Below are 127,844 nucleotides of genomic sequence, written 5' to 3'. Positions count from 1 at the left end.
TCACCTAGTTATATTTATATGTTTAGAGAACAAATATGAGTGATCACGAGACCCAACTTCTTTAGAGAAACATAAAATTCTCAACCTGACTAGAGAAGATAGAGATTGTAGACCTCACGTCAAAACTCATGATAGCTAAATATTTGATCTCAGGCAAAAAAGTGCTCAGTAGTATAATGTATAACACCCCAAAAATGAATATATATATATATATATATATATATATTGGTCCCAAACCTCTGTTCCTTTTTAAGTTCGGTAAAAAAGTCAAGTTCTCTCTCTCAAAAAACCCTAGTTCCTACAGCGCCGTCTCCTTTGTGCCGTTTTCCCTCTCCGCCGCCCGAGGCTTCGCCGGCGGTGTGAGAGGGCTCGATCTCCCTTTTCATTTTCTTTTGTAGCAGTAGGGTAAAAGGACTCGATCTCCTCTTCTCTAGCAGCGCGAGGAGTATCTCCTCTGTTGCGGCGTTTACGGTGCGGTGGTGGATGTTACGGGGAGAGATCTCGGCTCGTCTCTCCTCTCCGAGATATTAGTGGTGGTTCGAAGCTGCACAGGGCGGTCTTCTTTGCAGTTCAGGGCACCGGATCTGGGTTCTGGAGTCGCACCCTCCTGCTCACATTTCCTTTCGCCGGAGATCCTCGCTGACCGGAGGCTTTCGGCGGAGTAGAGTTCTAGAGTCGACCGGCTGATGGGGAGGTCTGTTGGATGTCGGTGGCCGAGATTTGAGGTTATCCCCAAATCTGATGTTCTTGTGAGCTCTTCAACCTCTGGTTTCAGTCCGGCTAAGAGGCGAGACAACTAGGCGGATGCGATGTGGCCAATCCGGAAATGCATCGTGAGGTGAAGCTATGCTAATCTGGGTCTCAAATTTTTATCTTTAGGAGATTAGCATTATGGTCATTAAGAGATTGTCCGGAGAAGCCTCGGATCATGCTGGTTTTATTTCACTTTCATTGGCCGGGTCAGTCGGATGGTTTGTCCGTTTTTGGCTTAGGATCGGAACAATGAAAGCCGGAGAAACAAAGTCTTTCTGATGTTGTGCCTCTGGATGTTGAAGCTATTGGAACAAGTTCTAAACGCATATCATGAGGTTCAAATCGCTTGGATTTGTTTTTGATCTTCAGTATAGATCTTGGGTCCTCTCTGTGTTAGTAGCTGTTTTCGTATCATAGGGTTAATTTAGGTGTGGTTTAAGAGATGATTTCACTCTGAGTTGTCGAGTGTTATTTATCTCATTATGGTTAAAAAATGCAATAGCTTCTCGGTCAGGTAGCGCTGGATCCGCCTAGTGTTTCAGGGTGATACTAGATCGATCCATTGCATTTGGTCCAATTCTATAGAAGTGAATATTATGTGCCTTGAATTTGGATGTAAACATTTGGATAATGAATAGTTGAAATTGATCCAAAAAAAAAAAAAATCAAGAGATTCAGAAGACAATCTTTTATCATTCTCCAAGAATTCCCATGTCCCAACATCTCATAACCCTAAAAGATCATGAGCTAAACCAGGTTGCCTATACACAAGATTGTCCAATAAATAGGTACGGGTGGAACCATGGAAGCAACGACATACTTTTTTTTTGGAAAAATTAGAAATAAAGGATATTTTTTTAAGAGTTTGTCCATCTATACTTTATTTAGATAAGTTTGGTAAAATAGGTTTTTTGAAAAAATTAAAACCAATTTTACCCTTAATTTAAAAAAAAAATAATTAATTGAAGGAAATAGTTTTTTCTCTACACCCAAAACCTCTAGCTAAAACAGAGGCTTCACTTACAAGTCCAAATCGTAACTGGACAAAAAAAAATTCAAAAAAAAAGTCTCTTTCTTTCTCATAATGTTATTTAGTTTCTTTTGAATATTTTCAAATGTTTTTAAGAATAATCCAAGAATATCATGGAATAGGATGGAAATTGTCTTATTCTAGAGACTACACCGAACAAAACCAAGTTATCAAGAAATTAGAAATTATGGGGAACAGATTTGAAACTTGTTGTATGTTCTTTATTAAAGGATGATGACTCATGGCAATTGTGTCTACAGATTTATGTGTTGCGATTGATATTGGTTTTGGACTTTTCGGTTAAATAATTGAAGTGTTTGATTCTGTTAAAAAAGAGAAAAATCAGAAGGGTGAAAAATTGGTCATAAACATCAACGTTTCAAGCTCAAATCAAAGAAGCAAAAAACACGTTTGATGAAAATTTATTCTTATACATGTTTGATTTGCACGTTTTTCTTCATGATCAATAAATTTTCACACCTTGTTGGCATCCAATCTCCATACACCACAAGTAACGTAGATTTGCATCATAATCAGGTAAATGAAAATCTCGTGGAATATGGAAGAGAGGGAAAACAATCGATCACGTTACGTTAAGTTATGAGCAAATCGATTTTTCTGTATTTGTCTTTTTCTGAATAATTAAGAATACACATTCTAAAATATTTTAGAACATATCTAAACAATAAATACGTAATCGTAACCATAAATTAAGATTACTTAAAAAATATTGACTTTCCTTATTTCATTTATTTTCTTTCTATTTCTATGGTATTATAAGTTTTACATACTATAAATTCTAAATTATTTATGATATATCTTCTATTTCTTTTAGTATACAGGGTAAAAGTGGAAAATATATTCTGAATTGATGTAGAATGAAGGAAAATGTAGAATACATATTCTTAATTTTGTAGAACATACACAATTCAGATTTCTGAAGTTTTTAGAACAAAATTTCCTTCTAAACTTCGTAGAACATGTACAAACTGTAGAATGAATAATGTAAATGTTTCAGAACTTGAAAAAATCGTAGAAAATGTTTTCTGAACAATTTAGACCAGAAATCATCAATATAAAAACTGATATTTGACATACCAATAATTTTTTTTTCAAATAATTTTTTTCACGGTTGTTTACTAACATGGGTATTCTATTTTTTTTGTTTTAAACTTCTTACAACTTTACTATATCTACTAGGTATGGAGCCCCCGCGATTAGTATAATATTTATTACGAGAATTCTTTAATTAAATTTTTTTATTAAACAATTTAATAAAAATTTCAAAACCATACAAATTTTTGAAACATTCTTTATATCTTTATTGAAAAATATTTTTTAAAAAATAATCTTACCTTCACATATGATTAAATAAAAAATTATCAATGCTACACTTATCAAATTAAACAAATTTTTACGATTAACTGCCATGAGATATCATTGCAGTCGTGTTATTTCTTTCGCTTTTATTCGTCTTAACCTTTCATTCGCGTCTTTTCAATGTAATATTTTATATATGTCTTTTCGTCGTAACTTTCATAAAATATTTTAAATTTCTGAAAAATGAATAAATGCAATCTACAGTCATGTCTTCTCTTCTTAACCTTACAATCATATTTTTGTATATTTTATGAACCGTTACAACTTTTTCTCTTGTTGTCAAATATGATAGGTAAATGATTATATATATATATATATATATATATTTTTTTTTTTTAAATGATAAAATTATGAATACATTGTATAAGATACTATAAATTTCTTTAATAATCATATAACAAATTATAAATATTAAAAACATTAATTGAGGACCATTCATAAATTGACATAATGATTTGTTTAAATTCATTTCTATTAATTATTTTAATCCTTTTTAGCATAACTCAAACATATTTCTATTTCCAAAATCAATTTTTACTTCATAAGAAATAAATATAAATATTACTATTCAGTCAATCAGTAAGAAAATTACCAATCCTCTCAAATTTGAATATAACTAAACAGAAATTATCACATCTTTTATTTATTTGAATCAAAACTCAATTATATATTCATATAAAAAAAATACATCAATATTCATAAAGGCAGTATTGTAAATGTATATGTAATACAAACAACTATCGTTTTATAGATGAAAAACAACCTATAGTCATTAAACATTTTGCCAATTATAATAGATTATATATACGTGGTTAATCCAATATTGAATGTACTTATTACTAATTTTTCTCCGCGTAAGATGCTGGTTAATTATTCCGAGCCACACATAAATAATATATAATATAATAAATATGAGAGGGGAACAATAATAATTAGAACTTATAACAATAACATTTAGGTGTATGGTGTAGCATCACAATGTGCGCGTCTAAGAAAGATTGTCGGCCAAGGACGGCCGGGTTCATTGCTCTCACATGCTCCTCTTTTTTTTTTGGCAGTCAGAATCCAAAACCTTTTCAAACTTTTATAATATTTCATATTCAATATCTTTTGTTGTTAAGATTTCAATTTGAGTGTATTATGACTAGAACTAAATATACAAATTCCCTTGATCTATATGAAGTTGTAGATAAGTCTTTGTCGTCAAGATAGTTTATTGGACAATCATCTCAAACAATCAGAAGTTATTTATATATAGATTTTTAAAGATGTGAACATTTGAATAAACACAACTGCTTGTAAAAGACACAACTCTATATTCAACAAACGAAAATTTTTAGAAAGACACAACTGTAAAAAATTTCTATCAAAAATATAAAATAAAGAAAATTTCAATACAATGATGAGAAGTCACTTATATATAAATTTATAAAGATGTGAACATTTGAATAGACACAACTGTTTGTAAGACACACAACTCTACCTTTAACAGACGCAACTTTTTAGAGAGATGCAACCGTTGAAATTTTCTATAAAAAAAAAAAATATATAACGAAAAGGTTCGACGAAAAATCGCAACTGTTGTTGGCATTTTTTCAGATTGTTATTATTATATTTGATACAATGATGAGAAGTTATTATATATAGATTTCTAAAGATGCGAACATTTGAATAGACACAACTATTTTTAAAAGACATAACTCTATATTCAACAGACACAACTTTTTAGAGATACGCAACTGTGAAAATTTTCTGTTAAAAATATAAAATAAAAAAAACTTGAATACAATGATGAGAAGTCACTTATATATAAATTTATAAAGATGTGAACATTTGAATAGACACAATTGTTTGTAAGAGACACAACTCTACATTTAACAGACACAATTTTTTAGAGAGACGCAACCGTTAAAATTTTCTGTCAAAAATATATAAAAAAAGAATATTTGAATACAGTGATGAGAAGTCATTTATATATAAATTTCTATAGATGTGAACATTTGAATAGACACAACTATTTGTAAGAGACACAACTCTACATTTAACAGATGCAACTTTTTAGAAAGATGCAACTGTTAAAATTATCTTTTAAAATAAATATATATATATATATATATAACGAAAAGGTACGACGAAAAGTCGCAACTGTTGTTGGCATTTTTTCAGATTGTTATTATTATATTTGATACAATGATGAGAAGTTATTATATATAGATATCTAAAGATGCGAACATTTGAATAGACACAAATGTTTGTAAAAGACATAACTATATATTCAACAGACACAACATTTTAGAGATACGCAACTCTGAAAATTTTCTGTCAAAAATATAAAATAAAAAAATCTGAATACAATGATGAGAAGTCACTTATCTATAAATTTATATAGATGCGAACATTTGAATAGACACAATTGTTTGTAAGAGGCACAACTCTACATTTAACAGACACAACTTTTTAGAGAGACGCAACCGTTGAAATTTTCTGTCAAAAATATATAAAAAAAATATTTGAATACAGTGATGAGAAGTCATTTATAGATAAATTTCTGTAGATGTGAACATTTGAATAGACACAACTGTTTGTAAGAGACACAACTCTACATTTAACAGATGCAACTTTTTAGAAAGATGCAACTGTTGAAATTTTCTTTCAAAATAAAATAAAATATATATAACGAAAAGGTACGACGAAAAGTCGCAACTGTTGTTGGCATTTTTTCAGATTGTTATTATTATATTTGATACAAAGATGAGAAGTTATTATATATAGATTTCTAAAGATGCTAACATTTAAATAGACAGAACTGTTTGTAAAAGACATAACTCTATATTCAACAGACACAGCTTTTTAGAGATACGCAACTGTGAAAATTTTCTGTCAAAAATATAAAATAAAAAAAATTTGAATACAATGATGAGAAGTCACTTATCTATAAATTTATATAGATGCGAACATTTGAATAGACACAATTGTTTGTAAGAGGCACAACTCTACATTTAACAGACACAATTTTTTAGAAAGACGCAACCGTTGAAATTTTCTGTCAAAAATATATAAAAAAAAGAATATTTAAATACAGTGATAAGAAGTTATTTATATATAAATTTCTATAGATGTGAACATTCGAATAGACACAATTGTTTGTAAGAGACACAACTCTACATTTAACAGATGCAACTTTTTAAAAAGATGCAACTGTTGAAATTTTCTTTCAAAATAAAATAAAATATATATATAACGAAAAGGTATGACGAAAAGTCACAACTATTGTTGGCATTTTTTCAGATTGTTATTATTATATAGATTAGTAGAGATATTTTCGTTACAATTGACAATCTTGAAAAAATGTGTACATGGACAAAGGTTTTTAAAAAACCTCTTTTATTTTGAATGTCCCCTTTTTTTTGGTAGTCAGCAACGACATACTTATTATTTAATGATTAATTGATTTTTTCGTAAATTACCATTTTCCTTGGTAAATTAATGCATACTCATTTACAGAAAAATAAATAAATAAATAATTAGAGAACAAAATTTTATAAATTTCCATAATATAATAAATCAAAATACTGAATTTTCTAAAACATTACAATCTTTACAGATTTTTTTCTTTGTTTGGTTTAAATTAATTAATTTATTAGCTAAGACTTCCCCAAATTTATGCTAATTCTCATATTTCAATTTCACCTAGGGTTTTGCTAAGCTTGGTTCCAAAGTAATTATGAGAATTGATCTTTCTGTTCCAAAGGTAAGAGTAGAGTTAGAACTCAACAAGCTTCTTGGGAATGGTTCGTGCGGTTCGGTGAGTCTCATCAAGTACAAGGGACGACGCGACGGTGAAATGCTTTACGCCGCCGTGAAAACCTCTAGCGTAATTCACGCCGACTCTCTCCACAAAGAGTTTCAGATCCTGTCCGAATTCAGAGGATGTTCCAGAATCGTCCAATGTTATGGGACCAAAGTGCAAGAGAGTATCAACAGCGAAGGTGACGTGGAGTTCAAGATTACCATGGAGTACGCATCTGGAGGAAGCTTAAGAAATTTTATGAACAGATTCAAGGACATGAAACTGCCTGATCCTTTGATCAGAAGGTTTACGCGTATGGTTCTCGAAGGTTTAGCGATAATTCATGGACACGGCTATGTTCACTGCGATCTCAAACCCGAAAACATCCTCGTTTTCCCGAGTCTCGAGTTAAAGATTTCTGATTTCGGGTTGTCCAAAAGAGAGGGTGATACAAACTGGTGGACTCCTCAGTATCCGTTTGCGGGAACACCGATATACATGTCGCCAGAATCGGTTTCTCAGGGCCAGACTAGGAGAGGTTTGGATTTATGGTCATTGGGATGTGTAGTGTTGGAAATGTACACGGGAAAGAGACCTTGGTGGGACAAAAACTATGGCTTGGAAGATCTCAAGAAGGGTTACATGCCTTTGATTCCTAAAGACCTTCCTTGTGATGCAAAACTCTTTGTAATGACTTGCTTCGCCGCGGAGACTGACAAGAGAAAAAACGCTTTTACACTGTTGAGGCATTGCTACTTGCGTGGAGATGTCAATAAGATCACAGAGCCGCCTCTTGTGAAGAGTAATAATTCTAATGATATAGCACTAGAGTTGGAGAAAATTGAACTCAGGCTTTCGCAACTTAGGTGTAATATTGGTGGTGGAGAGACTAGTTGGAATTGAAAAGTCCATGAGTCTAGCAAGACCCAGCTGGACATCTAGTTTTGCTCTTGATTAAGATTCTTTAATATAACCTTGAAGGTCTTCGGTACATGCATGTAGTTTGATGTTTGCTTTGAGAATTTATGTACTTGGTCATTTTTCTTGTATGGTCCGATAATTATACTAAGATTCGGTCATGTGATCTTGTCACTTGCCAAATGTATGAATCAATCAAAAAACAAGTGCCCACAAAAGAAACCTCATTAAATTGACAAGTTCACATAATACATTCACGAGGTTACAAAGGTAGAGAGATTATGAAGCAAATACAAATGATAATTACTGTCCGGGGGCAAAGTTAGTAGCGTAAGACCAGGCATTGTTAGCCACAGGATCAGCCAAGTGATCAAACAAGTTCTCAATGGGACCTTTACCAGTGACAATGGCTTGGACAAAGAATCCAAACATGGAGAACATGGCAAGACGACCGTTCTTGAGCTCCTTCACCTTCAGCTCAGAGAAGGCCTCTGGATCCTCTGCCAAGTTCAATGGGTCGAAGGCACCTCCGGGGTAAAGCGGGTCAAGACCTTCTCCGAGTGGTCCACCTCCGATTCTGTACCCTTCGATGAAACCCATGAGCACAACTTGACAAGCCCAGATGGCTAAGATGCTTTGCGCGTGGATCAAGTTAGGGTTTCCGAGGTAATCAAGACCTCCTTCTGAGAAGATCTGAGAACCTGCCTTGAACCAAACGGCTTCTCCGAATTTGACACCGTTCTTGGAGAGGATCTCAGGGAATGTGCAGCCGAGAGCACCCAACATGGCCCATCTGCTGTGGATCACTTCAAGCTCACGGTTCTTAGCGAATGTCTCTGGGTCAGCTGAGAGTCCAGCAGTGTCCCAGCCGTAGTCTCCTGGGTACTCTCCGGTTAGGTACGACGGTGTGTTCTCCGAGAATGGACCCAAGTACTTGGGACGGTCTGGTCCATACCTGTTACAACATCAGATTGTATTCGGTAATTAGACAGATCTGAAGATTCAAAGATGAAACAAATAAGAGGGAGAGAGAGAGATTGAATTTAGTACCAGATGCTCTGAGGAGTAGACTTGACGGTACGGCGCATAGTCACACGGCCACCACCAGAGACACCAACCTTGCGGAGGAGGTCGTTGGAAGGCTTGAGGGCCGTTTGGCCGGCGAAGGAGGATTGCTGGATAGCTGATGTAGCCATTACCGTAATCTTTGTTTTTAACTACAATGAAAGAAGAAGGATTGAAGAGAGAGTTATGAGTTGAGTTGAGATGAGATGGTGAAACCAATTGAGTTTTATAACAGAGGTGGTGTTTATCTTAGGGGATTATCATATGTACACGTAAGCGAGTTCTGATTGGTCAAGAGAGTTTAACTTAGATTTCCTTGGTCCGAAGAGGACATTGGTAGTGGCTGTGGTGGTGCCACCTGGCGGTGGAAGATCTCGTGGTTCAGTGAGAGGATAGTGTTTCACAACTGATTTTTATTGGATTGGTTTATTGGCTTATTCTCTGTGATGATGACGATGATATATCTCTTCTTTGGATTGCGTTATCTTTTATTTTAAACCGTGGTTAGTAGTACTCGATTAGATCGGTTTAAACATCAAACTTTCACAATGTGGGTAATTTAGGTTTGGTTCAGTTCAACAATTAGTCCCCAAACAAAAATTGATAAACTTTATTATGGATAGGTTTGGAGCGAATCCGAATCGTTTTTTTTCTTAAAGAGTTTAATTGAGATTTCCTTGGTCCTAAGAGGAGATTGGTAGTGGCTGTAATGGTGGCACCTGGCAGTGCGAAGATACTGTGGTTCAGTGAGAGGATAGTATTTCACAATGATTTTTATTGGCTTATTCTTTGTGATGACTGATGATGATATTTTACATATCTTGGTTTTGTGTTTCTTTTATCTTTTATTTTAAACCGTGATTAATACTGGTTTTAATCATAAAAAGGGAAACTTAAAATCTTACAAACATCTCAGTCAAATAAGTAACTCATAAAACAAGGTGCAATGCAATCATGTTCAAATCAATGGCATCCCCTTAAAATCATTTACATTTGTCACTTTTAACTCGAAAGAAAATTTAACTTACTCCATAGGAGATAAGAACTCTTCTGCTACAATACCCTCTTCTTCTTCACAACCCAGCATGATTGCAGTTAGCATAAGTTTCCCTGCCTCGGCGAAATCTTTGTGGCTCATCAATACTTCCTCCACGGAAGAGGTTGAATCCTCAGGGTTCTCTCTTCTCAGGGAAAGGACTTGTGCGAAATCCCCATCAAAAGTGTTGACTCGGGTTGGTCCGTAACACCTTTGGGAAGCCTGAAAAAGGGCAGTGTTCCTTAGATTCTGTAATGTTTCTTTGTCGCTCCAACCTTCATTAGTAGAGGCTTGATGGAGCCTGTCCCAGTCGTCTTGATCCGCAGCATTTCTCCAGCATTCTTCTAAAAGACTCTCATGATTTTCACGGAATGAACAGCTCGTCCATGCAAACACCTCAAAAGCTTTTATAGCTGTCCATCGGCCCTGAATACTGAGACAAATTTCAATGAGCTCCTCGGGTCGGAACAGCCTGTTTCTAGCTTCTCCATTTGGCAAAGCTTTTGTTATTTCTTCCTGCCATATATTACGGTTTCACCGGTTATAGAGAGTTTTTACATAGCTGAGTTTTACCATCATGCTATACAGGAGAAATAATAATATAGCTGAATATCTACCTGCAGCTTCAGTAACTGGATATCAGCTTCAATGCGCTTCACTTTCGATTCGGAATCAGCATCCTTATCTACAATGCAATGTGATAATTACCGTGAATCTCAGGAAGAAAGTAAAAAAAAAACATTAACATGTGAAATGGATATACCACCCAGAGAAAATTAACTATTATACCTGCCACATAGGCTATCTTTGAAAGGTTCAGAAACCGCTTGCGGTCTGCGAATGTTGGTTGTACATCTTCAGGTTCTGGCATCGTTCTTTCTTCAATAGTTGTCATGGACTCTTCATCTTGGGCTAGAGCCAAAGTATGAAGAGTGTCAGAAGCAGATGAGAATTGATGGAGAAACGCCTGATGAAGCCACAGCAGATCAGAATGACGCTTTAGAAATATCAGTAGCTCGTCCTGGAATTCTTCTCCAAGCCGTAGAAGCTTAGAAAACTGTTTCATATCATAGAGTTGCTGGAACACAAAGTAACTGAATCCTCCTTGTTGTCCTACACCCTCATGCTGCACAGCAATTTTTTCTGGGTATTAGCTAAGTAGGAACGAAGAAAAGAAGTCCAAAAACTGCCACACACAAAAATCATAAAACAAATTGTCTGACGCGCAATCTCAAGAGTATATTTTATAAGCATACTAAATCCAAGAAATCCAACGTTTTTGAGATTACTAAGGAAAGTAGAAGCCTGAGCTCATACCATTAAGTTTTTGAGCAGCCCTGTATCATTGAGATCATAACAGATCCTCCACATAATGTTATAGCCTGCATGTCGCTTTGCAATGGATAGCAAATTTGAACAACGGTTTCTGAAGATATCTTCATCTGTCCTTTCAGTTCTTTCTCTGATGCCCTACAGATACAAAACCAATTAATGGTGTAATTAAACACAAAAATGATATGCAGTGCACCACATGCAAAGAAGTGCTAACCTGGATTTCTGCTTCCATAAACTCTTTAGCTTGTTGATAAAGGGAGTCAAACATGGTATCCCGCCGAGCCCAGTAATCATTACGCAGACCTTTGTTTTCGTCTTCCATCTCCAATTTTGCAAAGGTAGAACCGGCATAAGCCTCAAGTAAAACTTCAGTAAGTACTTCGAGATGCATGTATATATCTGATTTAGCAGATATATCAATCCTAGATCCCTCAGTTAACAGATGAAGCATAAAGGACGCAATGCACCACAGTCCATTACATACAACAGGCTGAGAGTGCCAAGGTATTAAACCTTCAAGTGGTGGATACCACATTTGATGCTCATTTTTGTAATCTAAGGCAGTCTGAAGAATTGTAACACATGCGTTTGAGAGTTCGCAGGCTCTCTGCACTTGAGTTCCTAGTGGTTGGTCAGCTCTGATTATGTACTCTAGTTGCCTGTTCAGACAATAAAACACTTCCTCAAGTTCAGATACCTTGCTGTAGAAAACTTCAGAATTATCTCTGTCCATCAAGAGAACGGTATTTCTCCGAGCTCTCTCCCCTACAAATTGAATAAGATCCCAAAGGGCACATGAAACTTGATCCTCCGAGCCAGCATGCGGAGAGCCAAATCTGGCTGAGCGATTCTGGTTAATCAAATTTTGCAGTTCCCGGAGTTGAATCATGGCAGCAAGTTTTTCACCATTTTCCAGAATTATTTGCAAAGAATGTCCTGCCATAAAACATACGTAATTAGCTCAGCGGTCAGTTTTTAAGCCAACCAGAATCATTTAACAATACACTAAGCTTGTTTTATGAAGTACCATCTATTCTTGGGGGAGAAATTACTATAATTTAGAGTTTCATCTAAAGCATTAAAATTCTGTGTTTGATCATGTATGCAAAAATGATGTAGAATCATGCTACAGTAGGAAGAAAAAACAAGGGGGAGATAAAAGTGAATACTCTGTTTAGAGCACAGCTCCTCATGGCATTTGGATAGAGCAAGAAAGTGTAGAAAATTCTCATGCTTCTGTTGTTTCTCAACCAATTGTGAAGATATAACAGTCATAGCTACTATCTCAGCCCCTCTAGTTGTTGTCCAATGCTTAGCTAATGTGTCAACTATAGATTTGCTTTTGCGAGCAAAAACATTGGTCTCTCCATCTCTATCAAATGCACCAGATTGACTAAGCTTCTCCAAGGATCCATCGACTTTCCCAGATAACAGAAAATTCTCAAAGAGCTGGCCAAGCAAAGCTTCGGATTCTTCCTCACGGGCTGTTTGACGAGTAAATCCCATTTTAGGGTTTCCTTTATCTCCACTATTCTGTATCTCAGAAATCTCCATTCCGGCAGTTCTATCAATGCCATACGGTGTCATCCTTGTCTCGTCTCGTGTAGACCTCTCATTGGAACTATTTTTGCGTGACAAACTTCTCTCTGGAGGTTCAACTCCACCAAGCACAACTGCATTCTCTGGAATTGCCCATACTCCTGCTTTCTCAGTTAACACAGTCCATGCACCATATTCATGTTCATCAGTTGAGGAAAGAACTGAAGCATCCAAGACCTTGCCAGCATCATAAGGTAAATCAAACTTGTAGAGCCGGGTAGAACTTCCATGACAGTAGCAAACTGTGGCTGTTCCATCACCTGAAAGAATTATAGCTGACCCTGGGGGTTTACCACCAACTCTGAGTTTCATAGAGAATAAAAAGTCTTTATCCTCCACTCTTGCTTTTGGGATTATGACTTGGATTGGACCTTGTTTCTCCAGAAATCTTTCCTCTCTCCCATCTGCAAATCTCATCTCAGATTTATGTTGCAAGTTTAAAAGCGAATATTGTGTATAGCTAGAACTGCTGGCACGGTCCATGCAGATAGTGGCAACAAGAACAGTAATCACTTTACCCTGATCATCTACCTGCAGATCTAGAGGCCAAATTTGCTTTTGACTAGCTATATCTTTCTTGATACCTGAATCACCATCAGTACCAACAATCTCATGTTGCCAGACTTTTGAAACAGTCAGATCAGGATAAGGTTCAATAGTAAAACAATGTATGTCACAATCTGTCAACATGAAAAACTGCCAACAAGACTCTCTTGCCAATCCTTGTGAAAAACGCCAGATCAAGGACCTTGGATACCCCTCACTTACGGAGGAAGAGCTAATGTTCAACTCTTCTTGATTACTTTTAACACCTGTAGGACTACAAGTATATTGCCATAGCTCACCATTAGAACTGCAAGCAACAGCAATACAAAGGCGTTCGGCTGCAGCTACTGCAGTAGTAATCAAAGAATTGAGATCGCTATATTCTGCTCTGCCGCTTCTAACCCCATTGCTTTGTCGCTTTATGAATGATGAGCTAATTCTGCCTGTAGGTGATCGATAAACAACATGTTCATCCGAAGATCCAATACTAGTAACAGGGGCAGCTTCCTGACCAGAAAAGATGTCAGACCAATACACAACAGCTCGAGATTTCCTGTTACACAAAACAATACCAACAGGACTACGAGATCGAGCAGCCCTACTAGCTGCACCAGCAGAGGTATCCCAAGGAACAACACTAACCAACCAGCTTTTACCATCTTGTAAACCACTACCAGACTCTTCAGTAGTCAAAACACAAGAAGGAAGTTCAAGAACAACGCATTTTCTCGACGGTAAGGTCGTCAAGTGACTCCATACAAAAAGTTTACTTCCAGTGATAAACCAAGAAAGACAAGTTTCTGTATCCATACCACCGGAGACACAAGCATCACCTGGAGAAGATTGAAAACCACAAACTAAGTAACATTCCTCAAAGAAACTGTTCCTACTTGTATCTTAAAGAAAGGCAAAGAAATACTAACCAGGATAACTTTGTTCATCTCGCAACAATTGAGGAAACTCTCCAACGAATACAGGCTTCAATTGATCTGTATCATCTCCTCTTTCACCATTGTTTACAGGAGAAACTCTTAACGACCATAAACAGATAAAATCAATACGCCAAATCGAAGGAACAAAAAAAAAAAAAAAAGTAGAAATGTAAGCAAAATTCGTCACAGGGAGAATGATATACCTAGCGAGAACAGATAAACGAGGAGCCCAAGGAGCAGGAGTTCCAGTGGCTGGACGATCTGAAGTGAAAGTGTTCCGATTTTGTGTTGCCGGAGTTACTGGAGAATCCGGCGGAGCGGCTCGATTTCGTGGAGTTCTGTCATTGCGAGAGCTCTGCTTAGCTCTCTTCGTCAATGGAGAGAACATTGGGATGTCGATTTGAAGAGAACGAGAAAAAGGGTTTAGGGTTTATGTGAAGATGACGAAGAAGAAGAAGAAGAAGAGGGGTGCGAGAAAGTTTTTGAATCGGAGAAGGTGAGTGAAAGATTTGGCGATGATGTCAAATTGGTTCGGTCAAAATCGGGTTCGAAATTTAATACCGGTTCGGTTTATGATTTTGGGTAATACAATATTTTTTAGAGATAAAGTTGAATTTTAATACATTTTACAAACATAATAGGGAAAGTAGTACATTTACTATTCATAATTAGGTTCTGTCAGAAACAACAGAAGCTGCTTCTCTTTTGTTCCAAACCGGGGAGGATTTGCGGCGATTGTTGTTGACTGAGGTAGATTCTGGTTTCCATGTCCCTTCTTCTTATTTTGCTATCGGTGTGAAATTGATTTTAGATTGAGAAACAGAGAGAACGAATGGAAACCACCTCTTCCTTTTTTTTTCTCTTGAAAATTTCTTAGAAATTTAGAATAGGAAACAAGCACGTATTGAAGACTTCCACAAGTGTTTTTTTTTTCTTTGTTTGTAATCTCCCCAACCGTATAAGTAACAACTCAGAGTTTGACAGATAATTGTTTCGATCAAGTTATGTAAGAGGTTCACTGAAACTGTATCAATCCCAATTTAACTTGCTTTCGTAGTGGACTGTAGTAGTGTTTAACATTTCATAGATCTAAATTTAATTGATTAGAAAGTATGTTTCCATACATTGTGATGCATAGCTAGAGTGTAGTAACAGATACGAGAGTCTATCTCTCCTAGTCCGGGACCAGTTTTTGGTAATACTTGAACTTGAGAACAATGACTTACCTCTTTGAAATTCTTATAGACGCTTGCATAGTTGTTAATATACACTAAACCTTCTTGCTTAAAACTAGGAAGGATCACCATATGGTACATTAAGATAAATGATCCAACAGCATAAAAAAAAAAATGTTAAAAAGAAACAACACAAATATAAGATTAACCCTTCATAAACGTTCCAATTATTATTATCATTATTATACCCCTTTAACTTTATGTTTCTCAAACTGTTGGGCTGTTATTGTAACTTTGAAGCAAACAGGCTCTTTGTTGTGTGTTTCTCTGTCACTTCTTTTTGTGGTTTTATTGCTAAGAAACCTAAAGTCTCCATGCCATCGATCAGTCGAAAACCTAATGAAGATAATGAAATAAACGAATCTCTTTTTTTTTTTTGCCGACGGATAATTGATTAGATCTTTGGGGATTCCCTCTAACCTTTATGCTCCTATGTTCTTCTCTCTTTTTTGGTTAGGTATCAGTCTTTCTCTCTGACTATGTAACCGTTGAAATCTCCTTCCCCGAAAGGGAAGAAAACGGACTCTCGGGTAGATTCAGGACTTGACTGTCCAACGCTTCACAATGAGTACTTCTCCTGAATATAAAGGCATCATATGGTCAAGTCAAGATAAATATCTCAAAATGAGTTTGTTAAGATCATAGCATACCGATCATTGTCTCTGTAGTTAGTGGTTATGTTCATGACATTATCTTCGGTGTTCAAATAGTCCAACAGATAGCTCAACCGTTCCTCTTGTTCCTCTTGCTCAGCTACAAATTAAGAAATTCAAGCAATTAATTCTGAAACTACGATTATATATCTGGTATAAGTTATAAAGGTATACATACCATTTGATGTTAGCTTGAAGTCATCTGAAGAGAAGCCAAGGTAGGAGTAATTAGTAGGTAAGGACTTACAAACTGATTGTTCATTTTCATTAAGATATGGCTTCCTCCTTATTCTCGAGCTCTCACTAACCCGCGGTGGTACTTAGAACCGACACAAAAGTAAAAACACTTAAACGACGAAATTATAAAACAATGATTTTAACATATATAAAAATTGATTTCGTTAATTACTTACATGTGTTCATCTCTATGTCTCTGTCAATGAATTGAGAGCCATATCTGATGCCTTGTAGAGGCTTGTTACTAGAGCCTGATTTTTCCCGGTAAGGCTTGACGAGAACACGAGCACCGCAAATGAAATGAGGATTGCCTTTAGCAAGAATGAGTTTGGCGATTTCCGTGTAAGCAAATGTTACAAAACCAAACATTCTTTTCTCTTGGCAAGGTATCCTCACATCTTCGACATGTCCGAATTTGGAGAAGTAGTTTGCGACATCGTGTTCAGTGAAACTACTCTCTGCCGGAAACGTTAAGTAAATCTGTCTAGAACCAGCAAGGATTGCTCCATGTTCGTTTCTCTCTCCCGTGTATTCCACAAACTTTGATGCATCTTCAGCTAGTATAACCGAATGCTGCCCATGAGGCCTACAAATTCAAAGACCATTTAATAAGAAATATTATGTCATTGAGATTTGAGACAATACTTATAATTGAAATAAATAGAGGGAGTAGTAACTAACAAACCTGTCGATGAGGCGGATGGTGTTCTTCAAGCGAGCAAGAAGCTTGGTGAGGCTGTAGCCAGCTTTGCCATGTCTTTGTGACTCTGTGAGATATCCTTCAGCTTGAAGAGTCCTGCCGTACTTTTCGTAGTACATCATCGGCAACGAAGCTATGGAAATTGGAACACCTCTTCTAGATTTGAGCAACTCGATGATCTCTCCTTCTAGCTTCTCAAGTGATCCAGGGGAAACAACATGCTCGTCGTCACTTAGGTTGTTGTTGTTTGGATTAAACATCTGAGAAAAACTCTCTCTCTCTGGTATGATCTGTCCGTGGAAGTACCTACAGTTGTTGCCGTGTTTGCAGAACCCTTTGTTGAAGTAATGGCAGATCTTGACCGGGAACTCGGGTAAACTCGGCGATCTCCTACTCGTTCTCAAAGGCAAAGATTGACGTTCTTGAGAGAAGAAACCGTTAGAGAATTCAGGGCTGGTCAATGAATCATCAAAATTCAAGAACTGAACATTGTTCTGCAAGGAATCCATCTCGCTTGAATTCTCCCAAAAACCGGTTTTCATGGGGGGAGAAACCGAAACCAAAAGAGACGAAGAACCGGTGAATGATGCGAATTTGTGAGTAGGAATGTGATCAGAAGGAGTGGTGTGGTAGTGATGAGCATTTTTAGCTAATTCGTATTTAACACAATTGATGACAGAACGCATCACAGAATCAGGACTGAAAGCAAGACGGATCATGTCGCGGTTGCCATTGTCTTGCATCAACAAGAGATAACCAATGATCTTTGATGCATTATCCGGTTCAAGTGCTTGGATTCTATCGTGCACAACGTTCATTGATTCTGTGAAATTCATCTCCAAAAAACTTCTTAACTCAAAAGCCTCTCTGCAAAGCAAAATTATACAAACTTTCATTAATATTAATTCCACAAGATTTAGTCAAACTCTTCGGATATGAATCAAAAGTCCCATAAACAACAAGTTGTAACCAAAAGAGGTAGAAGAGTGAGACTCACTCATGATCCCACATGTTCATAATTTATACCCAAAAAAAAAAAAAAAAAGGGATTTGCATTTTAAGTCAAACAAAATATGCAAAATGTCATGGATAAGAGAACAATGACCAAGATCTGAGTCACGATTACATTACACACAATCAAAACAACAATTTCACAAAAAAAAAAAACTCCCGTTTGGAAAAGGAAAAAATTATCATCTCTTAGACACTATAACGCAAATCCAAACAATATAATATATCAAAAACTCGAACATGATATTTAAGTACATTAATTTGTCTTCAAGAAAAAATGTTTTTGTTTCTTTTTTTTATTGAGTAAAATATTTTTGACATGGAAACAAAACACTAATCATAATCCGAGAAGTTAATGATGAGAGAGAGAGGATCTATGAAAGAAAGAAAAAACTGAAACTTTTACCTCAGCAGATGATAATCCGAGAAGGATTAACCATAATGACTAATCATCGAAATAACAGATCTTTGAATGAAAATATTGAGAGAATATAGACGAAATTATCAATCTGTCTCAGTGGTGTTGACGACAATCGTAAAGCATGCAACTCAATTCTTCAAACCTATCGATTTTTTTCTGAAAAACAAAAAAAAAGAAGAAGAAAGAAAGAAAAAAACTGTCATCATAGACTAAGAAAAACAAGAATTGCACTAAAATAAATCAAGAAAAACAACTCACATTGATAGTTTCATTGTTTGAATTAATCAAAGACACAAGAGCGTGAGAACCACAAACACAAAACGAAAAAGAGAAGAGGCAGAGTGATGAAAAACAAATGTAAAATAAAAAAAGTTTAGAAAGATCGTGCAATTTTTTTGAATATATTTGAGGAGTTTTAGTAACTGTAAAACAGATAAGATCTCAGAGAATCTTGGATGGTGGAGAAGGAAAACGATAAGTCCTAGGTTAAATTATTAAATTAACAACAAAACAAATAGTTTCTTGTTGCGAAGAATATTGTTAAAATAAAAAATTAATTAATTTTGGTTTGACAACTCGTTCAATTTTATATTGTTACAGCAAATATCGGAACTCAGTTAGAAAAAAACCTGGAGACTTTTTATATATATATATTTTTAATTAAGTTAATTCTAATCACGATACGTAAATTAATAATTAACGAATATGATCAAGAAGACTTTTCGATGTTTTGAATCTAGTGTCTTTAGTTCCATGTTGTTGTCTTTTGGATAAGGATAATTCATACAAGTTACAACTGTGACCGTTTTAATAAAAAACATAAGGTGTGCCTCATGGTATGGTTTTAACGGTTACGGTTTCATAGCAAGAGGTTATGGTTTGGGCTGAACACGGTCTAAACGGACCGGATCGTAAGGTCTCACTCCATTTTTTGGAAAAACCGAAACAATATAAATCTAGTTTAGATTCATCTCAATCGTCTTAAGTGTATACCAAAATAAGAATATATTTAGGATTCTTAATTTTAATTTTGGGTTCAAATATATTTATGATTAATATAATATAATTAGTTTATTTAGATGATATTAATTGTTTTCATTTGTTTAGTTAGATTACATATCAAATTCTGATTGGGTTCATTAAGATGGGATGAATAAGAGAGTAAGAGACAAAAAGTGTTCCAACAAATTATCATCTTATGACAGTTCAATTAAATCAAATACAATCTGATCACTACTCTTAAACTTAAAACACTCAAATCATTTATACAACCACATACTCTCATAATTCACATATTTGCACTTTTGCGCATATGTTAGTTTCAGCTAATTTTGTAGAACTTTTTTTTGGTGGTATTGGTATATACTATATAGTAGTTCAAACGCCAATAGTTGAATCACTAGTCCATGAGTTTGAATCTTGATAGTGCATAAACAATAATCTTTTAATAACAAAATCATCAAATAAATAAAAGTTATGCGGCCTATTTTTTCACTCGCTTGTATGCTGTAGCCTCGTGAGTGAAACGTGAAGTGAAACTCCAAATTCCAAGCCGACTCTGATCTTATATACCCGGCTCAATTAATTTTTGGACCCTGAGCTAAAAAAAAATTTTGGACCCTACTACTCATGCTAAAAAAAAGAAAAAAAAAAAAATTGGACCCTAAAATCAAAGAAAAAAATTCCAGATATTAAATGGACCATGTACATTTGCACCCCGAACACATGTATAGAGCCGGGCCAATATATTCTTATTCTCAAATATCTACATACTATTTCTTAGTCATTAACACATTTAGTTCCAAACCACAACTTTACAAAGTCATAGAATGACATATCTCACCATCATGACCCTCAAATTCGTATTTGACACATTTCACTCACCATGACCATCAAATCATGGTACAACATATCTTGGTCGTCATAACGAGTCCAATCTTATAACTTATTACAATTATCAATCATAATCAGGAATCAATTCATTCCCCAGTCTAAATCACTTTACTTAACTGTTTTCATGATTTCATCATCCATTCATAACTTTTCATAAATGCATGTGACATCATGTAAGTATGTAACAATCGATCACGAACCAAAATCATATATATTCATTAAAACTATATCGTACACATGCATAATTTTGGGTTAGAAATTTAGGATCCATTCCGATATTTTGTCGGTTACGGTTCGGTTTCGATTCTTCTTTTTTATGGTTTAGTTTTTCATTTTCTGTGAAATAGCCATAAAAATGTTAAAAATTTTACTGTAAATGTTTTCCATCGTTCGTTTTAACGTAGTGCCTCATAAAATGTCATAATCCACAAAGTTAACCACATAATTATGAAGAAGAAAACATAAGCATTTAAAGTACATTTAGGGTATGACTGGTTTAAACGCAGCGTTTACAATTGCGGTTATAGGAGATGGTGGAAACGAGCGATTTCGGTTTCAAGCGTTATTAAGCGTTTTGAATGACTGGTTTAGCATTTTAAAATGGGTGCGTTTGCGGGAGTTTAACGACTGGTTGACCAATGGTTACATTAGCGGTTAAAACATAATAAATATAATATATAATTATATAAATATTTTAAAACACCAAAATCTTTATTAAATTTGATTTATAATTAAAAATCTTTAAAAATACTAAAATAATTATTCAAAAAATAAATAAATTTAATATTAAAACACTTATTACTTTATGCATTTGGTTTTTCACTTAAAATTTAATAAGTAATGTGATAAATAACAAAACTTATGCTTTAGATTATAGATCTTCTCTGCTAAATCTTACACACTCAATAAGTTTCTCACATTAAATTACAAGGCTAAGGTAAATTAATTAGGAAAGAGTAAAGAAAAGTCATTGGTAATTTGTTTTAATATTTTCACAAATAATCTTATTTTCTTAAACTTCTGATGAAATCTTATATTTTTTTAGATTTTTTGGAACGTATGTGCGATGTGCCAATAGTTTTACATCATATTTTTTGGTTTTTTGTTAAATGAAATCTTATTTTCTTGTAATTGTTTATATTTAATCTCCTCAATCATATTCGTACTTCAATTTCTCTCATCCTTTATAGATACAATGTTAGGTTGAAGATAAAAGAAAAAAAAATTAGTATTTTTTGACTTTTTTTTTGTTAAAAAAAAAAATCCAACTGCAAAACACCCGCAACCACAAACGCTTGCGGGAAGTAGCTTTTAGAATTTAGTGGGTGAGAGCGATTATTAGCGGTTTGTGTGATTGACATCTATCGCTAGTAACCGCTACCTCCCGCAAACGCAGCGTTGACGGGAGCTAGCGGGAGAATCAGTCTATACCTTTATTTTCTGAACATTTTTCCCATTCAAAATATTTTTTTGTTGATTTCAATTATCTGACGTGGACACATTGAGGCTTCTTTTAACATTATACTCCGCCTTTCTCATTCAAGACCAAATTGGGCTGATCTGATCGGAAAAAACACATAAGAAAACCCTAAAACTTCAAATTCACGATTCGATTCAATGTACCAGTGGAGAAAATTCGATTTCTTCGAAGAGAAATACGGCGGTAAGATACCTGATGATGTGACCGGAGATATACAATGTTGTTCCAGTGGCCGTGGCAAAGTCGTCATCGGCTCTAACGACGGATCCGTCAGCTTCCTCGATCGCGGCATCAAGTTCGATTCCGGTTTCCATGCTCACTCTTCCTCCGTCCTCTTCCTTCAACACCTCAAGGTCTCTCTCTTCTTTGATCCCCCCCATTCGTTCATCAATTTCACAATCTCCAGTAGATTTTGCCCCCTCGATTTAGCTTCAATTTGGTTGTGATTTTGATTGATCCTTGCTCATCGATTTTGTTGATTTTGTTGTTTTCTTTGGGATAATTAATAGCAAAGGAACTTCCTCGTTACCGTCGGAGAAGATGAACAAATATCGCCGCAGCAGTCAGGGATATGTCTCAAGGTGTTTGACCTTGACAAAGTGCAAGAAGAGAGCACTAGTTCTTCGACTCCCGAGTGCATTGGTATTCTAAGAATATTCACCAATCAGTTTCCTGAAGCTAAGGTAGCGACTAGTAACAATAATAATGATCTCTTCTCCATTCTAATGCGCGTAACATATAAAATGAGGTTTGTTGATGGGAATGTTATGTGCGATTGCAGATTACTTCTTTTCTAGTCCTGGAGGAAGTTCCACCAATATTGCTTATAGCCATTGGTTTAGATAATGGCTGTGTTTATTGTGTCAAAGGAGACATTGCACGAGAGCGTATCACTCGGTTTAAGCTTCAAGTTGATGGACGATCACCTATTACAGGCTTGGGGTTCAGGATGGACGGTCAAGCGCTTCTTTTATTTGCAGTAACTCCTGACTCGGTGAACTTGTTCAGTATGCTGGCGCAGCCACCTAAACTGCAGACCTTGGATCATATTGGGGGCAGTGTGAATACTGTTACAATGAGTGACCGCTCGGTACATACTTATCTATTTTTGACTTGTTGGTTTTAAGTATATGTTCTTCTTTTCTTCTAGTCAGTGGTAAGTATGCTGTGTGCTCTACAGGAACTAATAGTTGGTCGACCTGAGGCTGTTTATTTCTATGAAGTTGATGGACGTGGCCCTTGCTGGGCTTTTGAAGGAGAAAAGAAATTCATGGGGTGGTTCCGCGGCTACCTTTTATGTGTCATTGCTGACCCTAAAACCGGGAAGAATGTTTTCAATGTCTACGACCTTAAGAACCGGCTTATAGCATATAGCATAGTCGTTGATAAAGTCTCGAATATGCTCTGCGAATGGGGAAACGTAATACTTATAACGGCTGACAAATCATTGTTGTGCATTACCGAGAAGGATATGGAAAGCAAGTTAGATATGCTGTTCAAGAAAAACCTGTACACAGTAGCGATTAATCTTGTCCAGAGTCAGCATGCCGATGCTGCTGCTACTGCCAATGTGATGAGGAAGTATGGAGATCATTTATATGGCAAACAGGACTTTGACGAAGCTATGTCTCAGTACATCAACACAATTGGTTACCTTGAACCATCATTTGTGATACAAAAGTTTCTGGATGCACAGAGGATCTACAATCTTACGAATTACCTGGAGAAGTTGCATGAGAAAGGTCTAGCATCAAAAGACCACACAACTCTTTTGCTAAACTGTTACACTAAGTTGAAGGATGTAGAAAAGCTGAACACATTCATTAGAAAAGAAGATGGCATCGGCGAATTGAAGTTTGATGTGGAAACAGCCATTAGGGTCTGTCGTGCAGCCAATTACCACGAGCATGCAATGTATGTTGCAAAAAAGGCAGGAAAACATGAGTGGTATTTGAAAATTTTGCTTGAAGATCTTGGAAACTACGACGAAGCGCTACAATATGTTTCAAGTCTTGAACCCAGTCAAGCTGGGGTTACAATAAAAGAGTATGGTAAGATTCTTATTGAGCACAAGCCAAAAGAGACTATTGATATACTCATGCGACTCTGCACTGAGCAAGGGACTTCTAATGGTGTGTACCTGTCCATGTTGCCATCACCTGTGGACTTTATCAATGTGTTTGTTCAGCATCCACATTCATTAATGCATTTTCTCGAGAGATATGCTGAAATAGTGAAGGATTCACCTGCTCAAGCTGAAATCAATAACACACTCTTGGAGTTATACTTATCCAGGGACTTGAATTTTCCATCAATCTCTCTATCTGAAAACGGTCTAGATCAGGACTCAACAGATCATTCAGTAGCAGCTGCGGCGTCTAAAGCTCATCCTGAAAAGAGGACAAATGCTGATTCAAAGGATGCAATGGAGAAGGATTGTACCGAAAGACAACAGAAGGGACTGGAGTTGCTGAAAATGGCATGGCCGTCAGACCTAGAGCAACCCGTCTATGATGTTGACCTTGCTATAATTCTTTGCGAGATGAATTCGTTCAAGGAGGGACTTTTGTATCTTTATGAAAAGATGAAACTTTACAAGGAGGTTATTGTTTGCTACATGCAGAATCATGATCATGAGGGACTGATTGCATGCTGCAAAAGATTAGGTGATTCTGGCAAGGGAGGGGATCCATCTCTTTGGGCAGATCTTCTCAAGTATTTTGGTGAAATTGGAGAGGACTGCACCAAAGAGGTGAAGGAGGTTCTTACTTATATTGAACGGGATGATATCTTACCTCCTATCATTGTTCTTCAGACCTTGGCAAAGAATCCATGCCTTACACTCTCTGTCATCAAAGACTATATAGCCCGGAAACTTGAACAAGAATCAAGGATAATTGAAGAGGACCGGCGTGCAGTAGAGAAGTATCAGGTTGGTAGTTTCATCATCAATACATTTTTTATTTGTTCATCTAGTCTGACCTGTCAAGTCAACTAGAAAACTTGTTCTCGTAATGCAGACCCTACTTCTTATCCAAAACCCTTTTGTGTATGACAATCATCTCTCAATGTAAATTCCTAATCAGGTTTTTGAACGGTGCAGGAAACGACAAAAAACATGAGAAAAGAGATTGAAGACCTCAGGACGAACGCCAGAATATTTCAACTTAGCAAGTGCACTGCTTGCACTTTCACATTGGATATCCCAGCAGTCCATTTCATGTGTATGCACTCATTTCATCAACGCTGCCTTGGTGACAATGAAAAAGAATGCCCCGAGTGTGCTCCCGAGTACAGATCTGTGATGGAAATGAAGAGAAGTTTGGAGCAGAACTCGAAAGACCAAGATCTGTTTTTCCAGCAAGTGAAAGGCTCGAAAGACGGGTTTTCTGTGATTGCAGAGTACTTTGGGAAAGGAATCATCAGCAAAACTAGTGATGCAACATCTTGATTCTCTTCACTCCTGGGGGTAACTACTGAGCTCATTGCAAATAACTCATAAGTTTTCCCTTTTCTACTTTGTTGTAATCAAGTCATATGAGAACATCTAATTACAAAAGAAAGATAATATGGGAGATAAATTTCTCATTTATCGATCTTGTCTGTTCAGGGATGGCGGCTAAACATCTCAAAGTGAGGCAGGCATGAACTGTATGGCATATCTGTGTATCTGTGAATGTGAGGTATCCTTTGAATCTACTTTATCGGCTTAGATATTGTATAAGAGTGAGTTGCTAGTGAAGTTGGGACAGGCTCAATGCTTCTTCCTGTTTGCATATCTGAAATACTGTACCATTGACACAGGACGAGATGCATATATATGAACAAGTTATAAAATGTTTTTGTGTGTATGTTTTCGTTTTTTCTTAATCTTTGGAACTCCATAACTTGAAGAAGTATGTTTAAAGTAAATATGTTGTGTTTGCTTTGCATTTGTTTGTTAATCGTTCTGGTAAACGATTTGCTCATTTGATCAATTATGTGACACGCAAAAAATTTAAATATCTATCAAAGCATAATTCTTTCACAGCGTCCAATTTTTCTGCTTCCGAGAAATACTTGGCAAATCTTAAGACTTGACTGCCGGAGTTAATATTGGGCGATTTGTAAGACTCAGCTGTTAGCGTTCCTCCAATCGAACACAGTCATCTCCACTCTCCGATTGAATGGTTCGTTTGTCTCCTTTGACTCTGTTTTAGCTGTGATTAGGGTTTTCCAGCAGTTTATCTTTCCCTTGAGATCTTTATTGGAAGTTGAGAGTTTAACCATGGCTGGAACAGATGGGTTTTGTTGGGTTTTCAAAAGGCGGGTAGAGACAGTTTTCGGTTTTTTTTCCCTTGCTTCCCGTGTGGAGATATTAGCAAAAAAATTAGAGTTGTTGTTCTTAGTTTTGGCGTTTTGAACAAGTACAGTAGTACCTTCCACTAGGGTCATCAGATCAAATCATCCGGGTTAACGTTGATTCGGTTAACATCCTCATCAATCATTCGGGTTTACGTTGATTTGGTTAACACCCTCGGGAAGCTCGAAGCAGTAAAGTGCTTCTTGTGATCCTTTAAAAAGTTTAGAAGTAGTAGCTCACATAGATTCGACCTGCAAATATGACAAGGCGAACTATGTGAGCTACTAATTGTAGTACCTCCTCCTTGATGACGATGACTACAAATTCACGAAACGGTTCAAATATCTCGAACTACACGCAAGAGGAATGCTGCAGAGAGAGAAATTATCAAAGAGCTATGCAAGAAACTGAAGATGAGTCACCTCGGGAATATTTACTGTTTCGATGTGATCAATGTGATCAAGAGTTTATATTATTTTAAAATTGTTCTAGCTGTCCATTATTTAATGTTCTTCCAAATAGAAAGCTTTTTTTTTTTTTTTTTTTTTTAAAGTAATTAAAAATCATCGCTGAACTGAATTCTTGATTATGTTTCAGCTCTGAGCTCCCTCTTCACTTTGAGCAATAATGGCAGCAATTATCACCGTTGACTTTCAGAACTGCTTCATCTTTATCCTCCTATGCCTCTTCTCACTCTTTTGTTACTCTCTCTTCTTCAAGAAACCAAAGAACTCGCGAAGCTGTGATCTGCCTCCGACCCCTCCTTCTCTTCCAATCATTGGTCATCTTCACCTTCTCCTCTCTGCACTAGCCCACAAGTCTCTTCAGAAACTCTCCTCCAAGTATGGACCTCTTCTCCATCTACGGATCTTTCACGTCCCCATTATCCTCGTCTCTTCAGCCTCAGTGGCCTGCGAGATCTTTAAGACCCATGACGTGAGCGTTTCCTCTCGCGGTGTTGCTGCGATCGATGAGTCCCTCGTCTTTGGTTCTTCTGGGATCATCAACGCTCCCTATGGAGATTACTGGAAGTTCATGAAGAAGCTCATCGCCACTAAGCTTCTCCGACCACAATCGATTGAGAGGTCACGAGGTATTCGTGGTGAAGAGGTGATGCGATTTTACAACAGCCTTCTCGATAAGGCGAGGGTGAACGAGAGCGTTGAGATCAGTAAGGAAGCAATGAAGCTTGTGAACAACACCTTGTGCAGGATGAGCATGGGAAGGAGTTTTTCAGAGGAGAACGGCGAGGCAGAGAAAGTCAGGGGATTGGTGGATGAATCTTATGCCTTGACCAAGAAGATGTTCTTGGTTACTTTATTGCGCAGACCGCTCAAGATGTTTCGGATCCCATTGTTCGTGAAGGAGATAATGGGAGTTTCCGACAAATTCGATGAGTTGCTCGAGAGAATTCTTGTGGAACACAAAGAGAAACTGCAAGAGGGCTATCAAGGTACAGACATGATGGATGTCTTATTGGCAGCTTATGGAGACGAAAACGCAGAGTATAAGATCACTAGGAATCATATCAAGTCGTTTTTTGTGGTAAGTGTTCCTCATTATGTCGATTTTATTTAAAAATCCAAACGAAACTTACTTATAAAATGTTTTGTATCTTCTCATGGCAGGAGCTTTTCGTTGGAGGCACTGATACCTCAGTGCAAACTACACAATGGACAATGGCAGAGATCATTAATAACTCTAACGTTCTTGAGAGAATAAGGGAAGAAATTGATTTCGTTGTAGGGAAAACAAGGTTGATTCAAGAAACTGATCTACCGAACCTCCCTTACTTGCAAGCGGTAGTAAAAGAAGGGCTAAGATTGCATCCGCCTGGGCCTCTCTTGGTAAGGACGTTCCAAGAAAGATGCGAGATCAAAGGTTTCTACATACCGGAGAAGACAACACTTATTGTTAACGCTTATGCTGTGATGAGAGATCCTAGTTCTTGGGAAGATCCTGACGAGTTTAAGCCGGAGAGGTTTTTAAGTTCTTTAAGTGGGCAAGAAGGCGAGAAAGAGCAAGGTTTTAAGTACCTTCCTTTTGGCGGCGGAAGGAGAGGATGTCCTGGAAGTAATCTAGCTTATATATTTGTAGGAACCGCAATTGGAGTGATGGTGCAGTGCTTTGACTGGAAAATCGAAGGAGATAAGGTCGACATGGAAGAGACATTTGAAGGAATGAACCTAAGCATGGTTCATCCGCTTAAGTGCATGCCAGTTCCTCGAACCCTACCTTTTCCTTAAATTTACTTCTAAGATTCACAGTTCGGGACACTCTGGTTGAGAACATGTAATAAGTTTGCTTCTTCGATTCCATACATGTTCAAAGACGTTCCATTACATTTTCAGTCTTTTATGTTTGTTATATTGGAAATTTCGATATTGTATATGCAAGAAAGCCGAAGCATTGTATTTAGCTTACCAAGTTACATTTATAAAATCTTGGTATTTTCAAGAAACTATTGTACGGTAACCATTTTGGCAGAGCCGTGCCTACCTAGAGATATGGAGGCCGGAGGCATTGTTGAATTTTATTTTTAATATAATTTATATAAAAAAAAATATTTCAAAAATAACAATTGATATCACATAATAATAAAAAGGAAAATCAACAAAAAAATATAAAATTTTTGAAACACATGTTTTATCTTTTCTTTGGTATCCCTTCGTTAAAATTGATACGTGTCACAATCTTATAAGTTAGTAGCTTGGATATTTAATCTTTAAAACTGACACGTGTCATGATCTGTTTAATTTGATTTTAGACCGTTAAAATTAAACGTGTCACGATGAGTTACTAACTTTAAGAATAAAGCTTTATATAATAAGATGGGGAAAAATGCCAAAAAAATCCCGAAGTTATTTTTATTTGGAAGTTTAATACCCAATGGTTTTGGATTGGAATAAAAATACACTAAATAATAAAAACGTATCATTTAAAACCCAAAATAATAAGTGTTGTTATTTCCATACCCACGATTTTTCAACAAAATAAAAATTCCAATTTTACCCCCGGTTATTAAATTAATTATTAGTTTTTAATAATAAAATTATCGGTTTTCTGTTAACCATTTCATACCGAAAATTAATCTGGTTATTTCTCTTCTTCTTCCTCCTCTCATACCGGAATCAAATTAAAGAGCATATAATTAAACCGAAATAAACCGATTGATCATTATATAGTTTTTGTTTTTTCATATAATCCACTTTAATTGGCTAGAGAGAGATTGTAACGGTGTCGTCATCGCCAAACGATTGATTTTTGCATTTTGAGAGCTTCTTCCAAAAAAAAGGTTCGTTAATAGAGATTTCTCAGTGCTCTCTTTTGCGTGTTTCAGCTTCTTTGTTTTTCTACGATCTGATTCCATGTCTTTGTTTCTTGTTCGATTGTGAATTTGAGAAAATGGTGGATTAACCCTCGCCGGAGATTCGATTCCGGTGTTCGTCGCCGGTTACTAATCAACAGAGCTGGATCGTTCTAACCTTGATCTGAGATTAAAACCCCAACAACAAGCTTCACCACCATTATTAGCACCGTTGTTGGAATTAAACAAGCTATTAACTTTATCCATCAGATCTGAGCTTTGGTTTAAAGCTTCTGAGGAACCAAGCTCAACGACCCCGTTTTGATTAGCGATACACGCCATCGTCTTCAACCCGTAAATCTGACCTTGACTAGCTCAACGACCCCGTTTTGAGCAGAGTCCTTTAGCTTTCCCTGATAGAGACAAACAAAGTATTAATGTATTATTCTGATTATTACGAGAATTACAATATGAACAATACAACAAGGACTTCCAAAAGTAAATGTTACATTATAATTTATTCTCTTTCACGAGTTTCAATAGCATGATACCTATCTTACTATATAAGACCTTGTTATCCGATACACACCATTGTCTTCAACCCGTTTTCACGATTTGTTGTTGGAGAGTGTCTTCGTTGAACTGAGGAGGAAGAAGAGATTGTGGTTATGGTTGTGGAGGAAACAGAGATGGGTGCTGATTTGTTATGATGAAAGCTCTCATCGCCGCCGCCGATGCGTCATCGTCGGGTATTATCCGGAGCAACGACGATTAGAGAGAGGAGGAAGAAGAAGAGAGATAACCAGTTTAATTCTCGGTATGACATGGTTAACAGAAAACCGATAATTTTTTTATTAAAAATTAATAATTAATTTAATAACTGAGGGTAAAATTGGAATTTTTATTTTGTTGAAAAATCGTAGGTATAGAAATAACAACATTTATTATTTTGGATTTTAAATGACACGTTTTTATTATTTGATATATTTTTATTCCAATCCAAAACCATTGGGTATTAAACTTCCAAATAAAAATAACTTCGGGTTTTTTTTGGCATTTTTCCCTAATAGGGACTGCCTTGTTTTGTAATTTTTAACAATTTGGCAGAAATTTAGATAACCGGAATATCCGAAAAACTTAACCGAGTAAACCGAAAAAACCGGGAGTCTGCGTTCGGTTCGAACCAAACGCCCAAGGCTACTTATTTGTTTGTAAAAACAGCGGGAGATGTATGTACTTTGGGGGAAGGAGAGGAGATGGCGAGGAAGAGAGAAAGTACAAAGCTTGTCAAAATCAAAGACGCCATTAATCTCATCAACCAACGCGTTAGTCTAATCGGTATCGTCATTGAACAAAGAGAACCCAAACAATGTCGCAACAATGGTATCTCTTAACCCAAATTTCTCTCTTTGTTTTTTTGAAAACCCTAACATTTTACCCCAAAAGAAAAAAAAGGTCTTTACTTTTATCGATTCTTAAATTGAAAATGCGAATACTTTCTGCTGAAAGATTGAATCTTTTTGGCATTTTAGATTGGATTTGTACGCTCCGGGTAATTGATGATACATACCCAAGTCCTGGATTTACAGTAAATGTATTTTGTAACACTCTTGAAGAACTTCCTCAAATCAAGAATTACGACGATATGATTCTCTTTACACGCATCAAGGTACGTGACTCTGGTCTCTGAAACACTCATTGTCTTCAATTTTGATTATGTAAAAACAAAGTTTGGATTTTTGTTTTGTTTTGTTTTTGTAGATACAAACTTTTGATAGTGGGAAAAGAGTAAATGCTGCTTGTGATAGATGGGTTTCTTCGTTTGCGCTGTTCGAAGGAGCTACTGGCAAGGATTTTTTATGTTACCAATGCACTTCGAGTTTTCATGAAGAAGAAGCACTATACAAGAGTTCCATGGATGATCTACGCAAAGTTTTTGCCGGTTCTAGCGGATTTCTTAAAGGTAACAATGTTAGCTTGTTATGTGTTCTCAAATTTTCGTATTGTTTCAAGACTTATACTGTCTAAAGTCATAGCGTCTGCATCAGTGTAAAGATGTGCAAGAACTTTTCAGTGGCTTTAGATTGGTTATGTGGATTCTGGATTAATAACTTGGATAAGCTTTCATTTCCTCTTTTGGTTCTTAGCTCAGAGTTCAATTTACAGAGTAACGCCTTGCTCCCAAGAAAATTTTTCATTCTTGAGAGAGATCAAGAATGGAAAATGCTTTGATCTGGTGTGCAAGGTACTAAGATGACTCAACTCTTACCTTTGTTGCTCTATACTCTCAAATTAATAGAGAAGCTTGTGTGTAGTTGGTTACTTAAAATTCTTTTGATAACTCATCTTACCCTGTATTCTGCTGTTTACTGTAATGGAGATCCTCCATGCCGATGAACAGATGAGCACCGTTTTTGTATGGGATGGAACTGATGCTCCCCCAGCATTTATTCTGACAACGTGAGTATTAGGCATTATCAGTCATGTGTGGCATTTGTTTCCAAATTCCAATATATCAGTTGAGATTACATGTTAGTATCGCACCTCTTCTGATTAACTGACTTTCCGCTTTCCATACTCTACGCTTACTATTTTTATATTTGGTGTACAATGTTGGTTATTGACAGGGGAGTTGAAGAAGACGAGGCATTTAGCAGTCTCTCAGTTAATACTTTTCTGTCCAGAGATACATTGCTCAGCTTTCCAACACTTGGAACGATCTTGAGAGTTTCTCTAAGCAATCATCTATTTCATCAGGTTAAACCTGGTGACTGGGTGAAACTTCACCATTTACTCTGTGAAGTTGATAGGGGATCTTGGGTAGGTAAAGTTACCAACTCTACAAAGGTTCGTCGCGCTCAAGATGATTGTTTAGTTGAAAAGATAATGAGGTTAGTACTTTTCTTTTTGAGGTTTCTTTCGGTATATACTTCTGACCTTTCCGCTTACCACTTTTGGATTTTTATGTACGTTCCCAAAACTAGGATATATGATAAGAGAATAGCGTCAAAGTTGGGACACATTCCATATTGGAGTTTTCCATCGCCTCCTGGATTAACAGGTTGCACAATACTCCATCATCCTTAACGAAACAGGATTCAATTTCAACATTCTTTTTGGCTGCCTCAGCCTCGACATTCTTTAGACTGAATTCCTTAACATTCTCTGTGTCTTGCAGAGACGGATGACAATTGTGCCCCATTTGTTTCACTGATGGACATCATAACATTCCCCAAGGTACCACCATTCATGAATCTCTTTTCTGTATTCCCGTAAAAGATTAAGAATACTTTTATGTGCTCACCTACGCTGTTATTACAGGTTACATGCAAGTACAAATGCATTGTTCGGGTTGTAGCTGCATACCCTTGGCAACTAGAGGATTTCTGTTCAGATGAGAATCGCCGGCACCGAGTTTTGTTGACATTGGAGGATCCAACAGCGACTTTAGATGTTTTCTTAGGCGATAAGGAAGCAGTAAAAAACCCACCTTTGGTTTTTTTTTTTTTTTTTTTTTTTTTTTGTGCAAAACCCCCCTTTGGTCTATGCATCTAAACTGTAAAGAGAGATTGTCTCTGATACCCTAATCTAGTGTTAATTTATTGGCAGGAGTACTTTTGGGGTTTAGGATTTCAGAACACAGAGATATTGAGGAATAAGCGGAATCGGTTGCTTGGAATAAGGGGATTCTCCAACTTGGGTGCTCCAAGAAATCCACCATGGATTGAGTGTTGTATCTTCTCCTACTATACTCATAAAGCTGACCCATGGATGACCAGAAAATACCGAATTTTTGGTACTCGCCTTCTTGATTAAGCTTTGTTAAGACTAAATAGTTTAGTATTAGGAGTTTAGTACATAGATCATGTTAAGAATGTTCGATGTACCTAACCAAAAGAAACCTCTTCATGGTATAATGTATCAAGAATCATCAGATGAATTTTTAAAAAAATAAAGAGATTTAATTAAGCAAATCATTAGGAAAATGAATCAAAAATAATAACCTGCTGGTAGACCATGTCCTTACAATATGCAATTGACCAGACCAGTGACAGAAATAATGGCTGCAAACACTATGGCAAGCTTTCTCTGCGGTTTCTCATGTCTTCATCTCAGTCTTCACTCTGAAGGTTTCATTTGAACCCATGAGAGTGCCTTCGGCTCACATCTATAACTATAGGGTCCAGAGGGTAACAATCTCGGGTGATAATTTTGGAGCTGGAGGTTTTTAAATGGTTTCACTAGATTCTATAACTAAGAAAAAGCGGCAAGAAATGGAAAGATAATTGCTACATTTATAACTCTACTTGTAAAAATTCTGTCATCACTAAGGTCAACAAAGAAACGAATACAGAATCGGAAAATAAGAAAAGAGAGACGGAGCAAACAAAAGTCAACTATGCTTTGCTTACTCGTTGAACATTGCCTAATACAACAGCTTCAGTGACCAAACAGAATGGTTTTGCGTGTTAATAGTCCTTCATAAAACTCCACAATCTTGTCCATTCTTCGCTGATACAACAACAACAACAACTCTTACACTACACTTGGTCTCAATCTGAAACCCTCTTTCCCTTACAGGGTCACTGACATCAGTTGGTTCCTGCTCAGATGTGAAGCAGCTCCTCGGGGATTGCAGCTGGATCTAAGTCCCAACAGTTTCCGGGAAATCCGCTGGTTGCATCTTTAAGAAACCAGGACGGCACTTGGTGCGAGAACCGCAACATCTCGCACCTCGGTATCCACTTCTTACTGTCTTCCTTCGTGCTCCTGTGATATACGGTTTTGTAGCCCTCTAGTTTAACAAGAGGGGCAATGCACACACCATACTGTTCAGTATACTCATCAAGGATCTCGACCATTTCATATTGGTGCCTCACTTCATCCGGGGTTGATCCGTCCCAGTTAAGTGACCAGTTCTTGTAGACAGCCCAAATCTCCCCAGTTGTGGGGAAGATTCGAACACAACCACCTCTCCCTGTCTTCTTGCCTTTCAAAAGATGCGAAAAGATGTTAACTTGGTCAACTATGTCAGAGTTTCGTATCCTGAAATGCCCACACGACTTTGTAAACCCGTATTGTACCCATTTCATTGACCCAAACTCGATGTCCGTTTTGGAGCTTAAGTAGGCAATGTCAATCTTAAAGGGTTGAACCGAGAGTACTTCCTTAACCACACAATATAGGCGTGGCATACCATCATCTTCATCATAAATTGCCCAAATTTGCCTTGGCTCAAAGGATTCCTCCGATCTGTTTTTATCAAAATCATGGAAATCAGAGTCTGGGACTGTTATTGGCCCGTTATTTTTGCGTCCTGTAACATCTCCCAACTTACAGGAGACAACAGTTTTTTCATCAAGGGGTATCGCATCCTCTGCAGCCGCTGCTGCTTCTGAAGCTAACCTCATGATCTCCAATCTTTTCTTAATGTCTGCCTTGGCCTTTTGAAGTAAGGGCTTCCGTGTATCCAATACTGATGCAGCAGAACACCGTCGGGATGAGCCATAACTTTGGAGATGAAGTTTGTAATCCTGATCCATTTTGCCATCCGTATTCATTGTCTTTGATACTGAAACAGGTTTCAGAGGGTTCTCAACAAATCCATTAGCAGTAGCTTCCAGGAAAACTTTGCTCTTCTTCCCAGGTCTGCCGACCTTAATTGCAGACCCGTGAGCAGACACGCTGGGCGGATTAGGATATATCAGACTTCCAGATGAGCTTTTCATCGAACATGTCCCATTAGAACCGTCTATGGCTTTCTTTATCCCCGCACTGACTACTGAGGTGCTGTGCTTATAAGGATACCCATTGGACACTGAGGACACACGCTTCAAATCCAGATTCCCTGGGGAGGTTGTTCCAGAGTATGAGCTCCATTCATATGAACCATTGGTACCATAATCATATCCATGTCCTTGCCCAGGATAGTGGCCTAAGAAATACGTTGAATTGGTGGGCATGCGTGAAATAGCATCATAACCATGTGTGCCATAACCATTACTTGGAGGCGCATGAGATGGAGGCGCATGCGATGGAGGCACATGAGATGGAGGCGCATGAGTTGGAGTCGTGTAATGAAATGACGCACTAACAGGAGCTGGACCAGTTTCTACAGCAATAAATGCTCCACGACAGTTCTTACATGAAAGCCTCTTATTCACATACTTCCTCAGGTACTCATACTGAACTTTGCAAGAGGTGCATACAGTCCAGAAAGTATCAAGCCTTTCTGAAGATGGTGGAAACCGATCAAATACTGCAGTCCCAGTCCCAGTCCCAGTCCCAGGCATGTACTCGGTGCTGTGCTTCTGAACCACTGTGGAGTCGATATGCTTCTTTCTTTTGTAGTAAAACGTGCTTTTATTAAACTCATTGGACAAGAAACCCCAGGCTTCAGAAATGAGATGGAATGCACCATCAGCCCCAATGCATTTGTTCTTGTCGGGATGAAGCAATACAGCCATCTTCTTGTACTGTTTCTTCACTTCTCTTTTCCCAGCAGACGGTTTCAGTCCAAGTACAGCATAATAATCAATTTGACCACCACTCCTACACTGAGAAGCTAAATAAACTTCAAACGTAGCAATCATCTGAGATAAACCTTCCAAATCAGGAAACAAAGACCTAGCTTTCAACGCATAACTCCTAGCGCCTGTGAAATCTTTTTCCACAAATCTTCTCTCAGCGATCTGTTTCACTCTGAGGGCTTCCTCTCTGTAAGCTTCCATGTAGAAAAAACCAGTCCAATATATATAAAAAAACAAAAAAAAAAACCAGCAGCTCTGCAAAAGGAAACTAACACCGTTCTCGCAAGCTAGAAGCCGAAATACATTCTATATTCAACCACCAAAATATCATCATCACCATTATCTGCAAACATTCACAAAGAATAGCATTAATTCTCATAAGTCACTGCAATATAAACCAATACCTGACCAACCACACATACAACATTCTCAAACTAGCTTTTTTACTCAAACCAAAAATGTAAACAAAACCACACTTACTAACTTACATCCTCTGATTCGAGATCTAGAATCTCCAAGTTCCGTTTTTTATTGACAAAAATGCTAACTTTATATCACCAAAACATAGAGAATTATACAATTACTCAACTAGATTTCAATAATTAAGCACATAGAAGTCATAAAGTAGCTAAATTTAATCTCCATTTCGGACCAAATCTCCCAGAAACCAAAACAAGCACAAGCGTCAGATTCAAGCTACAAACTTCTTCAACAAATCACTATAAAACCCTACTTAAAAAGGATTCATCTTTAAATCCCCAACTCAAGATTTGCTCAATTTTCATCAATACCACAAAAACCTAAAATTTCAAGAAATGAAAAAAAAAACAAAACAAAAACCGGGAATAAAGCTAGCGATCTTACTGATATAAATTGGGGAAGTTTACAAAAATCAAAGCCTTCAAAATAGATCTCTTCAAGTTCTTCCTCCAACTACTTTGAACAGATCAAATCAAGAAAGAAAAAAAGCAAGATTTGGAATCAAGAAGAGCTTTAAATGACTACAGTAACTTAGGGTTTATGGGTTTCAGTGAAAGTTATTTTCAGGGTTATCGGGCGACTCAAGCATCACCGGAAAACAGCTCGAGATTTCGCCGTCGATCGGCGATCGAGAAAATTTATTTTCGAGAAAAATGAAAGATAAAATAAAAATTGGGTTTTTTTTTTTTTTTTTTTTTGGTATTAAGTAAAATATATTTTTCAGTGAAAGTAAACGGTGCTAATTTGTTAATAGTACTATCTCTCGAGGCTCTGATCTATGCTATCGTGCACTGTAATGAGAAGTGCGCATATTTAATTTTTTTTTCTCTTTATTAAAAAAATAATTATTAAAATTGTTTTAATGTGATAATTTAAGATTTTTAAATGTATGATGCAAGTTGCATTTATCCCTTTTGTTATCTTTAAATTTTGAAACTTTTTTAAAACAACCACAGCCAGTTATTTACTTGGATCTAGATTTTTAGTCTAATATTCATTTTAATGATACAAAATTAATATAATTCTTGGTTATCAAATAATAGTTCTCTTAAGACACAGAAAGAGTCAACTTTAAACGACATATATATATATATATATATATAACCCATCCAGCTATTACAAATTCATGAAGATTCATTGTAGAATTAAAAATATAATAACAACGTTGTGTTTTATCTACTAATTGCATCTCATAACAATTTATTTATAGTCAAATTCGATTCGATTATCATTTTTTAAAAAGGACTAGTTCAGCAATTTTGATTATTTTTGGATATTATTAATATGTAAAATTCGACCCAGTAATACATTATAATGTCAAACTGCCTCTATTAACCTTTTTAATCTTTACACACAACTCAAATGAGTGAATCTTACATGAAATGATCTCACATTCCGCATAACAACAAAATTATGATTCACATGCTTCATATTGTCTCTGACAAATAAAATATGAAATGTGAGCATAACAATCATATGCCTAAAGCCATTACCGTGAATCAGATCACAAGTATACTATTATTAGTACCAGTATAGTTCAAAGTAATTGTGAAGAGTTTTTCAATATCTAGTTCTTTTAACTTTTTAAGTATGCAATAAGCTAACTACAACAGTAGCTCTTTTGTGATCATATTGATATAATTAAATTAATGATTCTTTTTTGTTTGCCAATTCACATTATCTAGTGAGCAGTTACAACTATGTAAGAGATATTCACAATGTTGGACAACATTTTTAGAGAAACATTTTGTTACAACATTGCAGCATTTTTTTGTTTCCCTAGCTTAGTTTGAATAACAATCGAAGTTGATACACATTATGGGCCTGATCTCTTACTAGTAGCTGGAATAGTGATAGAGATTGAAAAATAAAGAGAGGAAGCTGAAAGAACGACACAGGTTTTTTAAAAACCAGATGTCGCAGGAACTATTTTTACGAGAGTTGTGGTGTCACTGTTGTCATTAAAAATAACAAGATCTAGACTGTTAAAAAGATTTAAAAAGTGTCGCTGCAACTGCTTTTATGATGTTGCTGGTGTTCTCTCTGCGAACTTAACTTTCAAGTTACATGTATTTTTTAGTCGCGGATCGCTAGATCAACGATCATGAAAAGAATAGAGCCTATGTCATATTGCTTCCTAGTTCCTACAGAAGAAGGTTTCCTTAACATTGATGTCAAAGACTAGTTTATAAATTGTGTTACTTTTGGTAAAGTATTTTAAAATTTAACATTTCGATTATATGATTTTGTGGTAAATGTCATAATTTTGTTGTTGTTGTTTTTGACATCACTGTCATAAATTTATTTAATTTCTCAGGTTTTGGCCTAAATATTTAGATAATTTAATCTCCAACTTTGCATTTTTTTAATTAAAACAAAAAAAAAAAAAGACAATTTTAGTCATGTCTGTAGCTAACTAACGGGATAAATCTATTTTGACTGATACCGGAAATTAAAATGATTTAGTCAACTTAATTATGAGAATTTTATTCATCTACTAAAACAGTTCGAGTTCGAGAGTTATGTTCTTTTTCCTACATAAAGTTGTGGTTTGGTTTTTTATTAAACATCCCCAAACCAACTTTGCTGCATAAAACAGCTAAGCGCTTTACCGACAAAACACAAACAAAACAGTTCTTTTACATAAATCGACGCCGTTTGATTAAAAGTTTATTAACATTATCAATTTTTCTCTGGGCTGCTTCTTCTCAAAGGAGAGAAGACGATTACGAAGAAAAAAATTTGCAGACGAGAAAGAACATTTTGTTGCTTCAACTCCAATTTAGGTATCAATCTCTAATCTCAATTTCCCCCCTACATTTTTTCGGTTCAATCGGTCTATCTTTAACCGATTAGGGGAAACCAAAGAAGATCTCTTTAGGAGTTTTGTTTAAATGATCCAATACGTTTGACTTTTTTTTTTGTCAAATTATTTGTAAATTTGAAAATTTTGAGTGGATTCTTAGGATTTGGGAACGATCATTACTTATTTTCTCATAGAAAACTAAAAACCCGAAATTCAACTTGAGATTCAGAAAATTGAATCTTTCCTTCAAAGTTTGGTTATTGAACTTGTGAAGTTTCTGTGGCATTTGCAGTTAGAGAAAGGAGCTTAATTGAAGATTCAATGGCTTCTGATAGAGAAGAGTTTAACTTGTGTGGACCTTCACATCTCACAACTGTTGATTGGTATGTTTTGACTGTTATTAACCATTTTCGTGTATGATCCGTGACATTGTCTATTATAATTTATAAATAGCTCTTGTGGATCTTTTGATTGGTATGTTAATGGATTTTATTCATATGTCCATTGGTCATGTTGAACAACATATCAACCTATAAAGCTTTGTGGTTATAGCATTTGAAAATCTTGTGCCACACCATGGTTAATATGTAGAATTGTAATGAAGGTGTCACTAGTCTTTAAACGAACCTGTGTTTAGACTTATCAAATGGGTTTCTTAAAATTTGTTTTTTTTTTGGTCAGGGGAAATGAAGATCACCAGCGTTGTGTAGCAGCTTGTTTGGTTCAAGGTATATATATAGTAGAGCGTGACCGTCAGCTTAAACGTGAAGGCTCTGAAGCACTTGCACTTCCATGGTGGGAGTCCTTCAACTTCAAGTTGATCCGTCACCTTAAAGACGATGCTGATTTCTCCATCTTTGGCGGCATTTACGAATACAAATCGCCGCAACCAGAGTCCGTTGAATCTGGAGCTCCGCGGTATGTCATAGCCTTTAGAGGGACATTAACTAAAGCGGACTCGATAACCCGTGATATTGAGTTGGACATCCACATCATCCGCAACGGGCTACACCGAACATCTCGTTTTGAGATCGCCATGCAAGCTGTGAAAAGCATGGCTGATTCTGTTGGCGCTTCAAGCTTCTGGCTAACAGGACATTCTCTCGGTGCAGCGATGGCGCTTCTCGCTGGTAAAACAATGGCAAAGACTGGTGTTTACATCAATTCCTTGTTGTTCAATCCTCCATTTGTGTCTCCCCCAATTGAGAGGATAGCAAACGAAAAGGTTAGGCATGGGATTAGATTCGCGGGGAGCCTCATCACAGCAGGGCTTGCTCTGTCCAGAACCATCAAACAAGCACAGCAGCCGCAGCAACAGCAACTGCAACTACAAAACTTGTCTGAAGATCCACTAGAGGCATTATCTTCTTGGCTCCCTAACATACATGTAAATCCAGGGGACCATCTATGTTCAGAGTACATTGGTTTTTTTGAGCACCGGGGAACAATGGAACAGATTGGGTATGGAGCTGGGATAGTGGAGCGGATGGCGATGCAGCATTCTTTGGGAGGTTTGCTGATGGATGCCATGGGAGTGAGCAATGCAGTTGAAGTAGAAGAGCCGGTTCATGTCATCCCATCTGCAAATCTAATAGTAAACAAGACCAATTCCGAAGATTACAAGGAAGCACATGGGATACACCAATGGTGGAGGGAAGACCAAGATTTGAGTTCCCACATTTACATGTACAAATAGCTCTCGTTTTCTTTTCTTTTTTCTCATTACTAAGATTTGGTTTGTTCGTACATTTGTTTGTAATGAAGACGAAGTATGAAAATTATTCTTTTATCTATGTAATAGTTTTGTTTTGTGTTATGATTGACTCTGAAACAGTTGTACTTTCTGATTTCCACTAGGTTACTTTTGTGACGATGGGTCCAAACATTTGTCTCGACAAGAATTATTTCAATATTTACGAATTAAGAACATGATACTTTTGTTTGCAATATGATTGTGGAATCTTTGTTTTCCCACAGAAAAATATTGATGCAATTAGAGTAGATTTTATAGGCCTCAAGCTCACAGCCTTTAGAACAACGATAAATTTTCGCCGCGATCACCAAGAAACGGCTATTCAGCCTTTATAAGTTGCTCTGCATATTCTTAGGCCATACATACTTCTTCTATGAGTCTATCATGTAGCTACACGGAAAATCTGTAATGTAAATAAATTGACGACCAAGAAAGCACGTTTGGGAGAGGTACTCACCTAGTGCTAATGGCGTAGATGTAACACCAAGATAATGTGGATAGCTTAGGGGGTAAGCAAAAATAAAAGATGTAGCAGAGCACCTTATAATATAATGATACCATTCTATAGTTTTGTTTCTTTTTACAGCCGAAGAAGAAGAAGAAGAAGAAGAGGATAAGAAAATATGTTTAAGATTCAGCCTTAAACAAGTGAAGAAGAAGAAGAAGCAAAAAAAAAAAAGAAAAAATGCTCAACGAATAGGAACTTTGATCCAGCCATTAGCGAAAGCAATAGCTAAGATGACGAATGGAGTTGACATACCGAAGATGATAATGTAAGGAAGAGGCGTCTTCATCGGATTTTCTCCTTCTCTTTCACCAACGCTTTGCCAATACCTGCAAATCGCAATGCAAATCTCATCCATAACCATTTCGCCGAACACCAATGCGCGCATGGCATGTTTATACTAAACCAAATATGTTCTTTTGACACTACACTAGCACTCGTTAAGCCACTTACAAAGCACGAGTTTTAGTCAACAACATGCATTATGCGCACGACTCAAATAGTGACATATACTAACACAAACAACTAGACTACATTACAATTTTGAATTTCTTAATTTTCAAAATGTTTTCATCAATTTTTGTAATTCCGCAAATTACAATTTTCTCTATTAGTCATCTAATCTTTCGATTTCATGATTTTTTTTCTTCTACAATTCTGTGATATGGAATTGAAAGGCTAAAGATTAACTAACTGTTCTGGTTCTTCCTCTTTGGTTATGAACTTCTTCTTGTCTTTAGGCTTCACTTCTCCATCTCCTCCACCTTAAAACAAGAACCAAGGATTAACAAAATTATCATCTACCAATAAAATAAAATAAATGTGAAAATTCTGATTTAAAAGAGATATAAGAGTACCTAATTTGGCGTGAAGCTTGAACTGTTGAACCCCTAATGGAGATGGTGAACAGAGGAACTTAGGCAAAACACGGAACGATGAATATGAAGAAGATGATGAAGTTGAGGACTCATTAGTTTTGTGGCTAAAGGAAGAAGTGATTTGAGAGGAAATGTGGAATTTGGCTGCCATTTCCAACACCAACCAATACGTTTTTTTTCTTTTTCTTTGGTTGACTATTATATTATATGGCTTTTAATTTTATTTCACTATATAGATTTTTTTTGTTATTAAGGAGAGATACATGTGGCATGTGTCTTACCACTAGATGACATTTGGGAAACTTTGAGTGAAACCTTATCCTCTTTATATCTTTTATTTTTGATCTGATGTTTTATATTAGCACTCGGTTTGCCGAGGAAGTAGGAACATTTGAACTAAACCGAATCAATTTGATAAATGAGAGAATGTGCAAACCAGGCCTTTTCAAATAATTTTGCTAATTCTTGCCAAACAAAAAAAAACTATAATTAATTTAATACATTAATACATTAGTCTTGTACTAAAAACCAGTCTTCAATATTTCGCAATTAGTTTAATGCATTACATTAGACATTATAACAGTTACAAAATAAATGTTGTTTTTTTAATACAAACCAATTCTCTCGTTGCAAAGCAACCCGCACATTCAACTCCAGTAACTCAACTAAACGCTTTCTAGTCCAAGAGCGCCTTTACCATAGTGTAATGTAATTTAAAATTTTGCTTGGTTAATTTAAATGTTATACTTTCTCAATATATATCTCACTTTTGCATGCATAAGAAAGAGATATTATAAGACAATTTGATCTGGGAACCGATTATTTTAATTATATGGATGAGTTAAGTTTTGGAAACATGATCAAATGGTAAAACTAGTTTATCAAATTGATACGACAAATACTACATTGTGAATGTGATTCTCCTCTAGCTGCGACAAGGACGGTCGAAACCACAATTGGAGCAGCTTTTGCCAGTCCGATTATGATCGTTGATGAAACCACAGTTATAACATCTTCGACTAGTAACAGAAGCCTCCAGAATCTCCGCGGCAAGATTTGGGTAACTATCAACGAACAACGTTTAACTTATCAAAGCTATGTATCATAAGTTCATTCGTTCTAATATATAACTTAAAGCTGCATCGTTGAGGACTTTGTCAAAAGGGGTTTGAGCGAGCTCAAGGAAGTCAAAATTATTAGAGCCCACAAGAAAAACAACTCTCAAAGTTACTCTATAAGTTCTTATTACATCACTATATATATAACTTTCATCTTGCTAAGAACCCTAGTTACATGTTATCACATTGGGCTTAGGTTTGTCTTTCTTGTGGGCTCTAATAAAAATAATTTGCCATATCCAGAGAAGATATAAGCTCGGATCTGCATAGATCTCGTAGTTGGATAATCTTGTATTTGACAGCCGTAAGATAGAGAGCCCGAGCGTGTTGCTTCATTTTGCCGGAAAGCATAGAACCATCACTGTATATAAACTCAACAAAAGCTTCTAGCTCTTCTTGTTTCATCTCCGAGAGAGTGATTGTTTTAACCAACTTACCCAAAGTCTTGAACTCCTATTCAAAAACATATATACATGTTCATGTTGAGAGAATTACATAAACTACAGTCACTACACAGTAGAACGTTTAGTTTTGATTCTTTGAATAATATGATGATATCAATACGAGAAAATGAGAGAAGAAGAGACCAGAATAACTTTGTGGGCAGAGATAACTGAACCCTCATCACTATTAACTGCCTTGAGACATACGTCAACTCGCCATTTTTCCATGACCTTTGCAAGTAGAGCCGAGAAATGCTCTTTTGTGGGTTTGTGTTGTTGCCATATCAATAAAGTATAATGTGACGTTGTCAATGATGGTGGATTATATAGACGGAACACCATGACATGCATCGGTCAAAATGAATAATTTTAATTTCACATCTGTTTCCAATTTACAAGACTTTGGAAATGGAGAAGAGACAGCAAAAATAGTTCAATGGTCTGGCCTCCTCTCTTGGAAATTGGTCTCCGATTTTGGAAATTGTTTACGCATGAAATCAAACAGGTGTAGACAAACAACAGTAAAGTCTTGGCATAATTCTAAATCCATTTCTTTGCTTTTCTAAACATTTTCGGATTAAAGTTGCATGCAAAGTCTTTTTTTTTTGTTTGAATAAATTTGACATTCATTCATTTAATTTTTTTTTTTATCAGCATGTTAAAAATAAATACTACTCTCTCTATCTCTAATAGTTCGATATTTTGACAATTTCACATATATTAAAAAATTAAATTTTTTTATATAAATTAACTTATAATTATTTTTAGTAGAAAGAGAAACTATAAACTTTAAATAATACTCCATCCGTTTCATAATATAGGATGTTTAGAGAAGTTTTTTTGTTTCATAACATAGGATGTTTTCAAGTTTCTATGTAACTTTTAGATTAGTTTAATACTTTAAATTATGCAGTCTTGTTTGTGATTGGTTAATTTTTTTTAAAGTGATTATTTCTTAATCTGCGTACTTTACTCAAAACATCTTATATTTTGAAACGGATGGAGTATGAAAAATATAAAACCATTTCAGATTTTTAATGTACAACATCAATTTTTTAAGAATAAAAATAAATCTTAACACAAAAACAGTAAATACAAGGACTAATTAGGGCTTGATTGGACAATTGAAAGTAAAACATTAGTATTATGCAGCCTAAGCAGTAAGCTCTCATTAATATAACACATTTAATTGATTGGTAGAACAATCATTGATTAGATTCATATTACTTGTCATTTTAGGTAGTTTCACACGGATGAAAACAATAAGCTAAAAATTTTGGACAAAATTCATAAATTTCAATCGTAAAATACTGAATGACAATTAATATAAAACAAAAAAATTATGCTAGAACAACATCTAAAAGACATGAGTAACTGATTAATTTTAATTTTAACTGATTCATTTTTTATATATATATCATGTCTTTATCATACATTTAGGGAAACATATGTTTAGAAGACTCTCAACCATTGCACCACAATGATTTTCAAAAAAAAAGAAAAAAAACAGAAAAACCCTAAACACAAGCGCCACCAAGAGAGAGAGAGAGAGAGTTGCCAATTTTGATCCGCCTCTCCGGTTGCCCTTCCGGCGCCGGAGAGGGCTCCGCCCTCTTTAGGTTTTCTTCCTCTTTGTAGTTCCTTTTCAGTCTCCCGCTCCTTGTTATATCGTCGTCATCGGTTGGGTGTCTCTTGAAGGTGGTGGTTCCGGTGATTCCTCGGCGCGTGAAGCGAAGATTTGTCGGGTGGAGGTTGCTGGTGAAGGCTCTGGTGCAGACAATGGAGGACAGTGTCGAATCTTGGCCAGATCGGGTGGATCTGGGATGGCGAATCTGTCTTATGTTTAGTCACCAGCGGTTTGTGGGCTTCGTGAGGGCTGAAATCTTTCTTCGTTGAGCTTCAGTGGTGGGGTTTAGGTTCTTCTTCAAATCTTACCTCTCATACCAGCCACGGCGGTGTCCTGCAGCAAGGTGTGGTGTCGTTTTTTTTTTTCAGTCCGACCAAGGTGTGGTGTATGTCTCGTAACTTGACGGAAATGATGTTGTCACTTTGAACTTGCACTGTGAGGTGATGATATGCTAATCTGGGCTCCAATTTCAAATCTTTATATGATTAGCATTCAGGTTATTATATAGTTAGTTCGGAGAACCATCATTTTCGCCGGTTATTATAGCTTCATGACTCTTGGTTGGGTCAGTCGGATGTATTGTTCGTTTTAGGTTTAAGACCAGAACAGTGAAAGCCGGAGAGACCAAGCTTTTCTAATGAAGCACCTCTCTGGGTGTTGAAGCTATTGAGACAAGTTCTACACGTCGATCATGAGGATCTCATAGCTGGGAGTTGATCTATTTTCAATATTGGTTTAGGTCTTCTCTGTGTTAGTATTTGTTTTTCGTGTCATTGGGTCAATTTAGGTGGTTTAAGAGATGATTTCACTCCGAGTCATGGTGTGTTATCTATCTCACTGTGGTTAAAAAATGCAATGGTTATCGATTAGGTAGCGTTGGGTCCGCCTAGTGTTCCAGGGTTGTACTTGATCAACATTGCATTTGTTTTGGTCCAAGTCTATAGAGGTGAATGTAATGTACTTTTGATTTGATTGTAATATTTTGGTTAATGAAAAGTTGATGTTGAGCCAAAAAAAAAAAAAAGGAAAAAAGTTTATACTCATTGATATTCTGTCGGCATTTTATACTAGGCCTGCGAATTTGAACCGAACCGATTTGTCCGAACCGCACCAAACCGAGATTTGGGCAAATCGGTTCGGTTTCTATTAATTAAATAAACCGATCAGAAATATTTTAATTAGGTTCGGTTAACCAAGATTTTTGGTTTGGTTTGCTTGAACCGAAGGTTAACCGAAAAAAAGAAAACCCTAAAAGTAGCCGCCATTGCCTCTTCTTTATTAGTTACTCTTTGATTTTTCTTCATTTCTTCTTCTTCTTCAATTCACCATCTTTATTATCTTTGATTCATTATCCTCCTCTTCTTCTTTGATTCATCATCACTTGCTCGATTCGTCTTCCATATATTATCATCATCACTTCCTCGATTCGTCTTCCATATATTATCATCATCTTCATCATCTCTTCTTTTGTGTTGCCTATTCTTCTTCTCGATTCATCATCTTCTTCCTTTTCTTGATTCATCATCATCATCTTCTTCTTCTTCTCCTCGTCCTTATTCTTTACTTCTATACCGCAAGCTTCGACTTCGAGATCTCCCCGCCGTTGCCTCCATAGCTCCACTTGTGGTCGTAGGGTTCTCGTTCTCTCAAGACAAATTTCAGATTTTGTTTTTTTTTTGTTTGTGTTAGTGGGCCATTTTTCTGCAAGCCCAACAATCAAAAACATCCTTAGCCCAAAACTATTAAACCGAAATAACCGAATGGTAAAAACTGAAATAACCGTCACTGAATTGAGCCGAACCGAAATCTTAGTCGGTTCGATTCAGAACAGCTTTCGATTTCTAAAATAACCGAAAAACCGACAAAACTGAACTGAAATACCCGAATAAACCGAAATCGCAGGCCTATTTGATACTATTGTTTCTGGAAATATCAACCTTTTGGTGACCAATCCAAAAACGCGTACTCCACTCTCCCACAAGAAATAGCAAGCATTTAATTATATGATAAAATGGACAAGACACGACGTATATATATTAACAAATTTTGTTATTTGTCCACATGCATAACGACCAATCTAGGATACGTACTCCACTCCCCCACCTCCTTGATTACTGATACGAAGATGGCAAACAAATATTTCACACTTTTCAAAATTTCACTACCCATATAATTCTTAATTTTTTTTAGTTTGGTCCGCTGTTGAAGCAAGCGTAACCTTCCGCTATGACACTATTCAAATTGTGAATTATTACTTCTAAGAAAAACATGATGTATACGTAGTTGTTGTTTTTTTTTTTCTTTTCTTTTGTGGATTCAAGATTTAGTACCAAACTAAAGCACTTCAAGTCGTGAACACAATCCTTCACATCTTTTAGATTTTGAGACAACTTATGACATAAATAGTATATTGAAAGATTGAAGTTCTATCTCTCAATAAGTCACTACTGTTAGATACATGCAGATATTTTCATGCAATTATTGTTTGTAGATAACAAAATATAAGAGATTATATGGGACATAAACTGAATTTTTTTCTTACCCAAAAGTAGACGTAGATATTTTGTTATACATATCATCACTTTCAGACAGACATATACAGTATATGTCATTTTTGTGGTCTTTAATTATTTCATCATAAATTTTTTTGTCGGACTACATTGATTTCTATGGAACATTTTCGACCACGTCTTGAACAAACTTCTTAAGAGCACAGTTAGAAGTTCCACCGTCCAGCAACGCCACGTGGAGTTTATCCTTCATCTCAGTCACCATCTTCCTCATCTTGCTATCCTGCTCCATCGCACACTTGATCCCTCTCTCAATCTCCTCAGCCGTCACAATCTCTGGCTCACCCACCAGAAAATCTCTCCGATAATCCTTCTTCACCTCCGCCGCAAAACCAAGCTCCTCCACCATATGAAACGCGTTAAACTGTTGTTCCCCAAAGATAGGCCACGCAGCCATGGGAACACCGAACCATAGACTCTCAAGAATCGAGTTCCATCCACAATGTGTTACAAACGCTCCTATCGCAGGGCTCTCAAGAACAGCTACTTGTGGTGCCCAGCTTATGATCTTTCCAATCTCCACCGTCCGATCCAAGAAACCTTTTGGAAGAATCTCCTCTAAGTTCGTAATTTCTCCGGGAGGAGAACCAATCATGTCTTCCACCACGGGAGAAGCGCGACGGAGGGACCATAAGAACCTATGGCCGCTCCGCTCTAGCGCCACGGCTATTTCTCGTGTTTGTTCGTCAGTGAAACCTCCCATGCTCCCGAAGCAGAGGAACACTACAGATTTTGTCGGTTGCTCTCTTAGCCAACGTAAAATCTCCATTCTCTTCCCATCTTCGCCGTTGGTTTTGAAGTCCATAATGGGCCCAACCGTGTAAACCGGAGGAATATTTGTATTCCCATTCCCGCCGGAAAAGAACTTCAACGCCTGAGGTTCCAACTCAGCCACTGAGTTCACCAAAATACCGTTCGTCTTTCTAAAACTTGTAGCTCGACCCAAAACGTAAGAAAACCATTTCTTGGTTAGCATCACTGAAGGCAAACAGTTCGCCGGAAACTGTCGAGTCAGAGTTGGAACGTCAAACTTTACATCAGAGTCTCTAAGCTCACTTACGTCGAGTTCTTTGTCTTCGTAAAGAGATTGAACATGAAACTGTAGCCCGAGATATGAAGCGTTCGACGTGTAGACGATATAAGTCGGGAGGTTAAGCTCGTCGGCCACGTCTAACATCGACGTGCAGAACATGTCCACTACAATCCCAGCGAGCTGCGAGTCTGAACGTGTGGAAACGTCCGTGGCGAGTTCGGACACGGCGGCTCTTACATATGGTTTTTTGCTCTCAATGTAAGATATGTATGTTTGGTTCGGATCTTGATCAACGGCGGGGAGGAGGCAGTAGCGGAGACGGTCTTCGGGCTTAGTGTAGACGGAGGAAGAAGCGTTGTCAGCGAATTGTGAAGGGATGACGATGAGAGTGACGGAGAGGCGGTCGTCGTTGTCTACGAGAAGCTTCGCTAACGCCGTTGTTGATCGGATATGGCCAACGCCCGGAGATGGTATGAAGACAAGCTCGATTTTCATGACGTCTACACTTTGGTTTTGGACTTCTAGTTTGATCGTAGAGAGTAAAGATTAAAATACCATGTAATGATAAAAGTGCATGTGTGGTATACTGGTATGTATGTCTGTGATATAGTAAAATCCCATTCCCATGTGCTTATTATTTTAACAATTAGGTTATGAGCCCCAAACCAATTTTAACAATATTTTCTTGTATTTTTTTTTTACGTCTATGCATTAAATTATTGTGATGATTAATTCAAATGTTTCATATATTATGTCGATATACCACCATTTTTACGTCATACTGTAAAATATTCAAAAATTTGTTAAACGTTTATTAATAAAAAAAATTATGAATAATAGTACGAAAATTTTTCAAAATAGTAAACAATACATGTAAGTAAAAAAATGAGAAATACCCTAAACTAGCATTATTTTGGGTTTTTGTTCCAAAACTAGCACACACGCTGGAATGTTCCAAAACTAGCATTTCTTAATATTGAGTAATTAATATAGAGAAATATTATTATTTTAAAAAACTCAAAAAAATCAAAATCCGATCTCTCTTTCATTTCTCTTCGGCGAAGCTTGATGAATTTTTCGATCTGAGATCTTCATTTTGATCTCGGATTTTCCCGTGAAGCTTCAATCAGGTACTAAATCGATGGCTATCATCAATTTCTCTTTCTTCTTCTTCGATTTCAGAGTTTGAAATTGTTGGGTTCTCTTTCTTCTTCTTCGATCGATAGCTTCAATCATCAATGTCAGAGTTTGAAATTGTTGAATTCTCTGAAATTCAGGAAGAAATTGTGACTTATGGCTCTATATAGATGAATTAGTTTTATTGTTATGTGATTTTGGTTTAGTTGGCTTGATCATAGCAATGTGTTTTTTTCAAGAGAGAAGCACCCAACGGAGATCTCAACATCAGAAGCTTCTCTGGTGGGTTTTCACACGGATCCGACAAGTATCTTTGGAAAAATGGGTGCATGTACAAAGGTGATTGGAAACTAGCCAAAGCTTCAGGAAACGAAAATTCTTGTGGCCTAGTGGAGCCACTTACGAAGGTGAATGCAAACTTGTTTTGTTTGTGACTTGTTTTCAAGTTGCGGATTACCTAGTGGGCAGCCACGGGATTTGGACTTATCAGGATATTGAGATTGTTAAAGTTGTGGCTGATAAAGTAACAGTTGCGTTAGATCATGCAGCGGTTCTTGAAGAGTCTCATCTCATGTGGGAGAAGCTAGCGGATCAGAACAGGGCATTGCAGATGGCTAAAAGGGACGCGCTGAGGGCAAGCCAAGCGAGGAACACGTTTCAGAAGACAATGAGCGAAGGGATGAGACGTCCGATGCATTCGATACTCGGACTACTGTCGATGATTCAGGACGAGAAGTTGAGTGATGAGCAGAAGATTGTTGTTGACACGATGGTGAAAACGGGGAATGTGATGTCGAACTTGGTTGGGGACTCGATGGATGTGTCTGATGGTAGATTTGGTACGGAGATGAAACCATTTAGTCTGCATTGTACCATCCATGAAGCAGCTTGTAGGACTAAATGTTTGTGTCTATACAAGGGGTCAAGTTCTTGGTTGACGCGGAGAAGTCTTTGCCGGATAATGTAGTAGGAGACGAGAAAAGGGTCTTTCAAGTGATACTTCATATGGTTGGTAGTTTAGTAAAGCCTAGAAAACGTCAAGAAAGTTCTTTATTGATGTTTAAGGTTTTGAAAGAAAGAAGAAGCTTGGACAGGGGTGATCAAAGATGGGCTGCGTGGAGATCACCGGCCTCTTCAGCAGATGGAGATGTGTATATAAGATTTGAAATGAATGTAGAGGTTGATGATTTGAGTTCTCAATCTTTTGTTTCTGTTTCATCAAGAGATCAAGATGTTGGTGATATGAGATTCTCCGGTGGCTATGGGTTAGGACAAGATCTAAGCTTTGGTGTTTGTAAGAAAGTGGTGCAGGTGAGTTTCGTCGTCCATATCTATTTCTAAACATGTAAATAGATGTTGGTTTCAGACAATTAGGAAGACCTTCATAAAAGTCAAGGTCATTATGGAATGCCTTCCTAAAATTCAAGAATGTTTTCCTAAAAGCTATTAAATCCTTCCTAAATTTTTTAAAAATGTGTTTTTAAATTTCTTTATATGTGTTTTGTGTCTTATTGTATCACATTCACATATTACTTCATTAATGATGTATAATAATTTGATTTGGTGCACATATTGGTGTTTTACAACGAAGGTAGAAAATAGGAATATCTAGCATGATGTTTTATTTCATTTTTATGAAGGACTTACTAAAATGCGAGATAACCTTCCTAAATATTTTATTGTGCATAAAAATAGGTTCCGTAGTGTAATATAACTGGGTTATCAACAAAAGTTTAAACGTTCTGTAGTAATGATAGATGTTGTTGGTTTTCCAAGTTACAAGAACATGAGAAGGTAATCTACAAGCTATCAAGGAACCATCTATAAATAATGATTTTATGAAAATATATTTGAATTCATTAAACGAAGAAAAGTTCAACATAAAAACTCAGCATTACTAAAAAATGTAAAACATAGAAAGAAAACTCCATTAGTAAAGGGTAATGGTATCATTTTTATGTTACCCTAGTGTTTACCAATATCCAGAATTTTTATGAAAGTTATACTGAATTCTAAACTTGTTATGAAGGTCATCATGAAGTTCTAAGAATCCTTCCTGAATTTCGTGTAATCCTTCCTGAATTTCACCAGTATCACGACCAAGTGACATCATAAAGTGTTAGGAAGGCATCCTGTGAATTTAGGAAAGCCTTCATAAAGTGTTATATTAGGATGTGAAACCGAGAACTGGTGTTTTAACAAATAATCTAAGCCTTTACTTCAAGTACACATTGAGGCAAAATACAAATAAAAACAGTTGTTTACACACATATTTAACATAGAGCTTTAAAGGAAATGAGTTAAAATAAGGGTTAGCATCCTCATAACTCCAAACAAGAGCAGTCTCCTTGTCTTTTTGATTGTTGATCCATTGGTCATCTTGGTGTACAGTTCCATCACATATTCTGCAATGAATAATTTTTTGCTGTCACACAATTTCCAATATTCTACTATCTTATTCAGCCTGCATAGTTGCCAGATAGATCTTGAGTTATAAGATAAAGGGTAATGCATGGAGATAAGAAGTTTTGGTTACTTACCTTAGAATATAGCCATACTCAGCAGCAATTTCAAGAACTTAAGGAAATCAATGGTACCATTACCATCCATGTCCACTTCATTAATCATGTCTTGAAGCTCTGCTTTGGTTGGGTTTTGTCCAAGGGAACACATCAAAATCCCCAGCTCCTTAGCGGTAATGCAACATACAAGTTAAATCAAGAATTGAAAAAATGAATCAAACTATTGTCGCTCTAGAAATATTGAATAGAACAATTCAATCGAATCTATCTTTAATCACAGAACTCAAAGAAAACAACAAGCATGCATCATCAAAAGCTAGATATCTATAATTCCTCCTCTATTGGCAGTTTATTGTCATGAACAATGAACAAATGGGCAAATCTAATTTGAGATAATCCTAACAAAATTTAAAGATATGAAATCTCCAAGGACCAAATAGCTAAGTTCCTTGTAGACTTAAACGTCGTCATCATCATCTAAATTTCAATTCACCAACACAATTTTATCAAATCCAGAAACTAAATAAACAAAAACAAGGACGAAACTAGAGTTCATGATTGAGAGACCCAAATCACATATCAGGCAATTTATTGAACATCTAAAACTTTTGAAAATAAGAAAGGGAAGTCGATCACACCATAGGATCTAAAGCAATGACACCTAAGAATCGAATCCAGAATCGAGGATCTAGAATTAAAAATAGAGAATCAAGCTTACCTTGAGTTTAAAATCAGAAGCTGCTTGGCAAATATCCTCACCAGTCACCACTCTCTTCCATCCCGCTTTTTCAGGCTTTGGAGTCGTAACCTTCCGTGTTTGGTGCTGCGTGGCAGTGGCATTAGTCTCTATCGCTACAAAACTAGACCTCCTCGTCACATAGCCTCACCGTGTCTCAAATCTCTATTCGTGCCACGAGTTTCCCTAATACCACCGTTCGCAAGTGATTCACTTTGAGGGTAATCAAAGTTGTATTTCTTCTCTTCAGCAAAAATAAGCGTCCCGCTAGTCGCCGGTTCCGTGTTAACGGTGATAGTCACCGTCGATGCTCCGATTTTCTCTCATTATGTTCTCTCTCGCCGGTGGAACACTAATTCTCGTATTTTCACCATTTCAACATTTTTGTTTAACCCTTGTTTTAATTTAACTTTGTTAATATTTTATATTTTTAATGTTATGTAAAGTTGTGCTAAATTTGGAACATTTGAAAGGGTGTGCTAGTTTTGGACTAAAAATTTAAAATTGTGCTATTTATGAGAATTTCCCTAAAAAAATAGAGAATAAAGGAGGTAAAATAAATTAAAGAGAGTCCTAAAATGTTTTAGAGAAAATAAAAAATTGTGCTTTTGTTGACAAAAGAAATAAAAATAATTGTGCTTTTTAAAGTTTCATAGTTTTTTTTTTTTGTTTTTGGGTTAAATTAGTGATTCCAAGAAGTTTTCCAAAAACCACCTTGGTAAGAGTAAGACACTAGGAAAGGTTTGTTTTGGTTTATCTTGAAGATTGTCCATCATTCTCTTGAGATATGATGTGGTTTGAGTATTCTGATTGTAGAAGATAAGGCCTCAGGAAAAAGCCTCAAGCCCAAGCCCAACATCAAAGTTTGATTGCCCAACATCAAAGTTTGATTACTGACACATCACAACGGTCAAAACAGAGTTACATCGACAATACGGAGAGTTACAGCGACAATACAGAGAGTTGCAGAGACAGTACGAAGTTGGTGACTCACCCTAATACAGCTGTCCTCCAAGATAAAGATTTCTAGATTGTTCCTCTTACCTTGTATATAAAAGATGTAAAAACCCTAAAAGAAACGTTAAGGAAAATACAAGTTATTCATCAAAATCTCTCTGTTTTCTAAACTCCTTCATGGTATCATAGCCTTGTAAACTCTAACAGGTGAAACAATGGCCGCCACTTACCCTTTTCCCGACAATGTCCATGTCACCAGCTCGGTCACTCTGAAGCTGACTGACAACAATTACCTCCTGTGGAAAACACAGTTTGAGTCTCTTCTATCGAGCCAAAAGCTTATAGGCTTTGTCAATGGTGCCATCAATGCGCCAACTAAGTCTCATCTCATCGTCAATGGTGAAGCCACCAGCGAAGTCCCTAATCCTCAGTACGAGTCGTGGTTCTGTACCGACCAACTCATTCGTTCGTGGTTGTTTGGTACACTGTCTGAGGAAGTCCTTGGTCACGGTCACAGTCTGGTCACGTTCCGCGAGATCTGGTTGTCGCTTGCAGAAAACTTCAACAAAAGCAGTGTAGCTCGTGAGTTTTCCCTTCGCTGCAGTCTTCAGCTCCTCTCCAAGAAAGATAAGTCCCTCTCCACTTACTGCCGCGAGTTTAAGTCCATCTGCGATTCATTGAGCTCCATCGGTAAACCGGTTGATGAATCCATGAAGATCTTCGGTTTCTTGAATGGTCTAGGTCGCGAGTATGACCCTATCGCGACTGTGATACAGAGCTCTCTGAGTAAGCTACCAGCTCCAACCTTCAATGATGTTATCACTGAGGTCCAAGGCTTTGATAGTAAATTGCAGTAATACGATGACACCAACACTGTCACTCTGCATATTGCCTTTATGACTGAGAAGACAAATCCCTGTGCTCCTCAGTTCTCTCCAAATCATAGGGGTCGTGGTCGCTTTGGTCAGAACCGAGGTAGAGGAGGTTATACGACAAGAGGTCGAGGGTTCCCTCAGCATCAAACTGGCTCTTCGTCATAGGGAGAGCGACCCGTGTGTCAGATTTGTGGTCCTATTGGTCACACGGCTCTGAAATGTTATAATCGTTTTGACAACAACTATCAAAGTGAGGTATCTACTCAAGCTTTTTCTTCCCTGCGTGTGTGAGATGAAAGTGGAAGAGAATGGCATCCAGACTCAGGTGCTACTGCTCATGTCACAACATCAACCTCTGGTCTGCAAGAATTAACCGCATATGAGGGAAATGATGCAGTGATGGTTGGAGATGGAGCCTATCTGCCTATCACACATGTTGGATCCACCACCATTTCCTCTTCCAAAGGTATCATTCCCTTAAATGAGGTCTTAGTCTGTCCTGAAATGAAAAAGTCTCTCCTATCTGTATCCAAATTATGCGATGATTATTCATGTGGTGTGTTCTTTGAATCTAATATGGTTTACATAATCGATTTGACCACTCAGAAAGTGGTGTCAAAGGGTCCTCGTAAAGAAGGACTCTATGTGTTGCAGAATCAAGAGTGTGTAGCGTTCTACTCAAACCGACAGTGTGGAGCTGATCTAGATACTTGTCATCATCGCTTAGGACACTCCAACTCTAAGATTCTTCAACACCTTCAAACCAGCAAGGAGATACAAGTCAATAAGAGCAGATTGTCCCCTGTTTGTGAGCCTTGCCAGATGGGGAAGAGTACTAAGTTGCAGTTTTTTTCTTCTGATTCTAGAGCTTTAAAACCCTTAGACCGAATCCATTGTGATCTTTGGGGTCCTTCACCAGTTGTATCAAATCAAGGATTGAAATACTATGTGGTTTTTGTTGATGTTCATTCTCGGTTTTCTTGGTTTTATCCTTTGCGCTTGAAATCCGAATTCATGTCAGTCTTTGTTGCGTTTCAAAAGTTAGTTGAGAATCAGTTCAGTTCAAAGGTAAATATATTTCAGAGTGATGGTGTGGGAGAATTCACAAGCAATGCCTTCAAAACTCATTTAGGTGAACATGGGATCAAACATCAAATCTCATGTCCCTACACTCCTCAGCAAAATGGAGTTGCAGAAAGAAAACACAGACATTTGGTGGAGCTTGGCTTATCCATGTTGTTTCATAGTCACACTCCTCTCAAATTACTGGGTAGAAGCTTTTTTCACAGCTAACTATCTCATTAATCTTCTACCCTCCTCAGTTCTCCACAATAATAGTCCTGAGGAAACACTTCTTCAACAAAAAGTGGATTACTCTTACCTCCGAGTTTTCGACTCTGCTTGCTATCCATGTTTGAGACCAATTGCAGCAACCAAGTTTGATCCAAGATCATTGCAATGTGTGTTTTTAGGTTACAGTAATCACCATAAAGGTTATCGATGTCTATATCCTCCGACTGGGAAGGTCTACATCTCTTGCCACGTCATTTTTGATGAAGAGCACTTTCCTATCAATCATAAATTCAAACATCTTTCTCCCAGTTATTAGCACCTCTGCTACGGGCTTGGCAAGACTCTGAGCCACTCACGACACCAACAGACATAACTCCTATACAATTGTTGTCCAAACCGGTCTCAGAACCTGCATTAACTCACACTGCAGAACCGGTCTCAGAACCTGCATCAACTCAACCGGCAGAACCAGTGATCAACGCATCTGAAGATACTAATTCCAATAATGACACTGACTCCGACTCCGACATTGGTGACACTCAAGCCGAGTTGGATCCACTTCCTGATCCAATCCAGCCAAATAATCTTCATTCCATGATAACTAGATCAAAGGATGGAATTCACAAGCCAAATACTCGGTATGTACTTCTTGCTTCTAAATTTACAAGTGATGAACCAAAAAGTATTATTTCTGCAATGAAGCATCCGGGGTGGAACGGAGCAGTCATGGATGAGATTGGTCGCATACATATGTTGCATACATGGTCTTGGTACCTCCCACTGAAGATATGAACATTTTGTCTTCCAAATGGAACATAAACCTGATGGTACGATAGACAAGATAAAGGCCAGACTCGTGGCAAAAGGTTTTGATCATGAAGAGAGGCTTGACTACCTCGAGACATTCAGTCCAGTTGTCAGAACAACAACAATCCAACTCGTCTTGGATACTGCAACAAATCAAGGATGGCCTATCAAACAGCTTGATGTGTCGAATGCTTTCCTGCACGGCGAACTACAAGAGCTGGTGTTTATGTATCAACGGACAGGATTTGTTGATCCAGAAAAGCCAGATCATGTCTGTTGTCTCACCAAAGCCCTATACGGCCTAAAACAGGCGCCAAGAGCTTGGTTTGACACCTTCAGCAACTTTTTAATTGACTTTGGTTTCGAATGCAGCACCTCTGATCCGTCATTATTTGTCTGCAATCAAGAGAACCACACGCTAGTACTACTACTGTATGTCGATGACATTCTTCTAACTGGGAGTGACACTCACCTCCTGGGCAAACTCCTCATCGCTCTAAACAATAGGGTTTCTATGAAGGATCTTGGTCCACCGAATATTTTCTTGGGATAGAGTTTGAGTCGTGTGAGGATGGTCTCTTCCTACATCAAAAAGGCTATGCCTCTGACATACTACATCAAGCAGGCATGACGAACTGCAATCCAATGCCTACACCTCTACCTCAAACCTTGGAGAAACTCGATGTAACACCATTCTCTGAGCCTACATACCTTCGGAGTCTCGCAGGCAAGCTCCAATACCTGACAATAACAAGACCTGATCTTCAGTTTACAGTGAACTTCATCTGCCAACGGATGCACGCTCCAACCAATTCCGAATTCACTCTACTCAAAAGGATTCTCAGGTATGTCAAAGGCACCCTGAATCTTGGGATGCCAATAAGAAAGCACAACAATCCGACTCTCTCTGCATTTTGCTATAGTGACTATGCTGGTTGTAAAGACACACGAAGATCGACCTCAGGATTCTGTATCTTGCTCGGATCAACCCTCGTGTCCTGGTCTGCCAAAAGACAGAAAACACTCTCCAACTCCTCTACAGAGTCAGAGTATCGTGCTTTATCCGTCGTTGCTCGAGAACTCACATGGATATCTTCTCTACTGCGAGACATTGGAATTCCTCAATATCAACCTACTCGAGTCTTCTGTGACAACCTGTCTGCAGTGTACCTGTCCGCTAATCCTGCTCTGCATAATTGGACTAAACACTTTGACAAAGACTTTCACTACATCAGAGAACGTGTTGGTCTCGGCTTGATAGAAACACACCACATTCCTGCACTGCTTCAGCTTGCTGACATCTTCACGAAGCCATTACCACGTCCATCATTCTTTGACCTTCGAGGCAAACTTGGCGTGTCTCCTCCTCCGGTCACTTCCCCACCAACCTTTGAGGGAGAGTGTAGAAGATAAGGCCTCAGGAAACAAGCCTCAAGCCCAAGCCCAACATCAAAGTTTGATTACTGACACATCTCAATGGTCAAAACAGAGTTACAGCGACAATACGGAGAGTTGCAGCGACAATACGGAGAGTTGCAGCGACAATACAGAGAGTTGCAGAGACAGTACGAAGTTGGTGACTCACCCTAATACAGCTGTCCTCCAAGATAAAGATTTCTAGATTGTTCCTCTTACCTTGTATATAAAAGATGTAAAAACCCTAAAGGAAACTTTAAGGAAAATACAAGTTAGTCATCAAAATCTCTATGTTTTCTAAACTCCTTCACTGATGAACTAGCTAGGGACTTGACTTGAGAGTACGAGCTCTCAATCTTTCCGTTGACCTCCTTATGAACTTTCATCCACTTTGTTGTGAATCTCGGTTATTTTTTTTTCTCGAGTCATTGCGCTTTTCAGTAATTGTTTCATCATCTTGCCGGTTGATGCACAGAAGATGGGAGTTCTAGCGTTTTGGTAGGCCGGTTGGTAGTTTACTAGTTTTAGTTGAATTCTGGTTTTTGCAGGAATCCTCCTTAGAAAGCTATCATGTTTAGTAAAAGTGGCCAAATAAATTATGAACAAATGACGAAAAAAAGAAAGAATTATGAACAAGTACGAATGTGCTCTTTTTTTTTTGTTTATTTGTCAAAAATACGAATGTGCTATGTTGAAACTGCTTGCATATGTTTTTGAAAGCAGACACTTTAATATTTATGTGAGAAAGGTTATAGTGATTCTTGTAGTTTTGATTGAAGATATCTTGGTAAAAAATCAATTGTTTGTGATTCATTTAACTAATTGTTTTCCTTAAGTAAGGAGATTTATTATCATATATAGATATATCTTATTATTTGACCAAAAAAATATATTGATATATTTATTTGCCTAAAATCTTAAGATATCCCTAACAAAAAGGAAATAAATAGAAAGCCATTGAGCTAAGAAATTGAATAGTTAAAATGAGCCATTAAGCTTTCTATCTCATTGTTTTTCTTTTTTTTTTTTTCTTTTTTCCCCATAGATCTTCTTCTTAATCTTTTTGGTTTTCTAAAAAAATAAAAATTCTATTCTTTACAAGATTAAAGAAAACACAAGTTTTTGGATATTTTATTTATCAATTTGTTGAATCATGAGATTTGCTAGTTTGGTTGTGGTTTCTTTTATTTTCCTTTTCCTTGTCATAAGCCATTTCAAAGGTAATAAATTATTTTCCTTTTGATTTAACTTTTTACTCGTATAAAAACAACCATTCAGAATTCTTTCAATTTTATCTTGATAATAAAATTTCATATCGCAAAAGTTGTGATAAAAGAAAAATCCTAATATTCATTCATCATTACTTTATATATATAATTTTTTATTAAATCTATAATTTTAATAATATCTGTGGTTGATATAATTCTAGAGATTGAAGCGGTGCAGTGTGAAATTATCGAATGGTTCGATGATAAATGTGGTGCTGATGGAAACAAGACGTGCATAGAGCACCTTATTAAAGGACATATATATGACTTTCCTCGTTGTGATTGTCGTGACGCGAAGCCAGGAATTTTGTGTACATGTTTACATCGTCTTCCTTGTGTGCCACCATATATCCAAAAGAAAATTAGTAATTAAGTTATTAACTTGGAAGATTGATTTGTGTTGTGCACATGCATAAATAAAAATAACCCGAGACTATAAAACCTTATAAAATGAAAAAATTTGAATACTTTACTTGACGTAATTAAATTGTTTTTCTTTTATGACAAAAATTGTTTGATAAAATTTCGGAAAAATGACCATAAAATTCCTCAACTTTAGCGATTTTAAAAAATCATTCCCCACCTTTAACGTTTTGTCCAAATCTTTGTTGAGTATGTGTTGGTGTGAGAAACAACAATTTAAAGTATTCGAATGAAGGATATAATCTGGGCAGGCTTTTTCAGTAGAAATCGATATGAACTTAAGAGAAACAACCGAACTGGATTTTGTATTAATATTGATCAAGATGCTCTTGCGAAGTTATAAGTCTAATGCTCGAGTTTTCTATATCTTTTTACACTTTTCATCGCGGTATTTAAATTACTTCTGTCTTGTGCTTGGATCCCGAGATTTACTCCATCGATCTTTCCTCGCTCAGTCCTGATCTCCCGTGATTCACTCAACCGCTTGACCTCGTCGCTCTTTTATCTTTGGGATATCCGCAGGCTTGTTGTCAATTTGGGCCCAAAGCCCGTTAAGCATATCATTTTTGAGCGGGCCAAATGCTGGCCCAGGAGCAGCGAAACCCGACTCCAATAGTATGCAAATTTAAGATTTAAAATAAATCAACTTTAGATAAAAATAATCAGAGCCATTAACACTGTTTTTTAAACCTAATTGGATAAATCTATATTACCATTTTGAAGTACATTTTGTGTTATGCCCTTTAAGTATTGCTTATTTAAATTTTTATTTACAACATTATCCCCTCAAAAATTTCCATAAATAACATTACACAGCAACTCAATTACTAAACCTTCTTTAATCGACCAACATTTATTACATTTATTGCCATAAAATCTTAACAACATCTATACATTCTGATTTTCCCAAAAACAATTCTACCCATTAAGTTTTAAGCCATTAAATCTCCAAAACTATCTTTAGGCTTCACCTATAAGGTAAACGTTCAACTTAAGTACTTATCTCTTTACTGTATGTGAATAAAAAAGTTTATAATTAAAATCTATATTAACATTTTTGAAGTACATTTTGTGTTATGCCCTTTAAGTATTGCTTATTTAAATTTTTATTTACAACATTAACCCCTCAAAAATTTCCATAAATAACATTACACAGCAACTCAATTACTAAACCTTCTTTAATCGACCAACATTTATTACATTTATTGCCATAAAATCTTAACAACATCTATACATTCTGATTTTTCCAAAAATAATTCTACTCATTAAGTTTTAAGCCATTAAATCTCCAAAACTATCTTTAGGCTTCACCTATAAGGCAAACGTTCAACGTAAGTACTTATCTCTTTACTGTATGTGAATAAAAAAGTTTATAATTAAAATTTAATACTTGATGATAACTATTACTGTTTGGTAGTTACTAAATAGATGTGTTTTACTCATTATAATTTTTAATATATACTTTTGGAGTTTACAATTACTACATTTTATTTCTAAAATACTAATAATTATATTTATTTCAAATTTAACTCACATATATTCAGTTATGAGTTGTATCAAGTCTTACAACTATAAATATATTTACAAATATAAACGTATTGTATTCATAGATTATTTTAGTAAATATGATTTGCATTATTTATAGATTTTACAAGCCTATCTAAATTCAATAAAAAATACAACTCCTTATTGCAAATACACCAAAATATATACTAACATTGTAACATCTGTATAAATAAAAGAAACTCAATCATTTTAAAATATAAAATTATATATAAAAATTAAATAAGTTATTGTCCCGTGGTGTACCACGGGTTAAATCCTAGTGTAATTCATTTGATATGCCTAAAATCTCTTCAAGATTCACGTTTAAAGGACAATATTTGAGTTATATAACTCATATTTAACTAAAAATGTTAATGAATTCTCTTTTTATGTACATATATATATATATATATATATTATATTGGATAATATACTTCAAATAAATTACGTAATATTTAAGTTCAATAATATATAGTTTGGAAAGACATTTACAATTTACAACTAACTAGTAGAAAAGATAATTACAAAACTAGGATATATCCCGTGCTTAAAGCACGGGTCAACATTTTTTAAAAAATTTATAATATAATAATAAAAATTATTGTTTTTTTTTTTAAATTATTTTGTTTGAGATAATATTTATTTTTAATTATTATGTAAATCTATTAGTCTATATGAATACTAATTATTTTAGAATATTATAATATTTTCTTTTTGACGTATTATTACAGTTTTATATTGTTTAATTGTTGTATTTGCATCATATTTTGTGAAATATAAAATAGTAATTTTAATATGAGAAATACCCTAGGATAGCACTATTTTAAGTTTTTCTTCCAAAGTTAGCACACACTCTCAAATTTCCAAAACTAGCATTTTTATATATTCAAATTATTATTTATTTTATATAACAAAATAAATTATTGATTTTGTGTGATATCAAATCCATTAACTTCGTCAACATGCTCCGATGTCTTTTCCGGCGAGATGAGGTGGCTCCATCTAGTTGTGATGTCGTATATGTCTTCTTATAGCATCGTCTTCCTCGAACAATCGTCATCTCCAGGATCGTCTTCCTCCAACAATCGTCTTTCCGATTTTGAAAGGCACTTAATGAAATGAAACACAGCTCAACACTTTCTTTACCAGACCCAGCGGCGGAGGCCGGCGTATAATCGAAATCAGATCGAGGCTAAGGTAAGGGAAGAGAACAAGATAGAAGAATCTCAAAGGCATGACAAAGGGAAGACCGATAAACTAGTATTGCTGCCAAAAGGGATATTCATGACTCGGTTTCCTCGCCGGAGGAGCTCTAACAACCAAAGCTGGTGGTGAAGGAGGAGATGATGATAGTGGCTTTCTTATGGAGAGAGCGTGTCATTTCCCGTACGTTGACGCCACCGTGAAGGATCAGATTGAGATCTCGTCAACAAAATCTGTCACTCTAATTATTGAAATTAAGAGCAAAACAAATATGATTTGATGATTATTAATTAGGTGATTATTCATGATTTGATGGGTATTAAATTCACAGAGGTCGATGTATTGATCCAGGTGAAGCTATGGAGCCAAATTTACTCAGAAGAAACAATAGAAGCTTCTCTTCTCTTCTCTTCTTGCCAAAGTTATTGCATACCAAGTGTTTGATATAATGTCATTATGAACAAAACAGTTAGTAAGAGTAAATAAGTTTGTGTGTGTAAAAATCTATACAAAAATAAGTTATAGAAACAGTTGGTGAGAGTAAACGGTTCGTCACCATTTCTGAGATTTCTGAACATTCAGGAAATTCTTCCTAAAATTCAAGTATAATCTTACTATATTATTTAAGCAACCCTTTAAATCTTTAACCCTATATTATGTAAAATATTACACAATATGCCACTGTATATTAATACCAAAATATAATATCTACAAAATGGTTACCCTAATTAATAGCTATTTCAAATTACCTTTTATATATAAAATCGTAAAATAAAATTGTTACAAATAACTAATTACTAACAGTAAATTAAAATTACAAAAATAATAATATAATATATATTATAGTAAGAAATTTTATAACCCAAGCCCATACAACAAAAGTATTATATATTTTGCAGACAAAATCAAAATGCTATTCAACACCCCAAGTGATATATAGCATAAGAACTAACATGATTTAACAACACAAAGGTATTTTCTTTGTTGTATACATGATCATAATGTTAATGCACACCACAAGTGATATATAACATACAGATTTACATAAGTGTATGATTAAATAGAGACTGCATCTATTTAACCGAATAGTCGTACAACAATAACATAGTACATTTGTTTCCTATCTATACATTACAAATATACATTACAAAAATACAAAAATAAGATCATCTATCACACTATGAGATCATAGCAGATTTCCGAAATCCCACCAAAATAGAATTCTTCAAACCTAAACAACAACCTGAACAAAAAAATCAGAATACAATCCCGCAACTACACAACTAAGATTCTCATTTCAACATTAACATGATCTGAATTTTGATATCTAGAAAAGCTACACAACTAACATATCTTAGTTTAATAGAATATACCAGTGGTACATCTGATTAAACGAATAATCTCATCTTGATGATAAGATCAAACTGTAATCTCGGTCACTAAAACCTAACGCTGCTACAATTACTATATAAACAGCCCATTAGCAGCTTTATACAAACCATCAACGCAAACAGCCTTCTTAGCATTTTCAGCAAACTATTTACTCAAAATGAATGGTCTAATGGCAATGACTTACCTCGCTGATGTCAAGCCGTACAAAAGCACTTGGCGTGTTCAGGTTAAGGTCCTTCATTCGTGGAAGCAGTACACTGCGCAGTCTGGAGAAACAATGGAGATGGTGTTAGCTGACCAAAGGGTTTGTTATTATAAACATAGTATCTTTACGAGTATTTATTCAATAAATAGAAAACAGCTTATATTCAATGTTTTAACTGTTTCTTTTTCGTTTTACAACCATCATAATCAGGGTTCCAAGATTCATGCTTCCATCAAGAAACAACTTGTGGGTAAGTTCGAGAGGCAGATTACAAAAGGTGAGTGGAGGATCATTGAAAATTTCGGATTAACCCAGGTGAGAGGCCAATACAGGGTTACCAACCATCCATTCAAGATGGGCTTCGTGAACAACACTCATGTAACCCCGTGTGTGAATATATCTGATGATATGTACCTCACATTGCCCGACTTTCAAAACATCATTGTTGGGGATCTTAATCCCTTCTACTTGATTGGTTAGTTTTTGGAAGCATGAATTATTTCTTATTTAAAGTTTAAGCTGCGGTATTTCTTAATAAATAACAACTAATGTGTGTTTACATGTCATGTATTTTTCAGATGTTCTTGGTCAAGTGGTGAATGTTGGCCCAATGGATACCATTGAGGTAAACAACAAACCAACCAAAAAGCTGGAGTTTGAAATCAGAAACATAAGGTAAAAGAAATGATCTAACCACTTATTTTATTGTCAATAAAACCATCCCTAATTTTTTTACTATGTTATCATTGATGTAGCAATGACCGTCTACCATGCACAATGTGGGGCAAATTTGCTGATCAAGTTTACCATGCATGCCAAGACGCGGCTGGTCAGTTGGTGGTTTGTTTGATCAGATTTGCAAAGATTCATACTTTCAGAGGTAAGTCATATTCAACCTACCTAAAACATAGTTTTATGAATCATTAAAAAAAAAATAAACTGTTTAATTGTTATGTCTATAGGTGAAAATCAAATCACCAATGCTTTTGATGTATCTGACATCATCATCAACCCGGATTATGCTGAGGTGATTGAATTCACGGCAAGGTAAATTAGCAACGTGACCTACTACTTAACTATTGTAGATCTTGAAGTCATATGGTGAATTTAATATTTTGTGTTTTTGTTTTAAATCCAGTCTGCCCAACGATGGTCTTAGTCTGACCATCAGTCAAACTAAGCCACGGTTGGAGCTAATGGCTCATAATGGTGACTTCTTTGATCAGTATCCTAGGAAGACAATCGACCAACTGCTGGGTCAAATGGAGGTAACTAAATCAAGAATTTAGATATAGTTTGTTGTGTAAATTTATGAATATGCAGTTTTTATAAAACGCTTTTTCAATTCACCAGGTTTCGAAATGTAAAGTCATGTGCACAATCGCATCAATTGATACAGATATGGGTTGATTTTATCTCGGCTGTAAGAAATGTAGCAAAAAAGTGGAAGGAAACAAAAAGAAGGAGACTTCTTTCCTGACAAAACCAAGAAAGCTAACTTTCTGGTGTCCTAAGTGCAATCTGAACATCACACAAGTCGTACCAAGGTAGTTTTTTATACTTCACAGAAACAAACAAATACTACAGAACTGCACAGAATCACAGACTAACTTTCTCATTCATAGGTTCAAGTTACATGTGAGTGTCATAGATCAGACAGGAGAAATGAAGTGTATGCTGTTTGATGGTTCAGCTTCTGAGATCGTTGGACAAACTGCTCATGACCTACTTGATGGTGTTTATGATGATGATGTAAGTACCATTTGTTAGTTAAAGTTTAGATGTAAGTAGTCATAAAATGCTAATATTCCGTATCTCTGGCCAATAAATGTAGCTACAGGATCCATCCAATCTACCCCTTGCTCTGAAGAATTTGGTTGGGAAGACATTTCAGCTTCTGGTGTTAGTTGAAATTGACAACCTTTATGGTGGCAATGAGACATACCGAGTTAGAAAGATTTGGCCAGGAACAGAAGGGGTGAAGATAGATGACCTTGATGATTCAGAGGGACAAGGCAACCCATCTCAAATCATTTCCGGTGATCAGGTAGATATTTTATCGTCTTTAAAACATATATATTGTCAATTCTTTAATTTAGTAGAAAGTGAAAAGTTTAATAAAAAAATGTGTATTTTAAATTACAGGATATTTTGTTGCTTACCAATAGCAGTGAAACATCTGCTTCTGATTTCTCTACTCCATCATCAAAGAGGGTTAGAGAAAACGATGAAGGAAACTCAACTAATAAGAAGATCATGGGTAAGTCAATCATGTTTGAAAAACAAGATGAGAAGGTGATGAAACTGAAGGCAGTCAAACTGGAGAAAATTGAGGAACAGAAGGGAGTGAAGATTGTGAAAACGGAAGGTGGAAAACCAAATCTCTCTCATGAGGTGGACAATGGAGATACCAAAGAATCAGAATATGCAGTGAACTGAGTCGCTAGAAATCAAGTGATCAAGTGGAGGATGTTGGCCTAATAAAACTGTGGGCAGATTTTAGACTTAAGTTAGGGTTGGCTTTTAGTATTTTTTTTTTTTCCAAAAAATACATTTACTATGGATAACATTAGTAGAATTCTCTTCTACTATAATATACTTAGTAATTTGTAGAACGCATTTGTATTTTGTTTAAAAAGGCAACATCATATCAATAAAAATCCAATTTTCCCGCCATATATTAAATCTTTAGACTATACACTGACCTGTTAATCTCTGCTGATTCAACAGAATCTCCAACCAATGTTCTCCTATTGCTGTCATATTAAAGAAAAACATAATGTTAATTACAAGGGAAAATAAAAAAATATGACTAACTACATCATAACTTTATGTACAATGATAATACCCGTAAAAACACTATACTTCTGATTACATGAAGATATAGCTAAGCTACACGAATGAATTCTAAAGAAAAATCTAAATCTTATAACTTTATTTGTTACAATTAATCAATTTATTCCTAATTTTAAGGTAGCAACAAGCATGTGTTTAGAAAATTACGATTAGGTTGTTAAGATAGTATATCTGATGATATGTACCTCACATTGCCCGACTTTCAAAACATCATTGTTGGGGATCTTAATCCCTTCTACTTGATTGGTTAGTTTTTGGAAGCATGAATTATTTCTTATTTAAAGTTTAAGCTGCGGTATTTCTTAATAAATAACAACTAACGTGTGTTTACATGTCATGTATTTTTCAGATGTTCTTGGTCAAGTGGTGAATGTTGGCCCAATGGATACCATTGAGGTAAACAACAAAATGAACCTATGCATGCCATCTTATAAAACTGTTTGAAGAGATATTTGCTTATATTTGAAGTTATTTCTGGATATATGATTTGTTCTCTTTAAGGTTAATTCTGTTTAACAACTCTGATCTAAACACAAATATTTATGAATTCAAACAAGAACATAACCGAATTAACACTAAACAATAAGGAAATTTGATCAGATATAGATTACTACTTACGTTTCTTATAAGAGGAGGTTGCATACTTCCACGCTATCATTCAAAGCACCAAACAAACTTAGTATGTCCTGCAAATTAATACATGTCAAGAAGAAACATATAATTTGTAAACCAAAGAGACAGAGTTGTGAAGCAAAATTTGTGTATAAGCTGTAATAATACAATAAGAGATTTACAAATTCAACAAATTGTCGTCATTGTATTATTAATTTCACTACGGTTCATAATCCTTTAAATTAGGGAAATGAAAAATTTTGAATTGAAAATTTTAAACAATAATTATTAGATTGTATCCACGATTTCTACTGAACAACTTTAGACAATTTCTAATTCTATTACATGGATAAGAATCTTTCTAAAGCTAATTACAGATACTTTGTTCAAAAACAAAAAAAACCTTATTACAGATAATGTAAATCGGATAAGACTGACCTTATCTTATATCCAACAGATTTCTCTCCTGATCCAGCATCAACGGATTGCTTCGCTTGATTCGATTAAATTTGTGTATAAGCTGTAATAATACAATAAGTGAAAAACAAATTAATCAAACTGTCGTGATTGAATTATTATAATTTCACTACGGTTCTTAATTCTTCAAATTAGGGAACTGAAAAAATTTGTAAATCGGATAAGACTGACCTTATCTTAAATCCAATAGATTTCTCTCCTGATCCAGCATCAACGGATTGCTTCGCTTGATTCGAATAAATTTGTGTATAAGCTGTAATAATACAATAAGTGAAAAACAAATTAATCAAACTGTCGTGATTGAATTATTATAATTTCACTACGGTTCTTAATTCTTCAAATTAGGGAACTGAAAAAATTTGTAAATCGGATAAAACTGACCTTTATCTTAAATCCAACTGATTTCTCTCCTGATCCAGCATCAACGGATTGCTTCACTTGATTCGATTAGATATTATCGGTTGGAAAACAAATCAAAGTTTTTGAAATTGAAAAAGTATCGATTGATTCGATTAGGTTTCGTAGGGAGCAGACGAAGAGATAGACTTTCTTCGTTTTCTGATTATGCGGCTGACGGAAAAAACAAGAGTATACGAATGTGGGCTGTGTACTGGGCTTAGCTAAAATTCAATATACTGTATTAATATAATCTGTTAATTTCCCTTATGGATCGTATATGGGCCATTCAAAGTGATTTGAGATCACAATAAAACATATAATTTATTCACTTTAAAATTACATTGACAACTAAATTAATCTACATGTTATACTTTGGGTTAAAACTTTGTTTATGATGACAATAAAACTAATTAACCACTTACACTTAATTACACTACATGCTAATTCTAATTCATATATAGTCCAACATATGTACTTTCTATATATATCTTTTTTTAAAAAACAATTAGTTCTATAAAATGATTCAAAATGTCACTATACAACAATATATTATATAAGAACCCAAATAATTATAATCATATACTTCCCAAAAAAAAAAGAATTATTCTCCCGCGCTACCAGCGCGGGTTATTATCTAGTTTCCTAAATATTATAAAATCCTTCCTAATTTAAAGAAATGAGTTTTTAATCTTCTATTTTTTTTGTGGTGTCTTAATGTATCACAGATTACTCCAATATGATAAATTTTATGCATTGAGTTATTTTCAAACATTATGAGGTTTATACAAGAACTATCTTTAAATAGGTAATCTCATATGATATTTCAATTTTTTTTTTTTATGAAAACGATCCTGAATTGCAATGAGTCATTCCTAAATATTATTCTATCCTTCCTAAATTTTAAATAAATGTCTTTCTAAATTATTATTTTTTTGTTTTGCTTCAATGTGTCAAATATTAGTAGATTACTCAATTAGTAAGTGGTAATGATTTTATTTTTATGCACATCTTGATGTTAGAAAATCCAAAAAAAATTATGAAGATCATCTTGAAGTTCAAGTAAGCCTTCTTAAATTTCATAGATTCCTTCCCGAATTTCATAGAATTAGTCCTGAATTTCATAGAATCATTTATATAGTTCAATCACCGTTAAAACTAAATGCTAACACAGAAACATATGACACTGTACAAAAACAATCCAAAAATGTTTCACAAACATCATACATGTCTAAAAACAGATAAAGTTCAACTGGATAAAGGAATATAGACCTATAAAATGTCAACACACTCTTTAACTATATCCAAATAATACTTGCATCTTGTGTCGTATGTAGATACATCACATAGCTTCGAGAAATCTTCAATCCCATTTTTTGGGATAAAAATTGAAATCTGGAAATATGTTTGAGGAAAGTCTTCCTGAATTCTCAATAATGCTTCCTGAATTTTCAAAATACAACTACAAAATAACAAGATTCGGAGGAAGAAGAAGAATTTCAGGGAAATAGTGGACAATGATCAAATTTGAGAGAGAGAGAGAGAGTGTAGACGTACGACTTCGAACTCTGAACGAGGCTAAGATTGCCAAGATAAGAAAAGATTGAGCAGATTCTATGGTAACAACTACTTGAACGAGTTGAACAACTACTTAGCAAAGCTTCCATGAAGTTTAGGAAGGTCTTCCTGAGACATCAGACCGGGTATACTATCAATTTCCTGAGACATCAAATGCAAAAGAATATGAAACCACACAGTAGTCAGAGCTCAGCATATATAGCAAGACCAAGAACTAACTTGAACTTGCTTTCATCCATTAATATAAAGAAATGAGTTTTTGGAGTTGTCTAGTTGTGTTCATGAGGTGGAGGACAGTAAGATAAGATTTTTTGGTTATGTTCATTACTATTTTTGCGATTTCTGAATATTTAGGAAAGCTTTACTAAATTGAAAGAATATTTTCCTAAATATTATGAAATATTTCCTAAATATAAAGAAATAAGTTTTTGCATCTTTAAATTTTTTGTTTTTCCTTAATCTATCACACATAACTCCATTTAGTAAGGATATTTGATTTTATTTTGTGCAACATCCTGATTTTTTATTTTATTTTAGGCAACATCTTGATATTTTAACTATAAGAGTAATAATTTGATTGTGTCTTCCTACATATTTTATGAAGGCTATCCTGAAGTTTAAGGGTTTCTTCCTAAATATTATCGAATTCTTCCTCAATTTAAATAATATATTACTAAAACCATTTTAAATATGTTGTCTCACATTACTCCACTAGTGAAGGGTAATGATATCATTTTGTGCATATTTGTGTGTTTACCATTATCTAGATTTTTTTTGAAGGTCATCCATAAGTTCATAATGAATTTCAAACTTTTTATGAAGGTCATCCTGAAATTGAGGAAAGATTTCTTTAGTTTTGTGGATTCCTTCCTGAAATTTCCAAGGAGTGCTAGGTGATGGTTTTTCAAGTTGAAAGGAGTCTACAAACTACCAACAAAGGTATGCATTAAGTAAGAAAGCATCTTTAAATAATAATTTTATGAAAATAATTTGAATTCATAAAACAAGAATATATTCCACATAAAAACTCAGCATTACTACAAAATTTGAAACACATAAAGGAGAAATTTAGTAGATGTGGTTGCACAATTGTAATTTCACTTCTCATCTTTCAATTTTCTTTACTTGTAGTTGTTGTCTTAGCCAAAATCTCTTGAAACAATTTCCTTTTGGTGCTTTACTAGTAACTCATTCATCTGATCAATATGTAGCAAACTTAACACCAACACACAACAAAGGAAGAAAAAACCATGAGTGAAAAAAATCTTTAGTGTTCTCTGATTATCTATCATTAAGTTCATCCTGAAATCAAAACTTTTTATAAAGGTCATCCTGAAGTGGAAAAAAGCTTTCCTGAATTTCTTGCGATCCTTCCTGAATTTTCAATGAGTGTTGGATGCTGCTTGCTGGATGCTGGATTTCAAATTGCAAGAACAGAAGAAGGGATTCTAAAAAATAGAGAACTTAAACAAGAGGAAAAACTAGAGTGATTCTTGTTAAGAGCACTTCAAACAAATCCAATGCTTTGAACATAAGAGATACTACATAACAATAAGCTAAAAGGATTACAATATTGTCTTCAAGCCTACTATGATTCCAAAGAGGAAACAGAGAGTTGGAGCTATCCTGAAACTTTTACAGAAACTTCATTTATCCATCAACATAATGTTATAAACTAAACCAATACACACAAAATAACACAAGAAAATCACACCAACTACCAAAGAAAACTCAAAACATTAACATATTTTTACAATGATACACGTCTAAACCTAAATCTCCAACTATAAACACAGTTTCAAAAATCAAACATCATTAGAGAACACACAAACCAAAAAATTCCAAATATATTCCCTGAATCAAGTTCTTCATATAAGGTTTATTTGATCAAAATCAATCACTCACCTAAAGGGCTTTGATAACCGCTCCATCGGCGACGTATAAAGTGATATGACTAGTGAGATTGAAGCTCTGAGTCAAATACATACCACAAGACACATAGAGTAGCATTCCATCATTGATGTTGGAGTACCTTTTGATTAATCATTGAAATGAATGTGCTGGTGTTCAAGATCTTTCCGTCACCAACATCTCCAAAATACGAAATCGATAATATCTCGGTCATATGCTTCATCGGAACTATATATGAACATGTAATCGGAGCTCCAAGCGAGATCGGCGAGGACAGATCAGTGATGAGAACACGGCTGTGAACACGGCGGCGAAAACCCATAGATAGCGAAAGATCGGGAAATAAAAATTGATTGGCAAGAAATTTATGATGCTTTAAGGTCTTGGGAGAGTAAGGACTCGATTGGCTCATGGTTTGTCACGCTTCGGCTCATATGATTTTTTGTGAATTGGTAATTACAAATAGCAAAGCTTGGTGAAACGATTAAAGAGCAAATTAAAGAATAAGAAGAAGAAGAGGGCACATGGTTCTGGAGAAATCGAGACGTGAGCTCGCTGAGTTGGAGAAGATGACGCCGGTGAAAACGAAATCTCAGAAATCTCATTATTGTAGAGATAAAGATGGTGATTTTTATTTAATACTTAATTAATTATTTTAGTGCTTTAATTTGTGTGCTAATTTTGGAAAATACAAAAGTGTATGCTAAATTTGGAACAAAAACTTAAAATTGTGCTATTTTTGAGAATCTCCCTTTTAATATTATAATTATGAGTAAATAAAAATTATTAATTTATATAAATTTAGTTTTACCAACCCGCCAATGTGGAAATTAAAACACACATTTTCATACATTTAGTAATATATCTTCGTTTTAAAAAATTCAAATCACAACATATGCAGAAAATATGCATTTTATTAATTATAAGTATTATATGAAAGTTATAAACAATTTGTAAATAAAATAAAATAAAGATGATAGGAGAATCATAATTTGAAATCTTAACAAAATGTTCGAATTTAGTTATTAAAAATAATTGTATTGTATACTTGGATAAAAAATCTTAGTTTTTAAAATTCTGATTGGTTTATATATTTTAAAAAAAATAATTAGTAATTTCGTCCATAATTTATTAGAGAGAGAAAATATTTTTTTAGATTTTTTTAGATTTTTTTAGATTTTTTAATATTTGATATGTGAATGTTTTTTATTTTTAATTTAATTATATTTATTTAAATTAGTTAATTAAGCTTAACTATTTTTTCTAATAGCAATTGAATGTAATGTTTTACACATTTTAAGGTTAGTTTCATATTTGTACTTCTCAATTAATATAGTAGGATACTGACTACCACCAACCAGATATTTTAAATGATTTCGAGTTTTAGTGAGTGTTTAGATGATTTGAGTGAATTAAGGAAGATATGAATTCCAGTAAAAATCACCCCAAATTAATCCGATCTAAAAGCATGCAATTTAGATATTTGTTTGTCTTTCTAACTAAAAAAATCATCTAAACCATTTCAAAGTTATTAACTCTAATGCTTAATTTTTTTCCAAAATAATCGGATTTAGAAATCTGTTTAAAAATCACTAGTTCAATAACACTTGATTTTAGAATTTGTTTTTATATTTATGTTTGAATAAAAAAAATTATTAATCATTTCAACAGTAATCATTCCAAATGATTGACTAAATACACCCCACATTTTTGAAATTATAAAAATGATTATTTCCAAATAAAAACCGTTTTCTGATCCAAATATTAATATGATATAAGATTTTTTCACATTAAATGAGAATTTTAATCTTCCTATTAACCTCAAATTGTGGTTTCTTTATCATTGTAACATACATTATTAATATTTGAGTTTCGTGAAAAGTATATCGCTGGAAGACCATCTTAGTAAATACTTCCTTGGTGTCATAATATATTACTAGGTACCAACCCGCACATAATGCGGGATAAATCGATACAAATAAATATTATGAATAATATTGAGATTTTTAAGATTTGTTTGTGTAAAAAAAAATCGGTAAGTAGAGTTTATTTTTTAAGATTGTTTAGGGTTTTAAAAAAATTCAGCAACATGGATATCATGTTAAGATTGCTGAGTCACATATATTTAAATAGTTATTAGAATTTTTAAATAGGACACAAAGTTTTTATTTTTCAAACAATTAAATTGGTGAATAGATTTAAAATTGTTTGTGAAATGTTAATTGTTTATAAGATTATATTGTGATAATTAATTTTTAATACTTGGATAGTTATCAGATTTTTTTAAAACCGGAGAATAAGTTTTGCGTTTCAAAAAGTTAAATAGGTGAATAAGTTTAAATTGTTTGTGGTATGTAATTTACTTTTATGATTATTGTGATAATTTATTCATTTATCTTTTTTTTTAAAATATAGTTGAATAGTCATCAGACTTTTTCAAAATAGGAGAATAAGTTTAGCATTTCAAAAAAATAAATAGATGGTTTATAATTTTTTGTGAAATCTAATTTACTTTTAATAATTAATAGGTTATGCAAGTGATAATTAAATACATTTTAGGATTTTAATAGTTGATTAAATCTTTCCTTTTTAAAAACTAATAGTAAAAACATTAACTCATATATTTCAATGGTATATTTATGTAAATAATAATGAGAAGTAATGACTTTTATTCAAATGGTATATGAGCTCTGTGAGCGCGACATATCAGCTTTTTGGTGAGAGTGCTTCTCTATTAATATATAAGGGATGTTTTAGAGAATTCTTTTTATAATATAAGAAGTTACAATTTTTAAATTTTTAATATATAAATAATCTTATTTCTGATTAGTTGAACTTTTTTAAACTAGTTATTTTTTAATATGCACATTTTTACTTAATCATATATTTTATAACCAAAGGAGTAGAACATACTCTAAATATTACTCCATCCATTTTAAAATAGTGTCATTCTAAGCATATTTTTTTGTTTCAGTTTAGTTGTCCTTCTCATTTTTCAATAGAAAATTATCTCATTTACTTCTTACTAAAAAAATATTAAATATTATAAAATTTTAATAGTGAAACAAGAAGTTAATAATCTGTTTATCTATTTTTTTAAACTGTGTGAAATTACCTAGAATGATAACTAAAAAAATAGTAGTCCCTCTGTATTAGAATAGATGATGTTTTAAGAATTTATCTTGTATCATAAAAATTAATTTTTTATATTTTTTTTATTAATTAATGCTATGAAATTATAGATTTCAAAATTCATTAAATGAGAATTTCAAATTTTGATGAACTACTATTGATTAATAGTTATGTTATTATAAATAAAAATAGATTTATGACTAAACATTAATTATTTTCTTAATCTATATAAAAATCTTTAAAAATCATCATTTCTGTGTGTAAATGAAGTAAGATATGAGTAAATCTTTAAATATAAGTGTCCTCATAATCAAAGATACATCATGAATGAAGCAACATTCCAACTAATTACTTACTCACAAACAAATTTGATTGCAAAATTTGTAATTGAGTTTTTTGAAGAAAAAAGATTTGTAATTGAAGCAAATGATTTATTTTATTTAGTATTCCATTTTTATTTGTTTAGTTCTTTCGTTGTAGGGGGGTAGGGGGGGAAACACAGCAGTCAAGGATTGAATGGCAGAATAGTAAATTTAAGTGACAATTGACTCGGTGACTTTAGAAAAAATTGCAAAACCCAAAGTGACGCAAGACTTGGCACCTTGCGTCGAGATTCCTCAATGACCCTGAAATTTCTTTTTCTTTCCTGATAAAATCTCGTGTCTTTCCGAGTACCCATTTCGCGATTTCTTCTAAAAATCTACTCTTTTGTTGAATCTGTGATTAGTATTGACGATCTGAAGTCAAAGCTCGAGTCTTTTATCTTTGTTGTTGCTGGTGTGATTTTTTTTTTGTTTCAATCCTTGTTGCAGCTGATTTGAAGATTGTAAAGGAAGCACTTTTTTTTTGCAGAGCGTAAGTGGGTTTTAGAGTTTAAGTTGTTTAGTATATATTGTGAGAGTGTGGTTCCGTTTTTAGTAGTTATTCTGATGGCAAATCTTTGGAAGAAGCAGAAACTGAAAGATACGGGTTTGTGTCGTTTAGGGATTCTATTTGCAGTTACAGTCTCTATAGTTTTGATGTTGGTGTCTGTACCAAGAACTGCTTTGAATAGAACTTCCATTGGCCATGATGATTTGGATGATTTGGACAAAGATTTGGAAGTTAAGCTTAATGCCTCGTTGCTAGAAGTAGCTAGAGGTAATGGAATGTCTCTTAGGTTGCATAGAAGAAACCAGTTTACGCCGAGGAATCTGGATCTGTATCCGGATTTGGCAAAAGACCGTGTGGTTATAGTCTTGTATGTGCACAATCGGGCTCAGTATTTTCGAGTAACTGTGGAAAGTTTGTCAAAGGTTAAAGGAATTAGTGAGACATTGTTGATTGTTAGCCATGATGGTTACTTTGAAGAGATGAATAGGATTGTGGAAGGTATTAAGTTTTGTCAGGTGAAACAGATATTTTCGCCGTATTCGCCTCATGTATATCGAAATAGTTTCCCCAGTGTGACCCCAAATGACTGTATAAACAAGGGTGATGAGGTGAAGACACATTGTGATGGCAATCCTGATCAGTATGGGAATCACCGATCTCCAAAGATTGTATCTTTGAAGCATCACTGGTGGTGGATGATGAACACGGTTTGGGATGGGTTGGAGGAGACTAAAAGACATGAGGGTCATATCCTTTTCATTGAGGAAGATCACTTTCTGTTTCCTAATGCCTACCGTAATATACAGACTCTCACGAGGCTGAAACCCGCAAAATGTCCTGACTGCTTTGCTGCTAATTTAGCACCTTCTGATGTGAAGTCAAGAGGAGAAGGGCTTGAAAGTTTGGTTGCAGAGAGAATGGGAAATGTTGGGTATTCGTTTAATAGAAGTGTGTGGGAGAATATACACCAGAAGGCAAGAGAGTTTTGTTACTTTGATGATTACAATTGGGATATAACGATGTGGGCAACTGTTTTCCCCTCATTTGGCTCCCCTGTTTACACGTTGCGAGGGCCTAGGACTAGTGCTGTCCACTTTGGAAAATGTGGGTTGCATCAAGGTAAAGGAGATCAGGGTGACTGCATCGATAATGGGGTGGTGAACATTGAAGTTAAGGAAACAGATAAAGTTGTAAACATAAAAGAAGAATGGGGAGTTCGGGTGTATAAGCATCAAGCGGGTTATAAAGCTGGTTTCAAAGGTTGGGGAGGTTGGGGAGATGAAAGGGACCGACATTTATGTTTGGATTTTGCCGCTATGTATCGTTCCGGCAGCAGCAGTGAATCTCCATGAAGCTTCTAGCAAGTAAATTTGGTTATATTATACTCAGTAACTTTTTTTGAGGGGTTTCTTTCTTGTTATGTGCTTTTGTGAATCGATTGGCCTCGGGTGTCGCCTTGTATTTTTGATTGTTATGTCTTGTTTGTATCACCTTAAGTATTTCACTTTTCACTTTCAATACGATCAGGCAGTTCTTTTTTCGCAGTCTTAAGATACGCTCCACCAATCTGATCAGGCAGTTCTTTTGCAAATCTTAAGTTGGGTATTGATTTGGGAAAGCATATGATGAAACTAATCAGAGAGTGATGATTTTTTTTTTCTACAGTTTTCAAATTTATCAACCAACGTAAAACAAATAAGCAACTGGAATGAAAATTTCACTAAAAAATAATAGCAACTGGTTCAATGTTCACAAGAGTATGACATATTTCATCAAAGTGTAACAGAAACAATATGCGCTAAATCATATTTATATGGCTCAGTGATTGTATACACAATGTCACAACACTCGAGCGTCCCCCAAATATCCTCTTGGTGTTTGTCAAGAGCAATTACCGCACACCAAACCAATTTGTTGTGACCAGACACATTCTCTTCCCACAAAACCGCCAACTTTACACCATAATCCGTCACTCTGGCAACAGCATAACGGTCGTCCCACAACCTAAACAATTTTTCCAAACCTTTCGAACCCTTTAAATAGGTCCAACAGTTTTCTTCCGGGTCGTACCAGTTGATCATCCCATGACTACAACTATATAACACATTCTCTATCACACAATAAGATGTTGGGCAAAACCATCCCCTCCTCATAGCTAAGCCTCCGGCTCTCCATCTACCTTTATTCAGCTTGTAAGTCACAAGTCTCTCAATACACTTCACGTAGACACTTCCATCATACCCTATGCTTTGATACCTAATACCACTACGTATTCTCTCGCCAGGACTTGACGACTCAAACTCCCAAGTTTGATGCACTGTATCGAATACCTCCATCCAGTTAATTGCATCGAGATTTTTGCAGCCTCCTGTCACATATATTTTTCCATCAAGGACGCAAACAGAAGGGGACTCTCGTGCCACCCGCATGCTTGGGGCCTCACGCCATGTGTGGGAACGACAGTCCATGACCATGACGCTAGAAGATGCATTGTTATCCTTTGTGAATCCACCAATGGCATAGATATTAGAACCAACCCTTGCAATATCTGACTGGTACGTAGAAGGAGAATTGGGAGATGTAATTGGGACCAAAACATTCTTGGAGCTATTTGGTCTCCGGCAGAGACTGAACCATCGTTGTTGTTTGCTCGTATGGAATCTTAAGCACACGTAGAGACAACTCTCTGTGCAGCCTAAGAGGATTCGTGTTTGGTAAAGCTCAGTTGAAGCAAGGAGAGAACGGAATCTACTGGAAACTAAGGAGAGAGTGTGGTAGTACAATCTCGGAACACGGGCTAAGCAGTTTAATATCAAATCATTCGGAAGCATCATCAACGTCATTGACTCTTCTCTATTCATGGTTGTGGATCGCTTTTTACTCTCTAAGGGTTTTGTGGTTGCAGTTTTCTTTGGAGATGACTTTTGTTACTTTTATCTTACGAAACCAGCCTAAAGACTTTTGCATCGCCCTAAAAGAGAGAAAAATATCTTTTCATCTTTGGGAATTTTATTTTGTTTTATTCGATTAGATAACAAAGAATAACATTACCAAAAAAAAAAAAGATAACAAAGAATAAAATAAAAATAATAATAATAATTTGATCCATATCTTTTGGGAATTTTGTTTTATTTTATTCGATTAGATAACAAGGAAAAGATAAACTCTAAACTTTTCTTCCCATCTTTTTTTTTTTTTCTCAACATCAACTTTCATTATCTAAAATATTACATCCAAAGCAAAACTATGCAAATGAGTCTATCAAGTAAAACCCTGAATCACTAGGCGGATCCAACGCTACCTAATTCGAGAATCATTGTATTTTTAACCACAACGAGATAAATAACACACCAGTGTGAAATCATCTCTTAAACCACCTAACTAAACCCTATAACCCGAAAACAATTACTAACACCGAGAAGACCAAATCCTAAACTGAAAACAAAGCAATTCCAAGCTAATAGAACCTCATGATTTGCAATAAGAACTTGTCCAAATAGCAACAACACCGAGAGGCGCAATACTCGGTTTCTCCAGCTTTCATTGTTCCGGTCCTAAGCCAAAAACGGACAATACATCCGATTGACCTGACCAAGATACGCAAAACAAAACCAACGTGAGCAGAGGCTTCTCCGAACTAACCCATCATAACCAGAATGCTAATCAACTAAATAAGACAATGAAGCACCGATTAGCATAGCTTCACTTCTCAGTGCATTTCCGGATTGACCACATCGCATCAGCCAAGGTGTCTCGCTTCTTAGCCGGACTGGGACCAGAAGGATGAGGGAGCTCTTGAGAACGCCAGATTTGAGGGACCAGAAGGATGTCCTCAAATCTCAGCCGCCATCGCCCACAGAATCTCCCCACCCATCGGTAAAACTCGAAGACCCGATTCAACCATTTAACTCTGGTCAACTAGGACCTCCGAGAGAGGTGACAAGAGAAACGCGACCCGAACCCAGATCTGATACCGTGAAGCTCTAGAGAAGGCCGCCCGGATCTGCTTCGAACCACCACCATTCTCCTGGAGAGGAAAAAAACGAGCCGAGATCTCTCACCGTAGCTTTTGCCGCCGCATCGTCACGACACAGCAGTGGAGCCCTCCTCATCACGACCAGAGAGGAAGAGATCGAGCCACCCAAATACTACAGCTAGAAAATAAACTAAAAGAAAAGGAAAAACAGAGCCCTCTCACACCGCCGGTGAAGCCAGGACGGCGGAGAGGCAAACGAAAATTCAGGCAGCGGCGGTTTAGAACTAGGGTTTCTTTGAGAGAGAGAGTCAGGGAGAAGAGAGAGATATATAAACGCGGTTTTCTTCCCATCTTTTATATGAACAATTATCGAAAGTTTTATTTTTTTAAAAATTTGCTCAATAAAATACTATAATATTCTAAAAAGGTTACTTAAATTTTGGTTATTCAAAAATACCATAAAATTAAAATCAAACTTTCAATTTTTTTGTATTATCTTATACAATTTCGAGAAAATATAAATATTTACAAGAGCCCAGTATATGTTAAAGAATGGTGTGTTCTTGTTATTGTGTAGGTCGTCAATATTTTTTTAAAATATATGTATGGTAGTTAAATGTTCATTCTATTCACCAATTGTTGTCTTAGGACTAAAATTAAATTGAATAAAAATGTTCAATATATTGGCCGCCCCTATTATTAACTAGCCGTATTACCAACCTATGAGCTTATGAGGAGCCAAAGCGATTTGTATTCTTCTAGTGCCAGACTGCTAGTAATATATAAGTCATTGTTACTGTAAACAGTTAACACTAAACACTTAAGAGTTTAGACTTGACCATTTTGATGCATATTGTACTCGAGTCTGTACGTTTTCTCCTATTTGTTGGTTTGTTGACCATTTTGTGTTGTTTGTTGTTCAAAGTTCGAACTCTTGAAAGATCTGAGTTCATATATAGTGCAATCTTAAATACATTTGTATTCTGGTTTTGCTGCTTGAAACTGTGAGTTTTTTGGTTTTTCGATTACCGAAATCTGGCTATATGCCAATCAAATACTAGGGTTTAACCAGATCTCTCTCTTCATTTTCAGGTAGTTTAAACTTTTAGGAGACTTCGTCAACATTCAATGGAAAAGCCATATGAGAAGAAGATCACTTGGACGATTAAGAATTTCTCCTCTTTGCAATCTGAGAAAATTAACTCTGATTATTTTGTTGTTGGTAGCTGGAAATGGTACTCAAGAACCTTTTTTGTTTGTTTAACTATATTTATAAAACAGTTTCTAATGTTTATGTTGTCTTTTGCTATCTTTGGTTTTTGGGTTAGTGCTTGCAGGCTTCTTCCAGTATATCCCAAGGGAACATAAGGATATAATAACAATTTGTCTCTATTTCTGGAAGTTGCTGATTCTGAATTCTGAATCTTTGCGTACTGGATGGAGAAGACATGACAAATCTCGCCTAGTCGTTGTCAATCAACTTTCTAATGAATTTTTCCAAGTGGATGGTGATTATAACTGTGCTAGCTACTCTAAAAGTTGATAAATTGGGACTTGTGATACTACGAGATTCTCTTCATGTGTTTTGACTTTGAGTTCTATGTTTTACTATTATTTTACATAAGCAAATGTGGTTTGATCAAAAAGATCCCATCTTGGGCTACCCAGAGATGCTTTCCCCCGACAAACTTCTTGACAAAAATGGTGGTTCTTGTGAATGGAGAAGTCAAGGTTTTTGCCGAGGTCAATGTTCTTGAAGTTATTGGCAAATCAGATGTGTCAGAGGAAACTTCATTTGTTATAGACGTCAATGGGTTCCAACTTTGAAGTACTTCCTCCTCTGGTAATATTAATATATTAATTTGTAATTTTATGGAAAACAAGAAAGTACAAATCTAAAGAGTCTCTAACTAGAGTTTAGTATCTTGATACATATACAAGCTGCATATATTTTACTTTATATCCATCCATATATCACTTTCAGGTAAAACCTTTGAGTAGTTTGTTTAAAAGCCACCCGAACATTGCATCAAAATTTCGTCCAAAGAACCCACATCTGAGAACAACATACATAAATGTCCTACTAAGTCTGACTAACGTTTTGTGCTAGTCTCCTGAGAAACTCTCCACTGCTGCTCTTTCCGATGCGTTTTCTGCGCTACGATATGTGAACAGTCGGAGTTTAAATTGGACTGGTTGGAGAAGAAACTAAAAGAGGCTGTCAGAATAGGCTGCAAGAAATTGAGGAAGAATTGAAGGGTTTGAAAGAGAAGTGTGCAGAGATGGAAGCTCTGGTGGAGTTCTTAAGATGATGTTGTTTAATGACTAGGCAGTTTAATAGCTTGGATCTGATCGTGATCAGTATTCTAGTCTGTTTTTTTTTTTTTTTTTTTTTTTTTTTTTTTTTTTTTTTGTCTTAGTTTTGAAACATTCAAACATTAGAGCATGTATATTGATGATTTCTCAATTTTTTTTTCATGAATTAAATAACAAAAAGTAATGAAAAACTATGAGAGAGAATGGGGAAGACAGCCGATTTTCCCACGAGAACTATGGTATGGAGCCAGATAGAGCCTGTTCTTTACCCTCGGTCTATATGCCCCCGGAAAAAAAGTTCGAAACCAATTTCCCCCGAATCCAAAGTTCAAAAACTATATCTCCCCGAGTTTATTCTTCTACATCAATTAACCCATAATTGTGGTTTGGGTTTGGTTTACTATATACATAACCGATTAAGAAAAAACTAAACCTTGATTATACCAAAGCAAACCCGATTTCGACCCGATAAACCTCGATTTTATTATCCATTATCACCTAAATCTCTAAAAAAAAATCCCCAAATTTGCGAAGAACCCTAGAGAGTGAAACCCAAAGTCGAAGCTTAGATTCCTTAGGGAAGACAGCGTTAATGGCGATTGTCGTTCCAGATGCAGAGTTTGGAGGAGATTTCGATGAAGAAGCCAATGACAGAGATGAATTTCACATCGACCAGTTGGTCAACGAGTTCGTCGATGAAACACCGGTCCGCCATGATGTGTACCCGGAGAGTGATACTGAAGAAAACTGTGACGGTCCAGAGCCAGTTCATACACATATCAGGCGCGGTGATGGGCATTTGTACGATAAGCAGACATTCTTCAGTGGAGTCGCTTTCAAAGAGGCGGTGACGGACTATGTTCTTCGAACTGGAAACAATCTGAAGCAATACAGGTATAATAAAGATAAAATTGGCTTTATATGTGTTGGTTGTAATGGAGATGATGGATCACGGTGTGAGTGGAAGGTATATTCCGCGATTCTGCCAAGTGATAACATGTGGAGGATTAGAAAGTTTAATGATAAGCATAACTGTATTCCTAATGGAGAATGTGAGATGTTTAAGGTGAATCATATAGCTAGGTTGTTTCTTGATAAGATTAGATAATCCTGAGTACTTCATGCTAATGAAAATGGAAGAAATCATAAAGGAACTATGGAAGATCAGTGTCACTAGGCATCAATGTCAGGCGGCTAGAAAGAAGGCACTTATCTGGATTGAGAAGGAATATGATCAACAGTTTGCTAGATTAAGAGATTATGCTGCTGAGATATTAGAATCAAACAAGGATTCACATATAGAGGTTGAATGTGTGACGAATGATGAAGGGAAAGACATGTTCGATAGGTTCTATGTTTGTTTTGACAACATAAGAAGAACATGGAAAGAGACTTGTAGGCCTCTAATAGGAATGGATGGTTTCTTCCTAAAGAATAAGGTGAAGGGACAACTTTTGGTAGCTTTAGGTAGGGATGCTAACAATGGTATTTATCCAATAGCATGGGGGGGGGGGGGGGTTGTAAAAGTTGAGAACACCGAAAATTGGGTTTGGTTTATGAAGTTGCTGAAGACTGACCTTGGACTAAATAGTGGTGACAGCTTCATTATGGTCTCTGATAGGCAAAAATTAACTTATTATTATCATGGTGGGATTTGTAACTGTTTTTGATTGTGTCTTTTGTTTATGGTATCTTTAAATGATTATTCCTATTTTGTAGGAATTGATCAAAGCTGTTCAGCTGGAATTACCAAAGATGGAGCGTCGAATGTGTGTACAACACATCTACGGTAACTTGAAGAAGCATCATGGAAATAAAACCCGGAGGAAGCCGTTTTTGTGAGATTTGGCTTGGTCTTACAATGAGACTGATTATAAGCGGCACTTGGAGAGGGTTTAGGGTTGTAAAAGTTGAGAACACCGAAAATTGGGTTTGGTTTATGAAGTTGCTGAAGACTGACCTTGGACTAAATGGTGGTGACAGCTTCATTATGGTCTCTGATAGGCAAAAAGTAACTTATTATTATCATGGTGGGATTTGTAACTGTTTTTGATTGTGTCTTTTGTTTATGGTATCTTTAAATGATTATTCCTATTTTGTAGGGATTGATCAAAGCTGTTCAACTGGAATTACCAAAGATGGAGCGTCGAATATGTGTACAACACATCTACGGAAACTTGAAGAAGCATCATGGAAATAAAACCCGGAGGAAGCCATTTTTGTGAGATTTGGCTTGGTCTTACAATGAGACTGATTATAAGCGGCACTTGGAGAGGATCTTCTGTTATGATACTGGTGTATACAATGATGTCATGAGGACAAATCCTAAAAGTTGGTGCAGAGCATTCCACAAGATTGGGAGTTATTGTGAAGATGTTGATAATAACCCCACAAAGTCTTTTAACAGCTCCATTAACAAGGCAAGGGAGAAACCATTTATTGCTATGCCAGGGACAATCAGACGACTTGTGATGGTGAGGATTGCCAAAAGGTCTGTAGAATCTCATTCTCACACAGGTAATTTCCTTAGTATTATCAATGGTTGTTTAGTATTATCAATGGCTTAGTATTATCAATCTCATTCTCAAACAATAATGATTGCGTATGCTTGTTTGTTTGCAGGGATCTGTACTCCGTATGTTGCATTGTTTCTAGCTAAAGAGCATAAGTATGCATCTGAGTCGAAGGTTTACTCAAGCACAAATGAAGCATATGAAGTCACTCATGGTTTAAATAAACACAGAGTCTGCCTTAAAAAGATGGTTTGTTCCTGCATGAAGTGGCAGATATGTGGCATCCCATGTGAACATGCCTATGCAGTCATAGTCGACAAAAAACTTGTAATCGAGAACTATGTCTGTCAATGGTTCCGGACAGCTATGTGGAAAAGAAACTACACCGAAGGCCTAGTTCCACAGAGAGGTCCAAGGTTTTGGCCTGAGACAGAAGCTCCTAATGTGTGTATACCATATGATGAAGATCATGATAAAGGTAAGAAGAAAAAGCCTGACAAAAAAAAGGAAGAAGGGTGCCAATGAGTCGCCAACTAAGAAGAAACCAAAGGAGAAGAAAAGAATCATGCATTGTGGAATTTTTGGAGAAGCGAATCATAATTCTAGGTTCCACAGAAAAGAATTTGCAAAGGTGAATGTATTTTCCTTTTCATGGTTTCATTTTATGGAGTTTGTTTTGGTTTACTAATGTTACAATGTTTTAAATTGTTTTGCAGCCAAGCCAAGGGGAACCAAGTCAAGGTTCACTCACTCAAGCTTACTTAAGTAGCTAAGTAGAAATAGGGTTCTAATTTTGTGGTTGCCTTGAATGTATTTTCGGCCACATAGACTTGTAATTCCCTATGTCTTTTTTTTCATTTGTCTCTTCTTAAAACTTGCTAATGATGTCTTTTGGCGAATATTTTATAAAATGGTTATGAATGATCATAATTCTGAAATTTAACTTCTCATTCTCATTACCACAATAGCAACAACAAACTAACAACAATTGTCTTCATAGCAACAAAAAAATAACAACAATTGTCTTCATGGCAACAACACTGGTTCTCTTCTTCAACCTAGTAGCTTACTGAGACCAATCATGATCATACATAAGAAGACTAAGATAAGCATCATTCTCTTATTTCCTCTTGCACGGAAACTTGATTCGGTGGAATTTGTTGATACATTACTCATTGTGATACTCAAACTCGTGAAAGAAGAAGAAGCAAATTCAAGAAGAAGAAGCAAACTAAATAAAAAGAATCGATTATGAACCATGAAAATTGATTTTAGTTTTTATTTGGGGATTCTGGGTTTTCTGATAAACGGGTCGGGTTGGTCCAGGAATTTGGTTCAACAATTGGTTTATTTTTGGGGCATATATGGTTTGGTCTCGGGTTTAGACATTAAACCGCTACAATCCAGAATCAGGGAGATATAGCTTTCAAACTTTGGATTCGGGGGGAAATTGGTTTCAAACATTTTTTCCGGGGGCATATAGACCGAGGGTAAAGAACGGGCTATCTGGCTTGATACCATAGTTCTCGTGGGAAATCGGCCGTCTTCCTGAGAGAATGAGATAAGTTTCTCAATGTTTCTAATTTGAGAAACTCAATGATTCTCATTTGAGAAACTCTGAGAACCTGATTTGAGAAACTCATTTTCCATGTGTCTCTTTATAATTGAACAAAATTTTTAATTGTTAATTAAAATACAAATAAAGAGTTAAAATAATATATTTTCACAAAGAATGTCATTTTGACATTTTTTTCTTGCTACAAAAAGAGTATCATTTATGTTTCCAATGAAAATTTTAAATATTTTTTTTATCCCTATTATTTGAGCTTATTAATTAGAAAGAGAAAAAATTTTAGTGTATTTATAAAGGGTAAAACAGAAATTTAAACAATTTTCTTAATTTGTGTGCATTATGTCAAAATGATACTCTTTGTGAAACATAAAGAGTATATGAGAAACAAAAAGAATTTCTCACCATTGCAGATGGTCTTAAGAGACAAATAGAGTTGTTTTGTTGTTGAGGTTTTGCTATGTTACATTTATTGCTGGAGAAGACAAGATTCTTCAACTTTAAACACATATGACAACACTTATTCTTGGGAATGAAGAAATAGTCATATAAATGAGTAATATAGAGAAGATCATAATCGACGATTTGAGAGATCACTTTCAAGAGTTTAACAACTGACCTGTTTCTCCTTAGGTTGATGTTGCTCCGGCGCGTCGTCACTCACGAACACCATATTTGGTTTTGTTCCATCTCTAGCTAGCCATTAAACCAATTTTGAGTATTAATCGGCAGTTTAATCGACATGGATTTGGGATCCAAAAAGAAAATTCCGGTGAATTGCTTCCTCCGTCAAGTTTCGACCGGAGATCTTCGTCGCCTCTCCTTTCTTGTTTAGAATCTTCAGCTCTAGATCCACGATGGCCTAGTAAGCATCGTTGGTCGGTGTCAGAGTTAGAGGTTACAAACCAAATTACCATATCCTCTGCTCTTGACTCCTCTTCTTCACTGCCGGCAAAGTGTCTCCTTCCCACGGCTGTTGAGAAATCACTGGTCTCTGTTCATTATACTCCTCCGGTGGTATTGTTCGTACAAAGAGATGAACCGAAACCGGTAAAAACTTCCCCTCTGGCGGAAACGATGAATATATCCACAGTGGTGGATGGTGTCTTGCTGGAAGATACCCACTGTTCTTCTCACGATGCCGTGAATCAACCTCCTCCGAAGGTTCCGTCATTACCAGTTAACGCCAAGCCTGAACCGGTGTATTCAAACAAGCTGTCAACTGAACTCGTGGAGGTTGTTGTTGATGCATCTAACAAACCCAATGCCCCTAAGGATTTGGTTTCTACACCTTTGAATGGAGCTTGGGCGAAGAAGCTAAAGTACACCTCTTCATCCACCTCGCAACAAGCTGCTAATGGAGTAACAATTTCTGGACCGAGAAAAAATCTTCCTGAGTCATCAAAGGAATATACGCTAAGGTTTCCTTGGGCTGCTAAAATGGATCCGGCAGCAAGAAATCTTTGCAGAGCTACCTCACCGGAGTATATGGAAGACGATACTCCAAAGGTAACAATTCCAAGTCATGTCTTGTTGCAAGGTCTTGAGAATCAGAAAGAATATGTTTTAGGTATGTTCTATAGATGTACTCCTCCTCCAGGTGGCTTGATTCATCCAGTGTTAAATAGAATTTGGGGTAGAAAGTGTAGAATCTTTATCCGCAAGTTAGATGGTTCAAGATTTCTTTTCCATATCCCGAATGCTTCAACCAGAGCTTGGGTTCTCCAAAGAGGACTGTGGCATGTTGATGATTGTCTTATGTTTGTTGCTCTTTGGTCTGCTGCAGATACTTTTGATCTTCTGGAGATATCGACTATTCCTATCTAGGTAAACACTCAAAAATATACCATACAACACTCAAAAATATACCATACAGGTTGTACTCAATTCCAAGAATTAGCCATATTGCATCAGGGTTAGTAGCTCCTATGGCTACGTATAAACCAAGACTTGACCCTTCCCTAATGGGTGAGGCCAAGATATTGGTGGAAGTGGAGCTGAGTAAAGTTTTTCCTCCTAAGATTGCCGTAGCTGACAAAAAGGGAAACATTTCTATGGTAAATGTTGAATATGCTTGGGTTCCAGCTGTATGTGGAGATTGTGGACAGTTAGGGCATAAGGCCTCCCTCTGTATTCACCCCCATATGCCAAATGAAAAAGTTACCCAGCTAGTTTCAAAAGATGTCAACACTCCTACTATTGTAAGTATTTCTAGTCCCACTGATTTGGTATCACCAATCACTCTTCAATCCGAGCCTCTAGTTGCTCCCATTACCACAACCACAGAAATCCAACTCGATACATTCCTAGCAGTTGAGGCTGGCCCAATCCAAGTCATAGACCAAAGCACCGAGGTGGCAGATTGTGACACAATTGTTGAAGCTGAAGTTATAACTAAGACTGTTTTCTCAGTAGAAACAGTTACTGAAATTGCAGGGTCACATGATCATGCTCTTAGTGAACGTGAGGTAAGACATGTCATGACTAACAACAGGTTTAACCATTTTGGGTCTTCATTTCATATGGAGAGTCACTTGAGTGAGATGGAGATTCAGTTGAGTCCGATGATTCCGACAGTGAGTCGAGAATGTTGGATCAAATGACTCCTCCTGGGCAACAAATCTTGCGTGAAAGACCGCTTCAACCTTCCGTTAAAGCTAAGGAGATACAAGAATATTCTAGTGCTCGAGGAAGTGGTAACCGGGGACGTGGAAATCGTGGACGTGGGTATCGTGGACGCGAGAATTGTGAACGTGGGAACTATGGGTGTGGCTAGTTGTCCTATCTTGATGAGATAAGAAGCTAACCGAAGCAGAAGATTTAGTTACAATCTTTAATATTGGCATGTGTCTGTATTATTTTCTTGTTTTTAAAACTGTATGACTTAGCAGTCATGGCTTGTGTGTATCAACAACTTGTTATGAATAAAGAGAAGTGTCTTGTTAAAGAAAAAAAAAAAAAACAATCATATAAACGTTCTTAAACTATAGGGTCTTTTTTGTTATTTTGGTAATGCATGTTACTCGTACTATTTTAAAAATAATTTATGGCAAGTCAAATGCCTTTTCTGCAAATTCGTTTTTAGACTTCATATCTTATTAACACCTAGAACCCTAGATATAATCGGAACCGAAGTGTTTCGCATTCTCTAGTCTTCCTATTCATAATCCAAACTTGAAAGCCGTTAAAGTTGTGGCTTAACTATTTCAATTTATCGTCCTTGTCTCTTTCTTCGACATCACCCTAAGAGGTAAATAAAGTTTTTTTTAATCATTCAACTTTTGTTTTACTTCCTTGACTATCTTCGGTTTCTCAAACGTAGTAACTAGTAAAGAACAGAAATCTTCTTAGAATGATGTTCAATAGTGCAATCTTAGTAATCTTTATTTTGGTTTCGTTTTGGTATTTACGAATTTATTTTGGTAATTAACTTGTAAAGAAAAAGTTATGTAGGAGTCATCATAAGTTGATACGAGAACGAAGATTACTTGGGTGCAGTACTGCTTGGGTGATAAAAAAAATTTGTCTTCCTTGCAATCAGCATCGATTTATTAAAATTGTATTTATTAGTGTGTTTTTATTGTTACTACTATTAGTAGAAGTCACTTAAATACATTGTTCTTGGGAAGGAAGAAACAATTAAACACAATTAACGTTAAATTAACCCTATGCCATATGAGGAGCCGAAGCTTTTCGCATTCCTCTAGTCTTCCTAATTTAAACCTTGGAAGCCTTTTAAGCTTTGGCCAAACTGTTTTTGTACATCGTATCCAACCCTGTTTACAACTATGTTCAGTTTCTCGAACGTGGTAGATTTGTAAAGAAAAACAAAAGCTGTTTAGAATGTGTTCCATATATATATATATAGCGGAATCTATATTTTGGTTTTGTTTGACTTTTCAATTTACAAAAATTGTGTATAGCAGCAGCTAGGAGTCATCAAAAGATCAATGGAGGTCAAAGTTGATATGACGATTACTTGGGTGATTAAAAATTTCTCTTCTTTGCAATCATTTTATTCTGATAATTTCGTTGCTGGTGGCTGCAAATGGTAAGAAGATAATTAACTCTTATAATAATGTTGGAGGCCAGAAAGTTGTTCTTCCATTTATCTTTACAAAGATATATATACATAAGCATAGAAGCCTAAGAGAATATTCTAGACTTCATGGAAAAGATACAATATGAAAAGAAAATATAACATTAGTCTAGATATTTACACAATAATTAACCCCATAATATTTAGCTGATTGTTTTTGTTTGGTTTTCGTTTGCAGGCGTCTCTGGGCCTATCCCAAAGGGAATAAGAGTGCTCATCATTTTTCTTTGTATCTAGATGTTTCTGATAAAGAATCTTTGCCTATTGGATGGAGAAGACACGCTAAATTTTCTCTAACTGTAGTAAATAAATACACAGAAAAACTCTCCCGGCTAAGAGGTTATTGGACTCTATGCTTGTTAGTTGTTACTTTATGGTTTATGTTACTTTTGTGCTTCTGTGTTGAGTTGTGAGCATTGAGTCAGAAATGTAATTAATGTGATGAAACATGGTTTTTGATTTTGTAGAGACTCAGCACTGGTTCGAACATAAAGCTCCTAGTTGGGGGTTTTCAGAATTGATTTGCCTCACCGAACTTAATGCCAAAGAGGGATTTCTGGTGAATGGAGATCTCACAGTTGTTGCCAAGATAGAGGTTCTTGAAGTTGTTGGAAAATTAGATGTATCAGAGGAATCTTCATCCATAATGGAAACCGTAGATGTCAATGGATTTCAAGTTCTGCCTTCACAGGTAACAAATTATGAAACGTACAACACCTTTTGTTTTTTTTTTTTTTGTAGAAATTTCATTATTCCAAGTTCCAACCGCAAGAATAGGAAAAGGACAAACAGTAAGTGTCTTGATTTGCTGTGGTTTTACTTTTATATATCTTTTCTACTCGCAGGTAGAGTGCGTGAAGCGTTTTTTTGACAGACACCTAGCTATTGCATCCAAATTTCGACCAAAGAATCCATACCTGAAGACGGCCTACATGAATTTCCTTCTTAACTTAACCCAAACGCTGAGTCAATCTCCTCAAGAACTCTCCAATGATGATCTCTCTGACGCAGGCGCTTCTCTGGCCTATTTGAGAGAAGCAGGGTTTGAGTTGGATTGGTTGGAGAAGAAACTTGATGAAGTAAAGGAAAAGAAGAAGAAAGAAGAGGCTTGTTTGGCCCGGCTGCGAAATATGGACGAAGAGCTTCAGCCCTTTAAGAAGAAGTGCTTAGACCTTGAAGCTCAGATAGACAAGGAGAAGAAAGAGCTATTAGCTGCTAGAGCTCCTCTCTCCTTGTACGATGACAATGTTGTCTGATTTTATTTTTTGCTTAGGTTTTGGTGTTTTGATTTCGGAATTGAGAGCTCTCTTAATGTTGACACGTTTTGATATTTTTTCCTATTTAAGTGCTTAGTAGTTTAGGGGATCTCTAGATATGCCAATTGTTTTTCTATTTAAGTGTTCGTTTCAATGGTTTACGTGTCCACTGCAATTCAATGTGTTACTTCTTGCTACAAAACGGAATAAACGTAGGCGTTTTGCAATTAATTGCAAATCAAACGCATAACTCCAAGTAAACGCCTCATTTTATCACAGTACGATATAGGGGAAACATACTTTTGAGTTTTGATGAAACCGTAATTAGGAAGATATTAGATAATAACCAATCAAGAAGCTTACTGCAAGCTCGGGGATTAGAGATCTCAGTCTAGAAGGTGAATTGAAAGAAAGAATCTTCACCTCGGAGGTTCTGTGATCAAACGATGATACTGATAGAGATGGTACGAGAGAGAAGTAGAGATGATAGGGTAAATATTCTTATTATTCTCTAGGTTTGCGGCTGTGAAGCCTTTACTGCAAGCTTTTCAATTCGGGTGGGTTTGGAGTTTGGGAAGATGAGCTTGTGAGAGCATCCGGAGGGTTCGACTCTTTCGCTGGATTAAGTTGACCCAATGTTTGTGACATGAATTTTGAGAGCATCGACTCAAAAGCGGACTGTGAATTAACTAAGCCTTCAATCTGAGATCGTAGGTATTCTGTAGCCTGTTTCTGTTCTTCTGCAGCTTGCTTTTGTTCATCGATTTGTTTGGCTATGGTTTGTAAACGAGTAGCGTCTGCCATGATTGTCTATTCTTATCACAATACTCCCTCGTTGAAATTATCCTTCTCCTCAAAGATTGAAAGAAGGATACTTAGCGATGAAATCTTGATAAAACTCCCAAGTAACAGTAGCTGGAGATTGACCCTTCCACTGAACAAGAACTTTGGTAACAGGTTTGTTTTGTCGGTGCACCATTTTTCTTTCAAGGATGAATTCTGGTTCTTTGTCAAGACCAACATCAGTCATGAACTGTGGCAAAGTAGGGGATGTGGTGGGAGGATTTGGACAGAGTTTCAATTGGCTGACATGAAACACAGGGTGAATAGCAGCTCCAGGTGGCAAGGCAAGCCTATATGCAACTTTTCCAACACGATCGAGAACAAGAAACGGACCATAAAAGCGAGGTGAGAGCTTGTGAGGTACCTTTTTTGTTTTGAGAGAATTTTGTTTATATGGCTGAAGCTTGAGGTAAACATGATCGCCAATATTGAATTCTCGGAATGATCTTCGAGAATTAGCATACTGTTTCATTCTGTTCTAGGCCCGTAGGAGATGAAATTTCAACATGTTAATGACCTCTTCTCTCTTTTGAAGATTTCTGTCAACGACAATAGAAGAACTTTCCCCCGGAAGGTAAGGAAGATGCACATGTGGTGGTTGTCCATATATGATTTCGAAAGGGGTGCTCCGGATAGCAGTGTGATAGGTGGTATGTACCACCACTCTGCTAATGGTAACCACTTACTCCAAGTATGAGGAGCATCAACAGTCATACACCTGAGATAAGTCTCCAATGTTTTATTTGTGATCTCTGTCTGTCCATCTGTTTGGGGATGATAAGCAGTGGAAAATTTCATATCAACACCATGAACCCTAAACATTTCTTTCCAGATTTCACTCAAAAAGGTTGGATCCCTGTCACTAATTACGGCCTTAGGCATACCATGAAGCTTGAAGATGTTATCCAAATACAATTGAGACACATCAGCTGCAGTATCAGGATGAGATGACACCAAAAAATGAGCATGTTTACTGAGCCTATCAATGACGACCAAGATACAATGTTTACCAGAAGATGGTGGAAGTCCTTCAATAAAATCCAAGCTAACTGATTCCCAAACACCAACAGGTATAGGTAAGGGTTGCATTAAACCAGGTTTTGTCGTTAAATCATATTTATTCTTTTGACAAACCGAGCAATTTCGAACATAGTTCTGAACCTCCAAAGTCATTTTTGGCCAATAGAATAAAGATTTGATCCTGTGGAGTGTAGCATCTCGACCTGGGTGACCCCCAACAGCTGAATCATGTAGCCATTTAAAGATGTGGAGTTTAACCTCTGGATCATTGTGATATGTCTATATTTTTTCTCTCCTTAGCATATATTTATCATGCATTTAGCTAGGATAACTCATTGTTTTGTATCATTTTCTAGTATTTTCTATACACTTTGCATGTCTAGGTAGGTCTTGCATCATCCTTGCATACATTGTGCATTTCAGAGTATTTCAGGTATCTAGGAGACGTTGGAAGTGCAACCGTGCGAGCCAACCTTCCAGACGCCACTCGAGCCATTCGTTCGAGCCACGCACTCCAGACAGCGTTCGAGCCATGCACTCCAGACGCCGCTCGAGCCAACACTCCAGACGCCGTTCGAGCCAACACTCCATACATCGTTAGAGCCATCCCTTCTTACCACCACTGGACCTCGCTCGAGCCAGCCTCACCGCACATCACTCGACCTCACTCGAGCCATGTGGATCGAGCCACTGGACGCACACCGACTCGTTCGCACATGTCAGGAAGGCGCTCCATTTTACACGCTTCAGGAGATTTCCGAACCGACGCTCTATCTTGTCGTTTTAAGTTTTAGGGATTCACATGTTTTTACTATAAATACACTTTGTTAAGTCTTGGCTGAAGACATCTTTTATTCTCATTTTGTTCTTTTCCTTAAGTTTTTACCTAGCCACCAGAAACGCTTTGAGACTTTGTAATCCGACATCTTTGAGTTTATTGAGTATTTACATTTGATTTCTTCTACAAAGTTGTTCTTCACATTTTTATCTATCTAATAATGTTTGTTTCAATGTTTTATGGGTTTGCATCCTTGATGATGATTTTCGGATCTGAGTAGTGTGGTAGTTCTTGAGGATGGGATAGATTAGGTGTAGGATCTTAGTATCAATTTGGCGCCGTTGCCGTTTGGGATTCAATTTGCTACATTTAAGATTTCAAGATTTGCAAGATTAAGTTCTGTTACACCTATTATTCTGAGTACTGACTTGCTTTGGTTATCCGCTTGTTTGTTTTGCATCTCAGGTACCTGTTGATTGCAACCTTGCATGCACACCAGATAAAGAGGGCATCAGAATCTCCTTCCTGTTATCGACGACATCAATCGGTTACAAAGACCACGACAATCTCGTACTTCCACTGATCATCTGGCACCCGTCACTATGGAACTCCCTAACGGACCAAATCCGAGGCCGCGAAACATTGGTGATGGGGATGCACCGAACACTCATACTCAGAGTGCTGGAATCGTCCCTCCCGCCGTGTAGAATAATAACTTCGAAATCAAAAGTGGTCTGATCACCATGATCCAAGGAAACAAGTTTCATAGGTTGCCTATGGAGGATCCACTTGACCATTTGGACGAGTTCGACCTTCTGTGCAGTCTCACCAAGATAAACGGCATGAGTGAGGAAGGTTACAAGTTGCGCCTCTTCCCCTTCTCCCTGGGAGATAAAGCTCATCAGTGGGAGAAAAATCTTCCCAAGAGATCAATCACCACTTGGGATGATTGCAAGAAAGCATTCTTGGCCAAGTTCTTATCCAACTCCAAAACAGCACGTCTCAGGAATGACATTTCTAGGTTTACTCAAAAGAGCTCAGAATCATTCTGTGAAGCCTGAGAGCATTTCAAGAGTTACCATAGCCAGTGTCCACATCATAGATTCAATAACAAGTCACTGCTGAGCACTCTATACCTTGGTGTCCTTCCAAAAATCCGCATGCTGCTTGACACTGCTTCTAACGGTAACTTCCTGAACAAAGATGTTGATGAAGGTTGGCAATTGGTTGAGAATTTTGCCCAGTCTGATGACAACTACAATGAGGACTATGACCGCACAGTTCGCGGCGACGCTGGGTCTGAGTAGAAGTACAAGAAGGACCTCAAGAATGTCAAAGAAGCTTGACCATATCTTGCTAAGCCAGCAGAGGAGCGTCCACTACGTATCTGAGGATGACCCTTTCCAAGTTCCATATGGAGAGGGTGAGCAGACTGAGGAGATCAACTACGTTCTGAATCAAGGTGGATACAACAAGGACTATAACCCCTACAAGACGAACCCCAATTTGTCTTACCGGAGCACCAATGTTGCAAATCCAAAGGATCAGGTGTACCCTCCTCAGCAGCAACAACAAGGCCAACAAGAACCTTTTATGCCTTACAATGAAGGATTCATACCCAAACAACAACTCCAGCAGGGTTACCAAGCTCCCTCAGGACCTCTGCCCTCAACCAGTTCAGCCTACTCCAGCTCTGATCAAGAAATGAAGCAAATGATGCAACAACTTCTTCAGGGTCAAGCTAGCAGTTCTATGGATACTGCCAAGAAGTTTGTTGACCTCAGTCAGAGGATGGAGTGCTCTTACAATGATCTAGATGTCAAATTTGAAGCTCTAAATTCAAAGATAAGGTATATGGAAGGCCAATCTGCTTCTACTTCTGTACCAAAGCCTGGCCAATTCCCAAGGAAGGCTGTTCAGAACCCCAAGGAGTTTGCAAACGCAATTACGCTGAGAAGTTGGAAAACATTGCCTCCCAGACAGGGACTTCCAGACGTCACTGAGGACAATGCGGAATTAGATGGGGAGGATTTTGTTCAGGATGAAGCATAGATAAAGAACCCAGTCGAAGCAATCAAAAACCCGGTTGAATCAGTGAAGCAGTCGAACCTGAAGCTGTTAAGGAACATATTGTTTCTGATGACAAACCTTTGAGATTCATCCCTCCACCATACAAGCCTCCTCTACCATTTCCAGTGAGGTTCAAGAAGCAATTTACTGAGAAGTACAAAGCCTTGTTCGAAAAACAAGTCAAGGAGATTGAGTTGAGGATGCCATCGCTGGATGCATTCGCACTTGTTCCTCACTACCAGAAATTCCTCAAAGACTTAGTGATGGAAAGATCGAAAGAAGTTCAAGGCATGGTTGTACTAAGTCTTGAGTGCATTGCAATCATCCAGAAGAAGATTGTACCGAAGAAGCTCAAAGATCCTGGATCATTCACTCTACCTTGCTCCCTTGGACCTATGTCTTTTGATAGGTGCTTATGTGATCTTGGCGCTTCAGTTAATCTCATGCCACTCTCTGTTGCTAAGAGGTTGGATTTTACAAGGTTTAAGGGTTGCGACATCTCCCTCATCCTCGCAGATAGATCAGTGAGACTTCCACATGGTATGATAGAAGACTTACCTGTCAGGATCAGAGACGTGGAAGTGCCAACCAACTTCGTGGTTCTGGAGATGGATGAAGACCGTTCCTGGCGACTGCTGGAGCTATCATTGATGTAAGAAAGGGCAAGATTGATCTCAATCTGGACGATGACTTCATTTTGAAGTTTGACATCAAGGATACTTTGAAGAAGCCAACAATAGGAGGACAAGTCTTCTACATTGAAGAGATGGATAAGTTGGCTGATGAGTTGTTGGAGGAATTAGCTGAGGAGGATCATCTCAAGACTGCTTTAACCAAGGATGGAGATGAAGGGTTCCTGCATGAGGAGACCACTTGTTACAAGAATCTGCTAGACTCCCACAGAGAAATAGATGGACCTGAGGACTTCGAACAGCTATCTGACGCAGAGGAGGTATGTGCAGTTGAGGCAGAAACTTCAGAACGTTGGACCTCCCACTCGACCGACGTCATGACCTGACTCGAGACACCGACGTCCCACTCGATTGAGCTACTGCTTGAGCCGTACCCCTCCCACTCGATCGTGACCACTCCTGACTCCCATGCTGATGAATGGTCAGAACTGAAAGCTCCAAAGGTAGAACTAAAAACTCTCCCTTCCGGACTCAGGTACGTTTTTCTGGGAACCAATTCTACTTATCCTGTCATAGTGAATGCTAAGTTGAGTGATGATGAATTGAAGTTGGTTGTAACTGAACTTAAGAAGTATAGAAGAGCCATATGTTATTCTTTAGATGATATCAAGGGATTTTCACCTAGTTTTTGCACGCATAGGATCAATCTTGAAAATGAGTCATATGCTAGTATTGAACCCCAAAGAAGATTGAACCCTAATCTAAAAGAGGTAGTAAAGAAGGAAATCCTAAAACTGCTTGACGCTGGAGTTATCTATCCTATCTCTGATAGTACTTAGGTATCTCCAGTGCACTATGTACATAAGAAGGGAGGAATAACTGTAATCAAAAACTAAAAGAATAAGTTAATCCCAACCAGGACCATCACAGGACATAGGATGTGCATCGATTACAGGAGGTTGAATGCTGTATCTAGGAAGGTTCATTTTCCTCTGCCTTTTATTGATCAAATGTTGGAAAGACGAGCTAGTCATCCTTATTACTGTTTACTTGATGGGTATAGTGGATTCTTCCAAATCCCTATCCACCCAAATGATGAGGAAAAGACAACATTTACTAGTCCCTATGGCACTTTTTCCTACAGACGCATGCCATTTGGGTTTGTGTAATGCTCCAACCACCTTTCAAAGGTGCATGACATCAATTTTCTTGGATTTGATTGAGGAATCAGTGGAAATGTTTATGGATGACTTCTCTGTATACCGTTCCACTTTCTCCTCCTGTTTGATAAATTTGTGCAGGGTATTGACGAGATGTGAGGAGACGGACGTGGTCCTGAACTGGGAGAAGTGCTACTTCATAGTTGAAGAAGGGATCGTTCTGGGACACAAGATTTTTGAGAAAGGAATTGAGGTTGACAAAGCTAAGATTGAGGTCATTGTTCAGCTTCAACCGCCTAAGACATGGACATCAGAAGTTTTCTGGGACATGCTGGGTTTTATAGGGACTCATCAAAGACTTCCCAAAAATTGCAAAACTATTGATACTGTTGCTGTGCAAAGAGATTGAGTTCGAATTCGATGCAGTATGTCTAGAAGCTTTCAGCAAGATCAAGGAGGCCTTGGTTTCAGCACCCATAGTGCAAGCTCCGAATTGGGATCATACGTTTAAGGTTATGTGTGATGCTTCAGACTTCACAGTTAGGGCAGTTCTGGGACAACGTATTGACAAGAAGCTTCATGTCATTTACTACGCAAGTCGCACCTTGGACGAGACTCAAGGAAGGTATGCTACCACCAAGAAGGAACTCCTAGCAGTTGTGTTTGCATTCGAAAAATTCAGGAGTTACCTTGTGGGTTCGAAGGTCATGTGTATACCGACCATGCTGATCTGAGACACATCTATTTAAAGAAGGATACCAAGCCGAGACTGTTGAGATGGATTCTGCTACTTGAGGAGTTTGCATGGAGATAGTTGACAAGAAAGACATAAAAATGGAGTTGCAGATCATTTGTCTAGAATGAGGATTGAGGATGCTGTTCCAATAGATGATTCGATGTCTGAGGAACAACTTCTGGTCGCCCAGGTTTGTGAGCAGATGCATGACACATGGGTTGAGAACCTCAAAATCAATTGTATGGTGATCACTTCAGACACTGCACCATGGTATGCAGATTTCGTGAATTACAAAGTTTGTGGAGAAGTTACTGATGACGTGGATCTCTACAGGAGCAAAAAGTTTTTTAGAGAGGTCAACCACTACTTCTGGGATGAACCTTATCTATACAAAAGTGGTTCTGACGGTCTGTTCAGAAGATGCATAGCAGAAGGGGAAGTGCAGGGAGTGCTTGAGCACTGTCACGGCTCCACCTATGGAGGTCACTTCGCCACATTCAAGACAGCTCAGAAGGTTCTTCAAGCAGGTCTCTGGTGGCCAACCTTGTTCAAATACGCTCACAGTTTCATCACCAAGTGTGATGCTTGTCAGAGGATGGGCAACATCACAAGGAGGAACGAGACGCCCCAGAATCCGATTCTGGAAGTAGAGATATTTGATGTTTGGAGTATAGACTTCATGGGTCCTTTCAACCCTCCATCAAATGGTAATGTCTATATTCTGGTGGCAGTTGATTATGTTTCTAAGTGGGTCGAAGCCATTGCCAGTCTTACCAATGATCACAAGGTTGTTCTAAAGCTGTTCAAAAGTATAATGTTTCCAAGGTATGGGATACCCAGAGCGGTGATCAGTGATGGTGGAACTCACTTTGTCAACAAGGTGTTTGAGAGTATGCTGAGAAAGTATGGGGTCAAGCACAAGATATCTACTGCGTATCACCCTCAGACCAGCGGACAGGTTGAAGTCTCAAATAAGCAAATCAAGGGCATCTTGTCAAGGATTGTTGGGGTTTCGAAGAAAGATTGGTCTGTCAAGCTGGACGAGACTCTCTGGGCGTACATGACAGCTTTGAAAACGCCGATAGGCTGAACACCATTTCAGTTGGTATATGGTAAAGCATGTCATCTCTCTATGGAGGTTGAGTAAAAGACACTTTGGGCTATCAAGTTGCTGAACTTGGATATTGATACAACTCAGGCTAAAAGGACTCTTGATCTACATGAGTTGGAAGAAATCAGACTTGATGCCTATGAGAGCTCAAAGATTTACAAAAAAAGAACCAAAAATTTTCATGATAAGAAAATTGTTGTAAAGGAGCTCAAGGCTGGAGATCAGATTTTGCTTTTCAATTCCAAACTTAAGTTATTTCCTGGAAAGCTTAAGTCTAGGTGGTCTAGACCTTTTGAGGTCAAGGAAGTTCTGCCATTCGGAGCCATCACTCTTCTAAACAAAGATGGTAGTGAATTCACTGTAAATGATCAGAGAGTCAAGAAATATATAGCTGATCAAATCCGACCAGAGAGGTCTTCTATGCTCCTCTATGAACCCCCAAAAGCCTAAAAAGCTGAAGAGTCAAGCTCAGGACTTTAAACAAACTCACTTGGGAGGAAGTCCCAAAGGTATCAATGTAAATATTCTTTAGGACCTTTGTGTTTTTAATTTTTGTTTTTCTTTTTCTAGTGTTCAGGAATCTACAGAAGAGGGTCTAAGCAACAGAAAAAAAGGCAGTTAAAAGTGTGAGTTTAGAGTAAAGTCGAGTATGGTGAGTTTTACAGAAGAGATTGAGGAAAAAAAAAAAAAGAGAAAAAAATATAAGGGAGAAGCAGAGTCAAAAAGGAGTATGTCGGTCTCATGGGAAAGAAAAGAAGATACAGAGAGGGAATCTTTATTACATCCCATTCCTCACTTTTCTCCCTCACCCACGATTTTTTTTCCTCTCACCCACGTGAATCTTTATTTCAACTCTCCTATCATTTCACCTCCTATCTCTCTTGTTTCCTCTCACCAAACACATTAACTTTATGTCTCATCTTCTCACATCAACCCACCACACTCTCTTTCACACCCCCACTCGACACCCTCATTCTCTCTTTATTTAACAAACACTCACTTCATTCTCTCCTCCCACCCACCAACCATAACTCACCATTATTATCTCATTTCACTCTCTCTTGCTTCACTCTCTCACCTGCTCGAAACAGCCTCTCTTCCCAGCCATTGTTGAAGCTATTCCGAACTCGTCACCTCAGCAATCCGGTCGAGCCAATCCCGTCGAGACCTCCGGATCTGCCTAGCACTCGATCTCGTTCGAGCCACCGTCGTCTCCCCGCCCATCAAGCCGTCCGCAAAGTACCACCGCTCGAGATAACCCAAGTCGACTCGAACTGCTGACCGCCAAACTCACCGCTCGAGCCACGCTCCTCCGCCTCCACACTCGATCGAGCCATTCACTCTTCACACTGCTCGACTGTCTCTCTTGATCTGCTCCTGTCACTCTCGCTCGAGTCGTGTCTCTCTCGAACCGTCCACTCGAGCCGTCTCACTCTGCCATAATCGAGCCGCCATCCGTTACTCTTTTTTCAAGCCGACGAAGACGCGTCACTCGAGCCACATCCGTGTCCACTCGATCCGCCGTTGTTCAATGCTAACACTCGACCTGTCACTTCTCTCTCTCGAGCCGACGTCATTCACACCGCTCAAGCCATCTCCGTGAAACGTCAATCAAGCCATCTCCGTGAAGCTTCGATTGAGCCGTCCACATTGTCACCGATTGAGCCGCTTCTATCGTCGCCGCTTGAGCCACCGCTGAAAGTACTGCTTGAGCCATACACTCATTCACACCGCTCCAGCCATCACCAACCTTGACTCGATTCGACTCAACCGAGAAGTTCATCACGCCCACTCGATCGGTTTCATCTTCCCTTTGCACTCTCAAGTTTTAAGTCTATTAATTTCTCTTGTTACCTGCTCATTAACATATCAACGTTTAGCTTTGATTTGGTTTGTGACATGACACAAACCATTCATTCAGTTGAGAATACTACTATGACATATGAGAAACAGAAAACGTTCTGAGCTTATACATGAGATGAGAGAGACATATGGTTGTGTTGGTGGAGAACGCTCATCACCTGAGTCCATGGCAAAGCATTTCCTGAAAATGAAGAACATGGTTGACGAAGTTGTTGGGGGTTCAGCACAGGCAGCAGGGTCAAGCAGACCAGACAAACCGCTCTCAAAGAGCAAGAGTCACGGGAAGAGACCATCACAAGCTTCTAACTCAAGAGAGGACGGCAGTGATTACAAACAAGAGGAACCTGAGTTGCGCTCGGGACAAGCTCCTAGAAAATCTGTCAGACGGAAGGGAGCTGAGACAAAACTGACTCCCAAGGAGTACTACGAGCTGTTCCAGCAGTTGGAGTTCAACGGCACAAGATATCCCCATGTTGAAAAGGATGGAGGAACTCGGGATTGTGGAGGATGTTCAGTATCTATTTAGACGATGGCATCTGGAGAGAATCATGAACAACCTGAAGCATGGTTAAAGGGAGGAGACAATCCAGTTCCTCTCCACTCTGGAGATGCACCTGTATGCAGATGAGCCGGGGACGATGTCTGATGGAGGTCTGGGCTACATTACATTCCGCGTTCAAGGCCAATTCTACACGCTTACCTTTAGGACCATCGACGAGATATTTGGATTTCCCAGCGGAACTGGGACGACGCCGTAGTTTGATAGGAATGAGATATCCGCACTCTAGGCAACGATCAGAAGCGCACCCACATTCACTTCATCGAAGACAAAAACGATGAACCTGAGAAGCCCAATGTTTCGTTACTTCCAGAAGGCGGTTGCCAGTGCATTTTTAGCCAAGGAGATTAAGGGATACATGATGAACGGCGAGCTTGAGATGATTGATCTGACGCTTAAGGGACTCTCGTTCACTGCCATGGATTGCATCGCGCTACAATGTGACATATCCAACACTTATAAACTACATAATGTCATACAAGAATTGGATCTCGAGACTCAACAGCAACCACACTCTCGGAGTGATGTGCATGGGAGGCATGGTGACTTGGTTTCTTGAGGTTGCTGGTGTTCCCCTACCATCTGATTCGTACCCACCACGCTGGATAGACATAAGCAACCTGCGGCAGCTACGCACCTTGGACTGGGGTTTGAGGCATGGACGGTTGCTCTACAAGTTCTTGCATCCTGCGCTCGGACCCTCGAGATTACTCCTCCCGTGCGTCGAGTTGACTACAATCTTGGGGGGTGAGCATATTGAGTTCATCCCTCCTGCAGATACACTATATAATTATGATGTTGAGGAGCAACATGTAGACGTTGCGGAAGCAGACACCGAGCCAATGGAAGAAGACACAGAGGAGTACCGCCCAGAGCAGTTCTACTTCGAGGAGTACTCAAAATTAAGAATGGCCAAGGGGGTCAGAGCAGCTCATCAACGCCTCAACCAGCTTCAGCGATGGGGGAAGGCCAGAAACAAGGTGTTAAGCAGCTTCACCAAGACTATGACGAACATCATGCGTAAGTTTAGCTGCTTGACTTCCACTACTATCGTCCCTAAGTCTATCCCTAATGAAACCAGACCAATGCCGGGACGCACCTCAGCGACACTCCAGCCAACTCGTCAGAGAACACTCTCTCTGGTTCCCAATCCAGCACGTCTATCTTCAAATGTGCCTCGGGAGTGTCAGCCTTCACCCGCTCCTTCATGCCACTCGTCACACAAGTCTAGGAAGAGACGGAGACGCGGTTCGCGAGGTTCCAGAGCCTCTTTTAGTCATCGATCAGCGCGTCATTCTGCAGCTCAAGATGAGCATGAGGTTGAGGTTGAGCAGCGAGTTGAAGCTCAGGGTGATCATCAGGGTATGCACGGGATTGAGCAATAGTTCGAACATCAAGGTGATTATCAGCCTACGGAGGTTGTTGTGTTGGTATCGGACTATGGTGAGTCCAGAGTCGATGACATGCAGTGTGACGAGCAGCCGAATATGTACCAGAAGACGCAAGCGGTTGAGCAACACGTCGACCAACCCAAACAAGGCGAAGGACAGTGTCAGTTTCACGCTCCTCCTTGGGCGAGCACTGACTCCTTCTACTACTGAGGTACTCCTACCTTTCCTTTGTATATACCATTTCATTCATGCATTGTTTTTGTTGTGATTCTCAAATCCTTATGCAAATTTTTCTTACACAGGAGACTGTGTAATTTAAGTTTGGGGGAGAGTTTGAGATGATATATCTGATGTTGTGTTCTGTGATTCTTATTTCAAATTTTTGCATCATATCATGTTTGAGTTGCATCCATTTATTTGCATAGAAAAACCAAAAAAAATTGAAAAAAACGAAAATTTCCACAAAAACAGAGTATTCATGTAGTTTGCACTTGCATATTAGGATTGAGTCTAGTGTTATTCATATAGGATTTTTGCATTTAGCATAGGGATTGATGATGATTGTGACCTTGTTAGCATGCTGGACTCAATAGGATAGGATCAAGGCCCTTATTATTAGTTCTTTGATGCTTGCTGATTGAGCTTGAAATGTAAGACTGAACCAGGTTTTGATTTCTCGAAATTGCATTCTAGTCTTGATTGAAGCATGTTTTGAATTGACGTCATTCCCTATCTATCTAAACCTAATCCTGATTTACAATTATCTGATTATGCATTGAAGTTGAACTCATGGATACCATATACATACTTGGATTGTCTTTCACATTTTTACCATCCTCGTCAAGCCAAGTAGCTGATTCCCATCTTTGGAACAGTTCCCCGCACCCTTAATCAACCGTTCTTTCAAGCCAATTGTATTCTTGAGTGTAAGGCCTTTTCCGAGTTGAGCTTGTTAGAAAGTGTTAGGTTCTAACCGATAAGAGTAGGATCCTGTGTAGTTCTAGTTCGCGTTATTCGGACTAGTAGGACCAGGTGAGAACTCGATTTTGGGTATTGGGTATGGATTTGTTCTGAAAAGTGAAAAGTGAAAATAAAGTAAAGGGTAGAAAGTCTTTAGGAGGGAGATGTGTTTTCAAAGTTTACACGTCTAGTAAAGGATTTGGGTTGAGCAAAGTAAAAAGAGTTATTGGTTTTGGGCATAAAATAAAAAGATTAGACAAAGAAAAGAAAGTAAAAATGCTTAAGATGTCTAGAGTACTTAGAAGAAAAGAAAAAGAACCATAGTGATAATAAAGATTTCCCAATTCGCTAGAATGAAAAGAAGTGAACTCCTCCTAAGACTAATTTTAAAGAGTTTGAGATGATGTTTCTGATGAAGGGTGGAGATAGGACCAACTTCTGGGTTAGAATGTTAGGACTGAGTTTCCCTGGGGACCTTTGGGTAGACAGGGCGCCGCTCTTGTATGTATCAGTTGGTTTCAACCTTTAGCCTTCTCTTAAGCTCAACTCCTTTTCGTGAGAGAACCTTGTTCTGAATTGATTAAACCACTTGAGAAGGAGACCATCTTTTTCTCTGACCTTTTACCTAGCCAAATGAGTTTAATGACATTGCTTAGCTTGATTCACGGTTCTCTGTTATTGAATATTAAAGGGAGTGATTGATAGGATTGCATGTGTAGATTAAATATCAGAATCGTTTCAATTAAGTTAAGAAATAAAGTTCTTTCACCATGCATCATAGAACTAAAAAGTAGGACCTTGATTCCAACTACTCTATTCAGCATGTTTTAGGTTCTGAGACCCCATCTTCACACCTCTTTTCCATACTTTGTTCTTGATCGTTTGCTTGAGGGCAAGCAAATACTAAGTTTGGGGGAGTTGATATGTCTATATTTTGTCTCTCCTTAGCATATATTTATCATGCATTTAGCTAGGATAACTCATTGTTTTACATCATTTTCTAGTATTTTGTATACAATTTGCATGTCTAGGTAGTTCTTGCATCATCTTTGCATACACTGTGCATTTTGGAGTATTTCAGGTATCTAGGAGACGTTGGAAGCGCAACCGTTTGAGCCAACCTTCCAGACATCGCTCGAGCCATTCGTTTGAGCCACAGACTCTAGACGGCGTTCGAGCCACGCACTCCAGACGGTGTTCGAGCCACGCACTCCAGACGCCGTTCGAGCCACGCACTCCAGACGACACTCGAGCCAACACTCCAGACGTCGTTCGAGCCATCCCTTATTACCACCACTAGACCTCGTTTGAGCCAGCCTCACCGCGCATCACTCGACCTCACTCGAGCCATGTGGATCGAGCCAATGGACGCACACCAACTCGTTTGCACATGTCAGGAAGGCGCTCCATCTTACACGCTTCAGGAGATTCCTAAACCGACGCTCTATCTTGTTGTTTTAAGTTTTAGGGATTCACATGTTTTTACTATAAATACACTTTGTTAAGTCTTGGCTGAAGATATCTTTTATTCTCATTTTGTTATTTTCCTTAAGTTTTTACCTAGCCACGAGAAACGCTTTGAGACTTTGTAATCCGACATCTATGAGTTTATTGAGTATTTACATTTGATTTCTTCTACAAAGTTGTTCTTCACATTTTTATCTATCTAATAATGCTTGTTTCAATGTTTTCTGGTTTTGCATCCTTGATGATGATTTTCGGATCTGAGTAGTGTGGTAGTTATTGAGGATGGGATAGATTAGGTGGAGGATCTTAGGATGTAGGGTGTTTAAGCTTTAATTTTTATGATTCCCTTCTGGACTAGAGTTAGAAATACTTGTTTCTCTCTGATCAACTGGAACTAGGTCTTAGACATTTCCGCACCCAAAAGGTGTTCGATGAAATGTCTGACCAACTAGTGCCAGAGACTTACGTTCCTAGCCTAAGAGATTAGTTGTCTAGGATGTTTGTTGACGTGAATGAACTTGTTTTCATGCCATGCTTGATCATATTTCTCTAGCGAGAGCTAGGTTTGGAAGTGGTTGAGTTTGAGTAGCTTCTGTCAAGAGATTGGATTAGCTAAGAAGTGATGTTTATTGTTTAGGGATGGTTTGCTTGTGACATGCTAAACACTCTATAGACTAGGATACTCCACCGAAATCAATTAATCCCATCCTTAGGACTTCTTTCTTTCTGATTTCTATATCATTCCTGAGACTGTTTCGTTTCTTGCTTTTTAGTTGATGCTTAGACTCGTTTCTGTTTTTATTCATTTTTGCTTCTTGTCATGCATTCTCGTTTCTAGTTCTGTGACTCATTTCCGTATTGCATTTTGACCATTCTAGGATTGTTAGACAAACACTCTTTTTAAATTGGCTTGACTTGTGATTGGTTGATCGCATTTTGATTGTTAGCAACAACCCATTTGGATTGACACCTTAAGTATTAAAACTACACAAGGTTAATTGAACCTGCTAGGACACACAAAATTCTAGTATCACATTGCCGACAACCAACTTCCCTTTTCTCCTTAGCTCATCATCAACATAAGTAAAAGCGGGATGAGATGCTTTATCAACCATGAGCTCAGATATAATTTCCTGCAAGTGTTGGTCTTGTTGCCATAAAAGCTTAAGCAAATCATAGAACCCATGATGAACTTGAGAAAGTGTGATATGGAGGAGTTGTGAACCTGTTACGCGAGATAGTGCATCCGCAGCATAGTTCTCTTTACCTTGCTTGTATTGGATCTCATATGTATATCCCATAAGCTTCGACAACCAAATTTGTTGGAAAGGGGTTGTTACCTTCTGATCCAGCAAGAACTTTATACTTTTTTGATTAGTTTTTATGATGAACGGACGGTGAGATAAATAAGCACTCCAAGTCTGAACTGCATATACCACTGCCAACAATTCTTTCTCATACACTGATAGGGACTGATGTCTAGGACCTAGAGCTCTGCTGATATAGCCAATGGGATGGTGATCCTGCATTAAAACTGCACCAATACCATTATTAGAAGCATCAGTTTCGACCATGAATACCTTGTTAAAATTAGGAAGAGCGAAAACCGGGGAAGAAGACAATGCAAGCTTCAACTCAGAAAAGGCGTGTGTAGCTTCTGGACCCCATGTAAACCCATCTTTCTTAAGCAAAGTGGTGAGCAGACGAGCCAAAATACTATATCCCTTTATAAATCTGTGATAGTAGTTAGCCAATCCTAGAAAACTTTGCAGTTGTTTCTGAGTAGACGGTAAAGGCCAATCTGTGATAAGGTTTGATATTTTTAGGGTCGGTGCTAACTCCTTCAGCTGAAATGAAGTGGCCTAGATATTCAATAACGGTTGCGCCAAAGGTGCACTTGGAGGCTTTAAGATATAGTCGTTGCTCTCGAAGAATCGAGAAAACCACATTCAAATGTTGCAAATGCTCTTCCCAACTAGAACTGTAGACTAGGATGTCATCGAAGAATCCAAGGAGATACTTTCGAGCAACTTCCTGAAATACATGATTCATGAGCCCTTGAACCGTACATGGTGCATTGGTCAGCCCAAAAGGCATAACCAAATATTCATAATGCCCAGAATGAGACTCAAAGGCAGTCTTGTAAACATCAAACGGTGACATTCAAAGTTGGTGGAAACCAGCCCGGAGATCTAACTTGGAAAAATATCTGGCGCCGGCCAACTTGTCAAGTAAATCCTCAAGTAGAGGTATGGGATATTTATCCTTAACAGTTTGTTTGTTGAGGCCCCTGTAGTCAACACATAGTCTCCATGAACCATCTTTCTTCTTGACGAGAACAATTGGAGAAGCATATGGGCTAGAACTGTTCTGTACTATCCCCTGTTTCAACATATCTTGTACCATCTCATCAATGATATCTTTTTGTAACGAGGAATACATGTATGGCCTTTGGTTGATCGGATTTGCTCGAGCAATAAGGGGAATTCAATTATCAAAACCTTCGCGGAAAGGTTGGAGCACGGATGGTTCTACGAATAAATCACTATAAGATTCCAGTAATGTTTGCAATGCAGCTTCATGCGTCGGAATAGTGGTCTGTGCAGATATATGGGAGAACAGGACCTCAGGTTTAAGAGGAGGTGAGATGGAGAGTGAGTCGGTCATTTCTCTAACCTGAATCATAGCAATTTGTGGCCAAGGAGGAGTAGGTTGTTAAGACTACCACCCTTAACCAACTGGCAACCAGCTTTTGTAACCCCATGAAGTCTGTGTTTAATCCCATTTAAAGTAAACTCCATATGCAGTTTTGAGAATTCCCACCAAATTGGGCCTAAAGTAGATAACCACTGCACGCCTTATACCAAATCACAACAGTCCAATGGTAAAGTACGGATTTTAGTAGTGATAGTATACGTTTGCATCGTCCAAGTAAACTTCTCACACTTGAATCCTGTTTGCAAACGGTTCTCGTTTGCTGCAGAAACAGTCATCAGCTTGATAGGTTCCAACGGGCAACCTAGTTCTTTGGCGAGGCTCAAGTCCAAAAAATTGGGCGTACTACCTGGGTTAACTAATATATGGAACTTCTTCTTCCCATATTCCCCTATTATACGCATTGCAATTAAAGGTGGTTGAACCATTCAAAGCATTAACCGAAATTGTTGGGGACTTGTCTTGATTTTCTGTCATCTCCTCGATGGCAGTCACAATTGTTTCCTCCTCACAACATTCTTCTTCGTCTTCACCGTCCATGAAAAGCACATGTGATCTCTTATGTTTTAGGTGATGATATGGGGAAAAAGGTTCGTCACAAAACATACACAGACCTTTTGACCTCCTTTGCATTTCTTGATATGTAAACTTTTTTGGTAATCTTTCTGGGAGTGTTTTGGATAGAACATCTGGCGTGGAAGGTTGGAATTTGTTAAAATATGGCTGTTTTGGAGACGGTAAAAGAGGGGACATATTTGAGCTCCTGTACTGGGGAGTAAAGGGAACTCTGGTCTGTTTCAAAGACGTATGTTGTTAGTAGTTTTCGTGGAGCTTGGCTAGTCGTGCTGCTTTAGAAATTGTTTGTGCTTTAAACTGTCGTACATTTATTAATAAGGTCGACATTTTGAATGGTTGATTTAAGTTTAGTTTTTGTCGACTTATTTATTTTTCCATCGATTTATTTTAAAATTCTCGACTTTTTTTTGTCTGATTGTTTTTTTACATAGTCGGCTTTTGATGATGTTGATTTATTTTTTTTGTTTGTTGACTTATACTATTTTTTTTTCTCATCGATTTGTTTGGTCTTAGACTCTTAGTAGACTTATTTCATTTTACGTTGATTTATTAATATGTTTAACTTTTTGAACTGTCGACTAGTAACACCCGCAAACCGATATCTGGTTATTGGGAAGGGGTGTCGATCGACAACAAGGAGAGTGTCGATCGACACCATCAATGTTTGGTTCGACCAGGTTGTTTTTAATTATCGTTTCTGGTTTGGTTGATTTAATTGGGTTATCTAAACCATGTATATAAGGGAAAACTTGACCTAGGTCGTGGAAAAGAGTTTGTTTTGGCCATTCTAAGAGAAAAGAGAGGAGAAAGTTGTTCTTGAGAGTTTGGAGGCTTTTGGAGAGATACTTGGCTTGTGTGGTGAGATCTGTTGCTGCGGAGTGGAGATCTTGTGCTAGGAACAAAGAAGAAGGCTTCTATGGGTTGGGTTCGTCGTTGTTGAGTCAGAATCTTGCTGCAAAAGAGGTGAGTGCATGACCATGGCTTATCTAAGCCTGATAATCCTTTGTTTGCTTGATTTGTTGCGTTTTGTGGTGTTGTTCTTGCTTGTGGTGGTTGTGTTGTGGTTATTATAGGTTCCTGAGGCTTTTGGGAGAGTTTGGGACAGATTGGAGGCAGATTGAAAGGGGGATCGTCGTTCGGATTCATGCAGTTTGCGTCTGTGAAGGGAGTGTCAATCGACACCAGTTAGGTGTCGGTCGACACCATGTTTGGACCAGTGTCGATCGACACCACTCTGGTGTCGGTCGACACCAACTTGCCTGATTCATGATTTTTCATGGTTTGTTGTGTTTGTTTGTTGTTTGTTAAACATTGGAATCCTAGTTGGTTGTGTGTATAGCCTAGTAGATGGGAATATTGCCTCACTAAGTATTTGTGATAATACTTACGTATCTCGATTGTTGTTTGTGGTGTGGAGGTATGTGACGTGGAATCATGGTGATGAGGAGGAGGATGATCTAGGGTCTCGTTTGTGTGTTGTTGGCTATATTGTTTATGTTGGAACCTTGGATAGAGTTGTGCTAGGTTGTTGGATAGTATGTTTAGGAGTGTTATTGTATTGATGATGTATTAGTTTGTATTATTGGTATGTTTCCGCTGTGTTTAATGGTTATTGCTGGTTTAATATTGAGTTGTGGTTTGGGTTGGTTTAATTAAGTAGTATGGGATGCTTAATTATATATTTTAGTTATTAAAAAAAAACGATGGTTGTTTCAATTTGGTATCAGAGCCTTTACTGTTCTAGGATGGTTAAGTGAATGGTTAGAGCGGTTAGGAATTTAATTGGGTGAATTATTTTCCTGTTGCTTGATATATGATGTTGTGTGAGGAAATCGATTATGAGTAGTTAGTCAATTTGTTTGTGGTATGAAATCCTAGTATCATCCTCTTCGAGCCTTCAATGAGATTCCACGGTAAGATGTGTGCTTTTTGTGTGGTTTTGAATTGTGTGCTTAGCTTTCTGTTTTGGGTAGGTTAGATGGTTAAGGGTGGAGCAGATGCGGGTCATGGACGCGGTCGTCGTCGTGGTAGGGGCAGAGTCCCAACAGTGAATGAGTCTGTTGAGCAGAGTGTGACAACTGAGGGTGTCTGCGAGTCACAGGACTTCCAGGAGGGGTCCATGAGTGTGGCCGGTGGTGGTAATGATAGGACCATAGGCGCTGAGGGGGTCGGTGTGGGTGGTGTCAGTGCTCGAGTGGCCGGTGGTGCTAGGGTTCCGGGTGTGGGAATCCCAGCAGGTGGAGCCCCTGTAGGAGGTGTGGACCTGGCGGGCTTGTTGACGCAGCTGTTGGAGCGGATACCGGGAGTGGGTCCGGCTCAGGCTCTGGTAGTGCCACCAGTGGTGGCGGAGGAGCAGCAGCCAGTGGCTGTGGATGTGAGAGCTCATGCTTGTTATTTGTCTATGTTGAGGGAGATGCATAATCTTGATACTGCGCGGTTTTCGGGTGGTACAGATCCTACTGCTGCAGATGCATGGAGGACGAGTGTGGAACGTAACTTCCATACTCTGAGATGTCCTGAAGAGTTTTGGGTGGACATAGGGGTCCACCATTTGGTTGGTGATGCTCAAGTCTGGTGGAGATCAGTGTCTGCTAGGAGAGTGCAGAGGGAGATGACTTGGACTGACTTCATGGAGGAGTTCAACCGCAAGTACTTTCCGAGAGAGGCATTGGACTGGTTGGAGGTGCAGTTCCTTCAGTTATCTCAGGGGACGCGGTCAGTGCGGGAGCTGGAATTAGAGTTCAGTCGACTTCTGTGTTATGGGGGCCGGGCAATGGAGCCCGAGGTGGCTCAGATCAGGAGGTTCATGAGGGCGCTTTGTGAGGACTTGAGGGTCCATTGCAGAGGGAGGAGTTACGCTACAAGGGCGGAGCTGGTGGAGACTGCAGCGGAGAGAGATGATGACTTGAGGTCATAGGTAGTGGTGGTCAGTCCAGCGGTTCAGACATAGGAGACTTTAGAGCAGAGCAACCCGAGCAAGGGTAACAAGTTGGAGCAAAGGCATAAAAGGAAGCGGGAAGACACTTCAGGTATGCAACAAGGTGGGCGAGGGTGCTTCGGATGTGGAAGCAGGGACCACAGGTTGGCAGACTGTCCAAAGAAAGGTAATCCGCATGAATATCGTCGATCGTGTTATTATTATGGGGAGGAGGGGCATATCAGGTCTTTCTGTCCTAAGTGGAGGCAGATGATGGAGGTTGGGGCACAGCCGAAGGGAGGACCGGGTGCTCAACCCGGAGTTTAGTTTAGCTTATGTTTCTTTTTATGTTAGTTATGTTTTTTTTTCGTTTGGAGTTGTAAACGGTTATTGCATTTGAGGTTTTAATAAAAACTGGAGTTCTTTGGTTTTGTGATTTATGGATCTTCTGGAAAAGGAAATCGCTTGGGAGTTCTATAAATGGAAAGTTTACATAAATAGAAAGTTTTTAAAAATGGAAAGCTCTATGAATAGTTAGGACCTGTCTATTTTTGGAACAGGGATGTGAAATGCCGGAGTGGCGGGAATGATTAGAGGTTGACCTGCAGAGTGGTCGCAGATGAGATGATCAGTTCTCAAGCATTTTGTTTTGATTGGGATGTCACAGTGTTAAGAGAATATACGGGTTCTAAAGATAGGAAGTTTTATGAATAGTTAAGCTTGTCTATTTTTGGAAAGGGTGTTTGTAAACACCAAAGTGTTTGAGATGATAGGAGTGAGGCCTGGGGGTGGCCATGGTAGTGGTGATATTCTAGGAGAGAATATGGTATTGGTAGGACATTGAGATGTTCTTAGTGGATCACAGGGGGTGGTCCCAGTTGGAGAAATGCTTATAGACGTTATGACCGTTTGCTATAGAGACGGGGGGTCCTGAACAACTCATGAGGAGATGGGGGTTCTCCTAAGGGGGCGGGGGGTTCCCTAGATACCGATAGCTCAAGGGACTGCGGTCATGAGGGTGGCAGAGGAGATGGGGGTTCTCCTGAGGAGATGGGGGTTTTCCTGGTACCGAGATCTCGAGGGTGACGACCTGAGGGTGAGACGGTATGGCTCGAAGACAGGGGGTCTGAGAGTGTGCTCGAAGATGGGGGGGGGGTCTAAGAGTGTGATCGGTATGGCTTGAAGGTTGCGACCTAAGAGCGGATGAGTTGGTGGCAAAAGTGTCAAGGACGTGGGGATAAGCATTGTAACCGGAAGTGGATTAAGGAGATTGATGGGGGTTCAATCTCAGATTTTTCTATTGTGACCGGATGTGCATTTAGGAGATTGATGGGAGTTCAATCTCAGGTTTCAGATTGAGATCGGGTGCGGGATCTCGGGATTGATGGGGGTTCAATCTCGGGGTTGTTGTGTGTGGACCGAGAAGGTCATGTGGATGCTGGGCTAGGGGGACAAAGTTGTGATGGTTGAGAGGGTCTGGCTTGAGTTGACCAGTAGATTCTGGTTTGATTTGACCATTGGGGTCTGATTGTGTTGACCAGTGGGGTCAGGGTAGTTTAGACCAGTGGTGTCCTGGATGCAGTAGACCATATGGTTGGATGGTGCGAACCATGCGACGGTGGTCGGATGAGTTTTGCGGTCTAGTGGCGGTGTGTTGCATATTCGAGGACAAATCTTTTGTTAGAGGGAGAGAATTATAACACCCGCGAACCGATTTCTGGTTAATAGGAAGGGGTGTCGATCGACACCAAGGGGAGTGTCGATCGACACCATCAATGTTTGGTTTGACCAGGTTGTTTTTAATTGTCGTTTCTGGTTTGGTTGATTTAATTAAGTTATCTAAACCATGTATATAAGGGAAAACTCGACCTAGGTCGTTGAAAAGAGGTTGTTTTGGCCGTTTTAAGAGAAAAGAGAGAAGAAAGATGTTCTTGAGAGTTTGGAGGCTTTTGGAGAGATACTTGGCTTGTGTGGTGAGATCTGTTGCTGCGGAGTGGAGATCTTGTGCTAGGAACAAAGGAGAAGGGTTCTAAGGGTTGGGTTCGTCGTTGTTGAGTCAGAATCTTCCTGCAAAAGAGGTGAGTGCATGACCATGGCTTATCTAAGCCTGAGAATCCTTTGTTTGCTTGATTTGTTGTGTTTTGTGGTGTTGTTCTTGCTTGTGGTGGTTGTGTTGTGGTTATTATAGGTTCCTGAGGCTTTTGGGAGAATTTGGGACAGATTGGAGGCGGATTGAAACGGAGGATCGTCGTTCGGATTCGTGCAGTTCGCGTCTGCGAAGGAATGTTGATCGACACCAGTTAGGTGTCGGTCGACACCATGTTTGGACCAGTGTCGATCGACACCACTCTGGTGTCGGTCGACACCAACTTGCCTGATTCGCGATTTTTCCTGGTTTGTTGTGTTTGTTTGTTGTTTTTTAAACATTGGAATCTCAGTTGCTTGTGTGTATAGCCTAGTAGATGGGAGGATTGCCTCACTAAGTATTTATGATAATACTTACGCATCTCGATTATTGTTTGTGGTGTGAAGGTATGTGACGTGGAATCATGGCGATGAGGAGGAGGATGATCTAGATTAATATATATTTATAGTTGCATAAATTATTGATTGAAAAAATAAAGAATTATTAGTGAATTATATATATATATATATGTATATATTTAAAACTGTTATTATCTGAAATTTTACTGAACATAAATCCAAAAAGAATAATTCTAATTAATTTTATTGTATTTTTATATAATAAATTTTAGAAATTAAATTACTAAGTAATACCAGATATTTTAAATTTTATCTGAATTTTAATCTTTTAGTTATTGATTAATATTATATATATTAAATTAATTCGTCATTTTCTATAAAAAATTAACAAAATTTTTGAATATATTGTTTACACGATATTTTTAGAAATAATTTTGTCAAATGAATTAATTTAGTTATATTGTATTTATTTAAAATGTTTAATTAATTTTTAATTAAGGACAAAATAGTCATTTTGTGCAATATATAAGATACATTTTAAAGACATAAAAAATTGGTGAAGTGACCTTAGTGCAGTAGCAGGAGGTAAGTCCATTTGTAGAAGGCACCATCACACCCGTGATCGAGTCCCGGCTCCTAAGAATGTAGGAAATTGGCTATTGAGCCGGCCAGTTGTGGCCCAATGGTTGGCAAAAAAAAAATCTAGTATAGATTTCAAATTTCCTACTAAAATTATGGTATGTATTCAAATTTTTTCATAAGTATAAAATGTAATAAGTCAACAATGAATAAACAAATCAACAGAAAAATATAAATCGATGAACAAAAAAATAAGTGAACACTTAAAAAAATCGACTATGTTATAAATCCACTAGCCATAACATAAGTCAACTATTTTAATATAAGTCGATGACAAAGATAATTAAGTCAATAGAAGTAAAAAACAAAACGATTGTTCAAAAAGTTGACATTATAAATAAATCAACATTGATTAAAATAAGTCTAAAATAATTTTAAAAAAAATTAAATTTAAAATTTAAAATATTCAAATTTTAAAAGAAATTACTTTTTGAAATTGTTAAATTCAGAATAAATTATTAATAAATATAAATTATAAAAAAATTATTTATTGTATTTTAAATAATGATTACATAAATCAATTTTTGATCTTAAAATTTTGAATAAAGGAAAAGAATTTAAATATTTTTGTTGATATTATTTAGATTTAAATTTATTTAAAAATAAATAATTAAAGATTATTAAATTTCTAATATGTATATCAATGTTTATTTAATTGTTATTTTTAATAAAAGGGTATATCTGTTCATTTTCTTTTTAAAATGTGTAGTTTTCAAATAACTATAATATTGAGTGCAATTTTCAAATTTCTTAAATTTTTTATTATATTGTTAAAAATGTCCCCTCAAAATATTGATCTTATTAATAAATCAATGTAAAATGTAATAAGTCAACAATAAAAAAAAAACAAATCAACAGAAAAAATATAAATCGATGAACAAAAAAAATAAGTCAACAATTAAAAAAATCGACTACGTTATAAATCGACTAGCCATAACATAACTCAACTGTTTGAATATAAGTCAACAGAAGTAAAAAACAAAACGATTGTTCAAAAAGTCGACAATACAAATAAATCAACATTGACTAAAATAAATAAGGCTAAAACACTGATATATATATACATATATATATATATTAGAAATTGTATAATCTTGAATTATTTATTTTTAAATTCAACAAAAATATTTAAATTCTTTTTCTTTATTCAAAATTTTAAGATAAAAAATTAATTTATGTAATCATTATTTAAAATACAAGAAATACATTTTTGTTATAATTTATATTTATTAATAATTTAGTCAGAATTTAAAAATTTTAGAAATAATTTATTTTTAAATTTGAATTACTTTAAATTTTAAATTTATTTTTTATTGTTTTTATTATTTTTATATAATTGTTAAAATAATTTTTAATAAAAAGGGTATATATGTCCATTTTCATTTCAAAATGTGTAGTTTTCAAATAACTATAATATTGAGTGTAATTTTTAAATTTCTTTAAAAATTTAGTATATTCTTAAAAATGTCTCTTTTTTTTAAACCAAGTTGTCAACACTTTGTTCTTTTTCTTTCTCAATAGTAAGAATATTTTGTTACACATATAAAAAAAAAACAAGCCATATAAAGCCCAATAGTAATATAATTAGAGAAATGATTTTCAGCTATAAATGATAATAAATATGTGAAATAGTTTAATAGTTTGTAATATATATGAAATAGTTTAATTTCTATAAAGGCTTGGACATTCGGGTAACCCGTTTGGATTTGGGTATTACTTGATCGGGTTTGGATAAACGAGTTTAGAAAATTAGAACCCATTGGATATTTCTTGATATATGGGTTCGGTTTGGTTCAGGTATCCAAAAAAATCTTTAAAATTAATTAAATTTACTAAATTTTGACGTATTTAACAAATAATTTTAGATATTTTGATTATTTTTGATATTTAGGTATAAAACTAATAGAAATACTCAAAATTATAATTAAACGTTTGGGTAATTGAATTATATCAATACTAAATATTATAAATAATTTTTTAGTATTTCTATATTTGGATTATGATGGGTACCAGAACGGATATCGGGTATTTTCCGACCCTAACCCGAACCAATGGATATTAGAAAATAGAACGCAATAAGGTTTTATAGGTAAACCCGTATCCAAGTTGGGTATTTGGATATGGTTTTTCTGCCCAAGACTTTTCTATATTATACAATCTTAAAATAATTTCCATATTATAATTTATTTTTATTAAAACGTCTGTTATCCATATGTTTTGCAAAATCAAACAAGATGAATGGGACACACGTCTCTTATGGGTTTCACGGGACAGGTTTTCTATGGGTAAAAAATAGCAAAACCATTACAAGGTAGGCCTAATGAGATAGGTTTGTCCAGCTACACAATTTAAATCATCCGATTTGATAAGTTTCAATTAATCTTTTTGGCTGATTTTATCTGGTTTGATAGTTCATGGGACGAGACAGGATGGGTATTTTATTAGCTCCGGTTTGGGACGGATTTTCTGTTAGTTCCGGTCCGGGACGGGTTTTCTGTTAGTTCTGGTCGGGGATGGGTTTTCGGTTAGCTCTAGTTTGGGACAAGACGGTTTGATAGTCCACAGGAAGGGAAAAGATGGGTTTAAACTTTAAACATATCACCTTTCTCTTATGATTTTTTTAATGTGCCACTGATAATAATAAAACAATCAAATCATTTTTTTCTCTATACCGAATCAGACACAAATCGATGTGTTTGGATTATGAATTTTAATAATATTAATATTCATAAAAAATAGGCTTACAACATAATCTACCACGTACATAATATATTGCAAACTTGATCACAAACTTAGCTTTTGAAATAACCCTGCAGTATATGCGGGTCCGAATCTAGTATCCTTAGTAGTGGGGAGGAAAAGTTTGGAAATTCAAAAATAAAAAAATCCAAATTACTTAGGCTTATATTAGTAGATTAATACTATGCGAATGATTTTGTTGTTTTCTTATATTAAAATATTTATCTATTATAAGCCTATATTCAATTGAAATAAAGTTTTTCTTTGTTTGGTATTAATATTAATTATTTTTATACCATTTTTTGAAATTTGACATATGTTAAACTCATGTTTTCTCCAATGATATGAAAAGACAAGTAGAGTTCGAATTAATATTTGGCAGATGGAGCTAACACTATATTTCACATTTTCACTTTAAAGTAAAACTAAATATTACTCTATATTTAGGTTCATTCTATTTTCTACTAACAATATTTTTAGAGTTAAAAAATAGAGATACATATTGAAGAGAACTATACTCAAGTTTTAGAGTTATTCTATTTTATTATAGTAAAAATATAGAATAACAACAAGAGTAATTAATAATACCTTGGAGATGGGTTTAGGAAATAGTAAAAAAGACAACGGGTGAGGTTATTGGTTTACGGAGTTTAATGGATTTAAAAAATTCAAACAAAAATTTTATGTTATTCAATCATTGATTTTAAAACAATTATCAAAATCATGTCTTATTGGTTACATAATTTATAAATACTAGTTAAAATCCTATGTTATTCATTACGTTTAGTGATTTGTTTTTGGATTTCAAAATTCATAATGTTTTAACTACATTTAAGGGAAAAAGATACTCAGCTACACGAAGTATTGTTCAATACATGACCACACATCCTAACTTTAAAAATGTATTGTCAACTACACGAAATATATGTATTGCATGGTCACATATACCAACTATATGATGACATGTGCTCAACATCACAACCATCTTTTTCCGGTACACCGTTCATCAAAATCCAGTGTTGACCAGTGTTGACCGGCGTTGACCGATGTTGACCAATAAAAATATGCAATTTTTTTGCTTTTAATATTAAACAAAAAAAATTTAGTTGAATTGTTTAGGAATCATTTATAGTGTTTTATAATGTAAAACATATATGGATCCAAAATAAAGATATATTGTATATAATTCCATTAATTTAGTCTTACAATAGTTATTTTTTTCAATTTCAAAACTTAACTAAAATTGAAATAAAAATCATTCATAAGATATTAAAACTTAAATTCAAGACAGATAATCTTGTTATAAAAATAAATAAAAAACTATTTATTTTCGTTTTATTAATTTAAAAACATCAATTTCTTACTTAATTTATCTAAATAGAAAATTAATATTATTTAATATTCTCAACCACAAAAAATATTTCTACAACAAAAATACTTAGAACCAAACCCAATACATATCAAAATCATTAGAATTATTGAAAAAAATTTATATACTCATGGTAAAATAAAAATTTTAATATCTGAAAAAACTATTAATGATTTTTCATTTCACTTTTATTAATTTTTGCAATATAAAAATATATTATATATCTGTCAATTCATCCAGTCTTATAATAGTTAGTTTTTTTTTCTATTGCAATTAAAAAAATCAACTTATTATTTGCTTTATTTAAATACAATGTTTTTTGTTATTTAATAAAAGAAATATATTTGATTGTAAACAACAAAAACACACAATATTTATTTTTAATATATAGAAGATCCAAAAAATTGAGTTTGCAAAACTATATATTTGTCTGTAGAAATATTAATATATATATATATATATATAGATTCAAAATTAAAATTACGAATTATAAGAATGAATACATTAAAGATGTAAACAATTTTTTTTTTTTGGTTTCTAATATTAAAAACAAAAAAATTGCATATTTTTATTGATTAACATCGGTCAACGCCGGTCAATACTGGTCAACACCGGATTCTGATGAGCGGTGTACCGGAATAAGATGGTTGTGATGTTGAGTACATATCATCATATAGTTGGTATATGTGACCATGCAATACATATACTTCGTCTAGTTGACAATACATTTTTAAAGTTGGGATGTGTGGCCATGTATTGAACAATACTTCGTGTAGCTGAGTATCTTTTTTTCTAGATTTAAAAGTGAAAAATAAAAAAACCTAAATCCAAGGATAAAATATGCTATTTCAAAATCCATATATTTTGATTTTCATAATCAATAAGGATTTTCAAAATCGAAGGAAAAAATAATATATTAAGGGGCTGTTATTGTTTTATGGGACATTTTCTATGTGATATGTCATATAAGTAGCCGAAGCTTTTTGCATTCCTCTTGTCTTCCTAATTTAAAGTTTTCGCTTGTTTGAGTACCACATTGTCCCTGTCTCTTTTTTTTCTACTGAGAGGTAAAATTATTACGAGAAATACCTTTAAATAGCACTAAAACATGTTTTATAGACAAAAATAGTATACACACTATAAATTTTCAAAAATAGCACTATTTCACACAACTGAAATATTTTAAAATAATTTTTAGAATTTTTTTTAAATGTTTGGGTTTTCAATTTTATATTTAGGATACAGTTTGGAGGGGTAGGATTTAGTATTTAGAATTTATGATTTAATTTTAAAAGATTAATTTTGAAATATAGTGCTATTTTTTAAATTTGAGAGATGTTATGATAGATTTGAAAATAAAACAATTTTATTGCTATTTTCGAAAATTTCCCTAAAATTATTTATAATCGTTCTATTTTTTCCATTTCATGTTGACTATGTTCAGTTTCTCAAACGTGGTAATTTTGTAAAGAAAAGAAAAGGCTGTTTAGAATTAATAATGTTTCCATATATAAAGTGGAATATATATTTTCGTTTTGTTTCACTGAGATTGTTATATGTCTTTTCAATTTACAAAAATTGTGTACTGCAGAGATCATCAATATGGAGACAAAAGTTGAAACGACGGTTACTTGGGTGACAAGTAATTTCTCCTTTTTGCATTCTTCATCGATTTATTCTGATCAATTCGTGGTTGGCAGAGCCGTGCCTACATGGTGGAAAAAGAAACACTCGCCTGCCTTTCTAATTTTGTAGAAAGTTTAACAAGCCATATTTTTGTTAATAGTTTTTGTTCATGCATGTATCAAAGTAAGGTTATGGAAATTTAAAACTAGTGATAAGGGAATATAGTGAATATAGAGTAACACCGCAATATATAGGATCTATAAATACTTATACAACGGCAAGATAGGATTGCTGCATATTAATATTTTCTTATATATTAATTAGATATCACATTTTTATACTACAGTTTATTTAAAACTCATATAATCACCAAGACTATTTTTTGTTGTTGATAGTGACACAATACTATGCCCACCTATTTTTCTGTAACTTTTTATGAAAGATTATTTTATACCTTTGGTTTATGAAGTATTAAAAGTGTTATACTTTTATAAATTATTTCAAAGATGAAACTATCTTTCTTCTTTTTGTCTACGGCCTCTAAATCTCTGGGCACGGCTCTGGTGGTTAGTGGCTGCAAATGGTAAGAATATAAACTATTTTTGTTAATGTTTTCCTAGAATTTAGGTTTAGCTGATTGTGTTTCTTTGCATTTTGTCTGCAGGCGTCTTAAAGCCTTTCCCATGGGAACTAAGAAGCCTAATCATCATTTTTCTCTGTTTCTAGACATTCCTGACAAAGAATCTTTGCCTGTTGGATGGAGAAGAGACGCTAAATATACTTTAACTTTAGTAAATAAATATTCGGATAAACTTTTGCTAATAAAAGGTTAGTTATACTATAGCCTCATATTGTGTTGTTAATTAATTTATTCAGAAAAGTAATATGTTTTGTGATTTTGCAGAGACTCAGCACTGGTTTGATCAGATGGCTCCTGACTAGGGTATTCAGAAATGATTACCCTCGCCAAACTTAATCTCGAAAAGGGTAGATGTTCTTAATCTCCTGGTTTGCAGAGAACTCATAGTTGTTGCCAAGGTAGATGTTTTTGAAGTTGTACGAAAATTGGAAGTATCAGAGGAATCTTCACTGGTAATGGACACCAGAGATTTCAATGGGTTTATGATTAAAGGTCAATTAATAACCTAATCTGTACTCAACCATGATCTAGTGGTATTGTTGTGACACTTCATGATCGAATCCACAGAGACCAAACAATCACACTATAAAATTATGAAGATCAAATATAGCTAAGACAAAAAAAGCTTATTTTCAAAAATCACTAAAAAAAATCATAAATAAAAGAAAGTTTTAAATCACTATGTTAAAAGCATTGGACACAGGGAATTGTCAGGAAATATGATAATAATGCAGACAATCAGATGGAATGGATTAAGGACCGTTCTTGAACTCAAAATCGCTAGTGTAAATCCAACCCGCTCCCGCGGTGCTAACTAACTATGCATGAATTTTCTTAACCCTAAACTCCTGTTTGAATTCAGAAAATCAAGCAACCATTAACAAGGTTCAAGTTTGATATGTTCACAAAATATCTTAACTTCAACTCCCGTTGATTAAGAATCACTTTGTTCATCTATGTTCTTTTCACGAAAATCAACAACACTTTTGTTGCCCGATAAATTTAACCTAAGATCTTAATCTAGATGATCAATCTAGATTAAGCATTAAAACAACAATAGATGAAGAACAATAAGATCAATCCCTATTCTAACGGCCTAGCATTAATTAATCATAGAAACCTTATGAAATCCTAACCCAATAGAGAAACTATTCAGACATGGAGATGAAAGAACAACAAATCAATGATGAGCAAACCGACCGTTGGATATAGATGGGCTCACGGACCTATTGAGAGGATGTGAAGCCCATTAAGAAAGGTGGGACCATGGACTGGGAGTGGACATGGGGCCCACTAAGAGGTGGTGGTCGGGGAGTTACAAGTGGTATCAGAGCCAAATCTAGACGAGTGTGGAGTCCAGTGTGCTCACACTGTCGGGGATGACGATCTTGGTGTGCAACGAGGACGTTGCGATCTGTTAGTGGGGGTGAATTATGACACCCCAATTTCAAGGACATGTAGAGAGGTTTAAAAGAATTGATTTGACCACCTATATCACCAAAGTGCACTTATATTTTTGGTCAAGGGTCTTGAGAGAACTCCACAGTTTAGCGTGCTTATGCTAGATGCTAGAGTAGTCTCAGGATGGGTGACCTTTCGGGAAGTGACTGTCGGAACTGTGCGAGTGAGGACAAAACACAGGGAAAGATCATGTGGTGAGTTGTAGGGACGGTAAACAAGTCCTTAAAGCTTCCCGAACGTAGCAAACTGACCGTCAGATATAGATGGACTCACGACCCTAGTGAGAACGTGAGGCCCATTAAGAAAGGTGGACCCATGGAATGAGAGTGGACATGAGGCCCACTAAAAGGTGGGGTCGGGATGTTACATCGGCTCTTCCCCTCCTAAAAATCTTATGCAACTACAAAACCCTAATAAAATAGTTTCATTCCTAAAACTCACCGTCTCCCCACAATCTCTCAGATTCAAGCTCCTTTCCATCCCCTATAGTTCTCTCACTCAAATAGCATATGGATTCATGAAATTTGAAACAGCTCAACTTAATTTTAGTCTCTCTTAATAACGTCTTACCATCTTATATAGATCTTATAATGGTATATCAGCTACGTCATAATTTATATATATGGATTTACTCTGAATATTTTTGGTGTGTTTTTGTTTTGATTTTATATTGTGGCATTATTTTTTTTGTGCATCAAGCCAATCTAAGAACAATAAGTTTTCCATCCAACATGTTAATAGCGAATTGAATGTCTTGTGTGTGCACTATTTCATGCCGAATGATTAGAAGCGTCTTACCATCCTCCATATCTTTCGTAGGATTTGAAATACTGTACATGATGCTGTTCAAACATCAGACAAGTATAGGATAGCGTAACCAAGTATAAAATAGAGCAACAAACGAACTGGCCGTCGTCACCACCAAGAACATCACTCCATCGATTTCATGGTAAGATCTGTTGACAAGCCCATTCACGATTGTATCACCTCTCTGCATTATTCCGAATATTGTAAATATAGAGGACTCTAACAACAGTGGCTATGACTTCGAAGCTAGAATTGTGTTTTTGCCTCTGTTTTCTACTAAAACTATGGTTTGTTTGTTATTCTTAGGCTCTTATTTTTTCAAATAAATTTCACATTTCATAAAAAAAGAAAAAGAGTGAAGATTAGCGATGTAAACAACATACATGCCGACTAACAAAAAAAGAAAAAAGAACTCTCTCTCGTCTAAACCTAAAAACCAGCCGCCGTTCAAATTTTTTTCTCATATCTGAGACCAGAGTGTGGTGGCTCCTCTAGTACCGGCTCCAGTCTCCCTGTTTTCTTCCTTTAGTCCTTTGCTTTAATTTCTTTTTAAGTTGTGGAAAGTTTTTGTCCTTCGATTGGGGTTTCTTTTTAGTTCAATCAGATTGTGCCTTTGGGTGTCTTGGGGAAGCGGTCAAGCGTTTCAGATTTGCTTGGTTCGTGGCTTTTGCGAGGAGGATGGTGCCGGATCTGAGATCTACAGAGACAAACCATTGTTTTTTGCCTGTTCACAACCCATATTTCTTTTCTCACTCTTGTGCTTCTTGTTGTTTTGATGCCGCTAGTTTGGCTTGTGTGTGTTCGGTAGGAAGACTTCACTGGCCTTTGTTTTCCCGCTCACCTTTAGCCTGGTTCTATCTATTAGGTTCCCATTTAGTTCGTCTCCTTTCTAAGAAGAGGTTTTTTTGTGTGAAGTTTATGCTTGGCTCTCTGCTTCAGATCCTTCTCCTCTTAGGTGGAATTTGCTGGTGATGGTAACCTCTGTAGACGAGTGTAGATTCTGGAATTTGAAGCTCATCAAAGTGGTTTTGTTTCTCTCCTTGTCTTAAGCGTTTTCGAATCTGAAAGATGTCGGATTGCTTATTTATGGCTTCTATCTAGGCGCTCCTTGACGCATTAGCAGTCTCGCCGCATGTGGAAATGTATTGAGGTTCTGAATTGGGCCTTTACTTGTCAGGTTATGAAGTCTGGTTTGAAGAGATCATCTCTCATTGTGATAGGAGGAGGCAGTTGTTGATCAATGTTTTGGCCGTGGGCAGCATTGATATAACTCATTCGCAGAAACTTCAGAAGAAAAATTTGATTTGTTTGTTTAGACATAGCTTTTGCCTTAGTTATTATTGTCAGTATGCCTATGTTCTTAGCGGTTTGATTCATTCTCTTTCGATTTCGGTTTGTAAATTTCTTTCTAGTTGTTAGTTGTTTCCAGGAACTTATACTTTGTCCGCCGGCTTAGACTCTTTCTTTTGGGTTTTAGACCCCGGAGATATCTCTGTTTTCCGCCGGCTTATGTATTTCACAATGTAAACTTTCAAGCAGTATCAATAACATCAGATGACAAAAAAAAAAAAGAAAAAAAAAATACATGCTTGGGATTTCTTTAATATCATTTACATTTCAAATTGGTAAGCCTAAAAGTGTATGACTTCACAAATTTGTATTCCCTTTATTCCATCCTTGCCACTATGCTGAAGCTAATGTGTTAGACGAGTGTTGTTTAAGTTTTGAAATATGTTAGTTAAATCTGTTCGAATAATTCCATATGTGTAGCTTGAAACGTAACTTAAAACTTGCACAAAGTATTTGATAAAATCATAAGTACATTGATGGATCCAAAGACGTCCGGTTCTGGCATGATGACGGCACGAAATTAGAAAAGACTTTTCTTACATGTAATTTTGAGTTTCATGGTTTTAGACTTTTAGTTATGGATTAGATTGTATGAATCCACATGTGTGATGATAAGAAAATCAATTACAAGAGGAAAATATTTTTTCTTTTGAACAAAGAGACCCTTATATTAAAATATTAGTCGAGTTCAATACAAAAAAACAAAAGTGCGTTTCTTGCTAAACCATCGGCTAGCTGATTTGATGCTCGGGGAATAAAATTGAAAGAACATCTAGAGAAATTTTTTGAAAGAACAGAGATATCGTGGAGAATCCCGTGAAGATCCTTATGTTGGAGCTTTAGATTAACAGTCTTGACTAACACTTGCGAGTCAGAGGCAAAAAGAGAGGTGAGTGAGGTCCGATTTGATTGCAACTTCAATTGCGGTTAAAGTTGCGAACGCTTCGGCCATTAGAGGAGAGCGAACTGCGGTTACCACACTCGAGCCTTGGAGGATAGGTTGACCTTGCTGATTCAGGAAAATCCAGCCAAAGCCCACGGTTCCATCATTTCGCCAAGAGGCATCTGTAAAATCGGAAATACCATATCTAACTCGAGTGCCCCAAGTTCCTGTAGGTAGAGAGGGGCTGAGATTCGGTGTTTGGGCTTTGCGGGTTTGATTTTGTTGCCATTCCTTAGTA

At 36.6% G+C, this 127,844-nt stretch overlaps 18 protein-coding genes, 4 long non-coding RNA genes, 1 other non-coding gene and 3 pseudogenes across 27 annotated transcripts; 16 read left to right on the top strand and 10 right to left on the bottom strand.

The window, feature by feature from the left end:
* The first annotated feature begins 6,859 nt into the window (after positions 1-6,859).
* Positions 6,860-8,054, top strand: LOC104748608 (mitogen-activated protein kinase kinase kinase 20-like). Its single transcript, XM_010470218.3, has one exon. The coding sequence runs from the start codon at positions 6,888-6,890 to the stop codon at positions 7,854-7,856; it is 969 nt and encodes a 322-aa protein (XP_010468520.1). The 5' UTR covers positions 6,860-6,887; the 3' UTR covers positions 7,857-8,054.
* Positions 8,055-8,078: 24 nt separating this feature from the next.
* On the bottom strand, positions 8,079-9,132 carry LOC104747168 (chlorophyll a-b binding protein 2.1, chloroplastic). The gene is made up of 2 exons (XM_010468752.2): positions 8,922-9,132; positions 8,079-8,826 (listed from the first exon to the last, which is right to left on the bottom strand). Exons 1-2 carry the CDS (start codon positions 9,065-9,067, stop codon positions 8,175-8,177), a joined length of 798 nt encoding a protein of 265 aa, XP_010467054.1. The 5' UTR covers positions 9,068-9,132; the 3' UTR covers positions 8,079-8,174.
* Positions 9,133-9,797: 665 nt separating this feature from the next.
* LOC104747169 (nuclear pore complex protein NUP133) lies at positions 9,798-14,973 on the bottom strand. Of its 2 annotated transcripts, none has more exons than XR_015582752.1 (8): positions 14,588-14,901; positions 14,376-14,482; positions 12,477-14,285; positions 11,522-12,243; positions 11,290-11,442; positions 10,762-11,158; positions 10,590-10,657; positions 9,798-10,488 (listed from the first exon to the last, which is right to left on the bottom strand). XR_015582752.1 is itself a non-coding variant. In XM_010468753.3 (8 exons), exons 1-8 carry the CDS (start codon positions 14,770-14,772, stop codon positions 9,961-9,963), a joined length of 3,909 nt encoding a protein of 1,302 aa, XP_010467055.2. In that variant the 5' UTR covers positions 14,773-14,973; the 3' UTR covers positions 9,798-9,960. The 2 variants fall into 2 exon arrangements, 1 of the variants encoding a protein (XP_010467055.2); XM_010468753.3 differs by having other exon boundaries at positions 10,762-11,098; positions 14,588-14,973.
* Positions 14,974-15,012: 39 nt separating this feature from the next.
* On the top strand, positions 15,013-16,346 carry LOC147926885 (uncharacterized). The gene is made up of 2 exons (XR_015582753.1): positions 15,013-15,134; positions 16,077-16,346. It is a non-coding gene; the product is annotated as an uncharacterized LOC147926885 (long non-coding RNA).
* Positions 15,737-19,260, bottom strand: LOC104747171 (zinc finger CCCH domain-containing protein 18). Its single transcript, XM_087489463.1, has 7 exons — positions 18,900-19,260; positions 18,627-18,797; positions 17,195-18,076; positions 16,686-17,095; positions 16,451-16,591; positions 16,270-16,372; positions 15,737-16,196 (listed from the first exon to the last, which is right to left on the bottom strand). The coding sequence occupies exons 3-7, from the start codon at positions 18,043-18,045 to the stop codon at positions 16,097-16,099; spliced, it is 1,605 nt and encodes a 534-aa protein (XP_087345589.1). The 5' UTR covers positions 18,046-18,076; positions 18,627-18,797; positions 18,900-19,260; the 3' UTR covers positions 15,737-16,096.
* Positions 19,261-21,989: 2,729 nt separating this feature from the next.
* Positions 21,990-25,946, top strand: LOC104747172 (vacuolar protein-sorting-associated protein 11 homolog). The gene is made up of 6 exons (XM_087489459.1): positions 21,990-22,367; positions 22,524-22,697; positions 22,796-23,104; positions 23,195-24,946; positions 25,118-25,483; positions 25,625-25,946. The coding sequence occupies exons 1-5, from the start codon at positions 22,152-22,154 to the stop codon at positions 25,463-25,465; spliced, it is 2,799 nt and encodes a 932-aa protein (XP_087345585.1). The 5' UTR covers positions 21,990-22,151; the 3' UTR covers positions 25,466-25,483; positions 25,625-25,946.
* An 82-nt stretch (positions 25,947-26,028) lies between these two features.
* Positions 26,029-28,817, top strand: LOC104747173 (cytochrome P450 705A22-like). Of its 2 annotated transcripts, XM_087489460.1 has the most exons (3): positions 26,029-26,183; positions 26,954-27,901; positions 27,985-28,817. In XM_087489460.1, exons 2-3 carry the CDS (start codon positions 26,984-26,986, stop codon positions 28,600-28,602), a joined length of 1,536 nt encoding a protein of 511 aa, XP_087345586.1. In that variant the 5' UTR covers positions 26,029-26,183; positions 26,954-26,983; the 3' UTR covers positions 28,603-28,817. The 2 variants fall into 2 exon arrangements, with proteins under 2 accessions (XP_087345586.1, XP_010467059.1); XM_010468757.2 differs by lacking the exon at positions 26,029-26,183 and having other exon boundaries at positions 26,354-27,901.
* Positions 28,818-30,866: 2,049 nt separating this feature from the next.
* LOC104747174 (protection of telomeres protein 1a-like) lies at positions 30,867-33,637 on the top strand. 2 transcript variants are annotated; one of them, XM_087489461.1, is made up of 10 exons: positions 30,867-31,046; positions 31,196-31,332; positions 31,425-31,626; positions 31,811-31,908; positions 32,044-32,123; positions 32,291-32,554; positions 32,648-32,724; positions 32,842-32,900; positions 32,985-33,140; positions 33,273-33,637. In XM_087489461.1, the coding sequence occupies exons 1-10, from the start codon at positions 30,920-30,922 to the stop codon at positions 33,477-33,479; spliced, it is 1,407 nt and encodes a 468-aa protein (XP_087345587.1). In that variant the 5' UTR covers positions 30,867-30,919; the 3' UTR covers positions 33,480-33,637. The 2 variants fall into 2 exon arrangements, with proteins under 2 accessions (XP_087345587.1, XP_087345588.1); XM_087489462.1 differs by having other exon boundaries at positions 30,895-31,046; positions 31,816-31,908.
* A 301-nt stretch (positions 33,638-33,938) lies between these two features.
* Positions 33,939-37,499, bottom strand: LOC104747175 (uncharacterized). Its single transcript, XM_010468760.3, has 2 exons — positions 37,058-37,499; positions 33,939-36,536 (listed from the first exon to the last, which is right to left on the bottom strand). Exon 2 carries the CDS (start codon positions 36,392-36,394, stop codon positions 34,271-34,273), a length of 2,124 nt encoding a protein of 707 aa, XP_010467062.2. The 5' UTR covers positions 36,395-36,536; positions 37,058-37,499; the 3' UTR covers positions 33,939-34,270.
* Positions 37,500-39,195: 1,696 nt separating this feature from the next.
* On the top strand, positions 39,196-41,295 carry LOC104747176 (GDSL esterase/lipase At4g10955). The gene is made up of 3 exons (XM_010468761.3): positions 39,196-39,459; positions 39,772-39,862; positions 40,161-41,295. The coding sequence occupies exons 2-3, from the start codon at positions 39,801-39,803 to the stop codon at positions 41,173-41,175; spliced, it is 1,077 nt and encodes a 358-aa protein (XP_010467063.1). The 5' UTR covers positions 39,196-39,459; positions 39,772-39,800; the 3' UTR covers positions 41,176-41,295.
* A 447-nt stretch (positions 41,296-41,742) lies between these two features.
* Positions 41,743-42,942, bottom strand: LOC104747177 (uncharacterized). Its single transcript, XM_010468762.3, has 3 exons — positions 42,595-42,942; positions 42,432-42,501; positions 41,743-42,066 (listed from the first exon to the last, which is right to left on the bottom strand). Exons 1-3 carry the CDS (start codon positions 42,764-42,766, stop codon positions 41,922-41,924), a joined length of 387 nt encoding a protein of 128 aa, XP_010467064.1. The 5' UTR covers positions 42,767-42,942; the 3' UTR covers positions 41,743-41,921.
* An 869-nt stretch (positions 42,943-43,811) lies between these two features.
* Positions 43,812-44,472, bottom strand: LOC104747178 (uncharacterized). Its single transcript, XR_002035399.2, has 2 exons — positions 44,321-44,472; positions 43,812-44,186 (listed from the first exon to the last, which is right to left on the bottom strand). It is a non-coding gene; the product is annotated as an uncharacterized LOC104747178 (long non-coding RNA).
* A 3,845-nt stretch (positions 44,473-48,317) lies between these two features.
* On the bottom strand, positions 48,318-50,239 carry LOC104747179 (UDP-glycosyltransferase 71B1). Its single transcript, XM_010468763.3, has one exon. It carries the CDS (start codon positions 49,899-49,901, stop codon positions 48,471-48,473), a length of 1,431 nt encoding a protein of 476 aa, XP_010467065.2. The 5' UTR covers positions 49,902-50,239; the 3' UTR covers positions 48,318-48,470.
* A 625-nt stretch (positions 50,240-50,864) lies between these two features.
* Positions 50,865-54,831, top strand: LOC109129125 (ethylene receptor 2-like). Its single transcript, XM_087487225.1, has 4 exons — positions 50,865-50,874; positions 50,990-51,373; positions 51,463-51,854; positions 54,721-54,831. The coding sequence occupies exons 1-4, from the start codon at positions 50,865-50,867 to the stop codon at positions 54,829-54,831; spliced, it is 897 nt and encodes a 298-aa protein (XP_087343351.1).
* A 9,810-nt stretch (positions 54,832-64,641) lies between these two features.
* Positions 64,642-69,708, bottom strand: LOC147926883 (uncharacterized). Its single transcript, XR_015582819.1, has 5 exons — positions 69,512-69,708; positions 69,302-69,383; positions 69,092-69,173; positions 68,660-68,727; positions 64,642-64,831 (listed from the first exon to the last, which is right to left on the bottom strand). It is a non-coding gene; the product is annotated as an uncharacterized LOC147926883 (long non-coding RNA).
* Positions 65,078-67,624, top strand: LOC147926884 (replication protein A 70 kDa DNA-binding subunit B-like). Its single transcript, XM_087489082.1, has 10 exons — positions 65,078-65,284; positions 65,396-65,660; positions 65,764-65,860; positions 65,941-66,065; positions 66,148-66,232; positions 66,324-66,453; positions 66,614-66,732; positions 66,811-66,937; positions 67,020-67,232; positions 67,331-67,624. Exons 1-10 carry the CDS (start codon positions 65,138-65,140, stop codon positions 67,622-67,624), a joined length of 1,602 nt encoding a protein of 533 aa, XP_087345208.1. The 5' UTR covers positions 65,078-65,137.
* Positions 69,709-76,533: 6,825 nt separating the features above from the next.
* On the top strand, positions 76,534-78,558 carry LOC104747180 (alpha-1,6-mannosyl-glycoprotein 2-beta-N-acetylglucosaminyltransferase). Its single transcript, XM_010468764.3, has one exon. It carries the CDS (start codon positions 77,077-77,079, stop codon positions 78,370-78,372), a length of 1,296 nt encoding a protein of 431 aa, XP_010467066.1. The 5' UTR covers positions 76,534-77,076; the 3' UTR covers positions 78,373-78,558.
* Positions 78,559-78,716: 158 nt separating this feature from the next.
* On the bottom strand, positions 78,717-79,962 carry LOC104747182 (F-box/kelch-repeat protein At4g23580 pseudogene; annotated as a pseudogene). The gene has a single exon (XR_015582686.1). The product of XR_015582686.1 is annotated as an F-box/kelch-repeat protein At4g23580 pseudogene (transcript).
* A 2,162-nt stretch (positions 79,963-82,124) lies between these two features.
* LOC147926882 (MATH domain and coiled-coil domain-containing protein At1g31390-like) lies at positions 82,125-83,308 on the top strand (annotated as a pseudogene).
* Positions 83,309-83,904: 596 nt separating this feature from the next.
* On the top strand, positions 83,905-84,678 carry LOC147926881 (uncharacterized; annotated as a pseudogene).
* Positions 84,679-84,724: 46 nt separating this feature from the next.
* On the top strand, positions 84,725-86,350 carry LOC147926880 (uncharacterized). The gene is made up of 6 exons (XM_087487224.1): positions 84,725-84,797; positions 85,032-85,101; positions 85,191-85,323; positions 85,415-85,533; positions 85,630-85,829; positions 85,935-86,350. Exons 1-6 carry the CDS (start codon positions 84,725-84,727, stop codon positions 86,348-86,350), a joined length of 1,011 nt encoding a protein of 336 aa, XP_087343350.1.
* A 1,566-nt stretch (positions 86,351-87,916) lies between these two features.
* On the top strand, positions 87,917-90,469 carry LOC104747183 (uncharacterized). Its single transcript, XM_087487505.1, has 2 exons — positions 87,917-88,904; positions 89,182-90,469. Exons 1-2 carry the CDS (start codon positions 88,473-88,475, stop codon positions 89,224-89,226), a joined length of 477 nt encoding a protein of 158 aa, XP_087343631.1. The 5' UTR covers positions 87,917-88,472; the 3' UTR covers positions 89,227-90,469.
* On the top strand, positions 89,324-90,171 carry LOC147926879 (uncharacterized). The gene is made up of 2 exons (XM_087487223.1): positions 89,324-89,858; positions 89,951-90,171. The coding sequence occupies exons 1-2, from the start codon at positions 89,324-89,326 to the stop codon at positions 90,169-90,171; spliced, it is 756 nt and encodes a 251-aa protein (XP_087343349.1).
* An 865-nt stretch (positions 90,470-91,334) lies between the features above and the next one.
* LOC104747184 (MATH domain and coiled-coil domain-containing protein At2g05410-like) lies at positions 91,335-92,891 on the top strand. Its single transcript, XM_010468766.3, has 4 exons — positions 91,335-91,446; positions 91,673-91,833; positions 91,962-92,185; positions 92,340-92,891. Exons 1-4 carry the CDS (start codon positions 91,346-91,348, stop codon positions 92,748-92,750), a joined length of 897 nt encoding a protein of 298 aa, XP_010467068.2. The 5' UTR covers positions 91,335-91,345; the 3' UTR covers positions 92,751-92,891.
* Positions 92,892-93,065: 174 nt separating this feature from the next.
* On the top strand, positions 93,066-95,581 carry LOC147926878 (uncharacterized). The gene is made up of 3 exons (XR_015581948.1): positions 93,066-93,460; positions 93,708-93,938; positions 94,129-95,581. It is a non-coding gene; the product is annotated as an uncharacterized LOC147926878 (long non-coding RNA).
* An 808-nt stretch (positions 95,582-96,389) lies between these two features.
* Positions 96,390-96,496, bottom strand: LOC147926877 (small nucleolar RNA R71). The gene has a single exon (XR_015583168.1). It is a non-coding gene; the product is annotated as a small nucleolar RNA R71 (small nucleolar RNA).
* Between the last annotated feature and the right edge of the window lie 31,348 nt (positions 96,497-127,844).

Source organism: Camelina sativa, chromosome 15 (assembly GCF_030686135.1).
Source record: "Camelina sativa cultivar CO46 ecotype springtype chromosome 15, ASM3068613v1".
Taxonomy (NCBI): domain Eukaryota; kingdom Viridiplantae; phylum Streptophyta; class Magnoliopsida; order Brassicales; family Brassicaceae; genus Camelina; species Camelina sativa.
Note: the sequence above shows the minus strand (reverse complement) of the source record. Positions and strands in the feature narration are given on the sequence as shown.

Bases quoted from the DNA above. Each gene is read 5' to 3' on its own strand.
- LOC147926884 (XM_087489082.1), top strand. From the start codon at position 65,138: ATGAATGGTCTAATGGCAATGACTTACCTCGCTGATGTCAAGCCGTAC. The intron at 65,861-65,940 runs GTAAAAGAAATG...TCATTGATGTAG, and splicing joins TTTGAAATCAGAAACATAAG to CAATGACCGTCTACCATGCA. The intron at 66,938-67,019 runs GTAAGTACCATT...CAATAAATGTAG, and splicing joins ATGGTGTTTATGATGATGAT to CTACAGGATCCATCCAATCT.
- LOC104747184 (XM_010468766.3), top strand. From the start codon at position 91,346: ATGGAGGTCAAAGTTGATATGACGATTACTTGGGTGATTAAAAATTTC. The intron at 91,834-91,961 runs GTTATTGGACTC...TTGATTTTGTAG, and splicing joins AAAACTCTCCCGGCTAAGAG to AGACTCAGCACTGGTTCGAA. The intron at 92,186-92,339 runs GTAACAAATTAT...TTCTACTCGCAG, and splicing joins TTCAAGTTCTGCCTTCACAG to GTAGAGTGCGTGAAGCGTTT.
- LOC104747172 (XM_087489459.1), top strand. From the start codon at position 22,152: ATGTACCAGTGGAGAAAATTCGATTTCTTCGAAGAGAAATACGGCGGT. The intron at 23,105-23,194 runs GTACATACTTAT...TGTGCTCTACAG, and splicing joins TTACAATGAGTGACCGCTCG to GAACTAATAGTTGGTCGACC. The intron at 24,947-25,117 runs GTTGGTAGTTTC...TGAACGGTGCAG, and splicing joins GTGCAGTAGAGAAGTATCAG to GAAACGACAAAAAACATGAG.
- LOC104748608 (XM_010470218.3), top strand. From the start codon at position 6,888: ATGAGAATTGATCTTTCTGTTCCAAAGGTAAGAGTAGAGTTAGAACTC.
- LOC147926880 (XM_087487224.1), top strand. From the start codon at position 84,725: ATGGATGGTTTCTTCCTAAAGAATAAGGTGAAGGGACAACTTTTGGTA. The intron at 84,798-85,031 runs GTATTTATCCAA...CCTATTTTGTAG, and splicing joins AGGTAGGGATGCTAACAATG to GAATTGATCAAAGCTGTTCA. The intron at 85,534-85,629 runs GTGAGATTTGGC...TGATGTCATGAG, and splicing joins ACCCGGAGGAAGCCATTTTT to GACAAATCCTAAAAGTTGGT.
- LOC104747176 (XM_010468761.3), top strand. From the start codon at position 39,801: ATGGCTTCTGATAGAGAAGAGTTTAACTTGTGTGGACCTTCACATCTC. The intron at 39,863-40,160 runs GTATGTTTTGAC...TTTTTTGGTCAG, and splicing joins CATCTCACAACTGTTGATTG to GGGAAATGAAGATCACCAGC.
- LOC104747180 (XM_010468764.3), top strand. From the start codon at position 77,077: ATGGCAAATCTTTGGAAGAAGCAGAAACTGAAAGATACGGGTTTGTGT.
- LOC104747183 (XM_087487505.1), top strand. From the start codon at position 88,473: ATGAATATATCCACAGTGGTGGATGGTGTCTTGCTGGAAGATACCCAC. The intron at 88,905-89,181 runs GTAACAATTCCA...GGTCTGCTGCAG, and splicing joins TGGAAGACGATACTCCAAAG to ATACTTTTGATCTTCTGGAG.
- LOC104747179 (XM_010468763.3), bottom strand. From the start codon at position 49,901: ATGAAAATCGAGCTTGTCTTCATACCATCTCCGGGCGTTGGCCATATC.
- LOC104747168 (XM_010468752.2), bottom strand. From the start codon at position 9,067: ATGGCTACATCAGCTATCCAGCAATCCTCCTTCGCCGGCCAAACGGCC. The intron at 8,827-8,921 runs GTACTAAATTCA...ATGTTGTAACAG, and splicing joins TCTACTCCTCAGAGCATCTG to GTATGGACCAGACCGTCCCA.
- LOC104747171 (XM_087489463.1), bottom strand. From the start codon at position 18,045: ATGAATTTCACAGAATCAATGAACGTTGTGCACGATAGAATCCAAGCA. The intron at 16,592-16,685 runs GTAAGTAATTAA...GTCGGTTCTAAG, and splicing joins AGACATAGAGATGAACACAT to TACCACCGCGGGTTAGTGAG. The intron at 16,197-16,269 runs GTATGCTATGAT...CTTTATATTCAG, and splicing joins AACTACAGAGACAATGATCG to GAGAAGTACTCATTGTGAAG.
- LOC109129125 (XM_087487225.1), top strand. The intron at 51,374-51,462 runs GTAGATTTGGTA...TGTCTATACAAG, and splicing joins CTCGATGGATGTGTCTGATG to GGGTCAAGTTCTTGGTTGAC. The intron at 51,855-54,720 runs GTGAGTTTCGTC...CGGTCAAAACAG, and splicing joins TTTGTAAGAAAGTGGTGCAG to AGTTACATCGACAATACGGA.
- LOC104747177 (XM_010468762.3), bottom strand. From the start codon at position 42,766: ATGGCAGCCAAATTCCACATTTCCTCTCAAATCACTTCTTCCTTTAGC. The intron at 42,502-42,594 runs GTACTCTTATAT...TCTTGTTTTAAG, and splicing joins CAAGCTTCACGCCAAATTAG to GTGGAGGAGATGGAGAAGTG. The intron at 42,067-42,431 runs GTTAGTTAATCT...TGCGATTTGCAG, and splicing joins AAAGAGGAAGAACCAGAACA to GTATTGGCAAAGCGTTGGTG.
- LOC104747174 (XM_087489461.1), top strand. From the start codon at position 30,920: ATGGCGAGGAAGAGAGAAAGTACAAAGCTTGTCAAAATCAAAGACGCC. The intron at 31,333-31,424 runs GTACGTGACTCT...TTGTTTTTGTAG, and splicing joins TTCTCTTTACACGCATCAAG to ATACAAACTTTTGATAGTGG. The intron at 33,141-33,272 runs GTAAAAAACCCA...ATTTATTGGCAG, and splicing joins TCTTAGGCGATAAGGAAGCA to GAGTACTTTTGGGGTTTAGG.
- LOC104747173 (XM_087489460.1), top strand. From the start codon at position 26,984: ATGGCAGCAATTATCACCGTTGACTTTCAGAACTGCTTCATCTTTATC. The intron at 27,902-27,984 runs GTAAGTGTTCCT...TTCTCATGGCAG, and splicing joins ATATCAAGTCGTTTTTTGTG to GAGCTTTTCGTTGGAGGCAC.
- LOC104747175 (XM_010468760.3), bottom strand. From the start codon at position 36,394: ATGGAAGCTTACAGAGAGGAAGCCCTCAGAGTGAAACAGATCGCTGAG.
- LOC147926879 (XM_087487223.1), top strand. From the start codon at position 89,324: ATGGCTACGTATAAACCAAGACTTGACCCTTCCCTAATGGGTGAGGCC. The intron at 89,859-89,950 runs GTGAGGTAAGAC...ATGGAGATTCAG, and splicing joins TGATCATGCTCTTAGTGAAC to TTGAGTCCGATGATTCCGAC.
- LOC104747169 (XM_010468753.3), bottom strand. From the start codon at position 14,772: ATGTTCTCTCCATTGACGAAGAGAGCTAAGCAGAGCTCTCGCAATGAC. The intron at 14,286-14,375 runs GTTAGTATTTCT...AATCTTCTCCAG, and splicing joins AGATGAACAAAGTTATCCTG to GTGATGCTTGTGTCTCCGGT. The intron at 10,489-10,589 runs GTAGATATTCAG...AATATATGGCAG, and splicing joins TCCAGTTACTGAAGCTGCAG to GAAGAAATAACAAAAGCTTT.